Raw genomic sequence first — 130,222 nt, forward strand, 5'->3', positions numbered from 1 at the left:
ATAATGTACCAAATATTACAATCTTAGGATTTTAATTTTGTTCCAAATTTTATAAATTTGCATTATTTTTTTATATTTATTATACACCTATTTATAAGTAATTGTTTGATTAAGGGTATATTATACCAACCATTTTTAAATAATATAATATCTGAATTCACCATTAAGTTTATTTTAAAACAACTTACTTACATTTTTATATTGATAATTTTTAGTTTAATATTATTAATATTCTGAAATTCGTATTGTTCAAAATTAAAATATTAAGTTTTAAAGGGTTAATTTAATTTCAAAAAAAGTAAAAAAGTTATTTTCAAGCAAACTTTTAGGATAATTAAATAATGTTTTCAGAAAATGTATTCGATTACTAGGATTGTACAATTAACATATGATAGACCTAATTGGATAAAAAACCTAAGTGAGATCAAATCCTCACAAGTTGGAAAAAGGTATTTTATTTTCTAGTAAATATAAGTAGAACATGGTTTTAAATGGACAAAAATCAACTAAATACGCATTAAAATTTTTAAATATATAAAATTATATATTCCAAAGATTTTCTAATATAGTAATATTGACATGAATTATATTTTTAACGTCGAGGTGGTCCACCACGTCCACGACTTCCACCTCCGCGAGGTCCTCCACGACCTCCTCGTCCTCTTGGACCTCCACGTCCACGACCTCTTCCAGGTCCTAAAACAACAAGACAACCAATAATCATTTATAAATTAGTAATGTAGTTAAATGGCTATTTATTGAAAATAAATTATATAACAAACCTCCACGAATACCTCGCCCACCATGATTAGCCCTTGATTTAGGTGTATCATCAATTAGTAGTGTTTCTAGGGTTAGTGAATCTGGTAAAATGAAGTACCGTATATTGTTACCACGAACACTAAGTGTTTCATAATGTACTGGCTGATTATTTTTCATTGTCATTTTTACCGTTTTCAAATGAGTGTTCATGGCTACATCAACTCCTAAAATATTAAATTTTTAAATAGTTTATGGAATATACTAAGTAACAGGTTAGGTACAAAGATAAATTTAGGTAATATGAGAGTCACTTTGTTTTATACTAATTAAATCAACTGTAAATATATAAAAATAAAATAGATTAATATGAAAGTATTTTAGTTTTAAATATTTTGTAGAAAACTTTTATTTTATAATGCTCAGAGGCTTAATTAATTTAACAGCTCTAAAGTCTTTATAAATATATTTATAATAATTTTATACACATTTAATATATTATTTATTAAATATTTATCTTTATAAATTTATTTTACATCACAGAAAATAAAAGAACTATACTTCAATGTCAATAAATAATAGATAAAAAATTATACATAATATATATTTCATAAATAATTCTATAGCAATATAATAAACTCTAGTAAAGCATAATGTGAATGACATTGGGTTGTAGGCTTAATAATGCTAGTAGGAAATTTTTGACTGATAAAAATCCTTTTATACAGTATATTTTTTTATTTTATAAAATGACTATATTAAAAATTAATTAGCTCAATTTAATTTTTAAATAAATTAACTTTTGAATTTCAACATCAATAAATTTTTAATTGTAACTTTCCTGTCTGGCTGTTAAACTCAGCTTGATTGTTTTATTTCCTTCTTATTATTAAAATAAAGCATTAATAATACATTACTGTATTAATTAAACCATTTAACTATGACTTTGTGTCTAAAATTGACAAAAATATATTTCCTTAGAATGACTTTATTTACAGGTTAAAATGTATTTATATTATACTCATACTTAGTCATCCATATGTATTTATATAGTTATACTTAAATTCAGTTAATCAGAAAATTGATGTTCAGCAATCTATGTATTTTTAGTTGCTATCTGGTGAATTTTCTTTTGATATAGGCATAAATGCAAATAAGTTCAATTTTTCTAACTAAAGCAATCAAATAAGATATAAAACATAATTTTATTGGATTTTAATTTATTTATTATTTACCTGTAATGGTTCCATGGACACTAGTGCCATTTTTTAGTTCTAATGTCACTGTTTCATGACTTAGTTTCATTAAAAACCTGTAAATATGGATGAAATAATTATATAAAAGAAAAAACAATTATTTATAAAATGTTTTATGTTTACAAATCAAACATTAATCTTGTGCATGCATAGTTTTTTTATATGAATCGGACAATAGTATTTTAAACTAACATAGTCTCATATATTTCAGTTTTCAACATTTTTTTCAATATATATTTATTTAATTTATAATAATCTACTAAATAAGTTGAAGAACTGATAAAGATTAGTAACTTTTATAAACTTTTTACCTCCAATCATAACTGTTTCGTTTAATCTATAAAATCTTATTTTTTATTAACATATTCACCGTTATATGTGAATATAAGTTTGGAATGTTTGGACTTACATAAAAATAAAATACTCCGGCTTCACTCATAGTTATTCATGATATATATGACAATGTTCTCTATGCCATAGCCTAACAACACTGTTATTATTTTTTCAATATCATTAAAAAAAATTTTTTTTATACAGATTGAAAATTATAAAAGTAAAATTTTTTTTATTATTTTAAGTACTTTTTGAGATTACTGCTTAATAATTAGTGAAGCTTCTCACACGAAATTACTCGTGTAAAGACCTAAAATTACCTATATAACAAATAAATGTATAAAGTTAATTATACTTAATAAAAAAAAAGAAGAAATAATATCTACTTGGAGAAAAATTTAAATGATAATAATAAGGCATGAAAAAAAAAATATAAAATAATAATAATCCTTAACATAAGATTATGAATAATAAAATAAAATACAGATGATAATAACGAAATAATTTTGTTCATGTATTAGCAGTGTTATAGTTATATATTAACCACTATGAGATATGTTTCTTAAATAATAGCAATGGAATATTTATTAAATAGTTGTATAATATTGAATTATAAATTAATAAACTAGAATTATAACAATATAAAAATATTTCAACAGTCAGTTTTTTTTGACTAAAATTGGAAATATCTGTCTATAGCAGGGGGTACTCATGCAAATTACTTATTTTAAGATATAGGTTATGAATATTCAAAGTATATAGGTTAAGTATATATCAAAATAACAGTGAAAATAATATTCAGTTACATACTTGGAGATTTATATTAAGTAAAATTTTAAATGTCTTAGTATCTACGCTTTAACAAATATATGAAGGCAACTAAAATTTTTTATTCAAATTATAAAGTTTTGCAATTTTACTTAGCTAACCAGTTTGTTTATTCATTAATTACTATGAACTTGGCATATTTAATAATGTAAAATACCAAAATATTAAACATAAAATTAAACAATTTGAGCATATTAACAATAAATAAACTGACTAAGTACAAAAAGAGAAAAATACACCGATTATCTATACAAAATTATTCTACTTACTTGACCAACTTCATGATGGTTTTGTTCTAGACTTTCGTAGACTAAAATTAATATCAATTAGGAACGGTATCAAACAAACTTAAATTAACAAGTCACAAAAACTGGGGATTGTTGCAGACGTATGGCGTGGGGAGTATGTAGTATGCACTTTGTAGAGTACAACGCTGTAGCGTTGTTTGTCGGGCAGCGGCCGGTGGACTTGTATTATTTGTTTTCGTAAATCAGAAGCGTTATGAAAGTGAGAACCCAAAAGTTGATATACGAACACGGACATACATGACGTTATCAACGAAATCGCCGGCTGCCGAAGAATCACTATCGAGATTTTCGAGGACAAAATTTGAGTGTATCGATACGTATCGGTTCAAAATCGATTGTTTACGAACTTATACGACGTACGATGTACCAGCGAAACGTACCAATTCGTTTTAAGACTCGGATATGATTAGTACGTTTTGCAATTTTCTTGTTGAAAATCTCGAATAACCAAACATTTCAAACAAATATTAAATTTTTAAGTAACAACGTTCATAGGAACAACACATTAACAGATCTCATCACTCCCACCGCATTTTTTATCAGCTCTCAATTCTTTCCACACCGAGATCATTGGTATCAATTTTTATCACCCTATTATCAGTGTAAAATCCAACTCGAGTCAAACGACATTTTAACTTTTAAGTTTTAAGTACATTTTAATATTCCATCAAAACTCCCGTGAAGAGTGAAAAATTAGTTAGTTTCAGTTACCTCGTTTTAAAACTGTTTTCCGTTTCAAGTGAATTTCATAAGCGTCAAAATGTTCAAAACGCCATTGTCAGGCATTCTATTTGGCGCGAGCAAAGTATCCTCAAAATTGTTCATGCCTAGCAGTGGTTTGCACGTAACGGTGCCAATGAAACTGAAAGAGAGTAAGTACAATTGTGTTATGGCCAATGTATCATCGGTTAGGTTTGTGTTTTTAATGTGTTGCTCTTGTTGAAACGTATAGTCCATGCCAACAAGGTTGGTAGCAAGTTGATTATCCAAGGAACTTTTGTGACGTCTCCTAGGAAAGATCAGGTTATTCAAAACAACAGCGAATGCTGTTCATTGTGCAATCTGGGCTTGAATGTCAAACATACGGTATACTATTAATCATTTAATTTATCAGTTCAAATCAATCCTAGATTATTAATTTTGTTTTAGGATGTATTGATTCTTAGCCAATTTGTACGACCTGACGGTTGTATGATGCCTCAACGAGTTACTGGTCTCTGTAAAACCCAACAGAAGAAAATGTCTAAATTAGTGTCTATGGCACACAAAGCAGGTAATCTAATAGTTAGTTATGTTCTAAACTATTCCTCAATTGTTTAAAAATACCAAATCAAGCATAGCTATAACTATTTGCTACAATTTAATAAAGTTAAAAAATGGTAGCCTTCATTTAGATTTGGAAATAAATTTAAATTTTAAAATGCATCTTATTAAAATCTCTTTTACAATACTGCTTTATATTACAAATGTTATACGTTTTATTTTTGTTTGATCTACACAAATTAACCTAGAAATTATGAAATACTTATTATGCAAAGTACATAATAAATTTATATATATATATATATATATATATATATATAATATTAATTTTAGTTTTAATAATATACTATATAATTCCTAATGTTTATTTATTGTTTAAAATGTTTGTAGGTTTAATGTGTAACTTAGCTCCAGAAAATAGTAGAAAGGATTCCACTAAAAGAAAGTTATGGAAAAAATACAATACATACTTTGATGAATCCACCATTAAAATTTATGAGAGTCATTTCAAAAAAATCAAAGAAAATATTGTACTTGACTACATGAAATTAAGAAAACTAAACAATTAATTAATTTGTAATAATCAACAATATTAGAATTTAATAGTAGGTATTCTGTAATTTTTTTATTATTAAAATAAAACATTTATATAAATATTATACTGTATTAATTTTAGCATTTAACCATGATATTGCAACTAAAAACAACTAAAACTTAAAACTTAAATATTTTCATTATTAAATTGAGTTGAAGCCTGAGAATACTGATATGTCTGTTCGAGAATTTATAAATTAATTTTAGTTATTGTGAATTTAATGAGAGGAAAGAATAGTTATTTGATTGTTTATATAACTTACCGGTTATTAACGTTAGTGTTCATTATACAAAATTATACATTTTTTCTTTTTAGATATATTGATAGTTTCTAATTTCTATTTACTTAATTATTTACTCATTTCAAATAATTATACATTTTTTATGTTAATTTTTACTTATAATATATTGGTTTTTAAAAATTCAAATATTTTGAATCATATTATACCTAATTAATTAAATTGGTTTAAATATATTTATGGAGTAATAATTGTGGCGTTAGCTTAATAATTTTACCTCTGAAGGTAAAAAGAATCGTTGGCTGGTTGTAATGCAATTATTTTTTAAACTAAAATTCATTTTTACAAAATTTCTCAGCTAATATTTAATCAATTATTGTCTTAAATCTAAATAATTATTAATATTTACATTCAAATGTCTTTATTAAACACTTTTAACATGAAAACGGTATTGTTTTGATAAATTATAAAATATACAAGCTTAGTGTGGACTATTATTGAAGAATTTTGTTATTACTTATTACTAATCAATAATTTTGTCGGTTACTCATTTTGCTTTGTAACAAAGTTTTATTATACAAGCATATTTTGACTTTGGAATTAAACAAAACAAATTGCATGGTTAAGTAAGTGTTTTTAGTACCAGTAAAACAATTAAGTTGTAATTCTGTAGTATAGTTTTTTAAATTTTTCTATGATTCTCTACCATTTTGAAAAAGTGCTACCGCATTTGTCAACAATCCAGGAAATAATTACATGTTCAAATTAAATGAATTAGTAAAAACAGTAATATAATATTCTAAGCTTCCAGCAATATGTTTTTGTTTTCTATTTTTATAGAAATTTATTTATGTTGCTGATAAAATACTAAATACACAATGGTTACTCCACCAAAAATGTTTACACTAAACCACCATATACCATATTATACTACATTAATAATAATAATAATAATAAAAAAAAATCTTTTTACTAGTTCTTCACTTTCTTTTGCTATAAAAAGTGATTGAAGATCACTTTGATATTTTTTTTTGTCATAAAATAAAAAAGTTAAAACGTTAACAAATTTTTGAATCTTACAATCTTCTGAAGTAGGTATAAATATTTATACTGCCTTATATTTATGCTGTCTCCACAGAAAAAATTTGTGGTATTTCAGTTATATTGGTTGTTGATACAATTTTTATCATGAAAATGTACAAAATAATTTGTCAATTTTACATATTATAAATATATGATTGATTTATATAAATTAAAAAAAAAAATAATTGCAAGGTGATACAAAATAAAGAAAATTATATTTATATATTATGTAACACTTAAAAACATTATGTGACTTGTGATGATTATATTTTTGTCACTCTCCATTGTAAAAAAAAGTTTCTGCGTAACTGTTATTTATTTATTTATTTGGTTATTTAAAAAATATAATTCCATTATCTATTACTACAGTTTTTTCTTTTTTTTAATAATATATAGAACTAACGAAAATGATGTAAGCTAGTGTTCAAACATCAAACATATTCTTATGAATAACGTACACAAGTCTCAAGTTTAGGAAAGTTAATAAATGTTTTACTCTTTTGTATGTCATATTATTAATGAATTTAAGTTTATAAACATAGTTTAATGTATGATAAAAATATCCAGTTATAAATTATGACAATTTATGTAGATTGACTACCCTGATATACCTGTAATATACTTGAAATGATGACATTATTACTAATTTAGGGTTCAAATCATAAAAATAATTTTATTTAAAAAAAATCTTGGTACATCAATTATTGCGTTTCATGAGAAAGTATTGAAATTAACTGAATGGTATCACACACATTCACATATATTTTTTATTACAATAGTCAATAATAACATTTATTTTGTAGTTTGATTTTGACCCTTAAATGATAGTATATTATTGTTTACGAGCTAAGAAAAAAAAAAATAATAAAGCGTTGCTGGTTAAATAAGGCAGTTAATATGTTCATGAGATTCAATTTAATAATATTGTTCTTTACAATTCTGCTGTTTGATCCAAATTGTAGTAGTTGGAGCTTTAAAACAACGCTGATGATGTCTCCCAACCATCGGTCATGTAAGATACTGGCATTGGTTATTGTGATGTATTAGTGTCTAATCGGTAGGCAATAATAATAATAAAATGCTAATACTAATAATAATAGTAATATGATAGTAATTATAATAGCTATAGCAATATAATAAGAATAAAATAACTATAGTTATTTTCCTTAAGTCTATTGATATTGATATTTAAATAATAATATTTAATTTAATTATCAAGTGTTATTACAGACGTTTTAAATGATTTTCATAGTAATATTACATTATAAAAATTGTTTTCATAAAAAAGTCTTGGTAGTTAAACTTATAAAATCACAAATAAATAAAAATCACACATAAATAGTAGTAAGATAATTAGGTACAATAATTATAATAATAAAACGTGTAGTCTTTGGTTACAACAATAAAAACATTGGATATAGGGTTTACAATAATTATGAGGGGGTTTAATGGTTTCTTTATTATACTTATGAATAATATATAATTCAGATTATAAAATAAATGAAAATACCTATAGTTAAAAATAAATGAATTTTTTATTGTAAGGTTGTTCTGTTTTTTTTTAAAATTTAAGTTAGGTGTAAGAAAACTGAAACAAAAAAAAAAATTATAACATGTTTTTGATTAAATTAATTATGTATTGGTTTATAGTATAAAAATCATTTAATCAAGACTTATTAATGTATTAATTAATACAATTAACAAATAAAGGCTATACAGTATGGCACATTAGTTAGAATCAAGATGAATTTTCAAGAAAACTAAAATAACATTTGAACATGGTTTACTTAGATGAGTATCACATAGTGAATAACATTTTCAAGAGAGAACAAGGTTCTGTTTAAGTAGAAACAATATAATATGGTTTTATAAAAAAAAAATTATTTTATTTTCAAATAGAAAGCATTATGTATATGATCCAATTTAATAGTTAACATGTTCACAATCACAGCATAATTTAAAAAGTTGTCGCCTACAATAAATAATACTCATATTGCTATCTAGTAATTACATTTTAAAACCAAGCACACCAATCAATATTTGGAGATGTTTAAAATTAAAACAAAATCATGTTATCATAATATTTACTATAATTAACCAGGATCAGAGAATTCCTTATACAAATTAAAGGCCTCCATGTTAAGTATAGTTGATATGTGGTATTGAATAAGTGAAGTTCATTGATCAAAGACATAACTGTTGTAAACATTAAGTCTAGATAATTATAAGTTAAAAATATTATTATAAGATAATAATAATTATTATTTACTTTTAAGGTTTAATAATAAATTAACTATGAAGTTATAAATATTTTAAGCTGATATATAGTTTTGAGTGATTTGTAAAATTATTGATTTATCAAAATAATTATGTAAAACCTACACGGATATTTATCAAGGGAATTTACAACTGACTATATTTTTATGATAAAAGAACTATTTTTATTTTAACACATTAATCAATTTACTAAATTACACAATATAAATTTCACATGTACAAGTTTGGATTCCTTGTTTTGTTTTTTTTAGTTCCCAAAAAAAACTTTTAAAATTTGGATATTTTGCAGTCATATATTTATCAATATTATGTATGTAAGTGAATTGTGTGTGCATGGATGTGATATCACAAACTACATTAAAGACTATTTATGTTTTATTTTTTTCACACGTTACTCATACTTTAACTGGTTTGATTGGTTAAGCCATACAAGTTTGTATATTAACTGTAACAGTAATTTAATTACCAGCTTTAAATATTTATGGTAGTTTAAAGTCCACGATTTAAGTGCGGTAAACTTGCTGGTTGATAATCCAATGAGTAAACTGCAACTGGAAAATGTTTGATGTGTGTTTGCCATTGTGATGACAATTGGAAAAACTTAACACCACTCCACTCATATCCATCAATAGTTACTAGAAATTCAAATATAAAATAAATACCATAGACAAGTAAGTAACTTGTAAAATTGATTTACTCGTGAGAGGATAATGTTGAGTTTTTGGTGAGCAGATTAATCTTAATACACTGTCAATTACTTGATTCTTGGGATCTAAGTCTTTTTCCTTCTCTTTCTTTTTTCCCAGTCGCATAACTATATAAAAAATAACTGTTTAAAAAAGGTCTAGCATACATAAGATTTGTTTAATATTTTATTTTTCATGCATGAAATTCATGAAAAATAAAATAAAATGTAAAGAATACAAATGTCTAGTTCACAAAAATAAAATTATTAAATCAAATGATAAATTTAATCATTAAGGTTAAAATGATACAAGTACATAATTTTCTTAATATTATTAATATTGAATAAACATTTGCATACATATGCTATAATGATAACTTACTTTTTTGTTTTTTTTCCTTAATATAGCTCACAGTAAAAAATGCTAGTGGTTCTTCATTGGTCAAAAACAGTCTTGAGATGTGTAAGCTCTTAAAACCAGTCTTTAATGTGAATTTGGTATCCACTCGCTTACTGCTTGGTTCACTGCCTCGAGCAGTTATTTCTCTGTTAGTGTTTGGCACCAACCAATAGTCAAGTTGTAATTCTAGAGGCTCACATAGCTCCCTATAGGGAATAATATTTTTAGATAATAAAAATATTTAAGGTTATATAGTATTTACCAATTGACTTGCTTTGTAGGTGGAGGCAAATATTGCATACCAATATTGGGTGAATTGGGTGGCGTTGTTTTGTCTAGGATGGACTTACGATCAATGATAATTGAGCATTGATCATCTGTATCATTTGAGCCTGATGCTGCATCCCCAGAACAAATTCTCACATCCTATAAAATGGTGCGATTATAATAAGTTTATAAAGCAAATAAAAATTTAATAAGTTAGAATCAACAATTATTTTTACATAAGAAAAAAATCTATGAATAAATAATAATAAGATGGATATATTGTTAATAATAATAATAGTTTTTATTTATATTAAATACAGTCAAATCGCGATATAACAAAATTTGATTTAACAAATGAAATTACCGGTCCTTGAAAATATCGCGATATAACGAAAAAATTTAATGTATTTTGGTCCCCTTGAAATAGTAGCGAAGCTTTTTTGATCAAAACTCTCACGATGTAACAAATTTTTACAAGTTTGGATCTTGCTATTACAAATTTTTAATTTTAATTAAGATAAGATACATGTTTCTAGTGTATAACTCTATGAAAAATATATAAAAATAAATATGTTGCTATTTAAAAAAAATTAAATGCACATGTATAATGGACAGCGACAGCGATATTATTATATTAAACGCAAAATTATTATTATAGTATATTTTTATTAGCAATATTATTACACATTTAAATTGAAATTAAACAATAAATACATACTTATATGACCCATGCATTTTATACATATGTATGCAATTAAATACAATTATTAAATAAATATGTATTTATTTTTTATTGATTTAAATTTTGAATTTTTCTTAAAATCTCGCTATAACGAATTTAATAGGTATATATTATTATCCCAATATAACGAATTATGATGTAACAAACTTTCGATATAACAAATTTTTTTCACAGTCTCTTGAAATACGTTTTATCGCGAGTTGATTGTATTATTTAAATTATTATTGGTCAAAACTAATCCTATTTGACTTTTTAAAACAAATTTAATGTAGACTTACATTGACAAAAGGTATGAATGTTTGTAAGGCTTCATCATCCGAACTGTAAAAGTAAATATGTATTTTATATGGCTATAATTTGTTGTTTGTGTCTAATTTTCATTTTTATTAATATACCTTTTTTCTTTATATGATAGCATTGCTTCAGCAATCTGCAACTGAATTGTATTAGATGCTTCCATGATGTAATTTTGGATTTTAAGTATTATATCTGTTCCATCACCACATTCCAATTGTTCCTTCCAGTAATCTTCTTTGAACAGAAATGTTGTACCATAAAAGCTGTCAACTGTACCTAAATATCTTGAGAGTGTGTTAATTCCTGCGTAATATAATTGTGTTAACATTATTTATACATACATAAACTAGTTTATTATTCATTATTATTACCTAATGGTATAATATAAAATTTAATATAATTCATCCAATCAGGTGGCTTGAATGATAACTGTTCTACATACTGTCGTAATACATAGTTTACAAAGCTATCAGAACCAGCAAGTAATATCTTCATTTGATTTGGGGGTTTGGGGTTAGAATTACAGCTAAAATAATTATAAAACAAATAATATTATGTATCATTATTACGATTATTTTTGTTAGACACAAAGTTGAACAAGATGTCCTAAAATAATATGTAACACACAACTAAACGTTAGCTGTGGTTCTAAATTTTGTATGTTAAAGAGTTTTTTTTTTTGTGCTTACTATTTCTGTATCTTGTTAACAATGCATACAAAGGTAGCACGCACATCGGCTAACCCAGCTGGTGTGATGACTTTAAAATGATAATTCTGTAGTTTGGATGCAAGCTGACAACCTAATGGATCTGCATAGTGTACTAAACACAACACTTCTGGCATTTTATCCTCGGGTGGCAACACTTTAGACAATTGTTCCATCAATGCTTTTCTAGGCTGTATGTGTAAATACATAAATTTAGTAAGTATACACTATACATACAATTTATATTAAACAGAGATTTCAGTTTTATTTAATATTAATCTAGAAGCAAATATTACTACTATAATTTTATTCTAATATTTTGTTGGAGTTATAAAGAAAACAATTCATATTATTTAAAATTAAATTAAAAATTATTGAATTGATTTATTTATTGGTTAGTGCTGGAAGTAACGGCTTGCGTCATTTTTTAGAATGTAAATAATGCCCATAAAATTATCACTTTACATTTAATACAATAATCATAGAAGAATATGAATTTGTTTTAGAAGCCTATGGCTTTTTAAATTTATAAAAACTATATTACATTATAGATTTTATTTAAAATTTTGTTTTTAAACCAAGTGTGCAATAAAATTGTAATTTTCATCTCAGAACAAAATATAATTGGAAAAATTTTTATTTATCAAATCAAAAATCTACGAAAATGGGATGTTAAATTAAATGTCTAGACAAATAGTAAATATGTATTAAAATTTAAAATTTAAACCTGAACCATTTGACTATTTGCCTAGACATTTGATTAAATTTATCTAGACAGTGACATATACCTCAACCATTGAGCCAACATTTTCTCCTGAAATTCCAGTACCGCCGAAACTTGCATTTGAGCGATCATTATCATTCGTCTGCTTCGGTATCGGAGACTTCTTGTACTTGTTTGATGATGAAGTGCGGTCCCTGGTGAAAATTCTCGATTTCTTTTCTTTTTCCTTTTCCACCGTGCCAGAATTTTCCTATAAAACCCATGTCCATCGTTAGTATTAAAATGCATCGATAATCAGTTCTCAAGTATACAATATAAAAAACCTTTTTGTCGTCATTGTTGCCAATTTTTGGAGGCGACGAATTCATCGGAGTAGGGTCACTATCCGTCCAAGTGTCCAAATATGAATCAGAATCTGCTTTTTTTGAACTTTCATCGCTAAATCTTTCAATGTTCCGCTCTACGGTTGGTACACCTATGCCATTAAATAAATATATGTATTTATGTATATTTTGTTGAGAATCTGTTGGTTCTAATACGGATGGATTTTGTAAGCATAACATTTCTTTCCCAGCCAATATTTGTTTTATTAATTTGGCAGATTGTTAGCTAAATCATGATAAAAATAAATTAAGCGTGAAGAAAATTGAACATGCAAACTGAAAATAGTTTTAGCAGTTATAGATTACAAACAAATTTATTGTATTACAATATCAAAAACATTATTATAAGTTAAATAATAATAAAAGTTAATTTTAATTACTGAGTAGTTTGTATTATACTACCGTTTTTAAGATTAGAAATACAGGCATAATTTTAAAAGGAAAATTTCCCTAGTTTATTTTAACTGAAAGCACAGTTATACAGCACATAATATAATATAAAGAATGTGATAACATTATTTTTATATGCAACGATAAGTAGGTAGGTAATTGCGGCACTGCATGTTATGAAAAGTTGGCAATTTTATTTTATCACAATAAACGGCCGTTTTACTATCGAATTAATATGAAAATATAATAAAACAAAAACAAAATTACGTACCTATATAATATATTACATATAAAGCGGATTAACATTAACGTATTATCATATAAAGTTGCGTTAAAAAATTAACAGCTGAACTGTAGACATCTTCCGATTTATTTTTACGAAAATCAATGAAATAAAAAAATAAACGGAATTATGAACTATATTATATTTAGATAACATTTTTGGTGAACAAAAACAGTTTTTCTTCTAACTTTAAATTAAAAAGGTCAATTGTTTGTTTATAATGTAATTTTAAATTATACTAACATACCAATATTGTTAGGTTAATTCCTAGACAATGAATCGAAATGGAATACAATTTTCATTAGCAATAAATACAAATAATACGACGGCCGGATTGCAGAATAACGGTTGAAATTAAAACCTTATTTAGGTTCATATTTTTGCAGAGTGTTAAATCTTAAATTTTGGGATGCCCCGGCGCCTTCCTTCTAATAAGTTTTTGGTGATCATTGTTATGAAATTGTTTTCCCGCGAAAGCTTGTCTTCCGCAGCCGCCGCGTTTAAGTGTTTGACGCCTGTGCGTTAATTAAAAATTTGTTTTATTTTTTATCATCAGAATTCATTTAACAATAACTTTGCGTTCATATTGTGCCATTTAAATTTATGCGTACAGATTAAATGTGAAATAAACGCGTTTATTATGCGGCTACAATAAGTATGTGGTTTAATTAGAATTTATTGTTCGTGTGTACCAGCCTACATTATTATTATTATCGTTTCAACAAACTGTTCTAAGAAAAAACACTTTAAACCGAATCCCGCACCGTTACAAGATCCGGGTAATTGTTTCCGTTCGTGTTCGTTCGATATAACATTCATTCATAATTTCATTAACACGTTCGTTTACGATTTTCTATGTCCTGAATTAAAATTGTATTCCCAGAAAGGCAGAAATAGTTGTAATGCATTAACAGGTACAACGCCGATGGTATTTATAGTAATAAACGTTTTAAAACTATTAGATATGCTAGTATCTACCTACTAAATAATTTAAAATTTTGATATTATGCTTTTAGTTTTTTTTTTAATACATAAAAATATAATATTATTAAAAAAACATTTATTAAATTGACCGTAAATTGTTAATTTTTTAATTATGAATATGTTTGACATAATAAATTCTAAGCATTTTAACCGAACCTTTCTTTATACTTTACAGGGCAGGAAAATCGTATATGGGGGATCCTTTATCAAGGACAGTACTTTAATATATTTTTTAAAGTGGCTTTTCATTTGATCGTAGATTTCAAACTTCTCTGGTCACCGGGACACCGATAGCTCCATTTTTACAAAACGACCGTGTAGTAAATAATAACAATGCATATAGGCTATTGTTTAATCAAAAGTGGTGAATTGGATAAATAAATGTCGTTATTTGTTTGGCATTGTAACAAGATAGTAAATTATTAGAGGATGCGTAGGTATACTTAGTAGAAATGTAGTATTAAGTCTGGGCGAGTAAAGCGGAATATAGCTATGGCATTTTATGTGATGAAATAAGCTTAAGAATTAAATAAATTAAAACAAATACATGTCGGTGGCAATGATGAATGGAATAAATGTCTGGTGGTGTATTAGAGAGAGAAACATTATTGAGATTGTTAGGGCGTTTATAAAGGGGCAAATTTAACGTTTTAACATCAAGAGAAGTAGAACGAATGAAAGTGCATAATGATTAAGGGATAATAGAGGTATAGTGGTCATACAGACATGGTTGATTTAATTTTGTAATATGAATTATAATTTATAATAGATAATGAGGTGAAATAGTGGTAGATAAAGCTTAGAATTAAGAAAAGAGCAATTGATTTTTTGCTAAAATTATCGTCAATATACTTTATAGTTTATATACTTATACATTTGTGTAATTTTAGTATTAAAAATGTAAATTATCATCGAACGTAATATTATAATATCGTCATACTTGTGATATAAGAACAGAATTAAAATTATCCGTGAAAAATATGGTTTGATAAATCGAAACGTCCAGATGAACTTGTGATTTCACGAGAAAAATTTAATAAAACTATACGAAATAGTCCTTGTAATTTAAATATTCAGGTTCATGGGTTATAGCATTCACGTTGCAAACAAACTAAATAGTGAGATAAGTAAGATAAGAAAATAGAAATACATGCATTACTACAACATCATAAAAAAAAATTTATACTGTTATAATAAGTATTAATAATGATTAAAAACTTTAAGCTATTATTAAATTTACTGATAAAAATGTATAGTTAAGCTATAAATAGTATTATCTATATATAAAGCATAATAATAATTGTATATTATTAAAATAAAATGTAATTTTTAACGTACACTTTTTATATGTATTTTATTATTTTAGTCAATTATGTTTTTAATTTTTTTTTTCAGTCGTTTTTAAAGTACAACATATTCTTCTAAAAATATATCTAAATAGGTGTCTAATAATGATCTAATTTATGACAACTTATGAATATTTCAAGCTTGATATATTGAGAAATGTATAAAACGGGGAATTACAAAATGTTAATAGGCATAACTATGATTGTTCAAAAATTAATAGGTACAAAGAAAATATGGGAAATTTTATGTTTATAGTTAAATAATAATAAAACTGAAAATTAACAAATATATTCTAATTACAAATAAGAGATACAGTTTAGAAAAATACCAAGATAAAAAAATGTAATCTAATAGCCTAAAAATAAAATAAATATTATTCATAAAAAAACACAATCATTGACTGAGATTATAAGTGTTGTGTTAAAATAATCACTGTATATTAATATTTTTTTTATCATGCACATGCAATGTAATAGTAAATACTAATTACTAATAAGTAATATTATTAAATATGTACAAATTTAAAAATTAAAATAACAACACATATTTATTTTATTACATAATAATTATTGTAGTGTGTAAATTACTATTAAAAATGGGAATTTTATTGTTAAAATTTTGTTGTAAGAGAATAATATAGAAATTGTTAGTAGTATTAAGTGCATTGGATATAAAGAAAATACAACAAAAGAAGATACTTTGTGCTTATAACTGCATTTTGATCGGGAATTTTCATAGTGCTAACCTTTGGTTCTGTTGTAGGGCGGAAAACTTGTGGTGTGACTTTTCTTATGGGAATGCCGTCCTAGTGACAGGGTGAAAAAAATATAAAAATAATTTAAGTGAATAATATTTTTAAACAATATTTGGACAAAAAAATAAAATTATGTTACAATACGATACAATATAAATAAATTAAAATAATCAGTGATGGACACAACCTAATGCAAAACGTCTTGCATTTTTTCAATTATTTTTTATGATTTACATGCATATTTTTCTGAAATTAAGTTATTTGTTTTAGATGTTATAATTAGTTAGGAATAAAGTTTAACATTTATCAAAAATGTTTGTATAAACGTTGAGATTATTAAAACACGTTTAAGTTAATATTATAATCGAATTATGTAATTAAAAAATTTTCATATCATAAATTGTGAGGTATATTTTTATTGCTACTAAACAATTTCAGCTGTGAATACCAAATTCAAGAAAACTTTATAATTTGGAAAGTAAGATTGGTCCATCACTATTATATATTCATATAAAACAATATAATATATTATGTAATATTGACCTATCAACGGAAATGTATACACATATTAAATCTAATATACATTTAATAAAAAAAAAATACAAGTAATAGCAATAAATAATAAAATAACGACAAAAACAACAACTATACAAGTATTATATACAGCATTAAATATATATATAAATATATCTATATTCTATAAATACATACATATATATATATATATTAATATTATATATAATGTAAAAATTAAAAAAAAATGTAATATTTGTGTATTCCCTAAACTTGTGATGTTTAAAAATGTGTAAAATGTAAATAGTGTAATATAGAGCACGTTTTTTCTAAACTACAACAAATTGTGTTTTTGTTATACCTTAGCGCGCGCAAAGAGCTGAAAGCTTGTTATATAAGGCAACATTTGTAATACAAGTTGTTTTCGTGGTCACTAACGATAAATAAGCGCAAATCATTCAAACTGTTGGCAAAGCATACCGCTAGAGCTTTATGTCAAAATGTTACGGTCATATTAAATGTCTTATTAATTACAAATTAAACGAATATGTATATTAAATGACACATCAACACACTTAATTAAATTTATAAAAATATTATATAATATAATGACACAGTGCTGTTTAATAACACATTGTCATTAGTAAAATATTCATATACATCGAGTTCACAGCGAACAAACAGAAGAATCATTCACATGCTAATTTTTCAGAAGAATAAATAAATATTATAAACACGTGGTTAATTTGGCAGATCCAAATTTCCTTTACTACGTGTTGTTAAAATATTTAATTAGTTATCTACGAAACCCGATTTTCAAGCAATATCATTTAATTATCAGAAATCTCTCATCTAAAAATGTTTTATTCAAATCTTAGAAGGAACCGAAAGGCATTAGTTGACAACATTAGATTAACACTTTTGACTTAAGTACCTCAAAACTCGATGTTTTGTATTTAATAGCTAATTTAATATAGTTTTATTCAAATAAATTGTTAAATGACTTTAAGTTAGAAAAACTTTATATATAATGTAGGTTGTTTATATAATATGTATGAATACTAAATATTTGAAAAACATACATTATAATATGCAAGAATAATTGAACTGCTTTAAATTTTTATATTATATCAATCGCAAAAATATTATTTTTAATTGTGGTTTACTATATATTTTGCTATAAATAACAAATTTTATATCATTGAGTGTCTATACATATTATAATAACAAATATAAACATTTAATATGATGGATATTAAATATTTTAGTTATATTATGTAGACATACAAATTAAAATTATGTTATGTAAATAAATAAATCATTTTACTCTATAAACTTGACAAATATTTGTATTGGGCTATTCCTGTATAAATAATAAAATAAATAAACTTGATTGAAACAATAAAAATATTGTTTTCTTATATTTAAAAATACAATTAGGTACTGTTGATTCAAAAAAAAAAAAAAATTGAATTTATCATTAGTTAAAAATTAAAAACAAAATATCGTGAAATGTATACATATCAATATGTACAATGGATACACCGTGTTTTGAGATACTCTTTGGTTATAATTTTGTATTACAAACCTGATATGCCTTCATGTATCATATTTGTACGAGAGCTTGAAAAGAATGGACGAAGTGATGGTTTTGGTGTAGATAAAATAGATAAAGTATCCAAGTCAGGCCCAGAATCGCTCAAATCTTCTAGTTCCTCAAAAAGATCTTCAATATCCGCTGGATCCATGTCACCGCCTAAAACAACAGCAATATATGGATTAACATAAATAAATGATAAGCAATTTAATTATTAAATATACCTGACAGTTTTTGACTAATGGTCTCTCTATCATTTTCTAATGCATGCAAATCTTCATTAACTCTGAACCTTTTTAGAAGTGCAATAAATTTTTGTTTCAGATTTCTTTGCTGTTAATAAAGTAAAACAGAATTGTATTGAATTTTAATATTTTATTTCATTATTAAAATCATGATCAAAGAAAAAAAGAAATAATTTAAATTACTCTTGCATTTCCAGTCACGATATTTTTCTTCCTTCGCCTATCTTCCAAAGTTGGTTCAGAATCAGATGCTTCTTCTCCGCTGCTAAACTCTTCGTCTTCATCAGAATAATCTTGACCCCTTCCTATACACAATTTGAAATAACTCATTCAATATTTATACCTGTACATTTTAATATTGTATCGAACCAATTAAATTTTTTTACTATAAATGTTTTTTTATTTAATGATTACCAATAACAGGTTTAGTAGCATCTTCATGATCCACGGGTTGACTATTTAAGCACGTGATATATACACGGCCGATAAGAGACTTGGGATCTTTGGGATCACTTAAAAGTTCTAGTTCGAGATCAAGAGGTCTTTGTAGTACCTGAATAAAATTAATACGTTTGAAATATATGAAGTGTACACACATTAATGTATGTCTATATTTTATTAATTGATATAATTACAAGCGACATATTAATAACTCCTTCGGCCAATGTTTTAAAGCCAAGTATAGTACGATTTTTGTACTTTTTTCGCCGTTGAAGCATTACATGTAATTTGTTAACGTCTCGCTTCAAAAAGTGCGGATACTGAGGAACAAATAAATATTAAGATTTATAGAGATTCTCTAGTGTTAAGTACTCAACAGCAATTAAATTAAATACCTGAAGACAGAAGTTTAACTGCAATTCTATTTCGAGGGATCCATTTACAGTCAGGGGCAATTCATTTGTTCTTAAGGTTCTCTTTGATCCCTTAATTTTATACAATTAGATTTAATAAACAAATATTAATTGAATTATGCGTTTTTGTTTAAAATAGTTGATTAAATTTATAATACGTACTTGCATTTTTACAGCTATAGTTAACGAAGATGACATATCCGATCCCAGTGGTTTGGTTAGTACCAGTTTTGTTAAATTCATTGAACATACTCTAAAACATAATTAAATTGTTGTGTAAATTTTTAATTAAAATAATTGTATACAGTATTAGATTAGTATAGGATCTATGGAGGAGAAACTCGAGATTCGTACTTGGGTGTAATATTTTCTTTTAAATTCAATATATTGATGCATTTTTCATCATTGAAAACAAGATGAAGTGCAAAGACGAGTTTCAAATAGGTATTTAAAATGTAATTTAAATATAAATAGATAGTTTTTAATATTAAATCAAGGGTTCAGTTTCATTATATTTTAATCTATAGTTATTAAGTAGGTAACAAAATACTATCAAAAAATATCTCAATAACTAACTATATAATATATTAAATTCATTAAATGTTTATGAATATTAAGTGAGTTTAAAATTATAAAATGTGACTGCGAGTGAAGTAATTTACTTAAAAGGTAATGCAATTTTTAAGTTACATCTCAGTAATTTCAATGAAAATGAGCGTTATCTCTGGTCATTACAATTATTAGATACCTACGTTCCTGTCAACTTATAAATAATTAAACAAAAAGTTGTTCAGAGTGGTATACATTATTGAGTAACCTATTTATACTTAGATATAAATAAATAATCATGTATAAATAATAATTATTAACATATGAATTACTTTAATATATACATTATGCATAAATAATTAAACAAAAATCTATTCTTATTATTATTTTTAGAATAGGATTGAAGTATACAACACGTAGTTGAAAATTTACTACTAACTTACTATCGGACACTAAAAAATAACGAGTTGAACATAAAAATGCAAGTTAATTGAAAATATATAAATCATATAATTATTTAAAATATTTTAAAATATATCAGTTTCTTCTATGTTATTCCCATTAATTAACTTATTATACATAATATATAGCTGCTATATTGATCAATTTTAAGTCAATGGTTATCTATTTCTAATGACAATATATATTTCGAATTATTAGAAACTAGAATAGGATATTAGTGTAGATAATATGTATAATAAGACACATGATTTAGATTACTACATAATCAATTTAGAATTCAACATTTTTTTTTTTTTTTTTTTAGATACAAGTTTTAAACTTTCTAACTCAATTTTTATCTGTAAAATTATACTGTTTAATTATTATTATGTAATTTATATCACATTTTAATACCTTATAAGCTCCCGAGTTTCTATAATAAATAAATAAATTATTAATACAATGTTATCTCCCTTTATAGTATAAAAATACAAAACAATAGAAAACAATACTTCAAATTACAGGTGAATAATGTTTTATTGTATTAAATACTTAGGATTTATATAATAATAAAATCATCATTTATCGTTAATAAACTAACTAAAATATAAATCCTGTCGACTTGTCATTATGAATAATGATAGATATGAAAATATATAGTTCCTATCATTTAAAAGGAAAATAGTGACTAATTTCATCAATAATAGACTTTGGTGTTATTAGTAAGAATAAATTAATAATAATAAAAAAAAAAAAAATAACAAAATTTAATGTTTCAATCATAGCAATAATATTATTTTAATTTCTAACAAAATAGTCGTTTAATAAACAAATTAATAATTGCATATATAAATTGATTGGCTTAAAATACTTGTAAGTCTCACATTATACGTTTAATAGTAAGTCTATTAAATAATTTACCATTTATGTTAAAAACATTTGTTTTAACTGGAGGACGCATACTATTGCATGGGTCTCCGTTACAAACTTGCGACAAATTAACTTTAACACATAGCGACAATTTAACTCTGTTGTTTTAATATTATAGTTCAGGTATAAAAAATTCAAAATTACTTGAGGGCCAATTTTTATAACTTAAGTAAGCATATTATTAAGATCATATCCAAGGCTCTTAAAGATATTATTATTTTAAATTGTAAAAAAAAAAATATAGCTTTGAATAAAAAAAAATGAAAAATTTGAAACAATGTTCATTGTTTCGTATCTGAAACTCTATTTCAAAATATACATAATTACTTGCCAATGTTAAAAATAACAATATAAAATAGATTATTCTGATCAAAAATTTGTAAGTTGTGTGTTTATAAGACGGACATAACACATTGCGGGCATGACATCCTCTTAAGTTAATTAATAAGTAAATACGTATGTAATCTTTTAAAGTTTGCATATAATGTATGTTATGTTATTTCATAGATAACAAATAAATAGATGGGTCATTTGAGCTTATCGTGTAATGAGGATTAAGTGGATGTATTAAGTATTATGTAATAGTACTTGCAAGAAAGTGAAGACATAGATATCGGCATATCAATATAAAATATAATATTTTAGGCTGACCTTTTAACGCCAGTCTCTCTTATCCAATCGTAATTGCAATCCTATACAGTATACAGACATGCAGTAATCAGTATTTGTATAAATAATTTAATTTTTACAATTTATCAATATTCAACTTAATAAAAGTTAAAATAAATTTAAGCAATATAAAACTATTCCTAAACCAATTATTATAACTGTATAGTAGGTTTGTTCAATAACGCGAGTAATAATAATAATAATTTAATAGTAAAGGATTGGTTAGCTATTAATAAAGGTCACCATGGGATAAATGCCATAAAATAATAATTTTTAACATTGCGAAAATCTATTACATTTTCTCGATTGTAATACAATTTAAACATACTTTGTTTTATCATCAACTAAATTATTAAAACGTTAAAAAATGAATGAGATTTTCAAAAATTGTATCAATGCAATTTGGATAAATAAATTTATTATGTACATTTAAATACATTTTTAATCATCGTTATTTATGGTAAATATTACGATATTATAACATCGTGAAGAATAGAAATAAAAATGTAGATACATATTACATATAACTAATATATTTTACTCAGGTTTATTATTGTTAAGTTTATTTAAATTAAAACAATAAAGCAATTAAAAAGATAGTTAAATAGGTAGCAAACTTAATGAAATATGCTCAACAAATTATTATTGTTTTAGATTTATATAAATTGTTTTTTAAATATTATCTAAGACGCATTGTTAAGTAACTTAACTAATTATATGGACTCGTCTTGAGTATTCTATTAAAGTGGGATTCATAATTTAATTTATAAAGTGTATTTTTAGCTCTAAGGTATTTTACGCACGTTTAAAGACAATAACGATGTAAATATTCTACACGGCTAAAAAGTTGTGGAAAAAGAATATTTAAACTCGATTAAATAATTAATTCACAATACCCCACATTTTTGCCTTAAAAATTAAAATTAAGAAAAATCTCTATCCCAAATAAAAATTTTAAGTCAAAGTCTTAACTGCTTAAATGTATCAAATAAAAATATGACTTATTTTAATGTTCTTAAAAATTTGAAAATATACTTATTGCAATAATACATTTAATATGATGTAAAAATACAATTAATATGTATACTGAATGTTCAATAAATAAAATTAACAATTGCTGAATATGTGTACAATTTATTTTACATCTTTATTGATTACTCATATTATGTCATTGCCATAATTATTTGTTCACTAATTATGTACTGATAGTAATTAAATGTTTTAAGTGTCAATATTATTTGCAACTATTAACGACTGTACAGCGTTCATTTTAATTTATCATCAAAAAAAAATTCGTGACTTACTATGAACTGATTTAACTATATTTATTTGAAATTCTCTATTTGTAATACATTTTAGTGTTTGTTTTAAAAAATATTTACAATCTTTAAATTAGGTACTATCAAGGATTAAAATTGATATTTTTTTCTCAAAAAAGTATCGACGTTTTTGAAAATATTTATTTTTTCATAATTTGGAATCATTTAACAAAAAAAAAAAAAAATATTATCATCATAAATTACTAAGTTTTCAATTTTTTGAACGAAAGCATTATATTTTTCTGAAAATTTAAATACCTTTATAAAAATGAAACTTTTAACAAGTATACTTGGTTAGTATTTTAAGTTAAGATGGGATGAATGGAGTGGAATGGTTCAAGAGTAAGTACACTATAAAATGTTGGTCAATTATTCCCCTCATAAATTTTAAAAATTTAAAAAAATTAACTATACTCTTTAATATTTGATTTTTATTTACGAAAATTCTCAGATAAATATTTCTCTACTGTAGTCTATAGATATAATATGATGTAGCTAAAAATAAATAATAATATATTTTAGTGAACTTTTAAATATAATTTTAACTCTGGGTTTATATTTTATTTAGATACGTTATTTCAACTATGTAAAACGTAAATTTATAGGGTTAGTATAACCTATTATAAAGTATATAAAAATCTAAAGTAAATTTTAAGCTTTATTGACCATTTTTGAAAGAAAAATTACTTTATATAATTAATATATAGAAATATAGAATATAATTTGTATAAGATACCAATTGTTACGACTAATCGTAAATTTCAATTTCTACAGTTATTAATTACAGCAGATAAATAAATATACTTAATTAAATTACGTCATGGAATTCATAACCCAAACATAGATTATAACATTATTTTTTAAACGTCTAAAATAATTATGGTAAAATTAAAATAATATAAAATATATATATTATATATATTTCCATATTTTATTTTCAAAGTATATAATCATACATTTAGAACATGTAACGTGTACTTAAGCATAAATGTTAAATACAAAAATCATTACAATTGTATAATAAAAAAATTCTCGGAGTATAATACTTAAGTGTAGTACCTATCCTTTAATAATTATAATTAAGATTTACGAAATAAAACGCAGAAATTATTTTAAAGAATAGTTTTAGAAGGAAGTCGATACAATATTAGTATTGTCAATATGTTAAGGTACATTTTTTTTTTTTTTTTGTGAGAAATGTACTGATAGCAATTTATTTAAGTATATAACACTAAAACCTCAATTTAGAATAGTTATATAAGTTATAAGTTAAAAACAAAAACCGTTTATCTATTGACTAAGAAAATTAGTATAATACATTATAATTTGTTAATTTTATATGTAAATGAATATTTTAAAATGCACGCCTATATAATTACAAATGAAAAGTATAACAAATATAAACTAATTGATTTTTAAAGATAGGCACCTATGACCTATGTAAAAACCATATTCATTAGTAAAATATTGTTATAAAAATATCGTAATTTTGTATGTAAAATAATTGTATAGGTGATTTAATTAACTAGGTATATTTAATATTTATGTATGATAATATCAATTAATATACAGTACCTACATTAGATAATTATAGAGTAGGCACTATTAGGTACTATTTATAACATTATTAAATAAAAATAAGCTACAAATAAATGAAACTTTTTATCTTATGACTGAAAAGTTGTAAAATCTTTAGTTATTTATATCGATATGAATATATAATTTATTATGATTTTAAATCATGATAAATGATATCGGAATAGAAGTACATAATATACGTATCTATAGTAGAATCAAATTAAAACTGAAAATAACAACAAAAAAAGTTCAAATTCAATAAAATAAATAAAAATAAAAACCTATGAATACATTTGATTTTTGAAATTTAATTTTTAATAAAGTAAAGAATCTTAATTAGTTTCCTTATATTATTTCAATCTCATAGAATATATGAAGTTATTTATGGGTTAAAATTATAAGAAAATAAAAGAATTATTATTTTATAATTTTATGTCAATATTTTGAAAATAATCACAATCAATGTTACACAATTTTCCCTTCTTATATACATAAAAAAAATATTAGTAAGTTATCTTGTTATTAATTAATTATATTAAATCTACAAACGACGTATTGACTATTATGAGGATGATGTAAATATCCGTTATCCAAATCGGGTTCTAAGCCACACCTTATTCAAGAATATAGTAAACAACAAATATGTTTTGATAAAAGATTCAGTTGTTTGTGTATTAAATTATAAAGGTACGACGTACTTAGAAGTGTTGTGAAATGTTTTTTTTTTTTTTTTTAAATAACAATTCAATACACTTACATTTACTTAAGAATAACAAACATATTTTACATGAAGTTTGGTTAATATTCAAAAAGCATACACTTTTACAATATCAATATTGTAAAAGTGAATTATTATTAAAATATAAGTAAACTACTAAAAATATGTAGGTAATAAAGAAGTTATCTGAGAATTGGTATCTAAATATTAAAAAGCAATGATAAATCATCATACACGAAAAATATTGGGCCTAATTTGTATTTATTGATACCATTTTCATATTTGCTTTAAATTGAAAATAAACGTAATAGTTATTTAATTAACACATGATTTCTAGCAAAATTAAATTAAATTACTATTATTATTATATATTTGTTTTTATTTTTTATTCTTTTGGTTTTGAACCATATTAAATTCTATAGTGTTAAGTACTTCTGCACAATCTATTACATCTAATTTCAAGAATTTATAAGATACATCTAATATCTAATGATATTGATTACTTTAATCAGTTGAATCATTGTGTTGAATGAGTTTGATTTAAATTAATAATGAACATAATTTATCACTGATTTTTAAACTAAGAATAAATTATTTATTGTTTGAATTATCAGTAAATTTATATCCTCCGAATAGTAAAATAACCTACTAAGAAACCTCGAATCATTTTAGTTGTAGGTATTATAAGTGAATATGATTAAGACATTGGATTTTATCCAAAAAATATTCAAGAATGGCCTTATACCTATAAATGTATTTATATTATCCAATTAACTTTTATTTTATAATAGACTGTTTATTAGTATATTCTAATATTTATTTTACATGTTAAAAATTGATATAAAAATAACTATAGTGCTTATAAAAATATGTTCTTACAATACGAATAATTAAAATAGTTTCAACTATCATTCAGTAAATTGTTAAACATTCCATAATTATTGTTACGATAAAAGTATTTTATAGCATATTATATAAAATATACAATGAAATTATACATATTTTACTAAAAATTACGAATTTCATCATTATGACTAATTACCACTAAAAACCAAAACGAAAAAAAGATTTTTTTTAAATAAGTTTTATTATTTTAAATCTCGAGAAAAATCGGTATCATTAATCAGTAATCATTGCATTACCTAGTAAATATGAAGCAAGTTATTTTTTTAAAACATTATTGAAAAACTTCATTAGTATAGATTTCATTTATACAGCTGCATACTAAAAATGGATAGAGAAATAATTTAAGGAGTACATGGCAACCAAGGACTTATCGTGTGACACAATAATAGAGGACAAAGTAATTGGAATAAAAATATATTATACTATGTATATACAGTACACATATAACACCGAACGTGCGTGTTTACTATAATATTTAGTCCGTATTTAGCCTGTTGATCCTAAAATCAATATCGATTAACACTGACATCGTCTGCTTATTTTTTAATAACGTGATATTACGTAATAAGAAAAAAACAGAAAAAAACACGTATATGTAAAGTTATGTATCAATCATTGTCTTTTGTTTCAAGAAGGTTGCCATAGTCACAAAAAGTTATGCGAGTCAATAAAAACTACATTAATCTGACCAATGTATAGCGATTAACACGAGTGTACCAGTGGAAAAACAGAAGGTATAGTTTATAAAGAGTGGTGATTTTATTTTATTAATCGTTTAAAAAAAAAATAACTATTTGTACATTGATTTTTAGCAAACTTATGGTTTTACGCAACCTTCATATTCTTGAATAGAACTTTAATTAAATAACGATTTTTTTATTTTATGACAAATGACTAATGAGAATACTTTGTGTCACTATTTAAAGAAACCATTTATAAAAAACAATATTGCCATCATTTTTAAATTAATAAATTCAATAAGTTAATAATACGTCTATATAAAATATTATGCAATGTTGTTTTTAGTGAATCGATAATTGAAAATCAAATAAAACTAAAACATAATATAGGTATTCAAAATTATTTAATAAAATATAATGTACATTTATATCTACTTACTAGTTTTTATGGTAGTTTTTTCTTTATTTAATTTTCAAAAAAATAAATTAAAATATATACCAAATATTTGAACACATAGGTTTTATGTATTGCTTAAAATAATGATTAACTTTAATTTTTTAAATAAATAATTTATTTAAAAATTTCGTTAAAAATGTTTTTATTCGAAAACATTTAACACTTCTTAGTATTATTATTATTTTTTACCACTCATTTTCATACTTTCAATATGATTATGTACCCATTCATTTATTAAAGGAATTGTTCGGCATTTTTAGCGTAGTGACTTATTAAAAACTATTACATGCGTAGATATATTAAAACAAATTAAATTGTATCATAGCAACCATCGTTCAGCCTAAAATTTTAAATTTATATGAACCCATTTGAATGACACAACAAAAAGAAAAAAAAATATAACAGTTAAACACACTTTCATTCAATAACGTGTAAAAACCGTACCCGGAACCATACAATACTATTACAGAGTCTCTGAAGTATATATAGTATAGTTGTATTATATGTGAAATGGTAGGAACGAAATATAGTGAAAGTGTTCTATTGGGAAATTAAGTTAAACCGTATCGTGATACTGTGACAAATCGTTTGCAACCAAATTTCCACTGGATGATATTGATTGATACGAGATAGATTGTGGTAGGAAACTAACAATGTAGTAAACTGTCCTACAACAAACGAATTGAATGGATGTAAAATTTTATGTAAAATCTTCAAAAAATAAAATAAAATAAAATAGATAAAAATATACTTTTTAATTCTACTTTATAAAGATTATATAATAATTGATATAATTTTCATGTTTAAAAAAAAATATATAAAATTATAATACAAAAGCTTGTAAATAATTTTCATATTGAAATCATGGAATATAATTCAATTATATGCAGCAGAAACTTTTCATAAATGAACTTTGAACTCATAGCGAATGAAATAATTTTTATTTTGTATTTTTTTCGTATCACTAAAAGCTTTTTTGAGTGTTTTTTATAGAAACTAAAATTAATATTCAATAATTATATAAAAATTAATTTTTAAACTATTAAAAATATTATGATACACCTAATATTTAAAATATAAACATTATACTATAAACAATATTATATACTGGTAGATCTAAGATATTGAGTTAAAATATGTTGTTTCATAACATAAACAAAAAAAGTTTTTTTTATCACTATATTTATTTTTAGTGTGGGTACGTTCACTAATCCTAGAATAATTAAAATAAATAAACTTTTGATATAATTAAAGTGAAAAATTATTGATTATATTCAAATAAAGTATTTACAATAAATTAATGTAAATAAGTAAATGCAATATGTGTGATCAGTTGAATAAATTATATAATAATTAAAACTTTTAAGGACTTCTCTTCTATATTTACAATATTCTAATATAATATAATACACATGACTATACGAAAGCAGTATGCGTAATATAATATATGGTATTTATATACACGCATAATTAATTTAATGGAATAAAAAATATATTACAATTTTATAATACACTGTTTATGCTTAGAAATTATAATTTACAGTTGAAATATTAAGGTAGTTTTCGTTTTATAATAATAAATAAAGATTAGGTATAAAGCTATAAATTTTACATTTACTGACCTATAGGGGGTCAATCTTTAGGTTAAGCCATGGAAAATATATTTTGAAAGTTGATAATATCTTTTTTGAAGAGGTATTTCTGGAAAATTTAAAAGTACAGTTTTTTGTTGGTAAAAACCGACATGTATATGGAGCTTACATTTTATTTCGTAACATTTTACGTAATACATGATTTTTAACATAAAGAACTATACATTTTGTTTATTTTTTAGATATTTCAAAATAGTGATGAAAATTATTATGGGAAAGTAAAAATTTTAAATCGACATTAATATCATTATATACTACTTCAATTTTAAATTATTGCAATTTAAATTATTTAACGAGTTAAATGTTAAAGCAGATTAAACTAATAATTGTATTGCAGGCTCCAGCTTTATTACGAAGTCGTATCTTGTGGCATCCAATGTATGTTTTGGTCTTACAAACGTATAGCATAGTAAATTTACGTTCAGAAATTCCTATTTTGTGATGTTAGACCTAATAAATTAAAGTTGGTTGATCGTTTATCAATCTTAAGGTAAAAGTACTATGTTTTTCTTACAGCGTTAGACAGTAAAACAGCATGGTGATTACTGACTAGACATCGACCACGACTTAAATCTGTATTGACACTAGACGTATAATTTATTTTTTATTTTCGGAAATTTTTATTTTAAGAAAGAAACGTGTATTTCACATATACAAAAAACCATACTTCAAATTAAAATATGGTAAAAACCAATGTTCTTATATTTAAATTGAAAAATCGATCAATTCACTTCAATAATATTTTTTTTATTTCTTTATTTGAAATAAACAATCTATACCTTAGGAGCACAATTATTAGATTATGTGATTAGAGCAGAAATTTACTTCAATAACTCTAAAAACTCAAATAACAACTACTAACATAAAATGTAAGCTGATGAACGCAAATTTGTAATGTTGTACGTTTGTAATAACAACACATGCGGGTGTGGCACCCTTTTAACTATACAGCTGTAGCACAGTGTTAAATATAAATATAAATAAATCTTATAGTCCATTTTTAAATCATATAATGCTAATCTGATTAATTATTAAAATATTCTAATTAAAACATTATAGGAATTTGTCTTTTTTTCACTTACCTTGATGTAGGATAGACGTTCATTTTTTATTAAATTAAAAAGAAAAATAATAATAATCAAAAAACTATTATAAGTTTATGTTTAGTATAATATGTTTCAACAGATTATAATTTGTATATAATACGATACAAGGAACGGAATTTGTTTATTCTGGAAACATAAAATACACACATGTTTTAGGCAATGCATTGATATAAATATATATATTATAACACTTTTAAAAGGTATGCCAATGATAAACTGAACAACGAATTTGAAGTACATATGATGAAAAATAACTTGTGTAGCCAATATAAACTATAATACATTTTAAATTATTTAAATTTTAGGAACAAAATCATTGTATTAATATATAATAAAATGTTTTTCGATAAAAATGCACGGCATGTCGGCATATTGTAATAAGTGTTTAATAAACATAGCTAGATCATCGTAAATCAATACAAGGCCAGTTAATTAAAAGTATACAAAAATAAAATAATTTTGTTGTTAACAGTGTTAATTCATTGACTAATGATAATACAAGGTGATAAAACTAAAAAGCTCGGACGACACTGATTGTTCAAGGACAATGTTATGATGAATTAATAGTTAGGTATAACAACTACACGATTAACTCTACGACGATATCAATCCGTACAATTTTTTTGTTTTATCTACGGATCAAGAATGCCGTTTTATGGGTTCGTAATTAAAACAAAATTCATTCGTATAAATCTAACTTATAATAAAGGGATGCCCTAAAAAATAATTAATTTAATGCATACTATAATATGTTAAGCCATATAAAGACAAAAGTTGAAAAGTATCATTTTTCAACTAATATAAAATAAAACCTAACTTTCTGTTTTGTGGATTAAGAATTAATTTTTCTTATATGTACATTTTTTAAGTGAATTTATTCATTCGTATGTGTTCACATCCCGTTTGGTACCTATTCGAATATTTTTTATAATTTTAAATTTTAATAACATATTATTATAGCTATAAATTATAACTTAACCCTTAGTTTATCTTTATTGAAGTATATACATGTTCTATAAACATTAGTTGTGTTAATTTGGTTTCCTCGCGGAAAATGTTATGAAAATGTCACGGACACTCGCCTATAGTGTTCAAATCACGTATCTTAATTCAATTGTTTTTTAAGAGGTTGTTACTCGTACGAGGAAAAAGAATTGTGAAACATTGTATTTGACACAAATTATTACATCACGATATAATTTAATTAATAAGGAATATTAATTTTATTAATGTTAAGTAGGTACTAGTTAACATATTATTTTAAATATGAGTATAGGTAATGCAATAATTAATAATAAAATACGTTTTTTTAAAAAGTTTTAATAACTAAATTTCTTTTTAAGGTAAATGCAGTAATCATAAAGCTATGATAACTTATGATAATCATTAATCATATAGATTATAATTTATGAATACATTAATAGTTATGGGTAATGGGGACCCAAGTTTAAATACATCAAACACAAAAGAAAAAACATAGAGCTCGAAAATTTAAATTCCTCTTCTTTGATATTGTTGGATTTTCAAACAATTGTTGCTAGATTTTTTTCAAATTATACGTTTTTAGTATTAAATACTAAAATTATAAGATAGGAATTAAATTTAAAAAACAATTCGGAATGGACGCTTGGTGTTTATAAGTACCTAGTTTACTTCATGCGATTCAGTTTAACATTATTATTATTATTATTATTATTATATATTTAAAAGTAAAATGAACAATTTTTTTTAGAAATAATTGGTTTAACTAAAATTTTTGAATTGCTATTAATTATTTTAAAGTTATAATTCATTATTTTACGTTTAGATAAACTACCGAGAACATCGAAAAATTACCTTTTCAAGATATGGTTAAATTCGATAGTTACCAATACTTGAAACTTATAGAGGGCTCCATTTTTTTTGATAAAACGATAACTGAAAATCAAAATCTTATTACTTTTTATTTTGTTCAGAATTTAAAGTATTTTTATATTTGGGAACATTTATTTGAAAAATTATGATTGTATTCTAATTCTAATATTTATTTTTAACAACAGGGTAACCATTTTTGATTTAGTCAAACTCTATTTACAATCGTTTTTTGTACGGATAGATTATTATTACTATTAAAGTGTTGACTTTAAAAACATCCACTCTTGCTGTAACACACCCATTTTTTTTTTTATTTCAGAGGGAAGATATCCAGACTTCCGGAGTAATAGAGATACGTATTCTATGTACAATTCGAATTTCAGAAATAAAATGTTTACCTTTATAAATATTTAGAAAAATGAATAAACATTTAAATTGATATGTACATTGTACAGACATACCTACAGTTATAAACAAAAATATGTTGTTTATTTATTCAAATACTATTAAAAAACTATTATTTTTAGTCTATTATAAAAGTATATTTAAATATTTAAAATATGACAACAGAATTTAAATTAATTTAAACTTAATAGTTTTATTTTTATCATTTATGTAGTTTTATAAGATTTATACGCATTATAAATACTGATATACATATTATTTTCATATTATTGATATTATTTTTCAAATCATCAATAAAATTTAGAATAATATCAACAACTATTTAAGCAAATTAAAACGTTTTAGAATTTCTATTAAAATGTAGCCAAATTTTACTGAACTAAAAATAAAACAATGTGCTGTGCTTAAAATAAAATAAATAAAATAAATTTACAATAACAAAAACAAAAACATGCTTCTTCTGGCAATCAGCCAGTTTTCTACATTTAAAATTTTACATGGTTAAAAGAAATATAAATAATGTTCTACCTACTTATATGTATTATGTATGTTATGGCATTAAATATTTTAATTAAAAAAAAATTTTTTTTTCATTTATTATTTATTTTAATTTTTATATTATCTCCTTTAATTTTGTTTTATGCTAATTGTTATAATATAGGACAAGTGACAACTTAATAGTTTGTTAATAATTTATTTTTCAATTCAGATAAAATACAATCGATTCAAAAACTAAGAAAACAATTAAAAAATTTAATTATATAAATGAAATATTTTATACTCATTTCAATAGACACTGATAAACAAATATATAATATAATATAATATAATAATTGCTATATGATAATAAAATTATTATTTTGAGTAAAATTGAAAAGCACACTGTTAATTTTTAATTTTACAATAATATTCACCAGCTTTTATTTCTAAGAAAAAAAATATTAATATTATTTTAATGACGATTATTTATAATTTTAAAATAAAAATATACAAAGTTAGAAACTTACATTGTTCACCTTGAAGTATTGTGGTATTTTTATAATTAAAAATTTAAATAAGTTTTTAGAAATTTACAAAAGAAAAACTATTAATAATCTAAGTTAATTTAAAAATTCATAAATACCATTTTAAATAATTTTAAAATTACTTAATACTTTAAATATTTTATTCTTGATTATTTATTTTTTTTTTTTTATAAAATGTTTAAAAAGGATTTCTATTTATTAATTAATTGTTTCAGAATCCCCAAAATTATTCTATACAGTATTATATAAAATATATAGGTACTATAGATACCAATGAAAATATTTAATGATAATATTTTTATACTACTTTAATACGCTGAATTTGATAAAAGTAGAGCATTACCATAAATTATTATTGGTTTATAGGCAATTGGTTATGTGTCATGATACTATAATAGTATAAACTTTTATTTTTAATACCATACATCATTTTATATCAATAGCAGTTTCTATAATTATTCATTGAAAGGTCATACATAGTATGCATAACTTACAATTTAATCATTTATCACATCCCTAACAATGATAAATTCACACAAATATATAACATATTTAATAACATCGATAGTGAAATTAGTATTGTAATAGTTTTATCATATCTAATAGTATAACTATATTAAAAAAAATTAAGAAATATATTTTAATTAAATGTGTACAAAATAGTTAATTAAATACACAATTAATTATCAATATCATAATTTTTTTTTTTTTTTAATCAATTAAAATAACAATATCTCATTAAAATAACAGAATTTTAAGCTAAACTCAAAAGTTTTAAGTAAAATCAATATAACTTACTATTTAATTTTATTATTACAACAAATTATATAGATAAAACCAACAAAACAGTGAAATAACAATGCCAAAATTATAAATAAATAGATGTCAAAGGAGATGTCTATTATTTTTAGTGCTATAAGTTCTTCTATTTTAGTAATAAAATCAATCAGATTTTTTTTTTTAATTATTTAATTTAAGAATTTTAAGTATATAAAGGAATCTTGGTAATATAAATTAAATAATCATATTAAATAATATCTTAGAAATTTATTTTTGAAAAACATTTATTTGTGATTAATTTTAAAAACACTGTTTAAATGAATAAAATATTGTAGTTCATAGAGAAATACAGCTATGGACTAGATAATATCAATTAACAAACATAATGTATTTGTTTGAAATTACTTAAGTAGGTACATTATTGAGCACAGAAAAATAGATAATTTTTATTGCCTACATTATAGTATAATAATTGTAATTAATTCCATAAATTGAAAAAAAAAAACATAATTTAAGATTAATGCTTATGACATTTATGGAGTATCTTTATTTATATAGATTATTAGGTATTTACATTGAAAATAAATTGCCCATTTAAACAATTATTAATTTCATACATAATAACTAAAATTATCAGTCAAAAATAAAGTATTCAAATAGTTTGTCTTACATTATTTAAAACCTACCTAAATGATTTTGTGATTAAATATTAAAGTCTAACAGTAATTCAAAATTAATGAAGCTAACATTAAAATAAAACAATATTATCATTAAATGATAATCAGGAATTTAATCTTAAAACAATTATAGCACATAAAAAATTGATTGTGTCATAATATATTAATGATTCTTTTATTAGGTAGGTATATCACATAATTTAATATTTATAAATTCTGTTCAAATTTATCATCAAACATTAAATACTTATAATATGTGATGAATTTATTTTGAATAATTATCTATTAATAATTAACATTATGTAAAATTTAAATTCATAATTTGTTTCATAAAAAAATTGATAAATTGAACGATTCACTAAAATTTAAGAATTGATCATAAGCTATTAAATCATATTCAAGGGACTTGTAATTCATTATTGAATCACAAGTAATTTTTTATGTGACTAGTGACTACCGTAATAAGTAATGGGCTAACAAAGAAAAAAATTAAATGAAAATGTTATAATTATATTTATTTATCAAATTTTAATAGTATAACAATAGTCACTAGAAATCTTAAAATATAAAAAGTTACCACATTAATTAACACCCAAAAGCAACAAATAACCTATTAATAATAATTTACAAGTATTAGTTATAAATTCATAATATTATGCATAGAAGGTACCTTGAATTTTTAAAAAATAAGTAATAGGTAAGCATTGTTGTCGTGATGTACTTAAATCATACTTTCAACTGTTTATATTACAATAAGACATTCTATGTAAAATAGAAATGAATAATGTTTTTTTTAGCAACAACATTCCAAACATTAGAAAGCATAATATCATATGATAAACAGTCACATCAAAAACAGAAATGTATGTAGTTACCTACAAATACAACAATACATTTTTCCATTTAAAAGCTAAGATAACTGATACTTTTATACCTTTGAGTGTGCTAGCATTGCAGATTATTAATATTACATACTGACACAATACACTTGAGGTAGAATTTGTTGTTCAATTACCTGGGTACACAGTTGGACGGTGTGCGGTCAACTTCCCAGGTGGCAAACAATTTCATCGGCACTGGCCGATTGCCGGTGGCCGGCGTCTTGACACATTTCTCGGCCATATTCGGTACGACGACGACGGCCTACTGGCAGATGTGAAGTCTAACAACCGTGTACACCGGTTGTCTGGCGGCTGTTGGTCGTCTCGTCGGTCGCTGTCTTCTACACGACGTCACGGTGCATATGAATACACGGCCGACGTGCGGGGAGGCGTCTTTACAGCGAGCGGTTGACGTTGCGGCGGTACATCAGAGTCCTGTGGTTGGGGTTGGGGGGGGGGTGAACACGACGGTTGGTAAAAATAAAAAATAATTACGAGAAAAAAAAAAAAGAAACAAAAATGAAACAAAACGAGAAGAAGAAACGTCGCGGTAGAAACAGTTTCTGATAAAAAAACAGGCGTACAGAACGGGAAGAATAGTAAAATAAAGAGCCGCGGATACTGCTAGGGCTAAAAATCGGAATGGGAGACCGACGACAGACCGCGGTAAACTACGGGTATTATTATAATTTCGTTGTTGTGCGTGGTGTGCGTGCCGGACGGCTGCGGGAAACGACGGGAGACCAACAGCTAATCACGCCGCACACATAATAAACACGGTCCGCGACTCTCGCGTTATCAACAATACGGCGGCAGCGGCGGTAGCAGGCGCACGCACACGAGCCAGCGCGAGTGAGTGTGAACGTTTTATTAATCTTGGGCGGCGGCGGCGGCGTCCCGGCCGGTCGGTTGCAGCGCTACCCTTTCACCCCTCTCCCCCCCTCCCGACAACGATCACCGCCGCCACGCCGCCTACGTACTGCCACCGCCGCCGCCGCCGAGCCATTTGCTGTTGCATCACCACCACACGGCACACACACACCACTCCAAAAACCGACGCCGCCGCCGTCGTCGCCGCCACCGCCGCCGCTGCCGCCGACTCCTGTTGGTTTTTAGTACTTTTTACTTCTCGACCGTCGTCGTCGGGTCCGTTGACCGTTACCCGTATCCCGAAACGGCGACAGCGTTCGGGTGCTCTAATAAGGGGCGGGCCGAGTTTGGGCGAGGGGGTGGGGAAAAGCGGCTAACCTAGCCGTCTGACCGGCTGGCGACAGGATTTTGCCGGGGACACGACAGCCGTACGCTACAACAACGACAACAGTAGGTAAAGTACTACACACGCACGTACAGTACGTACACGCGGGTTTCCGCCGTCGTCAACGACGACAAATGGACAAAGAATAGTCGTCAGACGACGACAATAACAGTATTAATAATAATAATAATAATAATATTCAAGAATGAATGCACAATGCACATCGCCACCGTCGTCGTCGTCGTCGACGACGACGTTTAACTCGTTTAAGGATTGGATTTGTGTGTGCATATTATTATAATGTATAACTTCATAGTTTATATTATTATTATATATCATAAGGCGAGTAGGTACTGTGGACGAGTATAGTCGGGATAATCGAAACGGAGTTCGCGACACTACGTCTTGTACTACAAAGTACCTACCCGATTGCAATACATCAATAATATTATATTTCTCTGTACCTACTCGAACAGTACACCGTTGTTTTTTAGGTACGATTTGCACTTTTTGGGCTGTGCATATTATTACTTTGTTATTGTATAATATAATACGAGTACTTCCGAACGATCCGTTTAACGTGAGGCACTATATTTTTTTAAGGAAACCTTGACGTGTTTGAAAGTATTTCTTTTACACACGCCCAATTATAAATCATAATAAAAGAAAACACTTGATTTTAGATAAGTATTATAGTCTATTAGTTATTACTTTTTACTTTTTAGCCTTATGACTCATATAAGATATGTAAATAGGTATTGATGAGCGGAGTAAAGCACTAACATTTTAGCGTGGTACCCCTGTAATACTATACACAGCTAATCTAAACTTTAAAAACTTAACAGTTAACACATAAATTATTCGTCAAAAATGCATACATCAAAGTACCCAATAAATATTCTGTTTTGGAATAAGGAATTAAAATGTACATTCTCACTAGAAAACATTTTTAAATAATTTAAAACGATAATAATGAAATGGTAAAAAGATATATCTATTTTTTTTTTAGGGATAAAGTTATTTTCTAACGACTTAAAAGTATAGAAAACAAAAATTTCTGAAACGTTGATAGTTTTTGAAATATTGAGTGCTTTGCGTTGAACGAATCACTCGATATAAATCACGTTCGGCGTACACCTTAGTGGTGGATTTAAGACTTTTTCGTGGTGGAGAGGGAATAAACCATTTTTTCAAATTTTTCAGTCTACTGGGAAAATATGAGTGATACCAGTGATACCGTATAGTGGACATAGAATCAAATCTTGACGAAAAACTGGGAACCTAACGCTAGTGGAGACGGATTTTCTATTTCGATCTGCGTCTCCTATTTCCATATTGTAATATACACGCACTCGATTTTATCAGTGTCGTCGTACTGGCGTACTATACATCTATACGATATCGGCATTCGGCACGAGGCATCTGCTATACGAGTTGAAGTGCGGAACAAAAAACGTATTTTTACATAATAATAGAGAACTAATAATGTTTGTTGTGTGATGCCTGCTATACAAAATATAATGTTATGATAATGATATTTCGTTGTGTGGTAACCGCGCGCGGATGACGAAGGAGTGTGAAAATTATGACCGGCTGCGATGCGGCGTGTGCGCACCGTTGTGGAATAATCATCGGAATCATTATATTGTACGTATTATGTATTAAAATTTATAATAATGCTGTTATACCTACACAACATGACTGAATTGATGGAAGAGCGGTGGATTTTAAGTAGGTACCTGGTTGTTATTTCATATGTTCATATATTTTTATACCCATATATATATATGTTAGGTACCTATAAACGCGGAGTAGTGCAATCGCACTATATCATATATACATACATACGCGTAGTATTATAGTATTGTATTGACTACTGAACATTAAATATTTATAAAATATAAGCGCGTATAATACCTAAATATACCGGTAGGATTTTCAAGATTAGGATGTTTATTGTTTAATATAACAGAAAGGAAACGTACGGTAATGGTAGTAATAAAATAATACTATGCACAACGTTGATGCAAAATAATGTATGGTAATTGGTATTGGTAGGTAGTATATATTATATAACATACCTACATATTATATATTTTTTAACTAAAAATTTGAACAAGTCGGTAGGACGACGTAAGTATGTATGCTTCAAATGTTTAAAGTTTAAATTTTTTACACCCAATTCATTTTTAAATCTATATTTTTAGAATTTATATTATAAAGTTTGTTTAAAAACTCAATTTTATTGTACGTGAATTATTGTCATTGTTAATGTAGCGAACATATTATACAATTATTAAGTGGCATAATGGTTCGATGCCCTTCACAATAATTGACAATGTACCCAGGCTGGGAATGAACGAGTTAATTAAATTTTTAAGCTTGCGAGTTATTTTTGTTCTTTTATTAACTTGAGTTAATATTGTGTATACATTAACTTAGAAATTTTGATATAAGACAAATTATTTTTAAATTCAATTCTAGCTAACTATCGTGGGTGACGGGTGTACTTGTTTATTTTGACATTGTTTAGTGTTGACGTTTCGGAAGACTTAGTCACCGCTTTGAGTGACACAGCGGTCCAGTTGATAAAATTAAGTGCATTTCATTTATTTTAACTAAGTTATTTTAAATGTTTAATTAATTTTCAAGTTTAAAATACTTTTAAGTTATAAATTGATAAGTTATTTTAAACTTACAATAATTTGCATGAGTTGATACTTAAAATGTTAATTGTATTTATTCGATATATAGTCTTATGCATATTGTCAATTTAACTTAGCACAGATATAATCATAAACTATAATATGTATTCCTACTATCAAATCTTATTATAGCAATCAGAATCGTCTAAAATAATTAATAAGATACAATTTTATATGTTCCAACCCATTGATGATATATTGATGAATTATGATCTATATATATATTACGTTTGTCGAACATATACATATTTGACATTTATATTTGTACACTTCATAATGAAAGTAGAAAATAATGAAATGACTAATTCTAACTACGCCCTTTTTACTTCGATTTTTCCAAAATGCTATTAATATTTATTACAGTTTTTGTATTACAACTTTCCACGTAGACTACCAATATATTGATTTTATTATTACACCAAATTAAATATTAATGCTTAGTCAGTAAGTAGTAAGTACACTTTTCAAAAGGTATAACATTTATTTTTAAATTTAAGTGATAAGAAATTGTGAACACTTAGTAAAATATATGGACAACGGAAATATTTAATTTATATTTTAATGCAAGAGCCTATTTAAGGGGGCACAAGGGGCCTGTATCCCTTAATTGGTCTTATTTATATACTGTATTAAGAGATCGCATGTGTTATTATTATTGTCTCCTTACAATGTACACCATAGAAAATTTGCGTTCAGCAGAATTAATTTTGTATTGTTTGCTTTAAAAGGATTCGATACCGACTGTTTCTTTTTTTGTCTAATATATACAAACGTAGAAATGTAGATGTATTTTTTGCCAAAAATATCGATTAATCCAATGAAACGATAAGAAATCTTAAAACAAATTTGAATTTTTTATTTAGTTTAATTAAGATTGACATTCCTATATTTTATTATTTTTTTGATAATAACTTCAAAATTAAAGTATCATAATTTTTTTATTTCTACTTTTTTAATATCTATAATTATTTTTTTTTAGATTTATGATGATAAAATCTAAAATGTGGGAAAATCAATCGCAAGTAGACTTAACAATAGATTCAAATCTGTTTTTAAATTTATTATTTTTTAATTATTTGGTAAAGAACATATCGACATTTCTATGTTCTGCGATTATTGGACAAAGACAGAAACAGCCAGTATTTAATCTTCCTAATATTAGAGAGAATTGACCTATATAAATATATAATCAAACTCATAACTAAAAATTGAATCGGATTTTATAAACCAGTATTTTATTTGAATATTTAAGTACTTATTTGAGGTATGAATATGTGAAACATAACAATTTAAAAATGCTCATATTTTGCATTTTCTCGTTATTATTTATTTCTAAAATATACTCTCTTACTTAAGTGAATGTTATATGTAATTAAGCACAATATTATTACTCGCTATTTTAAATATTTTGAACTTTCAAATAACTGACTAGTGACTAAATGAAATATCTACATAAATTATTTGTTCATCTAAGTTAGATAAGATATTTTATGATTTATGTATAAGGTTTAAGTACGAGTATAATAGGTCAAGTTTAATAAAACTCTATAAAGTTTAAACGTATTCTTTCAAGATTTATTTATTTATAATGTCACTAGAACCTATATAAAGCTCATTTTTAATTGTGTAAATTTATTAATATTTAATTGACTTTAAATTCATGCGTTTTCTATTACATTATTATTAACAGTTACCTAATATATAAGTATTATCGCTAATAACACGGTAAATATAATCTTTTAATTCATGGTTTAAAAATTAATTTCTTTAGGTTCTAAAATTTAAAATATAAAATATATTTATCGTTTTTTTAATATAATAAATTAATACATGACTATATATGACTATCTGAGCACGAATCATCTGTTCATCTATATTATTTAATATATCTATGGGCGTTGAAGCACTAAGCTAAAATAATGCATTGCATGCGTATAGATTCATAAAATATTTAAATGGTTATTCATGAAAAAGTTCAATATTATTTGTTTAGTATTTGATATTTAAAAAAAAAGTATTTTGCTTTAGATTATAAAATTTGAAATATACAAGTAAGTTGATATTTAAAAAATAGAAGGAGGGAAATAGGTAACCCTTCTGCTGTACAGTAGGTTTTGAGTGTATCTCGTCTCTGAGTAAGTTACTGTAATGTGCGTGTTAAATTTTAATTCAATGATAAACTATTAGCCATTAGTTACATAACTGTTCTGAGCGAAAATCGATTTGTCGGCCTATATTACTAAGTTTAATATTGATTTGTTTAGTAATATTTATTTGGATGGTGATGTCGAAAAACATTTTTGATTTATAGATCGTTTCTTCGTGTATAATGTATAGTATAATATTTTATAGTAAATATAATTTACTGTATGCGATTTTTTTAACAACATTTAGTTCATCAGCCTTCTTATGGTTTAGTTAATAAAAAAAATAAATTATAATATTTTTAACACAGTATTCATTCAGAATAATTTTTCGTATATTATTATGTAATGATTTATTATTGAAAATTGAATTAGAATTTAACACTCATCTATTATAGATATGTACATAATGGCAACTGATGAATTATTCGATACGTATACACACTTGAAACCCACTATATACAATAGAGAGAGTTCCTTGCAGTTTTTTATCTAAGAAAACTTCCTTATTTTTACCAGTTGGTAAAACGTATATCATATATATTTATATTCCACTAATACATATCTTATACAGTTATACTTAAACAAATAGATACTATCAAATTTAACCGTATTGCTAAAATAAATATTATAACTATATTGCATGTGTTAGTAATTAATAATCATGTTTAGTAATCATGTGTTAGATACCACGTATAAAATACTTGTTTAATAGCAACCAACTATATTTACTATAAATGTAACTTTTTTTTTACTATTATCATGTCTCAAGTTTTTATTTAATATTTACATTAGAGTAAGTTAATTAGATATTTTACTTTGAGTACCATTAGATAAGTATATAGGTCAAATACATAATAATATATAAAATTGGATATAAGTTAATAAATAATGAATATACATTAATTATCCAAAATTATTGATTTATTTGTTTAATTTGATTAAAAATGAATTATATTTTGATTTTTTTATTATAAATATATTTACTTACATGTTAAATTAAAAAGGTCTATTTAAAACTCACTTAACACTCGACCCTTCAACGTGGGTTCAAGGCCATATTTAACTACGTGTGTCTGACGTGTACTAATTATTTTTTATGTATGAATAAATGAATAAAAATATTATGTATTCATACATTCATGAACATGTATAATTGTATTAAAAAAGGAATTATAAATATCATAATATTATAAGGATATAGTTTATTTTCAAATGTTTTAAAACATAAAAAAAAAAAAAAAAAAAAAAATAAAAAAATATATTCATAAATGATTTTGAATGTTTTAGGAAAAAGAAAAAAAACATTAAAAACAATGTTTCTCATCTAGAATTCTATTGGAAAAAATCATTTTATATTTTCAGTACTTTTATTTAATAATTATTTTATCGTTTTTTCAGTTTTAACGATTCAATTTAAATTATTTTACGAGTATATAATATAACAATTTTAAAAACAGATTTGAAATAAAATGTCCACAGAAGTTTAATTTTTATTTTTTTTTATTTCAACTTCTACAAAATTTGAAATATTGTATTTTTTTAATTTCTCCAATTTTTAGTAAGTGTTTTTAAGATTTGGAGAAATAAAATCAGAAGTGTGGGAAAGTTGATCTCAAGTAGATTAGACTTGAATCTGTATTATAAATTCTTTTTGGTTAACTGTAGATCAAATGGTATGCTGGAATGCTAACATGTTTTAATTTATGTTTATCACGTGTGTTAGTTATAGACATATGAAAATTTGCAAATTATTTTGTGATTAAAAAAGTGTAAAGTATTTTATTTTAATGGCTGCAAATTTACTACAAGGTTCTTTATAACTCATAAGTAGTTTATACTAGAATCTAAAAATTTAAAATAATAATAACCTTATTTTTATAGATATAAAAATTTAATTTTGATTGAAATTCGATATTTAAATGTAGAATAACAATTTTAAGAACAACTTTAGTGATTTGAAACATTACATTATATTTTGTATACAAAATAAAATTTTTAAAATATTTAAATTAATTTTATGCTGTTTGTTCAGACTGAGTTAGATGAGATATTTTATGATTTATTTTATATACAGGATTTAGGTATAATAGGTCAAGTTTGATATAAATCTAAAATATAGAATAAAAAATATATATTGATATTTTAAAAATTAAAGAAGAAAAGTTGATAACCACTGTAAAGATTCGATCTCGCCTTTTAGAATTATCTTTTAAATATCGGCTTATTGATTTTTAAAATACAAAAAGTTTTTTGTATTTTGATTATTAACTAATTTTCATAGGTTGATCATACTATATTATCCTTATTATTGTTATTTATTTTTTTATAAGTATTTTAAATTTAAATTTAATTAATGTAAGTGCTTGTAATCTGTACCAATTATCTTTTCAATTTTTTTTGTTATAGTTTTAAAATTAAGGAGTTAGGGGACATTTTCCGTTATTTCATAATTCAAATATTTTGAAGGTAAGTTTTTTTTTCTAATTTGCTGTAACCATACAATTTTGATTTTACGTCAGCTTATATAAGTAAACTAGGTACGTCACCATCATGTTATAATATATCCATCGACTGTTTTATAAGTATTTTATAATTAACTATGTTTTGAACTATTATTATTACACGGCGTTCTAGATAGACTATTTGGGTACTTGATGATGCGTGTGTTAATTTTGTTTCGTCCATTTTCTAGTACTAAGGTGTTTTACTTGGTCACTGATGCCATTTACTAAAATATATAATATTTAAATACATATAAATAATTATGTGGTTTAATTTGCAATTATTTGTACTTTTACTACTAATAGTAATGATTAATGACAATAGCAATAATAGAAATGTTTTATCTGTGACAACAATTCTTTTTCTATTGATTCGACCAGAGCAGAATATTTCCTAAAATATATTTATCTTATGCCAATTGTATCGATTATCCTATAGTAATCAGGTATATTTTTAGAAAACATATTTGAATTGGTAAAGAGGATTACGTGAAAATGACTTATCCACTTTTAAGAAATTTAACTTTTAACCCTTCAAAATTCAATTTTTTCAAGAAAAGTTTATGGCAAATTTAAATATATTTTTAGAAATTTTGTTAGATAAGTAAGTTAGATAATACAATTTAAAAAAAATTGATACTAAAATTGAATAGTAAAATTGAAAAAATAAACAATATAGTTAATATTCGTGTAGCATGTTTTTGACATCATGTACGCTCGTACGTGAAGGAACGCTATGTTATTTTTGTCATTTATACAGTCACATACTCTCTTATAATCACTTATTACTATGCACAGTACACACATTTATGACACTCTTACACGTGTTTATAAAATTGTCTATATTAAACTTAAAATATTCTTGGTAACTTCTCAACTCTCATACACAATTATAATCTACTTATTTTATAGAAAGTCCGCGGACGATTGAAAATAACCAATATACTAATAAAATATTGCAAGTATTTCAATTCCGAGTTTTTGCACTATTTGTATACAAGCCACAACTATATATATATTTTAAATTAAACGTTTCTTGATAAAGATGTGTTAAATTTTCTTAGTGAAAACGATTTTGCTACCGTTTCCATTTAGCTATAATGAAATTCAAATTGTTGATTTAGTACTTAATGTCTGATATCTCAGCACTTCAGCAGAACACTTTTTCTGGCATTTAAAACGAAAATGGTAATGAGGTATCATGAAATTGACCCAAATCGCGATAAAATAATTATCAACCACATTTAAATAATTAAATGATAATTTTATTTTTGAAAAGTAATTATGAAATTTCAGTTCTTGAATAATTAATTTCAAAGTAATTTTCAACAAGTACTTTTCAAAGCTTTAAAAAAAAAAAATAATATTAAACGATATAAAATATGACCATAGGTACTGTTTGTTTTTATTTTTTTAAATTTTGTTTCATATAATTATAGGTGAGTAGTTAAGTACAGTTGTTTCTATAATTCTATATGAATTTATAAATAGCAGAGGCGTTTTTGTAGTGATGATGATTGACTACTAAAAGGGTTTGGTGTCTTCTTGACCTTTAAAAAAATAATATATGTATATTTGTATTATCGTACTCAGTTTGACAGTTGAAGTGATTGAAATAGCTGTAACCATGGCATCAACAGTTGTGACAGGCAGATATTACATAATATACAGTTTATACAACTACCGTAATATTTTCAAAACTAAAAATGTTTTAAAATGTGTGATACAATTGACACAAATATAAAAATAAGTGGGTAAGTGAACACTACTGTGCTGTATAGTTGTTGTTGGGGGTCAAATGGGCTACTGTGATGTTTGTATTAAATTTAAATAAAATGATAACATTTTATGAATTTCTAACTACAAAATAATTAGTTTATTTTTGCAAATTTGTTGAAGTTAGAGAAATAATATAGAAACATTTTTATTTAGACCTTCAAAGTTGAAAATCAAAACAATTTTTCTGTCTTATAAAGTGATGACAGACACACACACACACACACACACACACACACAAAAAGTAAAGACATAAATTATTCTAAAATCAATACCTACATTATCATCGCTTTACTCAGAATATAAAAATATAAAATATATAAGTAATTGCGCATAGGCGTGGACAAATTAGCGCATTTAGTTATTGAGAAGGGGTAATAAGGAAATTTAAGTTTAATTCTTTATGAGAGGAAAACTATTAACATAATTAATAAAATTAGATAGGTAATAGTGCATTACATAAAATTCATACGTGTAGTACGTCACACAGAAGAAAAAATTGAATAAATTATTTCACTTTCATCTATAAAAAATTACAAACCGTTCTGTAAAATGTGTCAACATTGTGTAGGTGCAATATAATTTATAAACGAATAAAATAAATAATTTTCAAATTTATAACCATAGAAGTTTTGCCACTCACAACTTCTTTAATATACCCAAATATATAAACGTGTTACCACTGACCAACAAATACCTATACCTGTATATCATACATTTTTATATGTACCTACTTAAAATTTTTTTTACAGACAACTTATTTTTAAACAGATCTATACAGATTAATAGATAATTAAACATAAATTTAATAATTTTAATCAAGTTAGCTATTTATAATAAATTCTATATTTCTATATATTATTATGTATATTTATTTTCTAAAATATCCAAAAATCAGTCCTAATCCTAAATCCCAATTATAATAAGAGTCAAGAAACATGTAAGAACTAAGGTGACATCAAGTTAATTTAGATATTGGGTACTTCGGCCCATGGAATTCACAGAGCATGTTTGGGCACATCTTGCACGCACATCTATGGAGGTAAGCTTTCAAATTTTTAAACATTCTATCAGTAGCAATAATAGCATACTCAATAGCTATTTGACCACGGTCCACACTCCACTGTAACTGCACAACAACTTAAATATATTATAATAGTAACTATTCGTCACGTAAAATTATTTGATAATTATTGAGTTGAAGAAATCAGTGCCTCTGTGTCACTTCTGAGTTAAACACGGTTTATATTCTAAGCTAAAAAGATTATACTGACTATAATATAGCATGATTCCTCAGTAGATAGGTACTCTAAATCTTTTGACATAACCACTGCTAGAGATTAATTATTAAGGAGTAAGAGTGTTAAAATTTTATATTGCTTACAAAGCTGCGAAGTCTTAATGTCAACGATATATCAATTGTATTTCTTATTTTTGATTTACAAATTTTGAGTATTGTAATATTTTACTAAATATAACTTATGAACCAACATTTTATGAATAAATGTTTGTTAAGATACGCTATACCCACATTCATATATATAATATATTATCTACGAGTATCTTACAAAATATGCACATAATATGGAAAAACTACATAAGTACACACCAGATTCTTATTACAGTTTATTTATTATGAAAATGTACATAGCATCGAATTTGTAGAGAAAAATATAATATGTACCTATACTTCTCGTCCAGTAGAATTTTGTTTTCATATTTTTACTTTAAAATGTTTTTTAAGTATTTAAATGATTCTATTTTTTAAATCTATGAAAATAGATCAAGAATAGATATATTCAATAATATGTTGATTTTTTCTAATATTAATTTAAAACAAATTGTAGTAAGAATTTGTTTATAGATTTTTTATATGTTAGTATGTTACGCATGCATAAGATAGAGACAACACATATGTAGGTGGGTAGGCATCCCTTGAAGTCGAGTTATAGTACTGATAATAAAAATATTTTAATATTTTATATGAACAACCAGTAATAATATGAGAAAAATAAACAGTTAATTATATTTTAATTAGCTAATAACTTATAAGTAATAAGTAGGTAGTAATAAGTTCATAGGTACCTATTAAGCAAGAAGATAAAAAATATTTTGACTATGTAATGCATTACATATCACAACTTTGTCATTAAAAATGTAAGACATAAATTTATGAAATGTTGTGATATTGGTATAATAATGTAGTTAATTGTTATATACAGAAACCATTCATCGGCTGATTAGTTACAATGTACCTACAAACTGTATTTGTGATCAACATATGTTTGGATTATTTTTTTTAAAGGAAAGCTGTAAATCAAGAACCCTTGAAATAAATAAATAATAAATACCATAAATGTACATTAAAGTCAATTTTCTATTTATCTATAATTATAATAATAAATGTATAACATAATATTACATGTACTGGACAACAGAATAGGTTTTTAATAATTATAATAATAATATTTAAAAAAAAGAAGTTATTTGTATCATCTTTAACATATTAAACATAATGTATAACTGTATGGATACTATAATATTTTTAAGTACTATAACGATTGATCTAATTTGATTTATCTCCATGCTAGTGTATACATGTTTTAGGTTAATAATATATTAATAAAGCTACTTTTATATAATATATAGGCCCCAAAATTGGAACTGGCTGTGCAGATTATATAAATACCTAACTGAAATTATTTAATTTAATTTAATTTAATTAAACAGTTGATTTAATTGTAATTTAAAATTGAACATAAAGCTAAACTCGAGAGCAGCACAGCCAGAATTACTACAATTTTGAATTTTTTTTTTAACTAAATTAATTAAAAATTATATATTTTTGGCTGTTTAATATCAGCTATAGTGACATGTTTGTTTTATAATGACCCTATACATTAAATAGAAGCTTAAGTGTTGAATATTATAATTATTACTAGATTAGTCTATACAACTATTGTGATTCGTTAATGTTAACTAAATAATTTTTACTCGATCATCACTAATAATATTACAACTAGCACTTGGCTGAAAAAACGATGATTATAATAATATAATTTAATTAATTTTTTTTTTAACCTTAAAATTAGTTTATATATATTTTAATAATGCCTAATCTAAACCCAACAGCAATATAGTTTTTTAACAGACTGAACGCGATAATAGAAATATCCATATTTCTCCCATAATTCTATTGTACAAAAATTGTACATATTATTTAGCAGATAAAGTATAGCAAAAAAACTATTCTAAAAAACAATAATGATAAATATAGTATAAATAAACTAAATAAAGACAATATTTTCATATTACAGGAAATTAGATAATTAAAAAACTATAAGCTATGCACATATAAATATATAATATATATATAGTTATATGCACAACAATAATATTATTGTATATTGTCAAGGACCTACTTAAATATTTAATATTAAAATAATAATGGCGGTTTACACGAAAAAGTTTTATGTCTAGAAATGAATATACTTGTCGGTAAATAAACAATTTAACAATGAATACTTAAACACAAATAATAATAATAATAATAATAATAATATTAATAATAATAATTATAATATTTTAATTTTGATCATAAATCATGATCGCGAAATGATAATTATTGATGTTAGTAAAATAATATTATAGCTTATAACGCAAATATACGTACAACGCATAATCCGAAATGTACATGACATATATACAATACACCAAAAAAAAAAAAAAAAAAAACCAAGAAAAACGTGTACGACTAAAGTGGAAACACAAAATTATAATGGTAGGCAACTTTTTTATTTTTGTGTGTACAACAGAAATGTTTTTTTCACCAAACAAGTGTGTGTATCGTAAGTATATCGTATCGTATATAGAGCAGTCCGAAAATCGTCAAGGGGTCGTATCATTCTCATTCGCGAACAGTTCACTGGAAAATTATCCGAATCGTTTGATTTACATTTACACATCATTATGGATATTTCGTTGTATCATGGCACTTCAATATTATGGTTTTATCGATCTCGTGATATAAATCTATGCTGCTCAAACATGGATTGTTTTTTTTTTCTTTTTTGGTCATAGGCTATGTTTGAAACATTATGATTCGGTCGACGTTTTAGGTGGATGAAAAAAATCATGATTATAATAATATGTTTGAATAATCGAGCACCATGTTCAAATTATAGTATACTGTTTGCACCTTGGTGTAAGTTCGTACTAATACGTGTAGATTTTACTGTAGTAATATTATATAATACGATGATGTTGTCACCATGTTAGTCGCGCACATTGCGCCAGAATCATACCATGGTAATTGATATTATATTCGGACTTTTTATGAATAGCTGTTGTGAGGCAAATTTCGATGACCATCAGTTGATTACTGTTGATTAGCTCTAAAATTATTATTCAGCTTAATTATATCATATAGGGTATCTATCTAATATTTTATAATTACTTACACGCAACAGATAAATATTACGAAAAATTTAGTATACAAACATTAATAATTATAATATTATCAATAATTATTATTATATATAAATATATGTATATAAACTCTCAACATTATACTTCTCCCCTTCCATATTAACTAATTATTTTGTTCCAACTATCCATTTTTTTAAAAAAAAAAAAATTTCAACGAACATCACTATAATATATCATATCTTAATTTAACATGAATCGTAAGCTTAAAAAAAGACTAGTTAACTCTGAAGCTAAAAATTATGTAACAAATCACCAAACGTTGTTCTGATTATTTTTATAACCTATAATTACTTAGACTTTAATTTGAGCGCATTCCTAAGAATTATAAAACGCCACGCATCTGTGTTAATTTAAAGTTAATTAAAAAACTTGTAGAATATCTATACATAGCAATATGTAATACTCAAATGAATAAAAAAAAAAATTAACAACAAAGTCGAAGAACGTATTTTTAAAGGTAAACGATGTAATAGTGATGCCGTTTTGTGTTAGGAAATTATTAATTTATAAGAATTTATTTTATATTTTAGTATAAACTTGATTGTTTTGTTTATTCGATTATTGGAGAAAGATATTATTAATTTCATTAAAAAAAAAAAATAGAGAGAGAAAACAAAGAACAGTGCCGATATAGTATAGATTCGTCGATTTCTTAATACAACTTAATATCAAAAAATACGAGGACTCGCATACCTCTGAGATCACTCTGAGGGCTTGTTAATCGGTTGAAAATTTAAGAGACACGAAAAGCCTTGGAGATTCGCTTTTGCATATATACAAAACGGATTTCCGCGTCACCGGGACACAAAGCTTAATTATATATTATGTGTATGTGTATGTGTGTGTGTGTGTGTGTGTGTGTGTGTGTGTGTGTGTGTGTGTGGTGTGTATAATATGTATATATTTATAAATAATAATATGAAATAAACAGAGCAATCATATTATAAATAGTAAAAAAAAAAAAAAAAAAATACAATAAAATAAAAGCTGGTTGAAGTAGTTAGTTACTAAAACGATAAAACGGGAGTTGAGTCTTCAGTGTGCAGCCAATATGGCAGTTAAATAACATTATATTTATCCAAATACGAACGTAAAGAGAGCGTAAATAAATTAAAATGTACACATATTGACTCGCGTATTGTTCAGATAGATTCTGAGGGGATTATTTGGACAGTTACTGAACACAATAATGCTGGACTAGAACTACTTAAGTCAAAAATTATACGTAACACATAACAATAATAATAATAATAATAATAATAATAATAAAAAAAAATGTATAAACTTAAAGAATATCTGCTACGTGCTTATGCGTAATGCATGTCCCTAATTAAACGCTGTCGTCTCAATCTAATTGAAACATGTAAAGCAAAAAAAAAAAAAAAATGACAATCATTATAAAAGAACAGACTAAACGTTAATATCATTATCGATAGACTTAAGATGATGGATCAGTAGCGTCCGATTTCGTAGCAGCGGACAACGTGTTCGTGCCCAAAAGTGTGATTTTTTCTTCAGCCGATGCGTCGGAGGTACCCTGGGGTGTTCGTGAGAAAGCTACAGCTACAGGTTGATTAGGTTCTCCGTTGTTAAGAGATGCTGCATTGGCCGAAATCGTTGATGGCTGTACTGTTGTCTGAAAGCCACATACATTTTATTAGATAACGATCAGCAACTATATGATAGCACATATATATTTGAATTATTTATGTATTATATGTATAAAACGTAATTAAAAATTAACGATAAATAATTTTTATAATTTTAAGCTCAAAGTATAATAATAAGGCGTGTGTTATACATCATTTGATATCTGTAAATATATTATCGTGTAATGCGTGTACGATGGGGTATGAAAATAAACGAGAAATTTATTTTTAAAATCAACAATATAATATAATATATTGATTGAAAAATTGTCGAGTTTTAAGGGTAATCGTACTATGTTTGAACATAGCATGTAATATTTAATGGAAAATTAATAAATAACACACTTGGCGAAAATGCACATAATTTATTCATTTTCGAAGTATTAAATCGAAGCAAAATTATGTTATACACATCACGGACTGTTGCAAGATGTCATATATATAATGTAGTTGGATAACATTTTAGAAAGATTCAACAATAAATCAATTGATAATAATTGGTTTTAAAATCTTTAACTATTAAATTATTATAATTATTTTAATATATATAATATAATATTATATAGTTATTTTATGAAATAATACAATTTTTTCATACAAATACCTATAGTTTACTTATGAATCAGTAATGTTGTGTATTTCAAATAATTTCACAAATAATATAAGTGTTGTGTTTGATGGGTGTTAATAATGTTTTATTTGTAAATATAGTAAGTGTGCGTAAAAATTCAAAATCTAAATTAGGTAGTTCTACAAGGATTTGACGTGTTTGTAATGATGTAGACAAATCCTTAAAGAACAATTTGCAAACAAATGTTAAAAAGCATATATTATTATTAATATTTATAAATTATAAGTATTGTTTATGTATTATAAAGTGGCTTAAAATAAATATATTATGTATTGAAACAAGTTGTATTGGTAGTTAAATTACTGTCAGTCAATATTATGTTAGAAACTAACTACCTAGTAATCAAATCAAGGTTAAAATCGAAAATCAGTTAGTGAACAACTTTGGGCATTATTTTGTAACACTCGCTCACTCCTACTACCTCATATAAACAGCTCGTTGCTGTTTCTTTTTGTATTACTCGAACGCCCTTCGGACTTGAGGGGGACGAGCGAACTTTTACGGTGAATTATCTGCGAAGAAAATATCATTGTAAAGTACGTATACAACATGTATGCGTGTATTTACTATGTAAGTATATATATTTATGTTTGAACAAATTTATGTACCTATGTATGTATGCATGTATGTATGTTTGTATGTATGTATGTATGTATGTATGTATGTATGTAATAAGTACGTATGTACAAATATACACAAATCGCGGTATTTGTATATTTATTATCCATGCGGGTATATAAGTATGATTTAACACGCACAAATACATATTATATTTTGGTGTAACACTCTAGGGTAATTTAAAATAATGAATCAGCCGCAATGACTCTATGAGCTAGGCATATTGTCTATTTATTCGTGATGAATGAATAAAATCATTTCGATGGCAGCCAATTGAAAATGAAATATTGATAATACCATATCAACGTGGAATAATATTTCAAAGCGTGCTTTTCGTATAGTGATGGCAAAATCATATATCATAGTAAATCATTTTACTTTTTTTTTTTCATTTCAGCCTCCCACTCACCATCAAAGGATTAGGAAAGGATATTATAATGTTTTGGTTTACAGACTAGTTTCTAGCAGTGTTAGTGTTCGCGGTCTTGTGGCAGCGAACAAATCCACCTAAATACGAAGTGCGAAATCTGAGATGTTGGGCTGAAACGCGTTTACACCATAAATATTAAAATTACAGAAACTGCATTTTAATAGTTTTATTTTTGTGTAAATTTGTATGTAATAAACTCTTTGTATAAATGAACTTCAAAATAGCTCGCTGTGTTTTACCTGAGATGCATTTCTAGTGACGTCAGGAGAACCTTGTATACTCTTTCGATCTTCGTCTCCATAAGTATGGAACAGCTTTAACAAAAAAGTAACATAATTTTATTAATTGTAATATGTAAAGCGATTTTATTACATAAGATATATAGTACATTAAAGCATATTTACAGAATGTTTTATTTAAGTAAATTATATATATATATATGTTGAACAGTTGAACTATTTTATGGGGGAAGAAACTTTTTTCAAATAAAATATGAGAAGAAAAAAAAATCTAGAAAATAAATTTATGAAAAATCTCAGTAGGTAATAAGTGAGTAAGTAATAATAATAATAATAATAAAAACGAATTTTATACAATTTAAAACATCAAAATCAAAATAATAATAAAATAAAATCTGAGTATCCACATCTCTTATAACTTACACCTATCGAATAATAAGTATATTTTCGTATTGTATTATAATACTTAATAATCAAATTATTTTTGTACCATCATTGAGAAAATAATATTATGTTTTGTTTTTAAATTAATAACATAGAATATAATGCAACTGTAATAGTTGCATATTAAATTTTTAATTTATTGAATTCCTTACAAATTAATAAGCTTAAAAATATTAAGTTCAGATTATTTAGTATTTAATAACAAATAGACTTGATTTAAATATCATTAAATTGGTCTACATTCAAATGTGCTATGAGGTATTTCAATTTATAGTTTTCAGAATTAATTTCTTTAATGTAATAATAACTTGATTGGTTTTGATGGCATCAATTAAAGTAATTCGCACTTAATAGAAATATTGATTAGTTTGGCATCGTTAACTGTGGAAATTACCATATTATAGTTCTATTAAGTTTCCACTTAGTTAATTAGAATACCAAACTTTAGCAGAATAATTTTTTTCTTTAAATTAAACGATATGCTCAGTGATAGACAATATAAAATAGTGTTTGGGACATTGGGTAGTTGATCTGAGCGGCGTAGGCATCCTAGAGGTAAATAATTGTAATGTTCCCGAGTTGTAGATTAAATGTTCACCTATGATACATTATAGGTACTAAGAATTGTAAAAAATTTTGAATTTAATCACCTTGTCTACTTCTTCATCGAATTCACCGGCGTTTGACATTTTCTTAGAACGTTCCATGAGCGTGGCACGTTTTGCTGCCATGTAAAACGAACGTTTCACACGCAAATACATCACTTCAGTAACCGCACGCACCGAGTAATCTGGCACAAAAGTGTAACGCAACATAGCATCGATGTTCACAGACTGTATACTGCCCATGTTGTTTACAGTAGAATTGGCCATTGTCGGATTAGCTCCAGATGGTGGTGACTCGCCTGTAATACATTTGGTAATATAATAATGGTTAAAAAAAGTTTCAAAGTCGAAAGAAGACTAAAGTGAACACTAAGACGATTGCGATTCATCGAGCATGAACATTCTCATTTTATACTTTATCAGTATTCATCTACACAATTTTAATTTTAAGATTTTTAAAGTAAAATTAAAGATCATATTTTAAAATACTTTAGATTTTTTAAAACCCTATTATAGTTTCACAGTTTATGGATTAGATAATATACATAAAATATAAAATGTATGTTAATAATTAATCAACGATATTTAATTTTTAATATTTAGTTAAGTACTAAATTACTAAAAATATTAAACAAATTTTAAATTGAATAAGTTACATTTATAAACTCAACGATATTGATTAATTATCAAATATAACAAGTAAAAAACTACTTAATCCAATGCTGATAGTACATAATAATCAATAAGTATCTATAGGTTTAATAACCGTAGTACAAAAGAAAATTTTCTTCTCAAAAACTTAACTATTTAAAAATTTACCTAATAATATTAATATTTATAGTTTTTAAGTATGGTTAAATATTATGTAAGCATCAGAATTTGAATTTAGGCATAACACAACTAAATAATAAAATGAGGGAGGGTATGTTCAATGAATCCTTTTGTATAATTTTATACCGATTCCGATGTTTTGGTGTAAAGCTTGTGATCCAAAGTACGTGAATGGCCCACTCTCAAAGACAAGATTTTCACGGCCAACGGTGACTTCGACGCGTCCTTCCAATATGAGCACAAAGTAATCGACTGGTTTGCCTTGCTGATAAATGATACTGGCCGGATCAGACTTAAATCTTTCCTTATCTTTCATTTTTATATGGAATATCACGTCCTGTTTGAGCAAGCGCATTAAAATAGTTTCTGATATAATATCTGTTTTGAAAGCTTCAACACCTATTTAAACAAAATTATGAAATGAGAAAGGATTAAATTTTAATGTACTTGTAAAGCATCTTGATGATGTTTACATACATACACTATACACACTACATAGTCTCACCATAGTTGTTCTCTTATATAGTTATATACCAGCTCAACGTCATAATAAATTTCAAAAGTGGCCTAACTATTTGTAATTAAGTATTCAAAAGAAACAAGTATTTAAACTTTTAAAATATTAACATAAGTTAGTTTTATATATTTTTTAACATAATAAATTATGAATTAAATAAAAGTACTAAACAAATATTTAAAAGCTTTTTTTTTCGAACAAACCAAAAACTAGAATATGGGCAATAATCATTTTGATTTTCTAACATAGTATAATAATTATCAAAAAATCATATTTCAAAAACACTAATTATTAAAAAAACAAAGTTGTTATGATTGAGACGAATACGGTGAGATATTAAGATTAAACACAAATTATGTATAAAAGTTTATATGTACATACTTGATGACAAAAATTGGAATGTGGCCAAAGTAAGTTGTGGAGAAATATGGATACGCTGGTTTTCACTACGCTCGGCAAAAGCTGTAAAGTCTTGAGCTCTAAGTGAACGTTGTTGTCGACGTTGTTTCGAACGGTTATCGGCTGAAAATGATAAGAAAAAATACTAGTGTTAATAATATATTTTATATTAGCGAAGTACTTGACAAGCTACTCACTGTAAACATCAGTTTCATCCATGATCTCAGCCTGAATCAATTCTTCAATTACATCTTCCAGTGTTATGATACCAACGGTTTCATAGAATGGATCACCTTCGCCTTCATTATTTACACGATGAACAAATGCCATATGACCTTTAATACCTGTTTATGTTGTAAAAACATAAAAAAAAAGTTTGTTAGGTATATAAATAATTGTATCAAATAAACAATAAGAACCTTTTTTTGAACATTACTATAATAGTTCAACACGACTTTATTTTTATATTTTAAAATATTATAAAACATGTAATGATTTCATATATCGGACCAAAGTAAACGTATATACTTTCCTATAACACTTATGTTTTTTATTTTAATTATTATAATTTTTACTGTTGATAGATGTATATATTATATAGATGCTACAGCTATACAAGTTTAGTCAAATAGAAAACCTATGGTTCGAATTTATTCGATCTTAAAAATAAAATAAAATGATTTATTTTACATTTTTATACGTAGACCAATAAAACGTCAACATTTAAATTTAATAGTATATTGTTCATATATCTAGAAATTATTATTATGTCATTTAGAACAAAAGATCAAAACTTCTTGATGTTAAAATATATTATTAGTGTTAGTTTGACATTTTACTAATATCGATGTTTTAGTAAACACAGTCAAATGTGGGCATTTCAGGGAATAAGTTGGGGTGGAATTTTTATAAGTGCAAATACGTCACTGTCAAAAGTTAAATTATTATTTTTAAAATGATAAAAAATTCATTTAAACGAATAAATAAAACACGCATAATCAGTACGATTTTTCTCGCCGTAGAATAGAATTTGAAAAGGTTTAATATTTGATGGCAATTCATAAAATAAAACAGTATTTTAAATAAGTAAAAAAAAAAAACAAAATCTTTTTAGATGTACGATTGCTCTTTGAGAATGTTGATGGATTTTGGGTTTATTATTGTTATTACTTATTACTATAGCGTTATGTTTTACACGTAGCATTGGGTGTGGTATATTAGGCATTCAAGTACCGACATGTTAATTTGAGATAGGTACCTTCATTAATCTGAGTACTAAAGAGACCAACAGTATAAGCACCTAGGATTATCTTTGGCTAAATAAATTATCATACTTAAAAATATAATGGGCACAGTATTTTCGACCAATTGCTGTCACAAGTGGATGAGGAGTATTGTTAAATTGAGAGTTAACAAAACTTTAGGCTTAAAATGGCCTTTTTATATACCAAATGCGCTTAAAATACTTAATATCGATAGACCAGTTGCGCTCCGTCGTTTTTAGGGTTCATTGATTAATTTATTGCATTAAACAATAGCCGCTGTTTTTATTAAATTTAAAATATTTAAAAATAATATTTATTATATTTAGTATAATAATTTGTTTACCTTATTATTTCACGGGATTTTAAATTCAAGAGTATTGTGCATTGCAATGACAGATTAGACTAAAAATATATTTACCTATTGCTAGCGATAACAAAAACTTGATTTCGTCAGTAGGTATTATTCAAATGTATACAAACGTGTGTTAGTTATATAATTGGTGTTTCATAAAATCACGATACTGTTATGGAATATTAACTGTTATTAATATTTTAAATTTAAGAGTATATATTATATATGTATTAATTATTTTTTAAAAACAAGAAATATTTAACCAATTAATCAATAATCGATTGATATAATATATGAGTTTTCAATTTTTAATTATTTAACATATTTACATAGTTTATGTTAAATGTGTGATTATGGTTATAAAATAGTGAATAGAATTATAATCAACATAAACATATTGTAACAGTTTACGAATGTGTGACACCGTTACAACTATAGATATATCCGTTACAATATTTTTCAAGTCAGAAGGTAAAACTAAGAGATAAGTGCAATAATTAGAATTCTGATCATACAAAATTTTGTCTTAGGTTCAATCGGTTCATATCAGTCTGATCAGTTATTAGTTAAGTATTATATTAAATGGCAGATACTTTTAAAAAGAAACGAGACTAAAACTAAAAGAAAATTCGTTTTTATTTTTTAACGTGAACTCGAAATAAGTAGGTACCTACCTATATTATTTTAAAGTTTTGATTTGTTTAAATTATTTAAAAAAAAAAAAAATAAAAATAGATAGGCCATAGTAAGTTAGGAAACTTAGTAAAAAGTAATCCTATAAGTGACCATAGTTCAAATAACTATGCAGGTATATATTATACCTATTATCCTTTTGTGAAAGTTGATACTTCATATACAAGAAATTTAAAATATACTCATATAAAATATTTAGTTACTATATAACTTTTTTTATGAACCTTAATTGTATGTATTTACTATTTAGTAATATTATGTTTAACGGTGTCTTTGTATTATTATAGCATAGGTACCTACACATTTACATTAAAAGGCTTGTATATTTTAATTGAACACGGGTTAAAAAAATATATTTACAATATGGAACTGTAATCTAAATGCAAATCTTAATAAGTTTGCCAAAACCATTACGATAAGGAACAGCTGTGAGTGTTTATAAATGGTAATTATAAATTAACTCAATGTCCGTCACAGTTGTGATATCTACGAAGTGATCGTTTAAAAAAAAAATCCAAACTATAATGATTTTGTACTTAGTGAAATATCTGTTATTTTTAATTTTATAAAAACATTTTTTATACTTTTAATATTTTTTTGTAATTGTATTTTTGATCTATTATTTGTTAAGACTTAATAGCCTCATTTACAAACGGCAATCAATAATCGTATTATCAAAAAGAATATTGACATTTTTTTGAAAACGTTAAAAGCATAATGAGAATGTTGAACCAACCACCTAATCATTTATTTATTGAGCTTTGTTTCAAATTTAAATAGGGTAATCAGGTACATTGGTAATTAATTTATTAATTTTATGTTGAAATATATCAAACTGATTCATCCTCGCCCTCCATAAATTTACGATCGTAAATTCGTAACTGTCGCTGCGGAAATACGCAATTATTTACCTTCTTTGAACTGTTTGAATAGTACGTCGAGTGTGGTGTCTTCAAATACGAAATAACATGGATTCTGGTAGAATTGGCACAGCGTTTTAAGCAATGTGTTGTCGTCGGGATCGACTAGCGCCAAGTCCTTGATATACAACATAGTAACAATATTCTGACGGTTGCCCTCGTACACGGGTATCCTCGAGTATCCTGATAAAAATAAAAACAACACAATTTAGATAAAAGCAATAGAATCAATCTTTAAAAATAACCAAATCGTTAGTTGCACATATCCACAAATTAAGCACGTAACATATTTTATGTCCTAAAATGACGTTACTTAATGAAAACGACTAAAATTCGAGGAGACACTAATTATTGTGTGTGTATGAGGTAGAGCGACCGAGCAAAAACGCGGGCTGAAAGATTTTAAAATACTTCTGATACGGTATCATCAAAAGGTCGTTTCTAAAATGTGATTTAGTGAGAAACATGTCCAATTCGATATTTTATATAGAGTATAAGTATATATTACTGTATATTTTGCGCAGTACGAGTGTTTTAAAATCGAGCACAACCCTTAGGGGTCAATTAGAAAAAAAAAACCATAAAAAAAAATCTCTCATGAGTTATACATGCTCGATGTCGCCGGTACTGCGGCGGCAGCGTTATATTTATAGTTGCGGGACTTGGGCGGTGGCAGCGGTACCCCGTTGGCCCAGTGCCCGTGGACTTCTCAAAACGGATTTAATTTTAATTTTTTTTTTTTTTTAAACTTTTTACTCTTTATCTTCTACCCACTCTATACAACGGGACCATTGATACTAGAAATATTTATACGAGAGTATTAAGTCGAAAAATCTTTCAAATGTCATGCACCTGCGACAACAGCAGCAGTAGTCACCACGGCTTGGGAAGAATATAAATATAGATCATAATATAATATGCGAACCGCATGGCGGACGGTATACGCATTAACACGATTGCCAAAAATCGATTTATGTATATTTTGTTAGATTCCTGTGATTTTTATTATCATTTTTTTTTTCACGACGAACGTCCGCTGTTGCACTTATGGTATGCATTCAGTCAGATACAGCAATAACTTTGCTTAGGTAAGTTTGACAATATATAAAACAATATTGTTGTCAACACTTTGTAAAAAAATTTCTGAAATCAAAACGTCTGACCTGCACACTTTCAAACATTTTTTCGTTCAGACATAATAGATAAATAAAAATTGATATGCCTGCACAGCAGTGTTTATATTGAACATTAATACAATAACACACAAGAGTATACAATTTATTGTTGTACCTTTTTCTTTTTTTTACATATTTAGTTGACGGCTGATTATATGCATCATTAAACCTTTTTACAAACCGTGTAATCGTAATTTGAACATATAATAGTTGTATTTTTTTTTAATTTAAATGCATAAGTAAGTATTCCGGAATATACTCTATATTGTACAAATATATATACGACCGCGTGTTGTTATAACATTGAAAATTTAATAAACAAATAATTAAAAATTAATTTATACTGTAATTATTATTTATTTTATGATAACTATGTGTGCACATTTTTCATTAAAAGTTCTATTTTTATTATCTTTTAACCATTATTTATTATGCCGTTTTATTCAATAAAAAAAAAACTTATCATTTACGACGAAAATGATTTGTATTCATTTAAATAGATACACCACTTTTCAGAGGAACTGCGCACCATATACATATAAATATATATATATTTTTTATCATACAAATAGCTTTAATTTAGTTTTATTAAATAAAATCAAATATTTTATATTGAATAATATTATATTATGACATAGGTGTCATACGAGCTTCGTTTTAGTTATGCCAAATTAGTAATAACTATTGTGATGTATATAAATTTGCAAATAAAAAGATACAACATTAAATAATATACGTATGTATACAAAATTATTTTTATAATAAAACATTCACATACCAGATTTCATGATTTCTGAGACGGTTTCGAAGTCCAATATAGTATCATATGACAGCATGTACACGTCCTCCAATTTGGTCATTACATCACCGACTTTTTTACGATGAAGTTCGAGGGCTCCAGAAATTATATTAACTTCGTCTTTTTCCAAATCGTTGTATTCGTCACCGGTCATCTAGAGAATGTAAAAATATATTTATACAAACGGCATATAGGCACAAGACAAATAAATGTAAACACACAACACAAAATGCAGCTATAAGATAAAAATTGATTACGGTATTGAATAACAAAATAATTTATACAGAATATCGTGTTGATATGTATATATATATATATATATATATATATATATATATTTGTCACTTGTACAATATAAGAGAATATATCTAAAAAAACGAACAAGACACATTTTTTATAAGCTAAACTTTTAAAGAAGTATTTGAACTATATACCAACGTATATACTTATATAATAATAATACGATATGATTTATAAGAGTTTTAAAGAAATAAATTTCCTTGTCGAGTTTATAAGTGCCACTTTAATTTATACTGTATTATTCATAAATAATTTTTTAATTCTTTCAGCAACATCTATAATTATTCATTAAACCGTGTACACAATGCAAACGATTCTAAAAAAAAATTATTTATTTTTCCCGGAAAAACTACCGTTATTGGTTGGCAGAATACGAAGTTTGATGTTATATATATATAAAACATTTTAGGTCTTGTTAATGATTTTTTGTAAAACCGCGTAAATATGTTTCTTAGCATGCATACGACACATAGTAATCATTTAACGGTTAAAATACGGCAAGATCAATAATTCGGCGGAGTGTTGGTTTACTTATTTTGTAGTTGACCTCAAGTGTTGTAAACATACGCGTAACTTCGATTATAAAGTTCATTAAACATTTTTATAAATTCCATTTTTATATTATTCTTTTATATAAGTCGGCTGTATGCATTAATTGTATTAAAGCCAATATGTATGTGTTTCATCGATTGGCATATTTAAAAGTAAAATTTAAATAGACAGCTTTAAATCCTTGCTGGCTACTGTAGAATAGTGACATGAAGGCGAGTCATGGTAAAACGAATTAAAATTGTTATTATTTTTCTAGTGAACATTATCTTTTCTAGCCAATGATAATTCAGTATCAATTAAGCGATGTCGGTTTTTTTTTTTTTTTTTTTAAAATACAACTCAAGCGAATGACATAATAAGTAACATAACATAAACGGCCGTACGGTTATCATTACGTTTGTATAACAGTATTATTAATGATAAAAACTAATTTCTATTGTACAATATTGATATGATTATTGATAGATCGACGAACCTTGCAGTTTTTTTTTACTTTAGTTTGTACGTTGGCTTAAAAAAACGATTCCAATAAAATAATAAACTTATATGTAGGTATTAAAAAATATATATATACTTAAACATGATTTTTTTTTTGTTAAAACTAAAATAGATATTTTTTTTTTTAAGAATAACAAATTACTAATTTCAATATTATACATAATATTACTCTCAAGAATTATTGATACGACAATATAAGTATCTGGTCATCTGGAGATGACGTTTAATTCAAGTTGATGTTTAGTCGACTGCGGGTGAGATTAAAATCACATAGTACAGTTTTTGCATTTAAAATGTCAATAGATGTTTTGTGACTGTTGATAACCGACAAAAAATTTACCCAGTAGTCCAGTACTAAAGATAAATGTTTCAATGTGAAATTAGACTCTAAAGGATTAAGACGAATGAGATTATTTTGGTAACTAATCAAAAATACCATTACAATGTCCATAGACAGTGGTATAGTTTGAAAAAAAAACTTTTAGAGATGTTATCGCGTGAACTGTTTGGTCGTTTGGTGGTATCCCTAAATTACACACAGACCTTTAATAAATCTTAATACGTTCTTATAGTGTTACTACTAGACAGTATGTAATTCAATTACAAGTATATCTAAGTTTTTATGGGGTACAGTGATATTTTTTCTTAAATCACGTGACGGTAGTTGACGGCCATTAACATCAAACCGTTATTGACCATTTACGCTTTAACCGGTGTACGATTTATCATTCGATGTGAGTTAATACACGGGAAATAATACACAAAACCACTAAAGCAGAAATACAAATCAATTAGGTTTTTAAGTATTTAAAGTTGAATTTTACCTGTACACGAATATTAGGAGTTTTAAAATCACGTATAGTATTGCGTCAAGAAAAAATATAAATCATAGAATGCGATTTTGTGATTAATTAAGTATTTAGTGGAAAATTCATTAAGTGAAGTATTTAAAATTTAATCCTTATAGTATATTAATACATCCATGCATTATTTTAAAGTTATAATATAATAAAAAACTAAATTATTTTCTTAGTCATGTTGTGCAAAAAAAAAAAATTCCACAAAAATAATATTTAAAGAAAAGGAAATGTCGAATTAAATAAATGCTTAAAGCTTATATGTAGGTAGTGTAATTTGTTTGCGTACAATGAAAACCGGACAAACCTTTATACCTATTGACGGACCGTTATGGCTCATTTGTATACTTACGACGTGTTGTAAAATATATTACCCACAGCATTTTGTCGATGCGCAAACCCTTTAGCATCTATAACATTTTATATTTATATTAAAAAAAAAGTGTATAGGATTCTATAGACCACGTTAAAAGCCCGACGACACTTGAGGAAGATTGATGCCGATCGTCATCAATGGAGGTCATCATGTTTTTGTTGAAGAGAGTCTTAGATTCTCGAAAATAATATACGTAACGAGGTGAGTTACCGTCGATACCACATAGGTCATACACGTTTACAATTTTTGTAACAAAGGATTTCCACAAGGATAAAAGCTTACCTTCGGCTTACCGGATAACAGCAATAGAGCTTAAAACAGTGTAACGCACTACGGCGACAGTTGGTAATTAACGATGACCAGTTTACAAAAAAAAAAAAAAAATAAAGTACACCGATGAACGAGTAATGCACAGATCAAAATATTATTAAAATAGGTACACGTTCGGCGGATGATAATATTGCAATAACTACACTAGTCGGTAATAATTGGAACGTTTACCTATAGATTATGTAGTACAAAACAACGGCTGATGGGCGCACGATATAATAATATTATGATGGCTCCAAACGGTTCCCTCGTTTTCTCCCACCTAGAAATAATTTACTTTTGTCGTGCGTTAACTGCAGAGAAACGTTTATAATGCCACCGTCGGCCGTCTCGTCTTGTGTTTAACGTCGTTCGCGTGCTGCCTCCGACTAATATATTATATAGGGGTGCTCGTTAAAAAACGCATACACGCCGACGGCGTGTATCGCCCGTTTAACCCCGCGACCATTACCGTTACTAAATATATACGATTATTACTGCCATCACGACTATTAGGCATAACGCTGTTGTCGTGTACCGCCCCGCGTATGATTATGGTAAATGAAACCCTTTCGGCGAAACGCCATTATCATATTTTCAGAACGCGATTCGAGTTTTCCAAGTGCGTCACCGTGCCGACGGCGGAGCGCTACGGAAGCGTGCAAACGATGCGGCGAATCGACTCGGAAAAACAGAAAAAAGAGCTGATTGGACGACGAGGCGGAAAAGAGTGAACATTTGCGCGTCATTATTTTAATGACGGACGGCGGATGACGGGAGGTAGGTATAGTTGCTTGCAGTCGTCCTCGAGTCGGCGTAGACTATACGCGGATCATGCGATATAAATTCCATTATATTATACTTGTACTTTTCACTTTTCAGTATTATACGCTACAAGAATTATTATATTGAGCGCGCGTCGGCGTATAACGCTCTAATAATAAAATTAATATCTGTATATTAGGTATATATTCATAATACGCGTGGATGACAAGTCGGTGTTAAATATTTACATGTTGTTATTAAATACGGCTATCATAATATTGTTATTGTATAACGAGCAAAAACTTTCGTTGTTAACGAACGCGTGTCACTTGAGAAGCTAATTTATAGACGCCACTTGTCTGCTGCAGTTATATAACAACAATATTGACGCACCGGAAAAAGCTTGTCTCTGAAGACCGGTAGGTATGCGCGTAATATTACAGGGGTAGTATATTATGTCAAGTTATTAAGATAATATAATATGTACGTCCTAAACAGAGCGATGATGTGTATAATTTAAAATTTAAACGAGTAGTTTTTTCTGTTATTAAATTGACCATTTTCCTTAAAAATAGACCAGCTTTACAAGTAATAAATATTGATGGATTAATATTAATTATTAAAATGTTCGATTTCGTATATAGCTTTCATATATTCCAAATCCACATTTCATAGATCTATTATCTTAAGTATACATAAAATTAAATAATTCAAAATTAATCGTTCAAATTTTGATTTTGACACGGTCAACATTTTCAAAAAAATTTTGCCAAATAATTAATTTTAAGTTAAAAAATGGGATTTTCATTTGAAAAATGGAAGTTTTTCCCCTACAGGATACTCATTAAGTATAGCACAAAAAGTTTAAGAATTTTAAAATTTGATATTTAAGTAAGTATAGGTACTTAAAAAAATCAAAATTTAATAACTGCAGTATTGAAGGAAAAAAAAGATGAGCATGATTGGTGAGTCATTGTGTGTATTATAATACGCATACCACGTAATAATATTATAAATTATATTATTATTATGAGCGCGTGTACACACGTATTGGTATACCCTTGACTTTATTATTTTTGTACAAATCAAGTTACTAATATTACTGTTGTATTATTGTCATGTGAATTAACTTGTTTCTTGAGTAGTACAACAAATAAATTTAAAGCAGTTGCAAGTAAAGAGTATATAGATAGTGAGTTTTTAAATTCTAAAAATTGCTAAGAATATAAATAAGTCATGTGTAGGTACGCGTGTACGACATACACAATTCATATACCGTTAATTGTATAAAAATGTTAATTATAATTAACACCACAATTTCATCATCATACATGTAGTGCGCTATGGATTTCTACATCATAATAAAATTATGCATATGTTTTCAGCTCCTTCCCTCGCTTCCAATATTCAGGGCAGAATCGTCGAAGTGTACAGATCACTCAAATAGGAATTCTACTCAACACGAGTGCCTTTTGCGTAAAAGTATCAGTAACCTATACACATTCCGCGCCGCGTCGGTTTGTATGTAATATGAACGTATATTCTGCAATGTATTTATTGATTAAACCGTAGACGAATATATATGTACAACAAAGAATACGGCAAATTAGACGTACAAAGGCATGACCTACAAATGCAACTAGTTTGTCGGGTCCGTTGCCGATGGTAACGGACATAGATCTGTCTACGTGAGGTGACCGGCGGTCGATGGACACGGTCAGAACTCGGACGACAGTCGAAACGAACTAGACAGATTTTAAAATAAAAATAATAAAAGGGAAATGCCGCAGACTACAATGTTCGTGGTTTTTTTCTTGTCCGTCGTGTGGAAAATCGTTAAACTAAAAATTTTTTATTTAATAATAATAAAAAAAAAAAATCATCACTGAGATTTGTGAACGAACGGATGAGATGCTGAGACGAGAGGTCCAGGACTTTTGCATGTTGCGGATTGTTGGAGCATTAAAATAATTAATAACACGTCATAAACTTATATTATATCAAATAATTAGCAATGTTGAATAAATTTCTTCTAAAAAGCAATGAAATTAATCGTTATAATATATTCGCCGTAAAATAAAAGAATAGAGTCGAAATTATTTACATAATATGGTTATCATTAAAATAAAATGTATTTTTATTTTTAAAGTACAAATTAACAAAATTTCGGCCGAATAAATAATAGATTAATTGTCATAAATTATTATTAGTCATTTTTGTGCATTCTATTCTAAATAAAAGAGATTGCGATTTCCATTTTACTCGGTTTATTTTTTTTAATCGAGATAGGTAGGTACTCGGATATATTAAATAAAGAGCAGCTTTTGTTTTGACCGTGCATCGCACAGCGCTATGCTTTATCGTAACTCGATTTTCGTTTGTTCACCTAATAAACATCAAACAAGTAATAGCCAAAAACAACACAATATAGCCGGTTTTGTTTTATTTTATAGTGACGAATCCATCAAAGTATTATTTTAATCCATACGGTATAGATTATTTAGTTTGTACACTAACTATATTTGTTTAAGCTCCTTCATGTGATATTATTCGCATTATCATTTTATTTTATTGATAAAGCACATTATTCTGATTACAAAATATTAAGTAAAAATTAAATTAAAAAAAAAAAAAAAATTCAGTGAATTTACTTTTAAAATACTACATTATAGATTATAGGTATGAATTTAGATATTAACGAGTCATCTTTAACATAATTTTATGCTTAGATATTTGATAATTTATTATAATAATACATTTTTTTTAATTGTAGAAAAGTTTTGAAAAACTATATAGTATATATTGTGTTAAGTGGTGTAGATTTTGGTTATATATTGTTATTGAATAAAACACTGAGATGAATGTGTTAAATTTGAATTCAAAAATGAACTACTGAACACGAAAAGATCTTAGCAACGATGTTGCAGAGTCGATTTTTAATTAAGTTTGATAATACATAATATTAAGTTTAGGTCGAATTAATTTTTTGTCAAAACATAGCATGATTATTGTATACATGATTTTTAACCTATAAGTCAATACCGAATAACGACCTACTGTATAATGGAGTAAATAGGTTCATAATAAATAGATTAAAATTAGTTTGAATATTTTGAAATCTATAAAATATAAAATTTTTAATTAAAAAATTATAACATACACATTAGTAAAATTGTTCATGTCCCTGCAGAAGTTGTTTCTTTTTGAATTACAACAAAAAAAATTAAATTGATTTTGTTGAAAACATATGTTAAGTAAAGAACTAAGAACAATTTTGAATTTGTAAAGTATCAAATGGATTGAAAAATAGTTTTCACCTTGAAAAAATTTTTTGCACGAGTAAAAAAAACATTGGATATTTTACGAGCTTATCTGAAATAATTCAACTTTATGAACTATTCATAAATAAGTTATAAATATTATTTTCCTACGTGTATATAAGGTAATTAATTTCAAATTACTCATATTTATTCTATTATGTTTTATATTTTCATAGTTAAATATTTATAACATTAACATCAAAAATATAATAAATAACTAAAGCATATAAAATATCAACCTACAAAGCTACTGCCTATTATACACTTAAGAAGTTTTTAAGACTTTAAAGGCAATTTATTATCTTGTCACTAAACCTTCATTGAGAATTTTTACGATATTGTGGTTTTTGTGTCATTGTACAGGTAAGATGAATGAGTTGGAAAGCTTACAATATTTTCTGTAAATTCATTCATTTAAAATTGATTAAGACTAATATAACCAAAATATAGATAGAAAAAGTTATAAAAATACTTTAGTTATAGCCATAGTCAAGTTTCTAAATATGTACGTAGGAATTAATAACATATAATAAATGTATTAAACTTAAAAGTTCAAGATAAAATCATCATAAAGTTATATTTTAAAATAAATTTTATAATTAACCGTATACTTTAGTTACCAAGGTAGATTAAGTCTCATAATTTAGTTAAAATATTCACCCAGAATAAATAAATTGGAAAACTTAGAATGATATGTGACTAGGTCATTGCATTATACTTAAAAAGCAACTATTATGGTATGAGTTTATTTTATCTAAAAAAAATGAGATTTTATTAAAATGAAAAATACTCAGCTATAGATATGTTATGAAACGTATAACACATTTACCTTTATTTTAAGCAAATCAGTATTTCTTTAACTTTAATATATGTTCAATGCAAGACACAGTTAATTAAACCGTAACTAAGTGTACATTTTTCTTTTATAGACAACTTACATGACATAAATCGCTCGTGAGTAGTACCGGTTTTTTTTTTATTTATTTGTTAACACTAAATAATATTTTTGATTAGCAGTAATTTTAATAAATTATTACTTTTAACTTAATTATTTCTACTGTTTATTTTTTAATATTTTTTTATTACTTATTCATGAGTTTAACATTTTGAACACTAAATAAATTCAAAGAATAATTTTATTAATTGATTCATTTATACACTGCGAAACATATATTACCATGTAAACAAGTTATTTACTAAAAATTAATTATATTTAGTAGACAATTAAAATCCTGAGAGTAAAAAGAAAGGCTATTGAGTAAAATGGATTTCTGGACCCCTTTATTTTTTATACGGGCATACCCGTATTATTGCAGATACATGACTGACTCACAATTATATAATATAAATTAAATTACAAACTTTATCGTTAATTTTGTCCGATTTTGATTTTTGATCTTAACAGTTGTGCCAAGTTATTTTAAGAAATGTAGTTTAAAATAAATAAAAAACTGGTATGCTTTACACTCTTACACAATTACACTATTAAATCTAAAACATTTTAATTGTTTGCTATTCATATAATTTTAAATTATGGGCAGAGCAATAAACTATATTGATTTAATATGGTATGTGTTTGTCATCAGCAGTAAAAATAATTTATCTCCAACTTTGAGGGTGGTTTCTGTTAGTAAATTTGATTTAATTTGTATGTGAAAACTTAGTAGAAGTCTAAAGAAAAAAATGTTTAAGGTGTTTTAAAATAATAGGGAAAAATAAAACAAAAATTGTAAAAATGGAAATTTGTACTTTAGTATAGTTTGACAAATCAAATATTGGTTTTTAATGATTTTTATACTGAGATTTTTATAACACACAAGAAATTTAAAAAAAAAAACACGTCTCGGTGTCATTATAGCTTTCATAGTATTACGGTTTTTAAATAAAAATTTCAAAAAATGTAACTGATTAAAAATGTACAGAGAAAGGGTGTTATTCTAATTTGAAAAAATAAGTTAGTTCCACCATAAATGACACTTCTTAAGTGGTAAAAAAATCTGAATATTCGAATAATAGCACTTAAATATTTTTAACAGTCCTACAACCAGAATTTTAAAAGTTCAACAAATGTAGAAGATGAGGACGAGCATGCATGGTGAATAACTTTTAATATATTATATATTTAAAAATACATTTTCTGTTATTTTTTGTGCACCATTAACTAAAAAAAAACGTCAGACAAATACATCAGATCGCACAGTGTTTATAAGGAAGTAAGTAGGAAGAGCACAGCCGTTTATTTGCACAACATACACTGCCCCACCTATTAACCAGCCGTCTGCAAACTAAATTTCTAATTATAATGTACTATAGGTAGGAATTTTAGTCTCTAGAACGTGAATATAATATTACTTCATAGTTCATGAAATAGCCTGTAGGTACGTTGTATAATTTAGACGTTATTCTACAAAAATCAAATTTCAAATTTTATCTTTTTCACCATGTGAAGACGACAGATGTTTGTAGACATCATAAAATGTCACACGAAGAAATAATAATAATTTACAAACATTTTAGATTTTCTTTTAGTTTCATTTCAGTCGAATAATTGTAAGGTTTTTTTTATTGTGCAGTTCTAAGAAAATCGTTTTAAATAGAAAAATAAATTAAAATATAATAATATATATCTAATATATGACTTTCTTGCATATTTAGAATTACAATTTCTTGAATTTTTGGTATGCATCAAAACTTTGTTAGTTTCAACGTATTGTTTAAAACAAATTGTTGGTATATTTGTACAGAAATTACATATAACAATACATTTCAGATATTCGAAACAAAAATGTTTAGAAAAAAATTAATCATAGTATATATGGTATATATAATATATATTTAGAAATAAATCCCCCGATATCGATTAGTTAAGCCTTACCACGTAATTAATCTACCTAAGATAACATAAACTAAACACAATTTTCACTGGCAAACAATAACATATTATAATATAATGTAATGTAAATTTTTTGGTTAAAGCATTTGATTACCCTTTTTAGCACTTTCGCTTCTATTTGCCATGATACTCGTCTTTAAATGGATTTGCTGTTTAGTCATAAAAAATAATGATACTGAAATCATTTACAGAGTAGAGTTTTATAGTAGTCGCGTTTGTCCACATTCAGCGATAATGAAAATCCATTCAAATAAACTTAATATAATGGTAGGTCTTAGATAAATTATAAAGAGGTAAAAATAATTTAACTAATTTTATCACATGAACACCTATATAATAATAGCGGGTAATTAATAGATATATTATTTCTCAATCATAATATTTTTGACAAATACAAATATTGTACCTAACTATATATTTTATTCATTAACATTATTATTCTCGATATTATTTTATTGATTTTAATACTTGAGTTAGAAATCATACATGAACACAAAATAAAAATAACTAAATTGAGAAAAACATTCATTTTCTTTGGAATAATTTCATTAATACATGTGTTGGGAGCAATTCTATATTTAAATAATTTATATAAATATATGTTTTGGCACGAAAACAGAATTGCTCTAAGACAAAAACTGTCACAAAATCAATTTTTCGTCAACTATTTACAAATCATAATTCTTTATGATTATACAAGTTCACAAGGAATACAATATTTAATAGGTATTTTATGTTTAGAATATTGATGATAAAATGTTTGGACTATCATTAATATTATAAGACTAGAAACAAAATTAAATTGTAATGAGTACAGCTAAATTTAAAAGCTAAAATTAAGCATATATTGATAAAATATCATGTGCTTATACATTTTAAAGTGGGCGATGATTACTCTGATTAATCGTTTATAGTGTAAAAGGTATCACAAAACATGTGTTATATATTGTATTATCAAAGGAATTTCAAAATTAAAGTAGTCAAAATTAATAATTATAAACATGAAATCAGAATGATGTTAAAATTTATTATTCGTAACATAATACCATGACATAAGTATATCAACTTGTTTAGTACTTCACAATAATAAAGATTGAAATATTGAAAAAATATTTTACAGTATTATAGTGTTAATGTTGGTAACGCAAATTTTACAAGCTAAATATTTTATATTACTTAGTTTTGACGGAATAGGTATACATAGTGTGTAAAAATTAAATATGGATTTTATAATGTCACCAGCAAAATAAAAATAATTGATAATAGGTAAAATTGTATGACATCTTTCAAATGTTTTAAATTCTAAGTAATGTACCTTAACTTTTTATTTGCATAAATAAAATATAATAATAATAATATACATTTAATTAATATTAATATGTAAATAAATTAAAGCAAAAATGTCATGTTTTTTTTTTTTATTATAATATATTATATCAATCACCAAAGATACAGAATGTATGCATTTAAGTAAAATATGTTTTATTTATTTTACAAATAAGATGTTTCATATCAATAGTTTTTTGTATTTTATTAAATAATGGCTACTATTTACTATTTTAATTAATAGTTAACATCAAGTACTCAAAGTATGTATATTCGTGTAATATACAATTGCGTGTTTTATAAATTTTAACCTAAATGAAATAAATTTTTCATATTTTTATGCATAGAAACATTTTAATTTTTATTTAGTGGTTTAATATTAATTTAAGTATAGTACAGAAATGAGAAATGTTTATTTCTCATCACTTATAAAACGCAAACACTATAGGACACCTAAATAAATATGTATGTATAACAATATTGAATATATTACTACTTATTAGGGTTTTTGCGCAAACAGAGTGTATTGATTTATTTTTAATCCTTCTATACATTTTTCTACACATATTAATCATTTATTGTAATTTTTTTTTTTTAAAGCGAAGATAGATAACTATGATTATAAAATATTTATATTATCTATTTTGTTATAATATACCACATTCTTTTTTCAAGGAGTTTTTTTCAAACTGTAAACAATGGTTTTTATGTTAACCTAAAATAGAATGATTAATGGTCCCAAACAAAATAATACATTTAGCTACTCTCCAATGTATACTTTATAAAAAAAGTTCATTTTTAGTTAATTAAGTAAACTTAAATAAAATATTAAACAAAAATTCGCCAAATATACAATATTACCTAAATAATTGATATATTAATTACTTATTTTTACTGTTAAATGTAAACAGTAAATAAAAACAATAATTTTCTTAATAAATAATTTAATAAAATACTTAAAGAGATAGAGAGTCTTGTTTTTATGTCTTTAATTTTATTAATTACTTCTATATGTAGATCAATGGATCATACCAGACCACAAATAAAAACTATTTTTTTCATTATAAAATTGTATCATATAATAGAAATTTAATAACAATTTATAATAAATTAAATATTAGACATTCATTATATGGAAAAAATAATAAAAAGTATGATATTTTTATTATTTTATTTTTATTTCAATATTAATTGAATGTTTTCTGTAACATTACTGAAATAATTACTGATTAATTATTAATTAAATAGAATTAAAAAATATTCATGAAATAGATAAAGAAAAATAAAGGATAACATGCTAATACTTTGAGATTAATTTTTCTTTTAATTACTTATTTATTATAATTTTACCTCAATATTAATCATATAAAAAATATGCATTTTAATTTCAATTGTACATTAATTATATAAATTTTTATAACCTTGATGATACCGTCACTATTATTTAAAAATGCATGTTTTAAACATTTTAAATAGAAAAAGTAATAACTCGTTAATTATAAGCTGGTCAGTAATTTTAAATTATTAAATAGACAAAAATTGGTTTAATTTTTTTTTTAAAACAATGCAATACATATGAAAATATTTCCTAAAATATATTGGAAGCAGGTAGGAATGTATACAATGTATACCTACTAATTTCAAAGATCGAATATATTAAGAAAACTATTAACACAAAAAGTAAAGCCAAAATATTGGTAGTACGCCAGTGTTTAAAGCTATACAATAACATCACTGTGGACTTATTAGTATTATAACAAAATACAAATTTTAGCACATATGTATGACATGATAAAATTACTAATTTAAAACAACTATTTAAATGTATAAAACAAGTCATAATAAAATATATTAATATATATTCAAATTTTTGAACAAAATAATGTATAACATTAAAAATTGTAACGAGACAATATATATATATATATATATATATATATTTACAAACTAGAGAGACTTAGTTACAATTATTCCAACATGTTAATTAAATTATTTTTTTTTTTAAATATTTGATTTTTAGCTAAGGTAACCAATATTCACATTATCTACGCGATATTTTTCTTACATAAAATATAAAATAAATTATAAATACTCTTCTTATATAGTTTAAACTTTAGTTTTTTTTCTGGTGGAATAGAAAACTTATTTTCCATAAGTACGCATACGTACACGTTTAAATGAAAATCTATAATTTTTATAAATAAAAATATATTTTAGGGATTGTGGAAGTCTGAGTAAAGCGAGATAGTATCGGATTAGTGATTTAATAATAATGTTGTTTTTAGAGTTGGAGTTTAGCAAGGCACATTTTGGGTTTTCAATTTTTTCCAATACTTATAAAAATTCTAGGGAAAACTACCGAAAAAAAATCGAAGAATATTTAAGAAATTTCAACAAGTGTCTTAAATCGTTTTTTAAATGCGATGGTTTATATTATTATTTTTAAGTTTATTTATTTTATATCACAACTATACTGCTTTAAGTTAAGCGAAGTAAGATGACTGGACCGGGTAACTACTATAGCTGTGTTCTGTTTAATATTCTTTATTTTTACCTGCATTTTGGGTTTGATAAATTAAAGAGAAGAGATTTTATATAGATTTGTATTTATAGCGGGATTTTATTAATGGTATACTTTTTTGTTGAAGATTTTGGTTTGGCGGTTTTAAGAATTTAGTTATAGTGACGTTATAGTTATATAAGGATTATATACGACCGTATGTGGAGAAAACATAAGATAAGATATGCTATCAGAAAGTTGTAAAACATATATGTATAATAAAATAATTGTAAATAATATAATATAATGCAAGTACATTTAGTTTAGTCAGTTATAAAGAACTTACTATACGATACTTAATTATACTGCAATGCGAAATCTTATATAAGAGAACTGAATTGTCGTGTGAAATTAAATATTTTAAAAATGCAACAAGTATGCTTACTACAGTGTTGTGTTGAATTTAAGCGCGTTTTTCTATTTTTAGAATATAAAATAAATCTTAATTACGTATACATTTATCTAGAAATTTCCATATTACTATACAGATATGGTACCATAATGTTTTTAGTTCACATTATGTTTTTATTACAACAGAAACCCTTAGGGAATAAATTATCTGAATAGGGGAAATTATTAAATTTATTTGAGTACCTACTCACACATTAACTCCTCAATTAAATAATTTATAAGATGGGTGTACAACATTATAATATTTAAATTTTCAGCTTAAATAAAAATTATAAAAAATACAATAACTGATGCACTAAACAACAATAAATTATATTAAAATGTATCAGACACGAGGATAAATGTTAATTCAAAATGTTTCAATTTAATGTAATTACTAATTATTAATTAGTAACAGTTACTGTTACAGTTCAAAATGTTCAATTTTCCACAAGACACTATAGTAATTATACGCCCTTTTCGAAGTAAAATAATTAAAAAAACAATTTATAGTTTTAATTATATCGTGTCCTATTAAAAATGGCATATTTTAATCAATATCTCGTATTCTGATCGTATAACATACACGCCACTTTTAATAACACAAATGACAAATAATAGTTGTTATTTTTTCCGGCATAAAAATCTGCGAAATACTTAGGTACTTATTGTTTATTTGATACAATTTTATACGGCCCTTTAAGAAAAATAAAATAAATTTAATTTAAAAGCCCAAGGGCTTTTATTACTGTTTTCAATCTCCATCAGATATACAGTATCATCAATAGTAAGTTGCAGACACGATTTTTGTAACATATTTTAAGGCGGAAAATTTATATGAATTAATATACCAAAATGTTTTAGAAAATTGAATTAGTATTAAGAATGTATTTGTAGGATATTTTATTAATTTTTATTTTTTAAAACGTTGAATGAAAAAAATCAGATGGGTTTTTGATACCAGAAAAAGGTAGCAAAGGTGAAAAACTAATTTCGTGAAATTACATCAAAAGTTGAGTAAAGGTATACAAACTTTTTTAAATGGTAGCTTTAAAAATGTTGATTTTGATTTTTATCCTTGAACAGAATAAATAAAATATTAAATATTTTTTATTGTTGTATAGATTAAACATATTTGTTTTAAATACCGATTAAATGTGATAAGTTCTTAAATAATATTTTTGCAAATATTTTTTTTTTTAATTATATATTTTTTTCTGTAATTGTTTAACTCAAAATAATTAACTACAAAAGTTGAACTGTCTGTCATATTATTTAGTAGGTAAATATTTTTATATAAATAACCAATATTATCTACTACCTAAGGTAATCGTGAATATTATAGCTTATACTAAAAATATATCAAATTACAAAAATTAAATTGATACCTACATAGTTTACTTGAATCATTTATCAAAAAAATTATACTTAATCTACTGACCACTTTTATCTGTGAAAATAAAACTATTATCTTGAGATTTAAAAAATATGATAAAATTCATAAAAAATAAGTGTTTTGCAAATTTAACTATGAGGTAAGTTATTCAACTTAAATTATTCACCATAATATTATATTCACGCCTAGTTTACGCTGGACAAGGTATAAAAATATACGGACATATCTTATGTCCAAAAACACATTTATGTATTTAAGTAGGTCAAGCGATAAAAATAGTTTTATTTGAATATAAATAATAAAAATTAAAATTAAAACATGAAATAATCATATCCTTTGTAGTTATAGAAAATAATAATTAATTCAATAAATTGAACATAAATAATAGATATCAAAAATAAATGTTTATAAAAATTAATATTAAATACATGATTACATTTTTCAAATAAAATTGATATTCCTTATACAATATATACACATGAATAATAAATTACTTTCAAAGTTGGAAAAGGTCTTCAAGAATTGTTATATTATGAATTTTCATGATGATAAATTATAATAATTTTATTATTTATCAAAACCTCTTTTGGATAAACAAATTTTAATGTTTCTTGTACATTTTACAAGTAAAATAAACTACCATTTCACGAAATCGATCAACAAAAATACAGTATAGAGCAATGAAAATACCTTTATACATTTTAAATTATTTGCATAAATTAATCAAAATAATTGCTATTTTTAAAAATACAAATAAACTGTGTATATTGTAGAATTGATCCAGACTACGCGAAAGGCAATCAATCAAATAATACAACTTGAATGGTTTCTCGAAATTACATATAATATATTATTACTTTTATTTATTCAGAAGGAAAGAAAGTTAATTATATTTTATATTACAGTAAATGTAATATGTAGTACGTATATTATTTATGATAAATAATAAAGTTCACCTCAATTTCATTGTCCATTAAGTTTAAAATTTAAACCTTAATTATTTAAAAGTTTGTAAATCAATCTTCTGGCCACTTATCTCTCGTTTAAATTAAGCAGCATTATTTTTAAACTTTACGTTCCACAACTATTTTAATGATATAACAAGGTTCAAACTTCGTCACATATTATAATATTTTAATGATACCTAGTTAATTAGTAAGGTAATAATAAAAAAAATCATTTCGAAATTATCGTTATTAGTAATAATATTGTAATACTACGAAAATTTTCAGGGTGTTAACATAATTAATGGTCAATAACCAATGAGTATATAACGGGTTAATATACTACAGAGAATTAGTGAGTCACTATTTGGTGCTAAAATCAGATATTGATTAGTTGAATTTGATGATTTATTTATTTTTTATATTGTCTGGAAAATTAACAAAAATGTTTTTACTTAAAATATGAATAATAATAAAAAAAAAAAAAATACACATATATGTTTAGTGTATAAGTATATTATTAGGCATACGTACGTGGATTAATTTAAGACACAAATTTTCAAATATAAGTACGTAATACATACTCGTTGTTATGTATAAATTATAATGTAAATATTTTAAATTTCAAATTTATTAACTATCTATAGGCTATAATATATTAGAATAACATAATCACATTCTTACATACCTACAAAAGTATCACATGATAGACGTATTAGTTAAGTAGTTCATTTGATACTACACTATACTACTGCAGAATACAGTCAGTACAGATCATTATAAATTTGTTGCTGCAATTAATTTATTCAACTATGTTACTTACTGTAAATGTTAAAATGATTAATATATTTTTACAAAAGAAAAGTCGACATCAATACATTAATTCGTAAACAATTGAGTACCAATTTTATGTTTGATATATTCACAAGGAAAGGATGATAAAGGCGAAATATAGGGATTATTTTTGTTATCGTTACAAATTTAATCAACAAGGGTGATATAATTTTTAGTCAAATTACATAGGTCAAAAAATGGTCCCTATACAACAACGTAATAAATCATTGTTAAAAATATTTACATTGGAAAAATTATATATTTTAACAGCAGGGAAACCAATTTCACATAAATTAAAATGAATTGTATAAAATAACTAAATAAACTAAAGTATAATTTTTTTTGTCTCTTGGTTTGTTATTTTTAATGTTTATGTAGTAGTAATTGCTGAGCTGTAATAATTATAAATTTCGAAAGCTAAAAGAATGTCAACGGAAATAGCAAAAATTGTCATAATATAAAATTTTAAATAAGGTTATTAATAAAAATCAAAATATTGTTTTTTTTTTTTTTTTTTAATAAGGTAACATCAAATATTATTTGCGTCGATTAATAAATAAATAAATAAAATTACTATTTACTAGAAAAAACGCAAAAACTTTCATTATTGATTAAATACATCTATTGCTATGGACACAATAACGCGACGTACTCTGTATGTATACTTATTATAAATATATGTTACTCGCACAACATTTACATACAAATGCTGTATAGTATGTTCCTTTACAGTAATGAAATGAAATGAAGTTTTTTTTACAAGCAAAATTTGTTTTTAGTATAATGATTGGTAGCTGATAAGATTAGTATTTTGATTCCAAGTTCTAAATATATACTATATATTGATTAGTTACGAAAAGTACTAAAATGTGACATCAAGAAAGAATGAATTTTCGTTTAAAATAATTTATCAACGGATAAATTAATTTGATTCTAAACTATTGATTATAAATTATTAATTTGTTAGAAATTTTGCCAAAGTTTGTCCTGTTAATTACATCATGCATAACTAAATTAATAATCCATCGTTAATGTTTACATTTTTTGAAATATCGTTAACTACTAAGTATAATTGCTTACTAAAATCAGTCGTAGTATAGACATTAAAAATATCAATAATCCGATAGACCATGCTATTTTAGTTGATTTAAATATATGTTTTATATGTATACTAAATACTAAATAGTTAATTAAATAAATAAGAAAGAAGTAAATTGAAGTCACTTTATACGTGTATACGTGTATCATATGTTGGGAAGCAATCTAACCTTAGTGCTGAATTTGGAATTCTAGAATTTTTAAGAGAATACTATAAAGTATTTTTTCTTATTCTAATAAGTATCTAATAATAATATTGTTTATGTTATTATAATGTTAAACTATTTAAAATCTATTCAAAATCGCTTTACAAAAAACGATTAAGAGAAAAACTCAGATACAATTGATTTTCAATCAAAATGTAAAATTCGTAAAAAAAAATAACGAAGGCAATTGTAAATTTTAAAATATGTTAAAAAAAATATATAATGTTATTATAAAATATCTCTGAAAGAAATATTTAAAATTAAGCTAAGGAACGCTTGTGAATTGTTTCTTTGACTAAAGTACAAAAGTCCTATTTTTAAAAAAATTAAAAATTATAAGTAGGTAAATATCTGGTACACAAATACAATTGTATATAAATATTTTATTTCTATACGTGTCATGTTATGTTATATATGAATAATGAATGAATTGTGTACTTGATTTCAGAAAGGTTAAATACGAAATCGTAGTAATTATTTATAACCTATAACTGAAACAACAGAAAAAAAATATATATATATATAAATGAAATGAAAACACACCAAATTAAAAAGTATGTGTATTAATTTGTATTATTTTGTGAAATTTAATCTGTCTGTCATATACACCTAAGCTTGGATTATTCGGATTAACGAAAGAAAAATATATAAAGGTTCGAGTGTCTACTCAGATACCTAACTAGATTATAGGTACCTATATATAATAAAATATATTCTACAGGATTTCTTGTACAGAAACGACCCATTTATAATTAACAAATTCTAACTCTAAGTTGTTGTATTATTTTGTCTAGGTATAAATTTTGGACACTATATAAAGTAATATGATCTTCAAACGCAGTTTACCAACTGATACTAGAAAAGAATAATTAAATAATGATAATGCAGCACGACGACGTGTTAATAATCGATGAACCGTGTTATTTAATACAATAAAATATGCTTAATAAATTATACGACTATTTGGAATAAAACAAATGTTATCAATCCGCCCGTTACATGTGTCCGATAAGTAATAAAATAATACAATATATTACTCAATTTTAATATCGCGTTCGAGACAGTTGGCCGTTTATACGCACGCGGTTATATTGCATTGAATATATTAAAATCGTAATAAATAAATACAACAAAAGGCAATAACGGCGAAAACAAAATATTATAATTTATATCTAAAATTATACGGTGGTTAAATTGTAGGTGTAATAATAGGTCTACTAGTCTTGTATTATAAAAATATAGCGTTTCTTGTAAAATAGGTATACCTATCTATAGATATTTCTATCATCGGACAAAGTAATTTTACTAGCATAGCTTATATTTTTATTACTTTGAAGACATAATTTATACAAGTGAAAAACGTACAAACATATTATTGTGGATATTTTTAATTTCTATGTTGCAAGTATATTATAGTCTATTCACTAGCAAAATATAATATATTAAAGTCGACCGTGACTTTAAAGTACAATTTCGTTTCATAAAATCATTCGTAATAAGGTTATCAAAATATATTGCCAAAGAAGTGAATATGAAAATTAAATAAACATGCAATGAGCATAGACTTCATACCTTAATGTTAACATATTGTACTCATAATCAGAAAGATCGGCTATCAAGCGAAAAGCCAACGAACACACACACCTGAACAAATATAGCAAGTTTGGTTGTTTTAGGATGCAGATAAATAATATAGAATTAGCAGCAATATTAAGATGGTACCTATAGGTGTGCATAGTTTAATATAAAATGGATTTGCTTAGACGTAAATGTACATAAACACACACGACATCATACAATAATACGATGAAATCACTCATTAAACAATCGTTATAGAATTTGTAACGTCTGCCGTTTTGCATCGGAGCAGAGTTGAAGTAAATGTTATTATTATTTTTTTTTTTTTATAAAAATATATAAGAATATACACACTCATTCTCTTTGTTATAGCTCGTAGCCTTTTAAATCGATACACATCGCAGTAATTTTACATTTACATACACGGACGACCAATAAATATATACATAGAACACGGAACTACTATATAATACATATAAGAATATAATGTTTAAAACGCAATCGGTATACGCTTACATTATATTTTAACATACTAAACGCAAGTTCGCGTATACGTACAAGAAAAACAATTCGGTAATTTGTACGCTGAGTACACCATCTTATTACCTACGAAGCTCGAATGAAGATTAGAATATATGTATTACATTATATAATACATACGACATACGTAATATTATAGATGTAATAGGTATATGCTTGGAAGTAAAAGACGAACGTAATATATATTGTTTAAATATTTATATTGTATACGATTACATAGTGACTGCTGCAAGTTTATGTATAATATATTAAATATAGTAGGACATGCGGAACAAAATCGCTACCGTTTCGGAAACTATAGGAAAATTTAACTACCTATTTGACAAAAAAATTTAAATCTAATCAAATTTCGATGTCCCGTAATACGTAGGTGTATACAGAGAACTGCTAAAAAAGACATTCTCGTTTTACACGTGATACACACGTACATATATTTCGCTTATCTTAGCATAATCAGTATCAGTCGACGGATTGTGAAATAGAAATAGCGACTACTTCTCATATGATCACAAGTCAAATTTTGTAAATAATAATAAGTGTTTTAAACGAGTTATCTATAATATTAATCAATGTTCTAAATTAATATGAAAAAAAAAATTGAGTATGATTTGAGATTTAACGTGAAATGTTTAAGCTGTTGTTACACCGGTTACTTATAAAAAAAATCAAGGTAGGTATAAAGATGTACGAGTTTGGATAAATTTAAATAAGGTAATTTAATTTTAAAAAATAAACTTAGGTAAGTACTTGTATTTAAAATTAAGAAAAACACTTAATAAAGACATTTAAAAATGATGAGAATTTTGTTCCTTATAGTATTATTTAATGTTTAGCATTATAAAAAAACGCATTCTAGAAGTAAATATAATAAAAGATTATGCGCGTGCAGATAATATATGAGTTGTAGAATTAAATTAAATTTTATACACAGTTAGAGTTCTAAGATTACAATGAAACTGTAAAGGAAAATTGACTTTGGTCTGTCGTTCGAGTTGGAGTGAATATACTGTATAAATATACAAACAGTAAACATTTCTTTCTAAACATAATAATATGCAGTTACTATAAAATAAATAGAAGTATTTTTATGAATTTTCAATAACCAACCATCAACTTTTTGGATTGTGTAGTGGAAAAATCACATAAATAAATTCATAACTATTACACAATAGTAAAATATAACTAGTATATAGTGTTTATTATACCTATCCTATGCAAATATATATTTTTTATGGGTAAATTAAAAATATATTATCGAATATTTTGGGTAAGTAATGTGAAATGATAGTTTTAAAGATCTAGTAATTCATAAATATATTTTTCTGGTATACTATGTCAAGAATTTAAAAGGAAATAAGATTATATAATATATATAAGTTATATCGAATAAAAAAAATTATTCAGGTTCAACGTATTTATTATTAATATTTATTAGCTAAAAAGGTCTTAGTAATTTATAAGTCAGTGTTCAAAATGTAAGATAATAATAATAATAATAATAATAATATGTGCATTTCAACTGTTAATTCAAATACAAAGTATCTACTACTTATTTCTAGTAATTTCGTTGAATTTTAAATTAGTTTCATTTTTTAGGAATTAAGCCTAATATGTAATTTGTTCTGTGTTTAGTATATATTTATGTGTTTCGATATTTGGTGGAATTCAAATTATTCCTTCGTATTGATACCGCGCACAAAGCCCATAATAAAAGAAACCAAACACAATATGATAACTTTTATTTTATCAACATGATATTATGACTGCATATGTGTATTGATTATGTTGAAGGCGTATACAATGTTTAACGAAAATATCAATTCTATTTTGAAATTAATTGCGACGAATACGGAATAACGTCATATTAATATAAGCTTTACAATAGTTTGGAAAGGACTAGTATAAGGGTTAAAAATATACTTCGGAAGAAGGGTACGGAGACTATGATATTATTATGTACTATACGGGTTGACCTAATGGGCCTGTCGGGCGACGACCGTGACGGCGGCGGTGGCGGGCACACGGAGACGCCGCGACTAAGGGTCGTCGTTACTGGTTTTTTATGGAGGGGGGGGTAGGGGTGACTCGGCAAGGGTATATCATATAAGACATCTTGACGTAGGTATATACCTAGGTATAATTTGATATTACAATATAACGACAACGACCGCGAAAATCGGCATACCTACGCACACACGCGTACGGACGGTGGTCGGACATGAGAGTAAATTGCCCGAGCGTGCGCGCGACGACGATCGGTGAGGTATTATACTATACGCGTAGTGGGCGACGGCGGGGAGGGTGGCGCACCGGCGACGGCGTAAAAAGTGACAGCGCGCACGCGCCGCGCAGTATTGACCTATATCGAAGGTTATTTCGGCGCACGTTCTGCCGCGGCTCGGTGCCGTCGTTATAGTGGCGTCGCATGCACCGCACCGCCACCGAGTCCGATTTTCTCCCCCACGGCCCATCTACACGAGCGCGCCCGAAGAGGCCGACATTACGACACAACGGCACAACAATAATATGCACTAGACACGGCTACCGTGGGTGGATTTTTTTTAGCCGTTTTCAACGATCAACGACGTCATAGTACACGCGAAGCCCGCCGATTGCGGGGGCACCCGTTTCCGTTATGTATTTATTTATTTTCTATTTTAGTCGAGTCGAAAAAAATGTAAAAATGTAATTATTATCTTTGTCGTCGTCGATCCGATATTATATCGATCACAAACGCGTGTTTCCCCTAATGTATGAATGTCACATCGTCGTTAGGTATTCCAAAACGATCACGGACATGAATACTATAGATTGGCAATTTCCGTACTATCGAAAACATGAAATTTAATTTGCCGCTATCTTTGTGACAATTATCAAAACAATATTTAAATTTGATCACATTATCAATGCGTACCTACACCGCCGTGTGTACACATATTTGTTTTAATAATAAATGATCACACGAGAACCAAACTTAATCGAGCAACAGAGAATATCCAGAATATTCTATAATACGACCCATAAATCCCATAAGAAATTGTGGATTTTGAATTAACCTAATATTTTTAGGTCTGCGCATTTGACCGACCGACAATAATATACATTATAATATTATACTGGTAACGCTATTGGATTAATGGATAACGTTCTATTCGCTCTATATAATATTCATTATAATACGATCTATTATAACATGGTCGTGCACAGCAGTTGAAAAGTTTAACGACATTTGTTGTGTTCGGGTAGTCCCGCCGGCGTGGACGTATTGAAAGGACGCGAGCTTTTATAGAGGGGAGGCGCGCGCCAAACATACCTTACCTACTATCACTGTATACGCGTCGTCACGTAGTCGTTATATAATAACAATATGTGTAATGTGTAATGTATAATGTATCAAATAGCAGTGGGCGAGTGGAGTCGAGGGAAACCCGAAAAGTGATCCAAAAATAAAGGGTAAGTGATTTTGTATATAACCATAATGTTATTGTCGTCCTCACTCACCCGTCGTTAACGATAGATCACAGCGCAAGCCGTCGAATTTTTCATACCTCTATGGATTTATAATAAATCAACTGCATTTAAGGCGCATACAGGCGTGCGCACACCACTCTTTTTATGGTATACAGAACGCCACCACAACGCCATCCATAAACGTTATTTTAAGAGTTTAAAACTTTAAGTAGAAAAATATTTCTATGCATAAATGTTTTACAAAATGTTTAATTTAAAAATGAAATACTGCAGCTTTTTTGATACGACTATGCTGTCTCATTGTTCAATTGATCATATGCACATTTATTATTCTTCAATTTTTTTTTTTAGAGCTTTATTGTTATTTTACGAATTGTTTTAGATAATTTTTATTATATTATTAAATATAAATACACAAATATTCGAATTGGAAACCCTACCCGCTGTTCCTCACAAATAAGGATTAGTTTAAGAAATTCAAAAATGTTAGTACCTTAACAACGTAAAGCTAGTTGCCGAGTCTGCTTTTGTAGACCATTTAACAACTGGGCACTTTCCTTTCAAGTTAAATTACTAAGTTTATTCTAAAACATAAATAACCAATAACCAAATAGGTATATATAAAATTTATTATTATCATTACATTAAAATAATGACCAAGTTTTTTTTTGGAAGGACTTGGTTAGTTATATGATAATTGGAGGGGGTGATAAAAAACATTTATTTAAGCCAAAAAAGGAAGGAATATTCACCTAGCTACGCCAATGCCGCATAGTCGAGACTATGTTAGGCGATCGAGACGGTTTTTGATGGTGGTGAACAGCCGGTTTATGTAATGTAAAAGTACATATTATTTACAAAACTTTTGAAATCTCGAATTTTTGATATTCTCTTTAACACATTATTTCGAAGTCAATGATTCGCTCTACCTTCACACACACACGAAACACGAAAGTTATGATAGTTACATCGTTGTCACAGTCACTAACTACTACTACGTTTGTGCTACGCCACTCCGACACAAATAATACATTATTCACCGCAGCCGTAATCTGTCTGTAGGTATATTAATAGCTAGTGATGTATTTTCTGTATATACAAGATGGTCCGTATCGAACTTATAACTAAGTCCAGAGGGGATTAAACAGTGAAATATTATGAAAAATTATGCACGTCATTAATAGCAATCTCAGTTACAATCAACATCGAAATGTAATCTGAATAACCACTAATTGACCAATATCTGACTAAATTTAATGATCCAGTTTTAATCACAAGTATAATACTCGAGAAATTAACAAAAATATTTTTCATACTATATAATGTAGGCACTTATAATAACTTCCATAAATTAATATAATTTATAAACTATTTTCCTTATTGTAATATATATATGAGCAATATTAAACATAAAATCAGATGTATAATTAAAAGTATAATGATAATAACAACTATAAAATTGTACAAACTCAAAAATTACACTATATGATTTAATTAAATATTATGCTTAAGTGTAATTAATGAATATCTATTTTTAAATTTTACATTATTTTTACATTATAATACAATTACTTTGTATAAATATTATAGGTATAACTTATAAGATGTGTTAAAGAACTTTTGTTATTTTACCCTTTGGAGGTATATAATTAAATTTAATAATGTATATACTACTACTACTACTATTATTATTACTACTACTAAAAATCACATTTAATATTATGTGCATTGAATCGTGACGATCTACAATCCATCTCGCCAAATACCAGAAAGCCGCAGGGAATTTTTTGGGTCAAAACAATCTACTCAAATTGAGTGGTATTCTCATATTCCAAACTGATAGTACCGCGGAATCAATTAGAAAAAAAATAGAAGGGGACCGAAAAACATAACTATTATAACATATATTTCCTTCAGACTAAACAAATAAAGACAAGAAAATAAATAACTACGATAAGTAAGCACTCTAGCAGATGATGTTGTATTAGAATCTATCCATCACGTTACATTTTATTATTATGTGTGGAATACAAATAATACAAATGCAAAATGTGAAGACAATTTGTAATTCACGATTCACATATAATAATAATATAATGGCGCGCGTCTGTGTTGCTAATATGAATAGCTTTAAAAATCGTACAACTACAGTTTATGCTTACCGCAAAATACTCTATTTGAATAAATTTTACCTGCATAATAATAATGTTAAAAGGGTGAGTAAATCCATTGAAAAATAAAGTACTATAAATTTCATAAATTTATAAGTAAAGCAAAACTAGTTATTATAATAATAATAAAAAAGTCAAGATCGTTAAATGTAGTTGATTTAATTAAAAGAGTGCAAGTACAGAAATACATTTTGTCTCATACAGAGATTATTTTTTTCCCCACAAAAATATTAGCTTTGTCCGTTCTTTTGTAGTTATCCCAGAGGCATGGGCCATCAGCTAAGCACGATTACTAGTAGAAAAAACTTAATCGATGGTTCTATTAATTGGTAATTAATGTTTTGTTTGTATACGATGTAGGTCAAATACTTGCTACTGTAGAGACAATACTTAAATATATATACATATATATTACATGGATTATAGTTGCTAGATATTAAAATAATGACGCAAAAAGTGAGCCTTCAATGACCAGTACTGTTTCTCAAAAGTGTTTCGTATTTGGGTATATACTACGAATATATACGAGCATAATAATTGCAAATCGTCATTAATAAAAACCTCTAATGTTATATTCACGTCATAACTTCAAAGAAACGGCGATTGATTTTAAAACCTAGTACGATGTAATATAATTTTAAAGTATTTCGTCCTTTGTAATGGAATAAGACAAATGTATACACATATGTTTTATTTTACGATTTATAATTTTATGGTATATTTTTTTCACCTTAAATCACATCAAAAAATCAAAATGCGACAAAAAATCGTTCACTTTATATTATTTAACATTATTACTGAAAGATTTCAAATCATATTTCAAAAATATCAAATTATAACATAGTAAACCTGAATCGATTTATTTTTTGTTGTACAAAAATAACTTTAATGGGCCGTGGTGGATTTTTTTTTGTTTTTCGGGACCACATAAATCACATTCAATATAAACAATATCATTGTATGCACACCTTAGCGATCACAAATAAGTTTAATATTATCAACATAAATATATAAGTACCTATTCCCTTTATTTAAAATTTACATACCCATTACATCAATTTGATAAACTATTATATTAATTTGAGCACTTGAATTTTTTTTAATATTGTTTAAGAACAGTTTATTTTTGATAAATAATCAAATTTATTTATTTCACACACGAGGTGTTCTGAAAATTTGTGCACTTACGAATATACTGACACTATTTATAAAAATAATTGTGATTAGAAGCATCTTAAATTTAAAATTATTTTTGTATTCGTTTTGAATTCATCAATTTTTCTAAACAAGTTGATTTTGTACAGTAGTATAATAATATTTAATAATATCTGATATAGACGGTTTAAATTAATAATTAATAATAAAGAGATTTAATGAACCATGTTAGGTACTTAATTTAGTTTTGATCAATATATTTAACTTTACGTCTTGAAATAACAATAAGTTGTAAATTAGTTTTCAAAAGTTTCCGAAACAAACAAAACGTCAAATACTGATACTTGTAAATGTCATAAAATTAAATACCTTTGGTTGTATAATATTAAGTATTTAATTATAACGAAAATTGGGTTGTTGGTACCAGTTAACGAGTTTTCGAAATATCTAAATAATATAATATGTTAAGCTACTTATTGATTAACATCTTTAAATCATATGTGCGTTTTTAGTTTTAATTTTTATTATTATCTTTTAGTCAGAGACCATGATTAAGAATTTAATATTTAATTTCAGCTTAACAATTATAGTAATACAATATTCTGATAATGTAAAAAGAAAGAAAATAAAAACACAAATACAAATTAAATAACGAAACCAGCTTCCAACATGAAATTAACCATATTTTGGTTGACCACTACAGATTTAATATTGAACATAGGGAAGGGGTTGGGAGAGATGTTAAGAAATTTCAGACGATTGAGCAAAATTATGCATAAAGTAACAACCAAAAACGAACATAATTCGTTTAATTATAGGTATTTTGAGAATATTAAATGGGGCAACGGTTGAATAATATAATAACTTTGACATGGAGCGTTTGTATACTCAATCAATTTAGTAATTTAGTCACTGCTCTTCAAATTTCTTTCCAATATTTTTTAGAAGAAATAAATTATTATGTCTAAATCTAAAGCAGGAGTTGCAAAATTGGCACTGTTATGGTTATACATAAAAAAATATCAATTTGGATTTTGCATTTAACTGAAATAGAAACTTATGCCTGATAGTTATTTGTACTTATCCTAATACAAGCCGCCTTTGCGGTAGATTCGCAATATCCAAGTAAAAAACAATTTATATTTTCCATGTTACAGCTCGTATTGAAACGATTTAAATGCAGAAATGAAATGCATATTTATTATTTTATTTTTTAAGTAATATAGATATGTAATAGGATATAATCACAAGTTGACATTTTGAAATAAATAATTTATTTTCTTTAGTTAGCAATCAATTTAGGTTAAAATATGTAAATGAAAAAATCGTTTTACAATTTATCTATCAAAATATAAGCAATTTGTAAACTTTTATTGAAAACTTACTCCTAAAGTATACTGTAGTAAATAACTTGACAAATTTAAGTCTACGCTACAGTAACACATATATTATTATTTACATACACATAATGTGCTTCAGATAATTATATAATAGGTAGATATAATTTGTTATGAATTGTTAATAGTTGCCATATCAATACGGTATTTGCATTGAAATTATTTATAATTTAGAAAATTAGACACTATGTAAGTCTACGTAATACCAGGGTTGATAAATTTTTCCTACGTTACGCGTGTCACGGATTTGTGATTTATTGCCTATACTTTTTAGACACTCTAAAACAATTGGTTAAAACATATGGTTTACGCGTTCAAAATTGTTATTTTATAGGATCCACAGAAAAAAAAAATCACAACAGAATCAGAAAAAGAGACGATTTAGATTTGAATTCATGACGACATAACCTAATCAACTATGAGTAGATAGATCCACTACCCAACTAGGGGTCTAATCGGGTATCGAGGATCAAAATGACTGCATGTACTATTCTCAAACATATAGAGCCTAAATAAACAAACACACACAGCCCTTAAACCAAGGTGGATAATAATATATCGTCCATATTGTGAGTTGTGATATACCTACCTACTTATTTTCTCCCCGCTTGCATACATACGTATGAATTTTCTGCGACTCGTTTACGTGAAAAAAACTAACTCACGTACACAATTGCTAAGCCAACGATATTATTATACACTATAACAACGATTTACAATGTGCTTTTAAAAAAACTGCCGAAGCTTGAACATTATTATTGCGATTAAATACTATAGCGCCTGTTTGATGGTTGAATTTCAGCTGCGTAAAGCAAAACCGGCAGGCGTCATTACCGTACCGGTGTATTATATACATGTAGTTTTCATCGATTAGATTTTATCCAAGTTGATATTAGTGCGTGTAACAAACAAGAAATATCATTAGCATTTTTGTCACGCACAAACGAGTCGCGTCATTGGTTTCCACGGTGCGGACCAACATCTCAGACGCATTTTTAAATAACCGTGTTTAAAAAAAATATTCCAGAAACACTTTTAAAAACTTTCTCACGATGGCAATATTTTAAAAATATTTCCAAAATATTATCATTTGTAAAATTCTATCTGGAATTGTAAAAGGTTTTCTTCTTCTCGTAATACAGCAAATGTATCGCGTTTGCCGTACGTGCATAGTCGGTGCATTTCGTTATTATGTTATAACAATATAATATTACACAACTATTTATATATATATAACACATCATAATATAGCTGAGATCACAATAATATAACAAGTGGAAGACGCATTACCCCGCGCGATAATTATTTATACCTGAGTCACACAACATGTTACAATGTTCCTCGCTAAAATCCTTCGGTCCACGGCGTAATCATGACGACAGTTATATCTATATACTCTCCGTCCGTTCATTCGAACGTCACTGTATGCCGACGGGAGTTTAATATTCCTATATGATTTGTACGCGTTGTGTGTAATAATATTATAGGTACGTACTTGGGCGGGAACGGTATCGCGCGCGACCGGAATAATTATCATACAAGATTATAGCAATACTCGTTGTGCGATATTATTTTGTGCAATAATATTAAATCGGGCGGCAGATATGGAGGGATAGACCGCAATATTTGAATTTCGCGCAGGCGGCGGTGACGATGATGGTTATATACCTAAATATAATGAGCCATATAAGTTAATTATTATACCTATGCTATTGTAGAAATATACAACCGGTAGACCGCAACGAATTTATACACCTGGATTGTTCCTTTATTGCTACGCACTAGTTTGTCAATCAAAATTACGATATAGTATTGTAAAATGTATATAGTATTATAATAGTAGGCGATGTGTACAATATCGGAATAGGGACGAACAACGTGATACACACGATGGGGCTAGACATACTAGTATACTACTATTATTATTATTATTATTATTATACAATTAGATAATCAGAAAAATGGGGCGAACTTATTTCCTAAAGCACAACATTTTTTTTTAAACAATCAGACTAAAAAATAATTTTTTATACACACTTATTTATTCGCACGTTAAAAATGAAATATACAAATACCCATCTATCTGGTTTAAGTTTTAATGTAAATAAACGGCTTATAATAATTAAGAGCCTAAGATCACAATCATAGTGATACAGATTCCGATTCATTCTAAGGTACATACATAATAACATTGTTACGTGTGATGGATGATACAGATGAAGTAACCTAATAATTAACCGCAACCTTGTATAATCCCTTCTTAATCCTATAGCCATTGAATGAAAATGCACGACTAATTAGCAGTTAGTCAAAAATTATGATACCATATAGTTTCCATTATATATATCACATTTATGTTGATAAATGATTCTTGAAAAAATGTAAGCTATCGTATATAATATATATACATAGCTGGCAGTAATATAACCTATGTCAACTAATGGCGCAACCATAACTCATTCAATCATTAAGAAGTTAATTATACAAAAGCACACATAGACTGGAACATTTTATGTTATAATATTATATTTCATTTTTTCAAATAAATTAAATACACGAGATTAGAAGATGACACAACTAGTCGAATCTATATAGTAATGACAATAATAATTTCTGTAGTTCTCCAAACATGAGTACAATAAAAAAATAAAAAATTACCACCACTACAATACATAAGTAAACAAAAACAACTCATTACTTAATAAAAAATAAACGATAAATTGTGTAACATACGCACAAAAAACAAATCAGACCCGTCAATATAAACATTATTCAGAAGATATACATTTTAATACCTTACACAAAAACAATATATTATAATGACGCTTCAGGAATTTAGTGAAATGTCACATTCTGATTATCGATGTTTTGTTGACCAGACATTTTTTTTCTGCTATCACTAGCTAGCGTGGGATATTAGAATAGTAATATGCAGCCATACAGGACAGTACGTTCAATTGTTACATAAGTTTATAATATAATGTATAGAGGATATAAACACACAAGAATACAACAGAGATAAGAAAATTTGTGTTTACAATAAGTCAATAAGAAACGCAAAAAAAGTACATACACGTGACACGTATCTTGATAAAGTATTATTATGTATTTATGTATTATACGTCTACAATCGTTAGCGATAGGTAATTTAAATCAAGAGCAATTATTTTTCTATTTAGCTATTTGGAAGAGTAACCAAACCATACGTATTAAATTAATTTAATCGACAATCAAATCGTACTCAATTCGTTGAAATTAGTAGAATATGACTTTATATAATAAATATACAGTAAAATAAAATATTACTATATCTGCCACAAGAGTTATGATTATGCTAAACAGTACTTATACATAATTTACTTTAGATATTTACACATACTATATTTTTAGTCATATAAAATATAAATTATGATTTTTAAACAAAACTGTATTGGTATATTACATTCACAAAAATAAAATAATATTTGCATTGATATTATTGTACTTGGTTTATTTATAACTAAGTACTTTGCTAGAATTATTTTCAAATTCATAAAACTATAGTTTGATTTTTATGTTTATTGTATTTAGTGTTTTTATTTATTTATTTTTTTTTTTTGTTCAACATAAAACGGCTGTAAAAATAAATAAGTAAAAACCGATTCACTATTATACATCAAATAACTATGTAGTTCTAAAAAAAAAAATGTACTAAAGATACCATTGTTAAATACTATAAATGGTGCTTAAAATTATTTAAAAAAAATACAAAACATAAAAACAGTTTTACTTTTGTTCATAGTTAAACAACTATAGAATTGGAATTCAATAAAATTATATCTATAATCATTAACGATAAAATCATAGACATTTTATTTAACTGTAAATATATTATATTTAATATATGGATAAAATAAAATAATAACTTCTGCAGTCACAAAAGCAATTTACTCAGTAGATATCTATTTAGTTTTATTAAATCATCATAAAAATATTATATTTTGACAAACAAGTTATAATAAGGACTGTTTATAAATAATCATAGACCCAAAACAAGACATAACCATAAATAGTAATAAAATAAAAAACATCAGTTTTTTTATGAAAACTGTAAATAATATAAGTTATAAAAAATATTATGTAGCTTTGGTAATGATTATTTTAACCGAAAACAAAATAGAATTTTACATTTTTATAAAACGGACATAAATTAAAATGTTTTTGACATATTTTATTACAATGTTTTACTATAAAATTTTAAATATTAAATGTAATGAAAGGCTACAATTATATTTATGAATTATGTTATTAACTTTAAAATGCCATTCGTTTAACTATTTAAAAAATTTTAAGCAAGTAACAGAAGCCCTTTTGTCACAGGCATATTTAAAATTTAAATTTCAAGTAAATTATATTGTATTACTATTATTATTATTTCATGTATATAGAATAAAGACATTTTTAAACTTAAGTAAAATTATTTTTATTTTAAAATGTAAATTGGATTGTTTTTAAATAAACAAATAATAATATTCGTAAATTTAGCAAAACTGCATTTTATTTTATCTGTAGATAATACTTAAAATTGTAAAAATAAACAATACGTTATATAAATAGGTAAATAATGCTGAGCAGAATTATTTAGTTCTTTCATGTTTGTTTTTAAGATTTGTATAAAGATGAATTCATTTACATAGTTCTTCAATATCAGAAGCAGTTTTTTAACAATTTTTTTTAAAAATATTTAGTAATGTTTCAAAAAATACTATATTAAAATACCATATGCGTTCAATTTCTAATCTTACTAAAGTTTTTTTAAAGTCCCAGATAGGTATTTAAAAAAGAAAAAAAATACTAAACAAACAATGCCATTATTATTTTATAAATAAGCATGATAATATTATTTCTCACTCGCTCAATTACTCTATTTAGAATCAAACACAATTGTATAAAAAAAAGTTCATCGTTTTTCTAATATTATAAATTGATTTTTTTCTACTATCAAATTGTTTTCGAATTCAATTTTTATACAATATTAATGAAAATAATAATTAAAAATAGTAAGCATTAAGTTTCATCGGAGGTTAAGTTCCAACTTAGCATAGTACATATTTAAATTAGATAATTTAAATCGTACATCTAAAGTTATCTTACTCACATAAATGGCAAGTCGTGAGAATAAGTAATGGTATTAATCATCAATACACGATCCTATAGACTATTTAAAAATAATCAGAGAACATTATATATTAAACTAAATTTTAAAGTTAAAATTATCAACGTAGTTATTGTTCAGAAACTATTGTCATCTGTTAATTTAGAAAGTAGTTTTTACAGTTAAATTTGAGTGCCTAATTAAATATATAGATTTCTATATTATAAATATTTAAAAATAAACAGTAAAACCATACATTAAGCTATTTGGTTTAATAAATATTTTAACATTTTTATATTTACTTGACTCTGTAGTCTTCAGTGTTTAAATGATGAAGAAAATAAAAGTAATGATTTTAATTTTATAAATAATTATATATATATGTAAATATAACTTGAAATACAGTTCTAAATTTATGAAAATATTTACTAATATGAATTTTTAATTGTTATCGAATTGGAATTGAAATCATAGAAGAGTTGGTAAGAGAATATTTCGATCTCTTATTATGTAATATACAGTTTTAAACTGTTTAGTTTATTGTTTAATACACCTAACGGGAACACGCCTTTATATTGATTTCTAGAAAATAAATGGACAGAGTCCAAATTATCTAACACAATAATGTATGAAAGTACCAAAAGTTCATTTCATTATAAATATTTATACATTATGTAAAAAATAATATGTAATAGATAATATTACTTGATAGTTTTTCATTTATTATATTTTAATCATAGGTAAATATTAAGAATACTTAAAATAATAAAATGATTATACAATAGTTATAATTCCAATTTTATACAATAATACGAAAATTAAATTGAAAGAATATTTTAAGCAATTTATAAAAATCAAAATATAAACGTATTGTTTATAAAATTTTGGACATTTGAAGGAAATGGCGCAGTGAATCACAAATGTATATAAGTTGACACATTTTAAGCGGTATCGAATCGTTAAAAAACATAGCCATTTAAGTGGCAAAATCGAAGTGACAATATAGTATAGGAATCTGACTATTATTATATATACTTTTCCGGAAAATCAAAGCAATTAAAAACACGTTACTATAAAGTATAAATGCATAAAGCACAATTGAAGAGTAAGTACATTAAGGTATTCAAAAATAGATGAGTACATATACTCGTATCTCTACAAAAATTTTAAGTGAAAATCATTTTAAATTTTACATAACTAATTAATATTTATTTTTAATATATTATAAGTTCACATCGAAGTACCTTCATTGGTAGGTCGCTTTAATCAAGTACATACTAAAACCACTAATATCAACAACACTTAACACTTATTTTAAAAATATTTTTTATGGATCGTATTATAAAAAATAAATGTTAAAAAAATTATATTTCAAATATTTTAAAATAAATAAACCCATTTTATGTAAAAAGTTGATTGATTGGAAATTATATCAGTACATATTATGTGAAATTAAAATGGCTACATGTCAAAATTAAATAGAAGTTATTGTTAGTTAATAAATTGAGTAGAAAGAAAATTGTAAACATTTTTACTTGATTACTTTACTTTTTTTTTTCTTATCAACTCATTCTATAGCTAAAAACTATTATTTTTAAAATATTAGTACTCAATAGCAAAAAGATAGCATTTCCCTCATAAAAAAACTTCTTTTTAACTATAAACTAATTTTTATTATAATATAATAGTTTGGGAATATATCAGTAAGGTAAGAACTATGTTATGATTTCATAAAGATCTATAAGAACTATTATTGATAATAGTAGGGAATATTAAAACATTTTATGGATATTAGTGTCGGTAAAATTTTCAGTCAGATATTTTATTGAAAACACGTAAATCATAAAAAACATTAACTTCTATTATATCATATACAACAAACCTAAATATCATTATTATATTTTATTATATTACTATTATATCAAAACAATTTTACGAGTATAACATAATTTTTAATTTTAATTTAACAGTTCAATTTCTTTTAAAAAAAAAGCATTGCAATAGATAAAAATACATTATTTAACTTAAAGGTTTAGTCTAATTAACATTGATAATAATGTTCATCTACCTTCGTATTCTTCATATTATATGAAAAAAATGCGATAGTTAGTGAATTTCCTCACAATAAGGGTAACAATCTTTACATAAACGTATATAATTTGTATAAAATAATATAGAAACCATAAATACTCAGTGCTAACATAAAATCAATTAGTCTTCTGCAGGTTGTATGATAGAAAAATAATAGCACCACTACATGTTATTGTCTCCTTCCTCAAAATGTGTAGTCAAAATAGGATGTTAACTACTCTATGATATTTTACATGTTAAATTATTAAACGGATAATATATACTATATTATGTCAATAAGACTTCAATATTTATATTATTATCATAACATTCATAACTATCATATGTTAAATGTCTGCGTACGCTTATATCTATAGTTTATGTAAAATGTTTGATCATAAGTAAATATTTAAGCTATGGATTGGTAAGGAAATTTATAGGCATGTCCGTATGTTTCTTTTTTTTCCTTTAGGATTTGCACATGAAAACTCTATAAAATGTGTTGAAATTTTAGCACAATTTTTAAAAACTGACCGATAAATCAAAAATATTATTTTTGGATTAACAACTAAATATTAACTAAACGTATTCGATAAAATTGTACTATACTAAAACTTATTCGACTAGTTCATGATGTTACAAATTTACAATCTATACAATAATATATACAAGTCCACGAACGCTTATCGTAATACCACGTAATAAATCCACATACATATTTTTTAAGGTTTATGTTTATGACATATATATCTTATATGGAATTATGCACAAGATTTAACGTAAACTTTTCTTTGCATATACTCTTCGGAGTTGTAATTGGAAGTTTTTTAGGTAGGTATTATACGTGTTTCAAGAGGCTTACTATAACCACTCAATTATACATGGTTGCAATTCTTATCTATGTGTAATTAATAAAACATTAAATATTATAAGACGTTTTTATAGTACATTTAGAGTGTGTTGCATACAATAGTATCCGACACGTCTATTATACAAGTATAATGGAAATTAATAATGTAAGAATAGTTTAAACTAGACAACTAGTAAGACGTATGATAGTTATCTTATTTTAAATTCAACAATTTTAAATCTCAATAAACATAAAATGGAGTTTTATTTTTGTTTGTACTTTGTAAAGTTGAACGTTTTTAATATTTAAATTGCGAATATAAATTATAATACTTAATAATTAGATGTTATATTAAACTCTAATTAAACCAAGTAGACTAAACGATGACAACCTTTTTATCTACAATTAATTATTCAAAAGTTAAAAAAATTGAATACGAATTGTAGTAATAACGATAAACATTAAATTTTAAGACATAGTGTATTTTAATTGAATATATAAATGCAGAACTTATGCACAGAATACTTGGAGCAAAATACAATCCTAGACAGTTCAAAATTTTATTTACACAATATATACTATATGTTGAATACATTACATTAATTTTATCAATATAAATACATATATTTCATAACCACTATAATAAATACATAAGTATATGAACTAAAAACAATGTTATAAAAGAAGATCATTTATATTTTTTACTGTGCTTTTTATTCATATATTTATACTTATATTTGATATTCTAATTTTATAGATTAAACATGTAAAATATTATTTATAACAATATTGTTTATTCATTAAAAAAAAAAAAAAATGGAATTTAGTAGCTTTTTCCGTATTGGAATTTTTATATTTTTAAGATATACCCCAGTTTTTAAAATGGTAAATGTATTAATATTTATATGTATTTCAAAATTAAGTCATAAAGCGATTCATTTCATGTAATTATTTAGTAAAAGCTTATGAGATATACTAAAACGTAATTCAACTGTATGAATTCCAAGACATAAGCATCCAAATTTGTACAAAAATAAAATTAACTTATATTTAGTTAGTAAAAGACATTAGTGGATTATTGTTTTTAATTGTCTACTATATATTCACATCCATATATTATATTTCATAAAATAACAACAAATCAAAAATAGCAGGGAAGCCACTAAGTTGTAAATTATAATAATTATAGAATGTATATTGTCTTAGATTGCGTCACAATTGATGTATCCTAAAGTCCTCATAACTGAACGGAAAAAAATAATATACTAATTGAGTACTGTATAAAAACCAATAATATACTGATTTCTTTTACGATTGGTAAAAAAAGAAATATACTTATTGAATCTTAGGATTACTTTCAGTAAAATATCAAATTAACTGCAAACGGAAATGACTACTAGATGTCCTTTATATCATTTTTATGACTTTCGTCAAATAAAAATAATAATAATATATAGGCCAGGAATTTTGGATATTATTTGCTCCGCTAACAGTAAAAATTACCAATATTATATTTATGCATTCTAATGTACGAGGTATATCGAACACCAAAGAATGAGATTATATGAACGACGTTATAAATAATGTAATATTAAGTAGAAGACATTTTTTTTTTTTTATTGACGAATACTAATATTCGTTAACAGTTATCGAAAAATCATCTTGTTCAGAATTGTTGCAAAAATAACAGTAAGCAGTTTTTTAAATTCAATTAATTTGGTTCTATAGTTGAGAAATTAATAACAAAACCACCAGATTATTGATTAGAATACTATATAAAATACATAAAATCCGAAAGCTCACTTTATCCTTCTGAAAAGTAGATCTCATTTACCTATTCATTGGTAAGAAGTTTAAAGTTGTGAATCTTTCCATACAAAATATGATAATATTTTATTCAGCTCATCCAAACATAACACGGTCTGTAGAAATCGCAAGAAAAAGTACAACCATTACAGTGAACCACTGTCGCTTTTTTTTTATCAACCACCGCTTTGGGATAAACAGCGCGATTCGTTCGATTCTCCCATCTTACACGGTCTCGCGAAGAGTGGGACGGGGGGACTGAGCTGACTGTACGCGTACGTATAACCGAAGACAAAGGCCAGAGTAGCCTTGTTAATGTTCTATGACTAACCAAATTATAACTTAATCAAATATTAATCAAATAAAAATATATTATGTTTAATATACATTGTATATTAATAAGTAAATCAAAAGTATAATGTAAAAGTAAATTTATACTTTAGTGATACGTTTAAAAATGAGGAAACAATAGGATGTATAGTTTTGTGTGTGATAGAAAATAAGCTCGTAATTACTTTTAGAGTTTATTTTTATGATTGAGTACATTTAATATCATTTGATGAATTTAACGAACAGCATCGAACCCCCCACGAATAGCCTTAAATTGTTAACGTATGGTTAGTAGAATGAAACGTATAAATGATTAAATATTTGTTTCAATGACAAAATTAATTTGTGAACTATAAAGAACTGAAGGACGAAGACCTTTGAAGCTTTATTTATGGTTTTTAATTCATAAGTAGAATAAAATAGAAATATTGTTATTTATTCTAGTAGAAATATAAGGAAAAGTATATTCTCATCGAATTGTAACATTGATTAGATATATAAATTTAAGGATAAGCAGGCCTGATTTGATTAATAATAATGCATTAATTGTAGTAAAATTATAATAGAAACTTTTTTAAATTTATTTTTTTAAAGAAAACAAGTAAAAACTAAAAGCTTAATTATAATAATTAGAAGTATTATATATTAATGTTGACTAATTTACATAATTATTGTATAAATCTGATTCGTTCTATACTTGTCCTAAATGTTATTAATAATAAATTTTAAATAGGTACTAAGTACTCGTAAAGCAATGAATATTTTTGTCTTGGTTTTGTTATGATGCTTTTTTTTATTATTATTTATTAAAACTGTTAGTAGATATATTTTTATTTTTTTTATAATTTTAAAACATTTTTGAAGTTTCAGTGGATTTAACCTAGACATTATTATATAGCCTTGATATAAATGCAGTATTTTATTATTTTATTATCTAACTGATATTTAAAAGTGTAAGTGTTGTCCGAGACCGCCCAACAATTCTAAGAAACCATTTGAAGCAAGTAAGATGGTATATCGTAATATTTGCAATAGTATGTGCTGTCAATAATAGAGGAACCGAAAGATATCTTACAACGATACATTTTTGGCTTCTTTGATTAACCATCTAAAGTCTGTACTGTATATACGTATAACTGAAACTTAACTATAATGTATATATAAGTGTCTATACGCTGTATAATTAGAATTAGTTTAATATCTCAGCTAACTAAAATTAGTTGGATCGTTGGCCCATTCCCTAACATCGTTAGAGAATGTTAGTCCGGATCCAAGTCTTTTAGCTAACTTATTTCTCGGGCAGAGTTATTTTTCTTTGTCCACAAATTTTATGAAAGTATTATATGATATTATATTTATATTAATAAAATAATTATGCACTTATTCAACAATCAATGTTTATTCTGTTCACCTTCAACCAACATCATCAAATCCAAATGTGAGACTGACAAGCGTTCACAGAGGTTTTTTAAATGTAATACGAGTATTTAAGGTCACTAAAATGTATTGATTTTAAAATGATGAGTTTTTTTTTTTTTTTATCTATGTACATTGTATATACGAAATAGTTGGAAAAATGCTTATATTTTTAATTTTGAAGGCAGTTTTGATAGCAAATTAGATATGATAAGTTAAAAGTACAACTTAAAAGTTAATAAAAAAATATATAATATAGTATACAAATATATTATTGTAATAGTTAAATATTAATTATAAAATAATCGCAATTTTTTTAGAAAAAATTAAATTAACTGACCAATAGCAAAATAAATTAATATTTAATATAATAATATTAATTTAATTAATATTATTGATAATATCAATAATTCTATTATCAAATAAAAACACTAAATGATACAGGCTGATAAATTGCTTCCATTCAAAAATATTTTTCTTGTATAACGATGTATAATTGAATTCAAATTTAATACATCCATAACAGTGACTCACTCGACACCTACGGTGTAGCAGAGTAATGCCCATTTGCCCACATTTTTTTTATTGTTTATAATAATTGAGCATTACTACGATTATTTTTAAAACCCACTTAGCTTAATATTTTATACAACATCAAATACGGCTAAACAATGGGACAACTGAATATAGTAATGAACATGAATGACAAAGTGGGAAGATACCTGATCCCAGCTAACCGTTTTCAGCAATTGTGCTTATAATAATTTTATAATTATTGAAGTAAAATATACCCAAGTCATTAAATAATTTTATTCTTAATCATAATCTCATTATTAGCTCAATTATTTAGATAAAATATTACAGTTGAAATAATAAATACTCTATTAAATTTAATTCATAAAATGAAGCTTTTTTCCTAAAATAATTTTTAAGTATAATGAAATAATATTAAATTTAGATAATTATGACAAAAAAATGATTGATAAAATGACAACGTGTTTCTTATAATAAGCTAAAATATTTGTAGTATACGTATCCTGTTATTAAAATCATTTCTTAAATACTAAAATTTTTTACGAAAATAAAACCACCATTCTACAGAATAGAGCTCTTATTATCCGTAATTCACGTGAATCAGTTTTTCATCACAGAATTCACATGTCACGTACTTGTATAGCCAAAATATTTATCTGTCTATAGATGATACAGATACCTGGATGCAATAAAACATGCGTTTTACACGCATAGACGGATATATATTTTGGCTATACAGTATATACGTATTTCACGTGAAACGTGAATTCCGTGATGACACTCGCATGAGGTTAGGTTTTCATAAACCGTTTAATTATTTACATGAATCAAGTGAAAAATAATATCACACCGTTTATAACAACGTGTAACTGTTTGAAGTTTAGTCGAAAACACTAAATTTTTTAAAATATTATCACAACATAAGTTAAAATTAATACCTAAAAATGTTAAAAAAAAAAATCGGTTTTTTTCGTTTAAATGTTCAATTTTATTAAAATTTGAATTAAAATTATTTAATTAATTTCTTTCATATTTTCAAATTGCAGTAAGAGCAACTTATGAGGAATCTTATATTACATTTTCAAGGTTTTTGATTCAAAAACAAAAATTGTGAATCATCAAAAATATATAAATATACAAAAAAAGTTTAATAAAAAGTCTATAAATAATACATTAGTAGCCGAAATTTAAAAAAAAAAAAGATAAGTTTAAGATTATTTAGAAAAATATTGAACATTTTTTCATTTTGAACCTATTAAGTAACATATAGATCTAATTTTCTACTAAAAATGACTTTCAGAGTTGATGATTGAAGAATATTTATGGTTATTAAAGATAAGACAAAAAAAAATCATCATTATAAACCGTTAATTTATCAAGAATATCATATTTCAATACTTAATAACTAATTGAATAATTACATTTAAGGTATGTAGTGTAAGATTTTGAAAAAATGACAGCATAATTTGTATTGATAATTATTATAACTCAATAAACTAATAACTCCCATTTTTTTCAAATAAGACTTCCAGAGGTAGTCAATTATTTTTAATTACACTAGGTAAATAAAAGTTATTAATTTTTTTGAGGAAAACAAGAATCTCCGTTTACTTTAATTTAAAAATGATAATATCAAATATCAGCAATTTGTAGGTTATAGGTATGAAAATCATGACTCAGCCAAATAAATAAAAATACCTGCATTAATATATCAAGTACCAACTATTTTAACAATTTAATAAAAAACTGAGGTAGTAAAAGCTTTGTAAAATTGTCTATTATTTACTTAAAAAGAGATTTAGAATTAAATAACTTTAAATCTTAAGACAAAATAAAAAACTAACTATTATTAAGATTTAACGTTTTAGACAATAGCTAAAATGTTTTAATTTAAAAATAATTCTAATTTGAGCTCGAAATTTGCTATAATTACAAATTAAAGTAAAAACAATTTAATCTGACCTGTTTATATTTAATGAAACGTATTTCGTTTTTATAAATATTATTTAATGCAGAATGCATACCTTTATAAAATAAATAGTTAATAATTTACCACAAAATATTTAAGCAATAAAAAGAGTTGATTTATAAAAGTATTCATGCTTCCAAGAAAAATAATTTTAAAATTCAATCTATATTTTAATTACGATTTTTCATTAAAAATAATAAATAATAACTACCAATTTTAAAAATTTACATGTTCAAATTATAGAATGGAATTGGTTCTTGAAAGGTTTTAATAAAAGGTAACTAAATTCAACATCAGTTTAAAATAATCATTAGTATTGTGGCATTCCATTAGCATAGATAATCTGTATTAAAAAATCCTGACCTAATGTCATCATTGAAAACAATAGTTATTGCTAAAAATGTTTTTAGTTTAAATTAAACTATCTAATCTTTAACAATATTTATATTACCTACATTAAAAATTAAGTCTGAATAAAATAAAAAGAAAATTTAATTCTCTAATTTTTCGATATACACGTAGTTCAAATGATCAACAGAATAATAATAAAAAAAAAAAAAAATCATTAATAAATTATTTGTAAGTAATAGTTATTATACTTTTAGCCTCTAGTGACTAAGTACTAAAACTTATAAAGTACTTCGTTCAATATTGTACACAAATTAGTATCTACCTACATACAACACGAGTACGGGTATAACCATTTATATTATAGGGAATTAATTCGGATCAATTATATAGAAAAGAATGAAAGGAAAATTTAGCAAAATGACTGGAATAAGTATCTTTGTACCGTAAAACCGATAAGTTATGCGACCTTGAAACAACATGGTGGTGCAATGATAATTCATTGATCTTGTACACTCTATAGTCTACATTGTATATTATATGTGCGCGCGCCTGTTTGTTTCAATCGTCTTTAACTGCCATTCGGTGTACGTTCAACTAGCTACAAATCCACATAATATGGTTGGTTTTGCAATCATCTATAGTACAAACATAGTTTCATTGCTAAATCGTTTTAAAAAAGTATAGATTTATATATTATATATAATATTTATAAATAGGAAAAAGTATAATATATAATAAAATAAACTACCTATTTTTTTTATTTTTTTTTTTGATGATAAATAATAGATGAATAAATTATAAAATTATTTTTACAGATATAAAGAAGTTATTAATTTTTAACATATAGACACAACTTGTAAGAAATAAATGGCCTTTTAATTATAATATTAAATTATATTTTAAAATTTGGGAAATAAATTACTTTTTAACAGGTTAAAAAAAATTAAATTATATGTTAACGTTGTAATTAATACTTTTTAAATTAATTAATAAATAAGAAAATATATTTGTATAATTGGAATGCCTAATTAAAAACATAATAAAAAGTTTATATATTTTTATTTTATTTTAATAATAAAGTTAAAATAGTATTAAAAATATGAAAATAAATAAGTAAAAAAGAAAAATAATTTCATAGTATTGTATATAAATGTCAAATTTATGTAGTAAAGGTTAAATCAGAATAATAACCATTAAAATGACTAAGTATGTATTCATTTGTAATTTTTATACGTTGTAAAACGTTTTTAATTTAATTAATAAATAAAAAAAAACAAATCCCTTACGATCATATAAAAAATTAAAATTGTAAACATCTATTCGACATAATTATTGTTAAATCAAAAAATTTACTAAGTACAGTATTCGATAAAGACATACTTAAAAGTTAACACCTTATATCATTTTACATCAGTTTAAATTTCAATATATTGAGTAATTTATGATTTCTCTATTTTTAATAAATTGTTTAAAAAGGATAATTCATTAAGTACATTTACCTCCATTTTAGATTCTAAGCAAAGTAATGAATGTACAAGAAATTTTACAAAATTTATATTTTGTGAGTGTGTGTGTGCCTGATAACACGATAAGTAGTTGAAAAATATTGTGATTTTCAACTTTGAGGGTGGTTTAAAATAGAAAATTGGATTTAGTTTGTAATTTGAAAAAGTCGAAAGTAATCAACAATATTCTTCGAAGTAATTGGAAAAAATAAACAAAAATTAAGAAAAAACGGAATTTTTTATCCAAAACCATTTTTTTTTTGTTTTGGTACTACTTAAAAAAAAAAAGAACTTTAGTATATCTAATTTTCAAAATGTTTTGACTTTAAATTTATAAAGTATACAATCAAAATTATTTTTTATAAACATTTGAAATTCAAATTTGGACGAAATGATATACTTAATGATAAATATTAATGTTAAATATTTTGCCATAATTCAAAAACATTATTAATGAAGACTAGATTTTTACGTACATTATTTGAATTCTAATAATAATGTACAAGATAAAATACTTAGAATACTTATGATAATTTAAAAATTTTATTAATTAATATGGACTATTATTATCATAAGTACTTAAAGATTTCACTGCTATTATAACATATAAGTATTATTCTATTATACATTACATCATTTCGGACGTGGTTATACTATATGTAACATAATGAATGATTCTATAAGTATATTTTTGTATTGAAACCATGCAGTGATATTTCATTGAAAATATTTTAATTGAAAATGTTATAAACAATAGCGAATCAAGTCAATTGTAAAAAGCGTTCATATTTACTCTGTATTCAGAATAACTTAAGTTACTTTACTTAAAATAATTACACAAATAATAAAAACATTCTATAAGTAACACTCTTAAGTATTATAAATAAAATTAAAATAAATGAAAATTACACATATTAAAGTATCTAATATTCTATATAATAGTATTATCATTGTGTAACTTCATATTAAAAAGTACCTATTATGCAGTGCAATGAACTGTTTAGGCTCGTAAATAATTTGCAAAAATAACAATTTTAAATCAAACATGTGTATGTTGATTCATGGTTGTAATGACGTTTCATAAATTTTTTTTATCCTGCAGTAATTATAATATTTGCTCAAAATCAGCTTTTTTCAGAAACAAAATATATTTAACCAATCACTTAAATGATCAATTGACCAATATAATAAATGTTTTTAATTTTAAATTATTTAAATACAAATAGTTTATGTAAAATTTTAATGGAATAGGATTAGATAAAAAAAATTTTTAAATCTGAAGTTAAAACTAAATATTGGTTTACTAACCGTAAGGTATAAAGTAAGCCGTTGATCCACTACAGGTCTTAAAATACAAAAATTTTTGTAGATGTAACTAGTCCGTAACCACATAACAAAAAATTATATTACACCAATAGCTATTGGCTGCATTATCTTAAGGTTCTTAATTAGAAAATTAAACTACTAAAAATACATAACTCGATTCAGAGATTTTTGTCAATTAGTAAGTTAAATAGGTAAATATAAATTTATAACAACAATTTAATTTGCCAAAATATATAAATATAATACATATATATTGTATTATAACCAAGTTATTTTCTAAATTATACCAATTTAAAAGTTGAATATTATTTAAATTAGTTTAATATTGAAGTTAAATATATTGATATTTATTTTTACAAAAATTAATAATTAAGTTAATTTAATTAAATACTGTTCATTAAATAAAAATAATTTAGGTTCTATTATCTATAGTTTACTTTATTATATAAGACCTAAATATAATTTATCATTCTTTCAAAATAATAATTTATACTAGAATAACTTATAGTTGAAAAGTTTGGCGTTTTTGTTTTTTTGTTTTTAATGTACTTAATATAATGTATATTAAGGTATTAAAAGGTATTTTACAACATATATTTAATTATACATACATAATTAAACACCAACCAGAAATATTTTCTATTATCAAGACGTAGGTACTAAAAAATATTAATATAAAATATTATTTTTTGAATTAACAATTATCTATGTAATAACTAATAAAGTAATAACAAATCGGAAATTACCTAAAAATGTCTTTTTAACTTGAATATTTTAAAATTATTATTTTCTTTGTTTTACAACAACGCTCATATTTTTTAAATTTAGTAAGTATTAAACTATTTTTTGAATCCAATATTATAAAGAGATGTTTTACGATTCGAATAAATGTTGACATTACAATTTTTCAACTTAGTTTATATTACATAATATAAAAATTAATTCTATTAAAAACTATAAGTAAAAGAAAATAACTATATACATAAATGTATATGAAACCTAAATAATAAAAACTTTTAATTAGATAATAATATAATATTAAACGAAAGTATGAATGATAATATTTAAATAAACTTATCAAAAAAAGCAAATTATTCATGAAATATAACTTATCACCATATACGATACCGTTGATATATAAAAAAGGCAAACTCATTAACATTTTATTTTACTTATTCTATGTGTAACTTTATCCTTGTATGTATGTTTTATATGGAATAATAATAATAATAATAATGATATAATACATTATATACTTGTAGATATGTTAAAAAAGACTTGATGATTAAAAATTATGAAACGGTGTATTCAAGTAAAAACATATATAAAATAATTATAGATATTTGAGGTCGTTCACAATTTTGACTATGGGAAAAAAAGTTATTGGCATAAGAAACGCAGCTGAACTGTTACGTAAGATATTTATTTATTTGCGAGTTACGGTTTTATATCACAAAACGTAAAAAAAAATATAATAGTGCATTTATGATCATTATTTTCACAGACTATACTCCTATAATACTTAATTTCATATTTATTTATATTTTCAACTAAAAAACAAACTCTAACATTTAAAATTATTTTGTTAAATATATCTAAACGATTTCAAAGATTTATATCAAATTTGACAATGCTAATTAACATTTTAAATTACTTGCATATTCAAAATCAGGTAAATAGGTAAACGTTGTTTACAAGATTCTATTAAAATTTAAGATTCATCTACTATCAATGAAATAAAATAATTTTACCGACACTTTTAATGAAATATATTTTTTAATTGTTTAAATAAGTTTAAGTATGTTTAAAAAAAAAAACGATAAACTAAAAATAACTTATACTTATAACTTATCTTATTTAAAAATCTTTAAAAACAATAAATGAATACATGTAAGTTATATGTTTCAATAGTTATAAAGGTCATAGATTATGCAGATCATATTATAATACTCTGACTACTTTAATTTTTAATGACATTTTCCTCTCAAATTTTTTTATAAAATCCTAACTGCATTTTATTAAAGATACAAAGAAAACTATACATTAGAAAAAAAGGACGTGTTTGCAATCGAAATAGTTCAAAACTCGGATTATGAAAATGTTTCCAATCTAAAATTCTATTGAATATTTAAAAATTATTTTACATACATATTACCTATATAAGATATATTTAAATGAAATATAACTTTAATAACAAAGGTTTCTTTTTATTTATTTTTTATTATGTTTTAAAACAATAGAATATACGTTTTAAGTGCAACAATTAAGTTAATATATAAGCAAATATTATGCGTGTGCAAAAGGTTAGTTTTTTTTTTTAGCAGGAAATTTCATTATACATTAAATATAAAAGTATTTCCATTATAAACGAAAATAATTGAGTTATAAAAATTAATCTAAAAGAACATAATATTAAAACAGTTTTCCTAGTACTAAAAATTCAAATATTTTTTCAATACGACAACTCTAAATTATTAATATTTTACCTCATAATACGATATAAAAAATAATAAGGCTTTTTTTCTCATGAATCATGGTTGAACGAATTAATGAAGACATACAGCGTCTCCAAACCCAATCACAGTTTCCTATATATTCGGTTTTAAACAGGAAAAACAATAAAATAATTTCATGATGTGTTTGTTATATTTTCTTGATTTATATTTATTTATATGTGTTTCTACTACCAAGTTTTAGAGTAAACAATCTTTATCATTGAGGATTGTTACTACTTAAAATAAAAGAAAAACCACGATTTTACTTTAAAATGAATAATTTAAAAAAATATTTGAACTTTAACCCTGCTCATAAAAGTGTAATGATTGATGATTTTTAATATTTTTTAACTTTTTACTACTATAAAAATAACTTATAAGGTCCCTTGTACTATTTTTTTGAGCTTTGACTTAATTTTTATTTTTATTTTTATAAAAATTGTATAAAAAGTTCAATATGATAAATATCTATAATTAGCTACAAAAATATAAAATATTTAATAGATGTTAAGTTATGTAAGTTATGCGATATTTTTGACAAAAATTAGTTCAACCTACTAAATTAAGAAAATAATAATAATAATATAAATATAATATTACATAAGCTATCTTTAGTTATAGATAATGATTTACACATTTTTTTTTCGCTCTACAAACTTGTTTTTTTCATAATTAGATACCTATACTCTAAATAGTAATTTATCACGGAATACAAATGTAACACAGCAATTTTACAATAACCTTCTCGATGACGAATTTCATTAACAACTTACTATTCAAAAGACACGAGTTCATTTATTATTATAATTATTATTATTCAAATAATAAACATTTAAATACAAATAACAATTTTAAATGAAAATATCGACTGAAATATTGAGAGATTGACTATTAAAAATTAAATATTTTTTAATTTAGTTTATGTACTTAATTTTTTGATTTATAAATGCAAGCCGGACAATAAACTTCAAACTAACAGTCCATTGTTCATTAAAATGATTGCAAGTATACTTACTCATATAATTGTATAAAGATATTAAGTTTATAATTTTTCATGCATAATTAATTCATTTTTTATATTAAATAGTATTATAAGCTGAGTTATTTTTTTTTTTTAATCAATACTTTATTTTCAATAATCTGATTGCTAAACAAATTAATGTTATCAAAACTGAAATCCATACAAAATGCCATGTATTATGAATTTTCAGTTCGTGTATATTTTTTGTTGATGTATATATTGTGTACACTTACACTGTACACTACGTTTTGTTTGATGTAAAATTAAATTAGTATTATAAGCTATTAGCATGCATTTTTTCAATATTTAACAATTAAAACCTCGTAAATATTTTCTAAGATACTTTTTAAACGGAAATAATTCATCTTTAGAATTGTTAATTACTAGTAAAAATATGGTTAAACATTAAATTTATTAATAATTTAAAAAAAAAATCAGTCGTTAATTTTATTATTATAAAACTATTTTAAATATACGAGTATGTTTAAAACTAAACTTGAACAATAGTTAATTAATATGATGTTAACTTTAATAAAAATTGGAAAATGGGAAAATAAAATGTATTTAAATTACGTACTACCACTAACATAGTAAAATAATATACCTATACACAATAAAATTATATCAACACAATTTCGATAAAATGTTCATGAAGTAATATAGTAGGTAGATAAAATTTATTAAATTTAATCAGCAGTTCAAAATATTAAATCAACTAATTAGTAGGAGGTACCAACATTCTTTATCGAAATAATTTTAGTTTTTATTTAATATTCGTTTTTGAATAATAAAAATCATTATAACGTATGATTTAAGTCCGCCTTTTTTTAATATATAGTACAAAAACTGTAAAATTTATCGCCATTAATTAAATATTAATTAAATTTGAACTGAATGAGACAGATACGGTGGATTTCTTAAAACAATTGATTTCATTATTTAGTCTTACCAATGAAATAAACCAAAAAATTTAATTAATGAAATATAACGTAATTATAGAACTATTTTTATAAAAAATAAACAACTAAAACTCACCTAGGTATACATATATATATACTTACGTTTTTATTCGAAATTTAATTAGTTTTAAATTAAAAACTAATAAAAATAAGTAAGATGGATATTTCATTGATCTGTTAGTATACTTATAAATTAAGTTGAAAAATAAAACCAGGCAAGTTAATTTTATCTTATTTCTGCACATTAAGTTATTTTGCATATTTAAATCTTTATAAAATTGAGATTTAAAACTATATACGCAATTTAAACCTATATATAGTAGAAAATAATTATCACTAACCTTGACTAATTCTTTGAGACGTTCCCTGTTATAAGTGCTACCGATTTCTTCGCCGAGCGCCCAATCTAAAGCCTTACTAATGGGCCAAGATAGCGGGGTAGTAAGCACCATTACGGTTTTCGTGACGTAAATGGTTTTAGCACCAATAGCTAATCCGTGACGTGAACAAACAGCTTGTGGAGTAATTTCACCGAAGATTACAATAGCCAATGTAGAAGTAATGACGGCCACTAAGCCGGACGTCAAGTCATCCAACAGAATGGTAAATATCGAGTTGACCATGACGTTACCCAACAAAATACTACATAACAAGTAGTTACCGTGAATACGCACAGGTAAAATAGCTTTGGCGTACTTTCGCTCTGCGTCTGTGCCCGTATTGCAAATGATCTTCAAGTCCATTCGATTCAATGACATTAGACCCAAGTTTAGACCGGAGAAAAGAGACGAGAAAGAAAGACACGTGAGAATTATAGCAACCTGCAGCCAGAAAGGAAGCATTTTTTCGTACACTCCCATTTGTTTATAATATTCGCTACCCATATGTGTCCAAATCGCGTCAGTCTTATCGCTCTCTTTTGAACAGAAATAGAATACCGTACCGGCTTTACTGGCTTGCGGCAAAGTTATATTTATTTGGACTGTATTTGGCTTGTTTTGAAAAACAGTTACCTGAAAATTTTAATGAAAAAATATATAAGCATTTTATTGAAAAGTGGTTTTAAAAAATCAGATTTTATTTACACATTAGGAGAGCACTATAGGAATGAGATATTATCAATTTATCATAGAATCATTTTTTTGCAACTATAATGATAATTAATAAACAATTACTTACAAAATTGAATTCATAAATATATGTTTAAGCATACATGGAATAATTAAGTAATAAAAGTGGGATACAATTTCAAGTTTTAATACCTGAAATTACAAAATTGATTGTACTTGAATAAAAAAAAAATAATTACAAATACTAGTATTTGAAGTATATTTTTTGTTTTAATACTATAATAAATATTAATGTAAATAGGTTAAATTTTAGTACTTATGTATCTAAAATCAAAACTCTGATTTTATGTAAATAATAAAATCTTGATGCAAAAATTATTTAGATAAAGTACTCTCTCATAAAAAACCAATAATAGTAATAAAAATATATGTATAATGTGCCTCTAAATAGGAAATAAGAATCTACGTGACAGATATAGATAATTTTTGAATTCACAAATTATTTAAAAAAAAAAAATATATATATATATATTAAATATAGAACACATAGTCGTATATACTTTATTAAATATAATAGTAAATTATTAAAAATTATACTACGTACTTCTTCAATCTCTCCAACGGGAAACTCACACGGACCACCTCTATCACCAACTTTTTCCGTAAGAACAAATATTGTTTTATTAGTCCAATCACTACCAAACAAACGAAATAATGCAGTTCGTTGAACTAATAACTGTGGTACTCCTTCCTCATTGTAGTCTATTGCTGCATCCGAATATTCCACCCGTAAGCCATAAACGTTTACTGGAGATCTGTAAGCGGTAGTTAACGGGGTAACATTTTTTAATGTTGACCCTTGTTGTCTTCTTTGTCTGCAACAAAAAAATTTTCAATCATATAATCTGCATAATTTAGCTAAATATTAAAATACATTTCAAACAAATAAATTAGTGCACAAATATTCTTGTTATATTAAATATAAATAAAATTTTTGAAAAATATACTCCACGAGTGATTTAAATCTGATTTAAAGATCTTAAACGTATCATGACATTTATTGATACGTTGAAAATAAAACTATACAATAAAAAAAAAATCAATTATTGCGTGTGTCGCTTAAACATACATGCTGTCCGTTTTCTTAGCTGTATTAAGAGAACGTTATTAAAATTTATAATTTTAAAGTGATCATAAATAGTTTAATACTATTAAAATATAAAAAATAGGTGAGAGAAATAAATAATAAATTTATAATTAAATTTGATAAAAATCAAATTAACTAACATTAAATGACTAAAGTAAAATTGATTATATATAAAATTCACTATCTACATTATGAATTAATAAAACTTTAATATTAAATCTAGCAATAAAAATTTGACTCTAATGTGCGCTAAAATTTATACTATTATTATAGTAACAATTTAAAATTTTGACAACATATCATTATCACCGAATTGCAACTTTAGTAATTGGAACTAAATAACTCTGCTGTCTAGCAAACAAACTACCAGAATTTAACCATAATCAAACGTTATCAACGTTTTCCGCTTTTGAATTTGCTCTAAGTACGGGATCGATGATTAATGTCTGGTAACACTGCTATAATAGTACACATTTTAAACAATCTATTATATAACTTAAGAACTACACAACTGTACATGGTAGAACATGTTGATATTTAAAATAAAAATAAAAATAAAAGTTGTTTCAACTGTTAGTCGTTTGGTATTCACATTCAATTAGTATTTATTCAAAACTAATAAGATCTCCAGAATCTTACTTTAAATGTGATTCAACGAAACGTCAAAAATAGAAGTATAAGATAGATAAAAGCAAACCAATTGCTAACTATAAGACATTCACAATGGTTCAACGATGACAATTGAAACTGATGAGACAATTAATTTTCTATTAATGCTAAACATTCATGAAGAAGCTCAGTTAATGCTAAACACAATGATTGAATGTTACTAAATTAAAAATTTACAAAATGTTGTTTCTTAGAATTTATTAGTGAAACAAGACAATTATAGAAATCCTTTTTAATACAACAGATTTTTTTTTTAAATATAGATTCTGTGCAATTAAATATATAATTTTATGTTATTTTTAATGAAATAATTAACTATGACTATCAAGTAAGAACTTCATACTTTATAAATAAATTACATTTAAATCAATGAAGAAAGAACTTCCTCGTAGAAAAAGTAAAAAATCAAAATATTTTATTTTTGATGATATTATTTTAGTTGATAAAATTAATACTAATAATTCGTTTAAATCAAATATTAATAGTATTTTATATGTAAATATTCAAAATCAAGTTAAGAATGTAATTAAAGAATATTAAATCAGTTAAACAGCTGAATTTCAGTGTAAGATCAAAAAAGTAGTAATTATCTATATGTAAGTAGCAAGTAGGTACCTATATTAAAGTATGTATAATTCACTACTAATTTATTTCTATTTATCTTTTGAAAGTCCAAAATATGTTTTAGATATCAAACATTTTAACTCAATCACTTACAAAACATATGAAAGGCATTTTATTTAAACGATATTTAGTTTATATAATTTTAACTATAATTTTTTTTAATCTCCATGGACCCTGGTATAAATCTAAAACGTAAAATAATCTAGAAAAAGAACCAAATGATTAAAATTAATCAAAATACGTGAAACACAAAAACTACCGTGAAATTATTTTTAAATAATAAAATTTAAAATATTGGTAATGTGTTAGTATGCATAAGATTTTTTTTAAATATTTTTTAAAAGAGCATTTGATGGATAATATACTATTATAACATGATTCTTAAATAATTTGAATTTTGAGGACTTGTTGAGTATTTTTTGTTCAAATAATTTATTGAGTTTCATGTACTTTTATTGAATTATAACATTTCAATATTTTGAATTCCTTAACGCAAAAATGTATTTAATCATCATTCAATTAAACATTTCGTAGAAATTGTGAACTGAAAAAATATTGTTTTGAGAAGTTAAATAGCAATGGTTGAAAGCGAAACATATTTACTAAATATTTAACGAAATACTCACTCAAGCAAAGTACCCAACAAAAAAAAGGAAATAACCATAAGTATAGCTGCACTAACTTTATTTCTAAGTAAAGTTTTCTCAATATTCAAAGTTTCTTACCTGCTTGGCGATGGATCCAATGAATTTTCTGTGGACTGTGCCATTTCGTCAGATCTAATTGCTACCGAATCACCCTGGTTCACCCATCGACCATCACTGTTGTCACTCGAACCACTGAACACATCCCACAATGACGAGGCAAGTCCGTTAGGTTTTCGCGGCTCATATGTGCACAAGTATATATTCTGTGTAGTCAAATCTCGATCAAACTTAAACGTGATACTCATCAACAAATATGTACCGTTTGTCCACAACTGAAAAAAAACACATATTTTCAAATGCTGGAAGTTGAAGTTTATTCGCCATGAGCAAATTAAAGTTCTGTTAATTAGGAAAACACATCTTGTTTACTAATAAATACGGTCACCATAATGGTTTATGGCTGAATACGTAAAGGTACGAAAAAAAATTAGTGATAAAATAAGGAATTAAATATATAGATGCAAAGCATTCCCCTATCTTTTACACATTAACTGTTAGTTTTAAGGAACAATAAACGATAAACATAAGAAATATTGTATAAATTGTTAGTAACTAATCAACGAATATTACACGATTTTAAAAATTAAATAATAAACAAAAAAAATATCTTTGACAATCAACCAAATTGAAGTATATTTTAGATTTTATTAAACACTATATAGTATATACAGGGATACAGTTTAAAAATGTACCTTACGTTGTAATAAAAGTATCTAAAAAAAAAAAACGAAAGAACATAGGTAGTAATTTAATTTTAAAGATTAAAAATAGTAATAGTAATAACAAGAAAATTAAATATTCTATCAAGTCGAATCCAAACGTAAATTTAGTACAATATAAGTTTTTGCCCATTCAAGATAGTAACAAACAATAATCGAGCATCTCGTTAAAATGCTACCCAACAATTAAGTAATAATGCAAATTACCAAACAATACAAAATTCAATTATGTAGCAGTCATATAGGTTAATAAATTGTATTAGTTAGATAAACGTGAGTCATTAAAAATAAATTTTGAATAGCCATCATAAAATATAACTTGCTTGATATGTAATGGTTAAATTTGTATATACAGAGTGACACACGATATTAACAGTAATTAATAAATTTTTTTTAAACTTATTTTTACAAATTATTATTAATATAATATATAATAATTTTTATTTTTTAAGTACAAATAATGAGCATAAGTAATAATTAGATGGTAAAAATAAGTTAGAAGACGTAACTGACTAGTATAAATATGATGTGACACTGTATATAGTACGTAGGTATATATAGTAGGTATGTATGTATAAACGATAATCTAATGACTAATAATAAGATAAAAAAAATTGTTTAACAAATAATTATACGACTATACCAACATGAAATTATGAATGAGATAGACAACGTGTTTAAAATAAATTGTAGGTACTAAAAATTTTCTAGATATATAATAGAACATTTATTTTAATTTATTTATTAAATATATATTTGAAATTTATTTCTTAATACTTAATAAACCTAACAAAATATAATCAAAGTACCTGCATACAGGACTTCAAATTAATTATACAAATATGAATTTTCTTTAAAAAAAAGTTTAATATTCTTTATAACCATAAAGCAATTCATTGTTTACAGTATTTAAAACTCACAATTATAAAAAATGAATCCATATAAATCTAATGTTGTAAAACGTATGAAAGTGAGAGATACGAATTGGGAATCTCTAAGTCTTAGCCGAACAACATCTTAAACTGCTTAAATTCTTAATGAGAATAAAACTCATCGATAAAATGTAACTCAATATCATAAAATATAATGATATATAAACTTTATATTACTAAATATTATCATTTATTTAGACTTGTTATATAACCTATGTAATTTTCAGTATTTTTCTTGAATATATTTTATCATGCATCACTAATAGTAAACGTACCTACTTGTAACTTGTACAATAATTAGGTATATTATTAAAGTATTAGTTGTGTTGATTGATATTTATTATTAACTAATTTGATGAAATTACTTGTAAAATATTTAAAAAAAAATCCATTGTAACAAAAAAGTATTAAATTATAAAAAATAAGTTATATTTTTACAAGTAATAATAAAATAAAATGAGTATGCACAAAATACGTAAACCGTTTTTCTTTAACTAAAGTAATGAATTTTAAACGAAATCCTATAGTCACTACCTACAACAGATAAACACATAATTTACGAGAATTTATAAATTACGTAAGATTTAGTTTACACACTAATTGTAATACGTAGCACTGGAGTTAATTTATTATTTAACTAATTTTTTAGTACTCATAAAACTAAGTATTCGAGTTTTAATATCTATCATGTATAAAACATTTCCAAGAATAAATAGAATTTCTTTCGTTTATATCGACATTCTACTCATATGCTCTAAAATAAAAAGTTAAACTTCAAAATGTAACCAATAATTTTTAATCTTTAAAAAGTGTTGGTACCTAATAAAACTAGCTGACAAAAGAAATCCTTTAGAACAAATTGAATAACGGAGTTTTGTTTTAGATACAATATACTAAATGAGTCTCATAAAACTTAAAACATAACTGGTACCAATTGAGACCATATATTTTAATCAGATATATTCAAGGTAAAAAAAAAAAAAAATTAAAATTCAATCTCCCTCCAACATTTTAAGAAAATTATTAATTATTACTTTTGTCAATGAACTTCTTGTTACATTGTAAGTATGAAAATGTACAACTTTAAACTCTTCACAAAAAATTTTGTGTACACATCAGGTTTTATTACTAAGTTTTGTTAAACTTTGAATTTGATTCCCCGTTTTACTATTTTAAGATTTTTGTAATTCAAATTATTCCTGCAAGATTAAAAAGTTTTTTATATTTTTGTTAATTTAGAAATATTTGATAAGTTTGATAAATGTGTGTAATATTCTTTACTATTAGGTCGTTAGAAATAATTAATAAATATATTTAGTATCTTACACCTGTTAAGAACTAGGTATAGGCAATAATTTGTATTTATTCAAATCTCGATATTTTTTTTATTTGTAACAAACATAACAACTGTATATTTCTCTAATTTAGTTAGCTTTAATTATGATAATTTTATTCGGTTAGGTTTAGCTAATGTATTGATTCAATATTTAACAGTATAGGTAGGTACTCCCATTTCAATCAAAACTATTAAAATGCTCAATATAATACAAAATAAATTAAAAATATCAATTAGTATATTTTTAGTTATCTAATCACAAACTCAATTGGCATATTTTTCTTTTATACTGAGGGACTCAATAAGTATAATATTTTTTCCTCGTTCAGGTATGAGACTTAATTAGTAATTAGCATTAATAAAACAAATAAAAAATAAAAATATGAGTTTATTAAAATCTCTTTAAGTTCTTATCAATAAATTATAGGTAATTATAAATTATAACTAAATTATGTTTTAATACTATGTCATTAATTGTAATACATAATATACTACACAAATAAAATATTTCTAATTAAATTACATAAACAATCTTGAAACTTAAATATATTAAAAATAAGATTCTGATAATGAACATAATCATATTTGACTTGTGTACTATATTATGAACTATAATATTATCATGAAAATTAAAAAAATGTTATATATTAGTATGCGTTTTACTAAAACAAATAATTAACAGAATAACAAATATACATAATTTAATTAGTAATTACTAATTTTTCAACAAAAAACAAATAAATAACCATGTTCAATGTGTTAGATTTATATGAAATTAACTTATATAAGCTAGGTACCATCGTTTTAGTTTTATTTCGTCTAAAAAGTATTTAAATTTAACTAAATAATATTTTAATTTCAAGTTTATACTACGTAATATATATATAAATTAAACTGTATTAGTTGCGATTTGTTTTTAGACATATCTTGATAACATTTTTATGTTCTAAACAAAATAAATACGTGAAATTTTGACTTATCCGTCTTATATTCGAACATTTAATCCAAAATGGTACACATTTTAAGAGTAGACTAAATCAATATATTATCTATATGAATATAAAATTATATTTATACTAAGGAACTAATAATTTTATTAGATTTTAATCTATTGTTAATGAGTAATGAGATTTTAAATGTTGTGTTTTAAAAGAAAGGTTTGCAAGAATTATAATACTTAGAGGTACGTTTTACATTTATTTAAACATGTCTTAGTTTTAATAAGTATGTAATTCGTTCAACAGAACTCGCAAAATTATTTTTATTAAAATTTGTATTTGATAATTATTAAAATATACAATAATTCTTACTGAATATGGTAAGAAAAATTATTTAACACATTAATATAAAATACGAAAATTATATAAGCTAAAATTAAACTATAGTAAATAAATACAACGATGATTTATAGTATATTTTCACTACATTTTTCAGATTTACGATTAAGTATTGAAATTAAATAATTTAATGTAGTGTCTATAAATTAGCATATTTTACTAAATTTTGTTTTATTACTTATTCGGGAATAAATACATGTTTACAATAAATGATTAAAAGTCGTCATAACTTTAAATTATTATTAAATCACTCTTTTCCTTTGATCGATTGTAAAGATGGAAAGTATCTAATGAGATAAAAGCAATTTTAATATATTACCATACCTTAACCAATTTTGGCTTTTAATACAACATTAATTAAAACTTTATACTCATTAAAAACAATTGAAAATTTTTATTTGAATAACGTATCAAGACATTAAATACGTTTTATTTCCAACAAATTTTGTAGATTACAATTGAGTACAATTAGTTCACACTTTATATTATATTGTTTAAATATAATAACAGATTATACAATTTAATTTTGGAAATTATTTCTAGTTTATAATAATTAATTAATGATCTATTGGATAGTTTAGTTCTAAATTAAAAGCTAATGGCTGATAAATAGTATCAATTATTCTGTGTTTAACAATAATTATTAGCAAAATATTAATAATAACATTGTAGTAATATTTTTGCTGAGAGGACAATATTAGATTCTAATTTCGAATTTATTTCCCTCCGTAATAACGATTTATTCGTTTTTAACAGTAAAATAGGATAGGAAAATAAAGGTCTGAAAAATGAAAAAAAAAAAGGCAATAATACAGAATAAGATAATGTTGCCATAGATGCGTTGACGAGTATTGATTTGTAACACGGGAGCTCACTAACAATATTTTCCACTCGGCCTAACAAGAAACCTGGTAATAGTACTATGTTACCTAGTTAAGTAATACAGGTGTACTGAAAAGTAGGTATTGGCATCTTAATGGACGAATTCACATACACACGTCAATCCAATCAGATCACGACATTAACTATATTAATATATATAAACTGAGACACCAATATTGATACAGATTCAACAAATTATGTATGACAATTTGTGGTAGTGATGTCACAATAATATTTCATCAATTGTACGTTTAAGTTAAATAATTGTGTACTAAGGAAAAATAACAGTAAAAATCATACGTAAATATACTTAAACTACACAAAAATTACAAAAATATAATAATGTATAAATTTGTTTTGGCTGGAGAAATAAACTATTAAAAAAAATAAATATTTCTTCAGCATTAACATAAATGTTTTAAAACTAAGTAATAATTACCTAAATTGTGTATCACAAGACATATAATTAGATTTTAAGGTACAATATTTAAATAATAGAGAAAGTCTTCTTTTCAATACTGTATTAAAATGGTTAATAATAAAATATTATTCAAAAAAAGCTTATATTTGCAGCTTAATACGTATTAAATAATATTTTTATAGATAAAACATTATTAATAGACATTGTTTAAATATAAAGATAAATAGATATAATATATAATAGATACGAGATTAATTCAAAATCAAAAATTTTATTCAAATAAAGTCGTATAAATTACATTGTTTTAAAGTATAAATATGATATACTCGATTAACAAGCCATAGAATATACATGTACGTATAAGTATAATGCATATACTCATACCTAATATTATATGACAACCATCTTTTTAAATATCAATACTTCACTAAATTATAAAATGCGCCCGTATTAATATATTATGTTTAGAAATCAATAAATACAGTATTTTAAGTATTTTATCTTAAAAGATATTTTTATACTTACAAAAAATAATTTGATTTTAAACAAATTAAAGGAAACTATTTTTTGAACTTTTCATTTGTTAAATATATTTTTTAAGTTTAATATAAATTATTACTGAATACGTCATTTATTTATAACAAAAATATTTTCCACTTTTTTTGAAATACATATTATTTGGTTTCTATATAATAGATTTTTCTAGCATACAAGTTTCTAAAAGTAATTTATAATATAATATCACTATTCCCTATATTTTGGCATTTAACATTTTTCTCTGTTATTTTTAGATGGTGCCATTGACAGTCGCCAAAGTTTACATCAAATATTTAGTGGTATAATAATTTATATTACTGGTGAATCTTACTAATATTTAGATGTTGGTATTTAGATTTTTTTATAATTCAAAAATGACTTAATGAACAATAGTTTATAGTAAAATATAACTTATAAATTAATATATCAGCGTACTATTTGTTTTCTCTCTCTATCTCACGGGCAAAATAACAAATTTTTGTTCAGTAGAACCAATTTTGTATTATTAACTTTAATATTACAGTATTGAATTTATTGAAATAAATAGTATTAGTCTATGTTTTAACGGTGATTTTTTACAGTAGATATATATATATATATATATATATATTTTGTCTATAAATATCATATGAGAATTTTTAAATCGTAATATTTTATCTACTCATAACTAGTATACAAATTGGAACATCATAAAAAAGCTCACGTACAGACGTACTATGTTCCTAAATTTAAGTTGAATAATAAGTTAATTCATTCTTATACTAAAGACATCAACACAAGGTTGGTAATAATACTAGTCCGGTAAATTTTATATTAAACATTTTTTTTTCGTATCGCACATGATTTCTACAAAACTAGACAATATAATAATATTTTATACACATTTTCAAAGATAATGTGTCGCTAAGATTATAATATCTGCTGTGGCCTGTGACTACAACTGTAACAAGTAAATTACTATAAAGTAATACTATGGCTGAAAACACCACTTATTATCTATTAGCCGTAGAAAATATTAGATGATATTTTTACAAGTTACGTCTGTACAAATTATTTTATATCGTATTTAAATAAATAAATAAATACTTGAAATCTAATTAATTTTTTTACAGAAATTGCAATATTAGGTATTTAAGTATAACAAAAAACTAATGCTTATTCGATAACATCATAGTTATCAATATGTTGTTTGTACATATTTATTATTTTCTGATAAAAAAACATGCGATGTACAAGTTATAAATCATAATAAAAATTAATAGGTAAGTGAATCAATTAGAAAAAAAGGAAAACGTAAAGTACACAGTATTTAGTGACTTATGAAATTATTATAAATTAAACAATAGGGATTCGTTAAAAACTTAAACAAAGAGTCAATACAAGCAATAATATGAATACACAATGTACAATAAATCAATATGTGTCCTACAAACTACATGAAGATTTTTATTACATACAAATCATTGGTAGGTAAAAAATAGACTTAAATTTCAAAAAGTAACTTATCTTGTCAGGTGTTTCAATAATTGAAGTATAATATACATTAGTACCTATATGAGTGTATTATACTTGTAAAGGATTAGATCCGATCCTAAGGACGAGATGATACTCTCTAATATGTTTAATCCAGTACACCTACATTTTCAAGAGGCAAACAATAAAATGACACTTCAGTCTCTCGTTGATCATTTTTAAGAGAAAAGCAAAACATTATTTGTTTAGCATAATACAAACTAGCCCTAACAATTAGTAACAACGATTTTGTTTAAAAAGAATCATTTGTAATTATTATTATTATTTATATCGCGATACCTAAATTATCTGACTTACAGAATTGAAAATGTATAATCTATTGTATAATCTAAATAGTTTAATCTAAACACTGTCAATATTTAAAACTAACTGTTAAGTTTTGTAAAATTTTAAATATATATATATTTATAGGTATTCAGAATTTTAGTGCAACTAAAGTAACTAAATAATACTATAGTATAAAAGAAAACTATATATATATTATGTAATATGTCGTTCTTTAAAAATAATTTACGACATAATACAGTAAGTAGAAAGGTTAGGTTAACCTACTATTATTTTAATGTAAAACAACTATTAAAAATATCTCGAGTAATTGTAAATTAATTATTAATTAGGTAGATAAATGGATAAGACTATTTATTTATTTTTCTATTAAAATAAAACAGCATTTCTGCATAAATAAATGTATATAAAAATAACTACTACTTTTATGCTTACTACAAAAATATATTAAATTATCTAAATTATTTTACAACAATATTCAAAAAGTACTAAGTAATAAACTCTTCAACAATTAAAAATAAAATCAATTAAGACTAATTAAAAAATGAATAAGAACTGATCTTTACAGTACATCTACCTTCATTAAAAATTAAATTCTATATATTTCAAGTAAATCTAGAAATAAGTTTATTTTATAATTATTACAATCAAGACCATTGTTAGGGGGAACAGAAGAGTACATGTGTTAAACCTTACACATAAAAAGGTCAAATTCTTATTATTAGTAATAGTAAATTGCTCTCAAGTCTAATGTATTACTAGAATTAATGACAACAAACCATCACTATTAGCCTAACCAATGATACTAAAACAATTTTTATATTTTATAATCATTGTCATATTACTTTCTATAGATACTACTTATATACTACTGAGTTTTGATGGTAGATTTTAATTCACAGTATTCATAATAATATACTTATATGGTAAATCTAACAATTCAATTTTAATTAAATATTTCATACTATATACCTATATTTTAATTATTATGGTAATTACTAAGAGTAAAAGACGAGGTAAAAGATTAGTATCATTTGTGAGACACATATATACTTTAAAAAAATTATACATTTAAGGCTGTTATAATTTTTAAATATTAACATTAATTGTATTACTGATAACAGATAGATATGTATATTCATTTTTGGTTTTTACTTAAGTATTGTTTTATAACTAATAATATTAATAGTTAATTTAATTTCCACTACATTTTTTTTTTTTTTTATTGAAATGTTTAAATTACTGATAAATGCCTTAAATCCTCTATATTTCTGACTATTTAATTATTTTTAATGTTTTTTTTTCCTATTAATTCAGCTAATAACATAAACAATTTTTAAATAATTGTCTAAAATGTAATAGGTGAGGTAAAAGGTATCAAATAGTTATGAAACTTGACAGTTTTATAATATTATTTGGTAATAAAAACAATATTACTTCCAATTAGGTTAACATGTCTACATAATTATTTTGAACAATTATGTTTATGAACAACATCTAAAATTAACTTAGTAGTTAATACCTTCTACTTCTTTTTTACCTTATTCTTCACAATGTAAAATAAATTATGTTGAAAATTGTACAATTTGTGTACTAATACTAAAAAAACTTATTTGAAGTGTAACATTCCTAAATAATGTATATTATTATTATCAAAGTAATAAACATTCCATGATTTGTACATTTACCTACTGTACATATTGAAACGTATCAATTTAAAATAAAGTTTATTTGTTAACATTTTGGAGCAATCAAATCTTTAATAATTTACTAATTCATTTATAGATACCTAATAAGTAAAAATAAATATATATATATTTATTATAGTATTAAATATATATTAAGATTGTAAATAAATAATGTACCTATTGATAGTTGAAATTTAATATTCTTCTAATGAGTATATTATAAGTGAAGCAAAAAAATAATATGGTATATAATAACAATAAAACATATTCAAAGAATATTAAAAGTAAAATAGAACAAAATATAACAAAATTCACTGTTTTTAACTTTTATTATCTACCATAGGCATGCATACACAAACTTTTATTGTACGGTTTAATGCTGCTCAAATGAGTTTCTTACAAATCTAAATAACACTAAATAAATGTTCATATCAATGCCTTAAAATATTATTACAAATAACATTTATCATAGAAAAAAAATATTGGTTAGATTGAAAAATAAAATTATTAATTTTTATAATAAAGTATTTATTGAAAAGAATATAATTTTATAATTCTTGTCACCTAATTAAACCATGAACATTGATTGTATTCCCACATATTTTGTTTTTTTTCCAAAAATGTGTTATTGTGTAACTCTGATAACTTTGTTTTAACGTATTTGACCCAATCCACAGGGTAGGTATGCAAGCGCACGTCTATGTTACAAAAATTTAATTTTTTTCTAAATAGATATTAGTTTATCCCAGTATGGATATTGAATACTACAAATACCAAAACACAATCATATAAATATTAAAAAGCTTAAATATTTAATTTAATAAATAAATATATTTTAAGAAAAAAACTATAATTTTATTCTCAGTAGTTTTATTAAAACCTATTCTATTCAAAACTAAATTTAATCTACCTAATTTTATGATGTGAATATAGTATATAATTAAATTTAGGAATTAAAAAAAAAAAATGTTTTCATACAATCATAGTAAATTACATTATAAATGTATTTAATTATTAAATTAGGTATAATACAAGTTATTATATATATTACATTATAGTGCATAAAATATAACTACCTACTAAACATTTTTAACCACCAAAGTGCTCGTATACAATGTTTAATTAAGCCAATCAAATACTTCCAACACAAGAAAATATAAAATTAATTTCAAAGGAGGTATTAATATCCAGTGACCACTAACTGTACTTATTGCTAACATAAAGCACAATAAGGTGATTATCTACACCATTTTAAAAGATAATACCTACCAAAATAATATTGTTTTTTTATGTTAATTTTATTTGCAATGTTTTCCTACTGATCATTTACTTTTTAGCTAAACTTTGATTTATTCTAGGAATACACAGTTTGCTTTAATGGTTTAAAGTGCATTTTATGAATATGATCAATTAAAATATTAGTATAATTTTTATAATCAGTAACTCATGCATAAAAATAAAAATTCAATTTTATATGAAGTAAATTTTAAAATTAATTGTTTTATATCTATAATAGAATAATATAATTAGATACACTAAATGCAACTATTTTAGACTTATACCTAACATTAATAACTGTCTGATACAACTGCATCTACCATACTATACCTACACTAAATTTAATTTCAAAAAATACCTAAGACTTTTTTCAATAAAAAATAGAATTTTTCTTTGATGACTTAATATAAAAACAAACTACAGTGAGTGTAAAAAGTATTCGTACACCTTATGTTTTTAAATAAATATGCATACATTTTTAGCCAAGATATTTTATTTTTCTGGATACACCAACACTCACATATTATTCCCTTATTATTTTTAAACATACCACAAAAAAAAACTGTTACTTCGTTCAGTTACGTATTGCTAGTCTCTTTGTCTATTTTTATTACATAATTTTTCGAGCTATCCGACCTGGTAATGTCGTTTTCAAACAATTTCTAATTGTACTTGCACTGACACAAACTCCAGAAAATTTTCAAGATCTTGTGCTGTTTGGCATTGTTGGATCACGACTCACTATTATCATCACGTTGTCGTGGTCTATTTTGGCCGACCAGTGATCTTGTTTATTTTGCGGACTTTAAGCTCACTGAATCGATCTATCACATCTTTTAGTGCTATGAGATCTGTTGACTAATTTTGATATTTGGTACGTAATGATTGGCATTGGATTTGAACACTTATCTACAGTTCTGGATTCAGTTTTGTTAGTCTCCTTTTTCGACCCATCTTGTAATAGATTTTATTTCAACAATATTTTGAGCGAAACTAAACTAGAATAATCATCTACTAAGATTCTTTTCATTTACGTTTATCTTATCTGTTTTATAATACATTATGCTAAATAAACAAGTATTTTGTAACTTAAAATAGAAGTATTGAATACTTATTAGTTTGTTTGATAATTGTAGTTTGGTCTTGTTTTGTTAGATAAGTAAAACTATTGCCATCA

General features: G+C 24.8%; 4 protein-coding genes across 6 annotated transcripts; 1 reads left to right on the top strand and 3 right to left on the bottom strand.

Moving 5' to 3' along the window:
• Positions 1-526: 526 nt before the first annotated feature.
• Positions 527-3,667, bottom strand: LOC112602117 (small nuclear ribonucleoprotein Sm D1-like). Its single transcript, XM_025350052.1, has 4 exons — positions 3,446-3,667; positions 1,995-2,071; positions 783-986; positions 527-696 (listed from the first exon to the last, which is right to left on the bottom strand). The coding sequence occupies exons 1-4, from the start codon at positions 3,457-3,459 to the stop codon at positions 593-595; spliced, it is 399 nt and encodes a 132-aa protein (XP_025205837.1). The 5' UTR covers positions 3,460-3,667; the 3' UTR covers positions 527-592.
• Positions 3,668-4,094: 427 nt separating this feature from the next.
• On the top strand, positions 4,095-5,354 carry LOC112602116 (28S ribosomal protein S18a, mitochondrial). Its single transcript, XM_025350050.1, has 4 exons — positions 4,095-4,356; positions 4,437-4,570; positions 4,634-4,757; positions 5,138-5,354. Exons 1-4 carry the CDS (start codon positions 4,245-4,247, stop codon positions 5,314-5,316), a joined length of 549 nt encoding a protein of 182 aa, XP_025205835.1. The 5' UTR covers positions 4,095-4,244; the 3' UTR covers positions 5,317-5,354.
• A 2,857-nt stretch (positions 5,355-8,211) lies between these two features.
• On the bottom strand, positions 8,212-36,980 carry LOC112602115 (phosphofurin acidic cluster sorting protein 2). Of its 3 annotated transcripts, none has more exons than XM_025350048.1 (20): positions 36,874-36,980; positions 20,275-20,365; positions 20,095-20,184; positions 19,894-20,019; positions 19,673-19,811; positions 19,442-19,563; positions 19,238-19,346; positions 19,005-19,172; positions 16,895-16,954; positions 13,086-13,237; positions 12,827-13,012; positions 12,021-12,229; positions 11,703-11,857; positions 11,430-11,634; positions 11,313-11,355; positions 10,300-10,451; positions 10,008-10,231; positions 9,638-9,754; positions 9,407-9,575; positions 8,212-8,251 (listed from the first exon to the last, which is right to left on the bottom strand). In XM_025350048.1, the coding sequence occupies exons 1-19, from the start codon at positions 36,978-36,980 to the stop codon at positions 9,430-9,432; spliced, it is 2,601 nt and encodes an 866-aa protein (XP_025205833.1). In that variant the 3' UTR covers positions 8,212-8,251; positions 9,407-9,429. The 3 variants fall into 3 exon arrangements, with proteins under 3 accessions (XP_025205833.1, XP_025205832.1, XP_025205834.1); XM_025350047.1 differs by having other exon boundaries at positions 10,288-10,451; XM_025350049.1 differs by lacking the exon at positions 16,895-16,954 and having other exon boundaries at positions 10,288-10,451.
• Positions 36,981-53,161: 16,181 nt separating this feature from the next.
• Positions 53,162-118,370, bottom strand: LOC112602109 (metal transporter CNNM4). Its single transcript, XM_025350042.1, has 12 exons — positions 118,116-118,370; positions 115,555-115,825; positions 114,222-114,893; positions 63,158-63,332; positions 61,196-61,387; positions 58,172-58,318; positions 57,957-58,097; positions 57,185-57,457; positions 56,273-56,526; positions 55,179-55,253; positions 54,313-54,403; positions 53,162-53,247 (listed from the first exon to the last, which is right to left on the bottom strand). Exons 1-11 carry the CDS (start codon positions 118,340-118,342, stop codon positions 54,314-54,316), a joined length of 2,517 nt encoding a protein of 838 aa, XP_025205827.1. The 5' UTR covers positions 118,343-118,370; the 3' UTR covers positions 53,162-53,247; position 54,313.
• Between the last annotated feature and the right edge of the window lie 11,852 nt (positions 118,371-130,222).

Source organism: Melanaphis sacchari, unplaced genomic scaffold, assembly GCF_002803265.2.
Source record: "Melanaphis sacchari strain LSU unplaced genomic scaffold, SCAv2.0 Contig82_pilon_pilon, whole genome shotgun sequence".
NCBI lineage: Eukaryota > Metazoa > Arthropoda > Insecta > Hemiptera > Aphididae > Melanaphis > Melanaphis sacchari.

Excerpts from the sequence above, each read along its gene's own strand:
- LOC112602117 (XM_025350052.1), bottom strand. Across the intron at positions 987-1,994 it reads TGTCCATGGAACCATTACAG|GAGTTGATGTAGCCATGAAC; the intron begins GTAAATAATAAA and ends TTAATATTTTAG. Across the intron at positions 697-782 it reads TGGGCGAGGTATTCGTGGAG|GACCTGGAAGAGGTCGTGGA; the intron begins GTTTGTTATATA and ends TTGTTGTTTTAG.
- LOC112602116 (XM_025350050.1), top strand. The coding sequence starts at position 4,245 with ATGTTCAAAACGCCATTGTCAGGCATTCTATTTGGCGCGAGCAAAGTA. Across the intron at positions 4,357-4,436 it reads GCCAATGAAACTGAAAGAGA|TCCATGCCAACAAGGTTGGT; the intron begins GTAAGTACAATT and ends TGAAACGTATAG. Across the intron at positions 4,571-4,633 it reads GCTTGAATGTCAAACATACG|GATGTATTGATTCTTAGCCA; the intron begins GTATACTATTAA and ends ATTTTGTTTTAG.
- LOC112602115 (XM_025350047.1), bottom strand. The coding sequence starts at position 36,980 with ATGGCCGAGAAATGTGTCAAGACGCCGGCCACCGGCAATCGGCCAGTG. Across the intron at positions 20,185-20,274 it reads CTATAGCTGTAAAAATGCAA|GGATCAAAGAGAACCTTAAG; the intron begins GTACGTATTATA and ends TATAAAATTAAG. Across the intron at positions 9,755-10,007 it reads TAAGGAAAAAAAACAAAAAA|TTATGCGACTGGGAAAAAAG; the intron begins GTAAGTTATCAT and ends TTTTTTATATAG.
- LOC112602109 (XM_025350042.1), bottom strand. The coding sequence starts at position 118,342 with ATGAGTATCACGTTTAAGTTTGATCGAGATTTGACTACACAGAATATA. Across the intron at positions 114,894-115,554 it reads CCGTTGGAGAGATTGAAGAA|GTAACTGTTTTTCAAAACAA; the intron begins GTACGTAGTATA and ends TAAAATTTTCAG. Across the intron at positions 58,098-58,171 it reads GGATGAAACTGATGTTTACA|CCGATAACCGTTCGAAACAA; the intron begins GTGAGTAGCTTG and ends TATCATTTTCAG.